At 34.6% G+C, this 144,179-nt stretch overlaps 1 protein-coding gene across 4 annotated transcripts; it reads left to right on the top strand.

The window, feature by feature from the left end:
* The first annotated feature begins 35,769 nt into the window (after nt 1-35,769).
* Nucleotides 35,770-124,450, top strand: UACA (uveal autoantigen with coiled-coil domains and ankyrin repeats). 4 transcript variants are annotated; one of them, XM_007479647.3, is made up of 19 exons: nt 35,770-36,028; nt 73,475-73,605; nt 84,671-84,759; nt 88,266-88,330; nt 89,365-89,422; nt 91,511-91,581; nt 91,791-91,897; nt 93,251-93,432; nt 94,400-94,437; nt 95,529-95,618; nt 98,184-98,291; nt 103,176-103,208; nt 103,713-103,811; nt 104,558-104,594; nt 107,364-107,416; nt 111,816-114,560; nt 115,545-115,670; nt 120,803-120,868; nt 122,682-124,450. In XM_007479647.3, the coding sequence occupies exons 1-19, from the start codon at nt 35,954-35,956 to the stop codon at nt 122,751-122,753; spliced, it is 4,245 nt and encodes a 1,414-aa protein (XP_007479709.2). In that variant the 5' UTR covers nt 35,770-35,953; the 3' UTR covers nt 122,754-124,450. The 4 variants fall into 4 exon arrangements, with proteins under 4 accessions (XP_007479709.2, XP_007479708.2, XP_016283068.2 ...); XM_007479646.2 differs by having other exon boundaries at nt 115,545-115,697; XM_016427582.2 differs by lacking the exon at nt 35,770-36,028 and adding an exon at nt 70,874-71,080 and having other exon boundaries at nt 115,545-115,697.
* The last annotated feature ends 19,729 nt before the right edge of the window (nt 124,451-144,179 follow it).

Here is a 144,179-nt window from a genome sequence, read left to right as displayed (position 1 = left end):
GTCTAGGAAATAATGTCAAGCTCTTTGGAGAATTTATCTACTTACCATTCTATGCAACATATAATATTGTAACACTCACTGCAATTTTATCTTTATGATAATCTGTTTACTTAATATACACATTATGAGCTTCATGGATATGAGGCTAGTTGACTAAGAGCCTTGTAAAGTGATGTTTCTCGTTGCCCTCAGGTGCATATTGAAATCAACTCCATCCATTCAATTAGGAGTTTTTGACAAGAATGGGTAGGCTATCCTTTTATGGAATGTACACATATAATATGTATACATAAAACATAATATATGTATTTATATATGATGTATGTATATACATGTGTGTTTATATGTAGGATAGATTTTCCAGCCTTAAATTCTGTCTTACATTCTAGTACTGGCAGTGCCTGCTTGATATTTTCAACTAGATGTATTAGTATCTCAAATTCAATATGTCCAAAACAGAATTCCTTTTCTTATTTCCCTTGACCCTTCCAGCCTCCAAATTTCCCTAATTCTATTGAGGGCACCACTCTCCTTCCAGTCACCCTACTTCATAACCTTTGAGTTATTTTTTTTTCTACTTACCACTTTCATTGGTTGCCAAGATTTGTCATTTTTATCTCCACAATATTCCTTGATTCTATCCTGGTTTTTTTCCATTCACACAGCCACCAGCCTAGTTTAGGAGCTTATCCTCTTTCATCTGTTCTATTGTGATACTTGTTTAATTGGACCCCTGGTTTTCAGTATCTTCCTTCTCCACTCCATCCTCCACACAGTTGTCAAGGTAACCTTCTAAGACACAGATCTGACCAGGGATGTTGTGAGATGCTAATAAAATAATAAATGCAAAGCATTTTTTAACCTTAGATGCTATATAAATATAGGTTATTATTATTATTAGCCTCCAGTCTCATGACTTCATTGAGTTTTCTACTACACTCTTGCTAAACTCAAGGAATAAAGAAGTATGCTAGGAAAGTGTATGCACACACTTTTAAAGTTTAAATTGTATCATTAACACTTTTTAAGTCTAGACAATCAACAAACAACAAATCAAGTTCTGATTTGTACTGATTTTCAGTCTCTGAGGTACAAATGCTCACACTGAAATTTAACAACCAGTTTTAAAAATCAAGCCAGTTAGACTTGGTTCCAATATGTCAGTGGGTCAGACTGTCACCCCTACTCAAGAAGCTTCCCTTTGCCTAGCATAGACTCCACAGTCTGACTCTTACAGACTATTCCAGGCTTGTTTCATTCTATTTCCCTTCATGCATTCTATATTTTCAGAAATCTGTCCTACTAACTGAACTTGGCATTTCATCTTTATTCTCCAAGCCTTCACAGAGATTGTCCCTGCCACCTGGAATGCATTCTCTTCCCATTCTTCTCATTCCCCATTTCTCCCCATACCTCCACCTCTTAGAATTCTTCAAGGGTAGAGCCTGGCAGATGACTCAGTGGATTGAGGACCTGGAGATGGGAAGTCCTGCATTCAAATTTGACCTCAGACACTTTCTAGCTGTGTGACCCTGGGAAAGCCACTTAACTCCCATTGCCCAGCCCTTACCATTTTTCTGCCTTGGAACTGATGCTTAGTACCAATTCTAAAACAGAAGGTAAGAGTTTAAAAAAAAATAATTTTTTCAAAGCTTAGATCACATATCAATTCCTACTAAAGACTTTCCTTATCTACTTAGCTGTGCATGTTCTTTCTTTCTCCTCATATTTTTGTATATTGTTTATCTGAGTACATGGTGCATCCCTCGGTAGAAGTGAATTTCTTAAGGTCATAATTGTTTTGTTCTATGTTTTGTCTTCATGCCATTGACAGAAGAGTGCCTTATACAGAGTACATATTTTTTAAAATATTGTCAAATTAAACTTTAGTATGTAGCATTAATCATTGAAAAAACTGGAAAGGGAGATACCCAGATCAGAAAGGATTTAAATCCTGGGCTAAAGAGTTTGAACTCCATCTAGCTCAATGGTGTCAAACTCAAATAGAAATGAGGACTACTAATTCATACCCAAGGATCCATATGGGTCTCAAATAGATTAAATTCTAAAATGTTATGTTTGTTGTTGTTCAGGTATTTGTTTAAGTCATGTCGAATTCTTCATGACCTCATTTAGGGTTTTCTTGGTAAAGATACTCAAGTGGTTTGACTTTCCTTTTCCAGCTCATTTTATAGATGAGGAAACTGAGGCAAGTAGGATTAAGTGACTTATCCAAGGTCACACAGTTAGTCATATTGGAGGTCAGATTTTAACTCGGGGAGATGAGTCTTCCCAACTTCAGGCCTAGTACTCTATCCATTGTAGCACTTAGCCATCCTAAAATGTAATAATATCTAAGTTTATTTTGTTAAACATTTCTCAATTACATTTTAATCTAGTGCCAAGTGTTGGCGTGGGGACCAACAGACATGCTACCTCTGACACCATTTTAATAACAACACTATTATCTAAATTCTAGATAATAGATAGCTATAACATTGTCTCTACATTCAGTTGTCTACATTTTTAATGTGTCTCAAAATTATTTTTCCTCAATGAAATTGACACAGAATATAGCAGGATATGAAATTTGTTTTGTATCACCAATGTTGAGCCTCTCTCTAAAAAAAATTATTTGCAATTAATTTTTTGTTTATTATCAAGCATTTGATTTTTTTTCCTGCTGCCTCCATCTTTTAAGTAAATATATAATTAAAAAGACAAATTCTCATATTGGTAAAGTATATTTTATTTAGTTATTTAAGTTATTAATTTATATATTTATATTATGAATATTATATATCATATTCTATACTATCATATGACTTCTAGTGGATACAGAATAAATATAAGCAGGAAAGGAAGATTAGTTTGTTTCTGATGAAACTTTTGAATAGTCATTTCAGTTGGTACTACATTGCTTTAAAATGAAAAGTGATCTATTCATTGGACCTTATGTAACAATCCTTATTTCCATCATTTAACTTCCTCATGTGACAAGTAAAAATTCTGAGAGACTGGGTTCTGGGTAAGAAAGATCAACTTATTGATAAGCAATAACCAATAAATTAGAGATCCATGGGCTCCTTAGTGATCAGAGATGAGGTGATCAGAGATGATTGATCTAGTCTTGAATCGTTTGCAAACACTTCTGAAAGCCCTCCCTAAACAGCCCCAAACATCTCTATTTGGTGGATATTGTACAGCTAATATTTTCTAGTCCCCCTTTGATCTCTTTGTGGTGAAGGTGGGAAATAACATGCCTGGTCACAGGATTCCAATAGCCTTTCTCATCTAGATGGAGAAATCAAGGAAGATCTTAGTAAGCTTGACTTATATCATTCATCTTAATGGAAGAAGTTAAGAATCTGTGAGAATCTAACTTTAGAATGAGCTCTTCTAGTTAAAAATTTTGATATTTATTCATGTCTGGTATTCATTTATTTCATTTTTGGCCTTAGATTCAAGTCCCAGAAAGGTGAGAAAGTCTAGTTTATTACCTATAATTGCCTTGTGATATAAGTTATAAAATTGTTATATTGATATGTTCAGAAAATTCATATAAAAACTGACAAACTAGAAAATTCTGAGCCCAGTTTTTACAACTTAGGTATCAGAACATGCTTGAGACTTTTGTATCCCTTCAGAAAATAATTATAATTGATAAATATAATCATCTGATCTTTCTACTTTCTCATAAAATTTTCACTCTGAAAAGTTTTTTCCATTCCAGTTATTTATTCTAATTATTCACTTTTAGCTGCTCACTGACTTCAAGGAAGCATTCGGTAGTAATGTCAGTGGTAAGAGGCTTAAATGCCTTAGGATAGGACTATTACATTTCAACTTTTGCTCTACAAATTGTTTAATCAAAATCTTTGAAGAATACAGCAAGAAGCTTACACAGATTGCATAGATAATTAGGATCAAGTGAACAAACATGTCCCTGCTAAGGTAGGTGCCTCAGGTGATCCTTAGGTGTCTGCTACAATCTTTGGCACTTGACATTCTGTGAATGAAGACAGAAATGAAGCATCACCCAGAAGACTGGCTCTGAGTACAGGGTGGAGCCATATAAGGCTCTGAGAATGAAGTTTAGAAGTAAAGTGGATGGTTATGTCAATATGAAAACAGCAATGAACTTGATCTGAGACAGCTCTAGCAAGATTTAAGTTCTGAACCAATGTTCCAGTTGTAGTCCATTTCTATTTTCATCTCTAAAAAAAATATAATAATACAGAGTAATAATACAGAATAAGCCCAAGACTTTGAAGCACCTTGACTCTGAATCTACTTTTCCTAAATATCTTTTCCTTTTCCTTCCTCTTCACTCTAGTTAAGGTAAAATTCTAATCTCCGATAAATACATACTGTACAGAAGACTTCCAGAGACATAACAATTAGTTAATCCATTAGTCAACAAACATGTGTTGAGTACTTTCTATTGAGTGCTCTTTGTTATGGGGATTACAGAAAGATTTTATTCCATTCATTTCAACCAACATGCATTAAGTAACTACTAATTGCAAGACAACATCTGTAGTGGATAAAATGATGAGCTAACAATCAGGAAAACCTGGTTCCAGTCCATCTTCTAACAGAATGATTGTGTAAGCTTGGGAAAGTTAATTAACCTCTCAGAGTCTTAAGCAACTCTGTAATATTTTAAGTTTTAGTCAGTTTGCTGCAATCTGCCTTGGTAGAAGGAGTTTATGCACCCATGAGTTATAGGTGCTCGACATATGTTTAAGGCAATCAGTTGACTTCTAGGAAACAAAGACAGAAACTGAGATTTTTCTTCAAGAATTTTGTTATGCAATAATATATGCTACTTTGTTATTCTATAATATATACTACTAATATTTATATACATATTATATTAGAATGTACAGATCCTCCAGATCATAAGGGTTAGGGAGAAGAGATCTGAAAAATCTACATGAGATCTAGAAATCTTTTAAGAAAATTAAAAATCTTCATACCAGAGGTCTGAATTTTTCCTTTTTCTCTTATGGGTTTACATACAGTTTACAGTACTTTATTGTAAAGTCTGGGTTAAGTATTTGGTCATGAACTATATATAGATCAGTGTTAACTTTTCAAGCCTTTGTGTTTCTGCTGGCTTTTGTATTCTTTTTGCAAACCTTAACTTTTTACTTATTTTTACTTTAAAAAAAGAAATTGTACACATTTATGTTACTAAAAGATAAAATGTTTACATTATACAACATGACATATATTTTTTGCATTTCTGCATTTCTGAACTTTTCCAATGCTGGCTTTGTGTGTATTCTGCAGCTTCTGCAAAACTAAAAAATTCCCATTTAATGCCATTCTGAGATATATGGAAACCATGATGGGGAAAGTCACAATGTGGAAGAAATAAATACCTGAATGTTACTCAAATTCTTCAAGAATTTTACATTATACTATAAAAACATAAAGTTTTCCTAAGGGCAGGGAAGGACAGGTAGGTAGCACATTTGATAGAGTGCCACGCCAAGAGGCAGGAAGACATCTTTGTGGGTTCAAATCTGCCCTCAGACACTAACCAGCTATGTGATCCTAGACTGTTTGCCTTAATTTCCTCACTTGTAAAATGAACTAGAGAAGGAAATGGCAAACTCCTCTAGTATCTTTGTCAAGAAAACCCATGAAGTATCATGACTGAAACAACTGAAAAACAAAAATAAAGGGGTAGGAAATGTAATTTAATTAAGGAGATGATTAATACTAAGCACAGACAACCCAATTTCCTAAGTTTTTAATCAATACTTGATTTTATTGTATTTGAAGTAACATGATTTTGTATATTTCACACCAAATTTATTCCGTTGATCAACTTTTCTAATTTTTAACCAAGTAATTTTAATAACTGATTTGTATAGTTTGAGATTTTCTATTACTAGACTTCCCTCATTTCCACTCTCTTCCAGTATTTCCCTTGAATCTCCTGACCTTTTTTTTCCAGGTGAATTTTTGTTATTATTTTTTCTAGCCCTATAAAGTAATCCTTTGGTAATCTCAGTGACATGGCCTTGAATAAGTAAATTAACTTGACCAGTATTGTCATTTTTAGCATGTTGGCATAGCCCAATCATGAGCAATTTCTATTTCTCCATTTATTAGGTCTGTTTCTATTTGTATGGAGTGTTTTGTAATTGTCTTCATACAGTTCCTATATGCACCCTTGGTAGATAGACTCCTAAATATTTAATACATATTACAGTTATTTTGACTGGAATTTTTCTTCCTATCTCTTTCTGACAGGTTTTGTTGGTAACATAGAGAAAGGTTGATGACTTTTGTGTCTATTTTGTATCCCACAATTTTGTAGAAATTATTAATTTTTTCAATTAATTTTCTCTCTGCATTCTGTGTACAAACTATATTATCAGCAAAAGCAGTAATTTTGATCTTTGTATATTTGACCATGTTTATTCCTCTTTATTCTATTTTATGCTATTACTAAAGTTGGAATTTTTAGCAGTATATCAAATAAAGTTGTGTTAATAGGCATCCTTGTTTTATGCTTGATTTTATTGGAAAAGCTTCTAGTTTATCTCTTTTATATATAATATTGTTCATAGCTTAAGATTGATAATATTTATCATATTAAAGAAAGGTCCAAGTGCTTTTTAGTGTTTTTAGTGTTTTTTTTTTAATCAGGAGTAGCTGCTATATTTTTTCAAAAGAGGGTTTTGGGGGTATATATAATAATATTTTAATTTTTTGTTATTATGTTAATAAATTTTATTTATTGGTTTATATTGAACCTACCCTTCATTCTCAGCATAAAATCAGCCTAATTTCAATTTATAATTTTTAGCACATGAAATGCTAACCTCTTTGCTAATATTTTATTCAAAATTTTTTCATTGATAATTATTAGGGATATTTCCTTTCTTTCTTTCTTTCTTTCTTTCTTTCTTTCTTTCTTTCTTTCTTTCTTTCTTTCTTTCTTTCTTTCTTTCTTTCTTTCTTTCTTTCTTTCTTTCTTTCTTTCTTTCTTTCTCTCAGGTTTCTTTTTCAAGACTTTATTCAGGGGTAGCTAGAGGACAGTGGATAGAGTGCCAGGCCTGCATTTAGGAGGTACTGGGTTCAAATATGACCTCAGACACTTCCTAGCTGTGTGCCCCTGAACAAGTCATTTAATCCCATCTGCTTAGTCCTTTTCTCTCTTCTGCTTTAGACAGAAGATAAGGGCTTATAAAAAGGGGGGACTATATTTGTGTCATAGAAGGAATTTGACAGTATAGTTTATTAGAACTAATTTTTCTTTGAATTTTTGATAGTATTCATTTAAAAATTCATTTAGTCTTGAGTTTTTATTTCTTGGGAGTTCATTTCTTGTTTTATTTCTTCCTCAGAAATTAGGTTATGGAGGCTTCTGGCTAAGATGAATATCTAAATAGAGGTAAGTTTCCTAGCTCCCACATATCTACTCCAGCAAAAAAAAATCTGAGATGGGATCATTTAAATTTGCTATTTTTTGGGTTGTTTGAATTTTTTAAAATTATGTATTTATTTTATTTAAATTTTCAGGGGTTTTTTGCATTTACTTGGGCAAAATAGTTTCTAATAATTTCCTTTATTTTTCATTTGTTGTTATTTCTCTTTTTTTATTTTTGATATTGGCAATTTTGTTTTCCTCTATATGTTTTTCTAATCTGACTAACTATAGGTTTATCAATTTCATTGTTTTTCTTTTTCTTCAATCAACCAGTTAATAGTTTTATTTACCAATTCAATGTGCTCTTTTTTTTCAGTTTTGTTGATTTCTTCTTTTATTTTCAGAACTTCACTTTGGGAATTGGGGCTTTTTAAATGTGTTGGTTTTCTGGTGATTTAAAAAATTGTATGCCCAATTCATCAATATTACCTCTCATTTTCCCATCATCCCATTAAAAAAAGTAGGCCAGGTCAGGTGAGAGGTAATGAAGACATGAACTAGGGTGATGTCTATGTGAGTAAAGGGGAAGATTACAGGAATTTTGTAGAGGTAGAAAAATCAAAATGCAGCAGCTGATTAGATATAGAAAGGGAGATCAAGAATAAAGAATTTTGATAGATGCTTGTTCAATTTTTGGCTGGCTGTATGACCTCTCATTTCCCCATCCCCCATTAAAAAAAATTCAAAGATGGATTATTTTGCCAACCTAGGTGACTTGAAGAATGGTTGTGCCTTCAACAGAGAGAGGGAAGTTAAGAAGAAGGGTAGGTTTGGGGGGAAAGGTAATGAATTCTGTTTTGCACATGTTGAATTTGACATATCTGAGAATCACTAATAGATTCTTTGCTCTGCTATACTTAAATATATACTTCCCATTTCCTTAATCAGTATATCAGAGCAAGGCAAGGGTGAAGTGTCTGTATACAGTGATGATTAAAAAAAGAAAAAGAAAAAAGAAAACAGATTTTTGAGGAGGAAGATTGATTAATTCATCATACCTCTTAATTTCCTTGCATGCCTCCATTTCAACCTCCAGCTTCCCATTCCTACTTCATCCCTTAGACTTTTATCATCAAACTCTAATTCTTCACTTTTTTTTAGATCCAAAATTGGAAGATATGTATTTCCTCTCAGATGCATGATTTTCCCTCGTGCATATTGATTGTCTCAATTCCCCAGTTTATCCAGGACAAATGTTGGAGACTCTGACATGTCTACCTTCCTTTGCTCCTTATTTCTGCAATTAGTGAATGTTTTCATCACCCTGGTATGATACACACCTGAACATCCAGATATTTTATCTTTGAAGCTCTTCATGTCCTCTCTCACAAATGGAGTCACCCTTAATTATAGGTACAATGGGTGTAGTATGTCTTGTGAAGGGGCACTAAGAAACAAACAACTCTTCTTCTAAAGTATTTTCTTCATAATTGTCTGAAATTCTATCATTAATTAGTAACTCACTAGGATTAAGCATCAAATTCAAGTTAATGTCGATTTATTAAGCACTTACTTTATGGAACTCGGAGGGCAGTTATGTGGGGTGGTGGATAGAATGCCAGGCCTAGAGTCAGAAAGACTGGCCAGATCTAGCTTCGGACACTTACTGGCTGTGTGACCCTGGATAAGTCACTTAAATTTGTTTATCTCCATTTTCTCATCTGTAAAATGAGCTGGAGAAGGAAATGGCAAACCACTCCAGTATCTTTCCCAAAGAGAACTCCAAATGGGGTCACAAAGAGTTTAGACATAGCTAAAACAACTAAACAGTAACAACAAAATGTGTAAGATCCTGAGATACAAACCCAAAGATGAACTTTAGTTAATGAACATGCATTCTCTAGGTAGAAAATAGAATATTTACAAATAATTAAATTCAGATCATTTTAAGGAGATCATTCTAACAACTGAGGAGAAGGGAACAATCATGAAAGGTCTTGTATAAGAAGCAGCAGCTTTTATGATTCTCCCCTTCCTCCTCAGTTGACACTCCATCCTCTGGGCCACCAAGCTACCCTTTGCCTTACATATCATTGGTATTTAATAAATAGGTTTTGAATTGAATGTGATGCTTAACCCCAAGACTAGAACTAGAAACTAGAGATCATATATGGAGTAGGAAGATGGCATTTTTGTACAAAGAACAGTTTTTTTAGAAAAAAAAAAGTGCATAAAGGGGAGGAATAAAAAATGGATGTGGGTCATATTTTGGAGAGTTTTAAGTGCCATGCTGAAGATGTTGCATTTCAACCTAAAAAGAAAAGTGGGAGCCACTGAAGATTTTTGAATAGAAGAATGATAGAGTTAAATCTATGATAAAAGAATATATTTCCATGGGGAGAAGAATTGGAGAAGGGAGAGAATAGAAGCAGAGAGATCAATTCAATCCCTCCTGAGAAAGGGTATAGATTAAGTCACTAATGACTTTGTGTGAATAAATTAGTTCATTCACACCATTTTTCTCCCTTGCAGGAGGACCTGGCAGTATGAGAGAAGGAGAAACCCCTAAGAAGGGTAGAAGAAAGGAGATGCTAAAAGAAAGAGGGAGGGGAAGAGTATAGTGGAAAGAGTATTTGATTTAAGTAAAAAGAATATAATTGATATAAATATGTGCATATTTATATATATAAATATAAATAACAAATAAATATAAATATAAAAGAATATAATAATAAATATAAAAAGAATATAATATAATAATTGCCACTCATTGCCATTAGACCTTTTAAAGACTTGGTTTCCACATTTGTCAATTAAAGGTACTGGACTGGGTGGCCTCTGAAATCCTTTCTAACTCAAAATCTGTGATTCCGTAAAGGGATCGATTGGACTAGATGACTGCCAAGGTTGTAACTAGCTCCAAATCTTTTATCCTCAAATCTGATATTTTGATGGTGAAGAAAAGAGAGATGTGGACCTGAAAGCTAGTCTAGAGCAGTGTCTCTGCAGGTGGGAAAATATGGCTGGGTGTCACGTTCCAGAGATGAATCTTGATGGTTTTCACTTGAACCTGAGGGAAAGTGACTAAAGTAAAGGTCATTTTGAAGATCAGTCTTGGTGTTTCTTTCAAATGGCTGAAACATGTGGTACAAAGAGCACAGTGAGTGGGAGTGTTTGGAAGCAAAGGGCAGATAAAACTTGTAGGAGTGAAGCAGCAGTGTAATCTTTGAAGTTTGGGATGCCTGGATCTTATTATCTTATTTTGTGTTGTGTTGTGTGTGTGTGTGTGTGTGTGTGTGTGTGTGTGTGTGTGTGTGTGTGTGCAGTTTCCAAGCTATCTTTGTGGGTCCAAAGCCAGGAGACAATGCTGCTGTTCCAGTATTTGGGAAATGCTGTGTACTAGAGAAGGGGGTTGAGAGAGGATGAGCTCCGTCACAGAGTCAGCTTTGATCTGTGTAGCAAATTCCACCACCCAAAACTCACTCCCCCAGCATCTCTGCTACAGACTCCCGTGACACTAAAGCCAAACAAAATCATAAGTTTGTTGCCAATTCTGCTCACACAAAATAAAATACCTTTGCTGATCCATTTGCCTTAAGCTGTCAGTTATCATTAGATGGGAGGGGACATTAACAGACCAAGGAGAAACCTGGTGGAAACACCCTGCTCTTTATGTATCAGCTCACTGAAATAGCTCAGGTATGTGTATTTAATTTCTTTGGAAACAGGATTTCCTCTGACTTGGGTTTCTTGCGCTGCTTTACTGCTTGAAAGTGTTCCATTCTGTCCCAGTTTGGGCTTGTTTTTCCTCGGGGTTTCTCTGGTATTTCGATTTTGGTCAGGAATTGGCCAGGTTTCTATTTAAAGTTCCCAGAACCAGCAGGAAGAATTCAAGAGATAGCTCGATTCCTGCCAATTCTGGGGAAGTTGACACCCAAAATATCTTTGTAAGGGACAACTCTGGCAGCAATCCTGGCTCTTGAACTCTGCTAATAAACTCATTTTAACCTCAGGCTCTATTGCCCAGACATGAATCAGACATAAACCTGAAAATGCATATGGATGAAGGTTGATAAAATCAGACATGATTCCCCCCATGAACATTTCTTTTCTCTCTCTCTCCTCCCTCCACTGATTAAAAAAAAAAAATAACCCAACAACTTTGTAATAAACATTCATAAACAAGTAAAACAAATTCCCACATTGACCATGCCCAAAATTTTATGTTTCATTCTATCCCTTTAGTCTTATCACTTTTCTATAGGTAAATGGACAGCATTCTCCATCATAAGACTTCTGGTATCATGGAGGATGGTCATTTTACTGATCAGAGAATTTATTTGTTTTTCTAATTCAACTATGATATTTTAAATGCATTATATTATATAAATATTTCTATTACTAAACTCCAGCACTGGAAGTTCTATGTATGTTTTGTCTTAGGTGGAGCTGGGATGAATTTTAGAACATTGTTTTCAAACAGAAAACTTCAGATTCTTAGCATTAATATATCAGTCTATATACTGAACCCCTATTCTGTGAAAGGCACTGTGCTAAGCACCTAGGAGGGTTCAAAGTTGTGCAACCCACAATTTTTGCTCTCAAGGGGCTACCCACCCACTGTGGCTTTTGCCTGGAGTGGTAGCTAGATGTACAGAGATTGCCCACATGGGGTTTGGCTGAGGTTTGACTGGGGACTCAAGGATAATGACTTACTGAGGTAAGTAGCATGAATGAATGACTCAAGATGAGGGACCCCAGATCAAAGCTTCCATTTCCCTGATAGACAGGAAGCAAGAGTTCATGCTTTCATATCTAAACTCTGTTTTTCTTATGCCAGTAACAGACCAAGTATTCATCTGACTTTCCAAGATGATATTTTGATTGTAAAAAACGAGAAGACATTTTAGGCTTCTAATAGAAATCTTTTCATGATCCATAGAAACTAAGATTGCATAAGGGGAGTTGTCATAACCTTAATTTATACTCCTGCTAAATAATCTGAAGTAATTCTTAATTGGCTATGTCTTGCTGCATCCCTGAGGTTATTTGTAATTAGGGTTAGAGCTATTTGTCTTTTGATTTAATGATAACTCAGTCCCTGGGTATCATAGTTTTCAGGTTTATTTGTATATGATCTTCTTCAACCCTCCTTTAATGCCTTATCATTGATTGGAGGTGACTGAAAGGTTTCCAAAGCTACACTTGTGGAGCACAAACTGTGGAAGGTCTAATCATGTGAAAAGTGTGGACTGGACACTTCCGGTCAAGATGGAGGCTTAGAAAAGTGTGGACTGCACAATGGATCATCTGCCTATTGTCCAAATACTGACCTCATTAAGTTCAGAGGTGAAGCTTGACCATAGAATTATAATCTTTCCTTCCTTCCTTCCTTCCTTCCTTCCTTCCTTCCTTCCTTCCTTCCTTCCTTCCTTCCTTCCTTCCTTCCTTCCTTCCTTCCTTCCTTCCTTCCTTCCTTCCTTCCTTCCTTCCTTCCTTCCTTCCTTCCTTCCTTCCTTCCTTCCTTTCATAGAGACTTGTTAAGCTGTGATAAAAAGGAGAGTTTTTGATCAGGTATGTGTAAAAAACAGGACTAACAAGAATGAAATTACAGATCCTGTGTTTAACCTAACCTTTCTGGATATGACTGACTATTTCAACTTGTTTACTCTTTTATACACTGATGCTAAAAGAAACACGTCTTCTAACATAGTTTTGGGATTTCATTCCTTAATGCTAGCCTAATTCATAGGCTACACTATGCTAAGGTTCAAAGGAACAACCTTTAATTATTGTTTTATGTCTGAGGATAGTCTTGAAGTTTATGGGGAAATAATGTCTCCATCTTTCATCTAGGAAGGATAGATTTAAAAGTTTGAGAGTTGTTTGAAGTCCTGAATGTAATCATATGTGTAAAAACTTTTTGATAATTAACTTTACAGATTTTACTTGTGGTGACAAGAATTCTGAAAACAGCAGTGGGAAAACAGCAATATTGAGCTGGTTACTTTTATACAGAAGATCCTGTAATCCTATAAGATTAGTCATAAATAAATGTATTTGTGAATAATGTGGAATGATTGATTAAGTTGACACACAAGTGTATCAGCTTCTTCAGGCATTTAAAGCCTGCTTTGAAAGCACTTCTGATGGTTGTCTATAAGGTAGGATAACAATCTACAGAACCATCATCCTAATTAGGCATTTTAATTCTGTTTTTGTTCCTCTCTTAAATGCATTCTCTAGCAATTAGCACAAGATTGTATTTTTAATATTACTGATAACTTCATCATGGGTGTGACTATTTTCCAGGAAGAAGTATGTAAGGGACATTCCCCAATAAATTGTTCTTTTCCAGGAAATCAAAGTTTGAATATTATTTTTGGACTGAATCTAACAAAAAAAGAAAATTAAACCTGATACTTGTTTATTCTCTGAATAGCTTGTTTTTAATAGTTTATACTTCTATTTAAGTAGGTAGATTTCAATTAAGTAAACCATACATATGAAAATCAGGTTTATATACAAGATAAATAAAGAGGTCAGTGTCTGCTTTACAAAAAAGTTCTTCACTCTGCTAAGAATTGCCAGTATAAGCAACTCACTTTGTACCTAAAAAAGTATCATTTGATTTAATTTTAGTTTCTAGCTAACTATAAAGGAACACCAGAATCCCTGAAATACTATTCCTATTCTATGGCATAATCTATTTAAATGATTGAAATTTAACTGACTATAAGCATGAAAGGTAACATGGTGGACTGGAAAGCATGTTGGCTTTGGGATATGAGCTTTGGGTCAAGACTCCTAGCTCTTCCACTTTGTTCCCAAGTGACTTTGCACCTGGCACCTAATCTCTCTGAGCCTCAAGTTCCTCATGTGTAAAATATTATTGGACAAGATGACCTCTGCATTCCTTTGCATCTCTAAATCTATGATTCTCTGGTATTGCATTGTCATATATGCATTGTAGTCCTCAAGACAATTCCCAATAATATGACAAAAAGTGAGATTTGTTTCCTTTTCTGTATGTTTATTCTGAGGCAGCTTAATGGACAGAGACCCTGCTTAAGGGGCCTCAGAATAAGGAAGACCTAGGATTAAATCTGTGAGGGTTCCCCTCTGACACATGCTGTCTGTATAACGAAAGGCAAATCATTTATTCTCTCAGAGTCTTAGGAAATCCTCTAACAGTATGAAGAGCATAAGATAAATGGCTGATATGCATTGGCAGAGAGAGTTTCCTCACTGGGAGGCTCTCGAAACCATAGAAATCTTAAGTCTGGACTAAAAGAATAATATATATTTATTATAACCTTTGGGAGAGACATATAGAAAAGAAGAGAATTCATGCGTGTTCTGGCTACCAAAAGCAGAATGATACAAAGATTAGTATGATACAAGTGATTCAAAGATTAGTATCAGGCAGGTAGATAATACAGGAGGCAGCGAGCTGCACATTGGAAAGAACACTGGGCCTGGAGTCAGAAAGTTGTTTTTGTTATTGTTTATTTGTTTCAGTTGTTTTTGACTCTTCATGACCCCATCTGGGTTTTGTTTTTTTTTGTTAATGGCAAAGATATTGGAGTGGTTTTTCATTTCCTTCTCCAGCTCATTTTATGGATGAGGAAATTAAAGCAAACAGGATGACTTGAGGCTGGATTTGAATAGAGGTCTTCCTGACTCCAGATCTAGTGCTCTACTCATTGGGCCTCCTAGCTGCCAGAGTAAGGAAGACCTGGGTTCAAATGTGGCCTTAGATACTTCTTAGCTGTGTGATTGGGCAAGTCATTGAAACTCTGCCTGCTTCAGTTTCTTTGACTATAAAATACGGCTAATAATAGCACTTATCTTCCAGTGCTGTTGGGAGGATCAAATGAGATAATTCTAAAGTGCATAGCACAGTGTCTGGCACACAGTTGTTGCTGTTGTTGTCCTTCATTTTCAAAGATATCCAATGATGTCTTTATTTGTACATAAAATGGAGTTATGTGAGGAAAAGTTGCACAAAGTTGGCAGCCTCACTCTTTCTTCCAAAGTTAATAAAGTCTAGTGGCAAGACAAAATACAGGATGACTAGTAATGGCCTAGGATGCAGTGGAGGACCTTGGCATCTTTGAGGCCTGATGAATTTCTCTGCTACCACAGTGCCTACTTCAGCCACCTTCATGGCCATTGGAACGTATTATTCTCATCCTCCCATTCCACTGAGGGGAGTCTTCCCATGTTTGGGGTAGACATCCCCTTAGATCACCAACAGGGAGCCAATAGTCTACCTTCAACGTAGTTTAGCTCATCTGCTGGGATGGTTAACTGGAGTGTGACTGCTACACATGCCACAGGTTCTTGGAGCCACAGCTAAGAGTGAAGTGCCAGGTGGACTCCAAACATGGATGAGCAGCCTAGAAAAGGGCAAGCCCTTATACAAGTAAGTTGTTAAGAATAAGAAATATGTCCACTAAAGATGACCCTTTTAGAGGAGGGGTGAGAAGGTTAGGGGATAAGGTACAGGGGAAAAGAAAAAAACATTAAAAGACATGGATTAACTGAGCAAATGTTTCTGTTTTGGAGGAGAATAGAAAAGGATGACGTTCTAGAGTGAAACATCCTTTAAGTGCAACTATTACTTTCAAGAAGACTGCTTGTTTTCTTTAATATTTACTTTCTGCCTATCTCTGGTTTTGTATCCAGTTATCATGAGCAAATAAAATTCTCTGCCTTAGTCGATCACAGTACAGTGAAAAAAGAGAGTTTTGATGTCAGTTTGTTTTTTCCAGGCCAACCTTTGCCACTCTAATTGCTGTACTTACCTCTCTCTGAAGCAGTAGAGACCACGTGCTTAACTCTTGAGATAGAAGTTGTATAATGTAGCCAAGTGGAGTACCAATCTTATTAAAAAAAATAAAAACATCCCAGAGGTGCTAGTCCTCCTTGACTACCCATACACTCTGTCTGGCAAGTTGTAGTAGTCAGCATAGTCACCATAGTCTGCATAGTCATAGGAGTAATAGCATGCACCCCCAACCCCGAAATGATAATATGCAAATCTGTGAAGTATTTTATTAAAAGAACAATATTTGTGTTGACTTAAAACATATAACCAATATCAACAGCAACAGTAATGAAATCCACTTAGATACACAAACAAAATTCAGATAGGAACACACACCCCAAAGTCAATTTTGTAGATGCCTATGTTAAAAGTGTAATATGCAGGACCATAGGGACTAGATGTCTGGTTTCATTAGTTTAGAGAACTCCTGATTGAAGAAAAGTCTTATATCAATAGAACTCATCACCTTCTCTACAACTTAAGAGTCTTAGAGAGTTCCCACCAGGGATGAGAGACAAAGGGTCCCATAGAGAGTATTTATCATAGGCAGAATCTGAACCCAGGTCTTCCTGGCTCTGAGATTGACTCTGTACTATGCTATATCTATACAATTAAAAAAACAAACAACAACCAGAAATAATGGAAATGTATGGTTCTTTGTAAGTTTTCTTTTGTTCTTGCTTGTGTATTTAAATATTTCTGTTTGTTGATGAATAACAATATTTCCTTGTAAAGAGGGCAATAGGGTGAGTGACAACATTGAAAAGTAGGCACAAAAGTCAACATTTATCATTCATCTATCACTCATTCAAAAACTTTTAATGGTCATCTTGCTATAGGCTTTTAAAAAGTTTATTAGGCTTTAGAAGGAAAGACATACATGTAGGATAAGTATATGATGAAATAGTAAATAAAGAAATTTTGTCCATGTCATTTTCTTCATCCCCACCTCTTCTCTTGTTGAAATCCTACCTATCTTTCAAAGTCCATGTCATATACCACCTCTCCAATAAAATGTTCTCTGATCCCCCCAGGCAGAAACAATATCTACTTTAAGTTTATATCATTTTATTTGTGCTATGGTTATACAATTATCACTTTATGTTTTGCCATATCTTATTTTCACTATGAGGTTATAAACTGCACCTCATTAACCAGCTCAGTGCCTTACATGAAGATGAAATGGCTCTACTCTTTGCCAAGGCTACTTGTGCCCTTGATCCCATATCCTCCTGGATCTTTATATAGCAACCAATATGTCTGCCTCTATTCCTGTCTTACTATTTCTGTTTCTATCTCTATGTCTCATCTTGACTTTATTCCTCTCCTTAACATTCAAAATATTCAGCTTTTTTTAAAAAATTAAGTTTATTTAATTAATTACTTTATAATATTTACCCATGGTTACATGATTAATGTTCTTTCCCTCCCCTCCTCTCACCAATCTGCTAGGTGTGTCAGCTTTTCTTTTAAAAAATGTTTATTTTTAAATTTTTGATTACATTAAATTAAAAAGGTTTTGTACAAGCAAAACCAATACAACCAAAATAAGAAGTGAAGCAACAAGTTGGGAAAAAATCTTCATAACAAAAACCTCTGACAAAGGTCTAATTACTCAAATTTATAAAGAGCTAAATCAATTGTAGAAAAAATCAAGCCATTCTCCAATAGATATATGGTCATGGGACATGAATAGGCAATTTTCAGATAAAGAAATCAAAACCATTAAAAAGCACATGAAAAAGTGTTCTAAATCTCTTATAATCAGAGAAATGCAAATCAAAACAACTCTGAGGTACCACATCACACCTAGCAGATTGGCTAACATGACAGCAAAGGAAAGTAATGAATATTGGAGGGGATGTGGCAAAATTGGGACAATAATGTATTGCTGGTGGAGTTGTGAATTGATCCAACCATTCTGGAGAGCAATTTGGAACTATGCCCAAAGGGCACTAAAAGACTGCCTGCCCTTTGATCCAGACATACCACTGCTGGGTTTATGCCCCAAAGAGATAATAAGGAAAAAGACTTGTACAAAAATATTCATAGCCGCACTCTTTGTGGTGGCAAAAAAATTGGAAAATGAGGGGATACCCTTCGATTGGGGAATGGATGAACAAATTGTGGTATTTGTTGGTGATGGAATACTAATGTGCTAAAAGGAATAATGAACTGGAGGAATTCCATGTGAACTGGAATGACTTCTAGGAAGTGATGCAGAGTGAGAGGAGCAGAACCAGGAGAACATTGTACACAGAGACTGATACACTGTGGTACAATCCAATGTAATGGACTTTTTCTCTATTAGTAGCAATGCAGTGATCCAGAATTCTGAGGGATTTATGATAAAGAACACTATCCACATTCAGAGGAAGAACTGTGGGAGCAGAAACACAGAAGAAAAACAACTGCTTCATCACATGGGTTGATGGGGATATGATTGGGGATGTAGACTCTAAATGATCAACCTAGTACAAACAATAATATGGAAATAGGTTTTGATCAAAGACACTTGTAAAACCCAGCAGAATTGTGCATCGGCTTTGGGGGTGGGGGTGGGGGGTAGAGGGAAAGAACATGATTCTTGTAACCAGGGGAAAATACTCTAAATTGACTAATTAAATAAAATTTTAAAAAATATATTTTTTATTTTTTTCTAGATTGTATGTCAATATAATTTTTTAATATTAATTTCCTGATATTTTGCTATCCATGTTCTCTCCCACCCCTCCCTCTTCCCTAAGAAGGCAGGTAATGTGATATGGGTTATACATATATTATCATAAAATACATATTTTTTCCTGTTTGTCATGTTGTGAAACAAAACACATTGCTTACACCAGAGAAAAATTCATGGAAGTAATAAAGTGAAGAATAGTATATTTCAATCTGCATATGAACTCCATCTCTTTACTTCTATTGTGATGGATATCCTTTTATATTATGAGTCCATTGGAGCTGTCCTGGATCCTTGCCTTCTTGCTAATAGTTAAGTGATTCAGAGTTCAGCATCATACTATTGTTGTTACTGTGTACAATGTTCTTCTGGTTCTGCTCACTTCAGTTGCATCACTTTATGTAAGTATTTCCAGGTTGTTGTTTTTTAATATCCTATTTGTCATTTCTTATGGCACAATAGTATTCCATTAAAATCATAAACCACAACTTGTTCGGCCAATCTCCAACTGATGGACAACCCTTCAGTTTCCAATTCTTTACCACCACAAAAAAGAACAGCTTTTCTTAGACAAAAAGTAATATACAGTTCTTTTTGATCACACTAGTCCCTTAAGCATTCATTCTTTATCTTTCCTCTATTTCACTGTCAGACTCCTAGAAAGAAGTTGTCTTTACTTGTGCTTTTTACCCACCACTTACTTCTTAATACCCTGAAATCTTGGTCTCTGGCCTCAATACTCTATGAAATTTCTCTCTCCATGTTTCCTCTTTGGATTCCCTGGCACTTCATGGTTCCCTTTCTGGCCAACTCATAACTTCTCTCCGCCCATTTCATAATTTCTATTTCTCCATTGATTTCTCTTTGATCACCACAAAGAGTCAGTATACAATTCTTTCCACTTCTTCCTCTTTATTGCACTCTTTCTCTTTGATTATCATGCAATGTAAGATGACTACCAAATCTTTATCTCCTTTCACCTGAACTCTGTCCCTGTTTTCAATATATTATAGACCTAGTCCTAGAAATGTCTTGAAACATCTGAAAATCCCTTCTTATTTAGTCCTTGAGCTCAATCAGTCAAGTCCTCTTAATTTTACCTTACAATATCTGTCACATCTGTCTCTTCTTCTCCACTTATATTGCTATCAGGTCTTCATTAGCTCTCTCTAGGATTATTTATTGTCATAGCCATCTAATGTGATCTCCATCTTTCTATATTCTCTTTTCAACCTCTCACATTACTAACAGAATAGTTTTTCCTAACATACAAGTCTTATCAATTATTTTTCTACTCAGAAGTCATCAGTGATGCACTACTGCTTAATAGAATATAAACTCTTTAAGCCTGACACTCGAGGACTGTGGTGGCAAACCTATGATATGCATGCCAAAGAGGGCACCCAGAGCCCTCTTTATGGGCATGGGCACTGTCACCTGCCAGAGTTCATTACTAGAAAGGCAGAGCTATTCCCTTTCCCTGCTCTATCTCACCTGAGGATATTTTTTCATTGCACCTGCCCATCTGCCCAGCAGCCCAATGGGAGTATTTCCTCCCTTCCCTAATTGGGGTAAGAGAGGGGCACTTGGTCTCTGGAGGTGGGGCATAGCACATGATCTCTAAAAGATTCACCATCACTGCCTACAGTCTGGGGCCAGCTTCTAGGTTCAATGTTTTTTCTTCTTCATATACTATATATTATTGTTAAGCTGCGGCTGTTTCCTGTCTTTATGCCTTTGAATGCACTATCTCCATAAGCGGAGTTGGCTCCCTCACATTCAATTGTCCCTATTGAAACTTTTCTCTTTCTTCAAGACTTATTTCTTTCACGAAACCTGATTTCCCTAGCTCTGTCATTTCTTCTTCCTCAAATTTCCCATGCCTTTCTGGTTTCACTTATGCCAATATAATATTATAGCTTAAGTTATTGTTATTTGTATACAAGTCTTAGCCCATTTACTAAGCTCTTTGAGCTCAGGAAACCGTCTTATTTCTTTTTTGGATACCCAGAACTTAAGACACTATTTATAAATAGTAAGTGCTTTAGAAATATTTTGATGAATTAAACTGAATTGAATAGCAAGTAGCTTAATAAATGAGAGTTAAATTTTTTAACATACAAACCCTTTCCTTGACAGCATCTGGACTCAAAAACAAGACATTTCCTTATACAATTTAATGCCCAAGTTTAGCTTTGGGGCACCCTCCAGGTATTTATATTCATTGTGTACATCTTGAGAACAAAGCTGAGATAAGAAGACTCTAAAGGTCCTGTAACATTAAGATCCAAGTCAAACAGCTACTCCTCTATGAAAAAAATCCATGGACTTTATCTAGACTAACTTTAACTAGTCTAAGTAGCCCCTTTTTTAATAAGGCAATTAACATTTCCAGCCTTTGAACTATTTGCATTCACAGACATTTATCCACATATAGTTAAGTCATAAAAGATAAATCAAAATGTTTCTGGTATCTGCAGAAATAGCAATGTAACTAAGGCTTAGTAACAAAGGTTATTTTCTACAAGCAAAAATACGGAACTTTCTCTTGGCTTTGTGCCTGATCCAAAGAAAGAGTAGGGGTGTGTGTGTATATAGATGTGTGTTGGGGCATACCAGTTTCCAGGATATCTCTGTGGGTCCAAAGTCATGAGACAGTGCTGTTTCAGTGTTTGAGACATGATACATATCATGTATTTGAAGGAGAATATTAGGAACATAGGCAATTCAGGAAAAAAAGCTTCATATAGAAGGGGTGGCATCTGAAGTGTACCCTGAAGAAAAGAAGTATATACCAAACATGGGGGACTATTTGTACAAAGACATGGAGGTGGGACATGGAATTTTATCTATTCAAGAATAGCTATGGGGTCAATTAAAAATTTTTTTTAACTAACACACACACAAAACCCCAAGCACCAGAATACAAAAGAACATTGCACATGAAACTATAAATCTCCATTTCATACTGCTTGCTTTTTAAAAAGAAGCCTATAATGAATCCCACTCATTACTTTCAAAACCATCCCACTTCTCTGTGATTTCTTCTGAATTCCCTTTTGTTCTCCACTATGTATTTTGAACACGTTTCAATCGCCCCCTTTTAAAACTACTAGTGTTAATCCCTCCCTCATCCCACTCCCCAATTAAAAACCAAGAGAAAGAAAAACCCTCTCAGCATTATAAGCATAGTCATAAAAAATTAATCCACATTGTGACCATGCCCCAAAAGGTATATTTCCTTGTGTACCTTGAGTGTATCAACTGTCAGGAAACAAGTGTCACATTTCATCATCGGCCCTCTGGTAATATGGCTGTTCATTGCATTGATCATAAATCTTAACTCTTTCAGAGTTGTTTACACTGCTCTTGTCTTTGAATAAATTGTTCTCCTGGTTCTACTCATTTCATTTTGTATCAATGAAGAAGGCAACTCTCCAGGATTCTCTGAAAATGTCACTGGTATCATTTCTTATGAAACAATAATATTCACATACCACAGTTTGTTTAGTTTTTCCTCAACTGATGAGCAAACTTCTTAGATTCCTCTTCCCTTTCCTCTCCTCTACTTTCTCTCCTCTCTTCCCCTCTCTTTCCCCCCTCCTCTCCCTTCCTCTTCTTCTCCCCTTCCTCTCTTCTCCTTCCTCCCCTATTCTCCTCTCCTCCCCCTTCTTCCTCTTAATCTCCACCCCACCCCATCTGAAATTATTTACCTGCGGAGTTTGATGATTTTCTGTGCTCAGCTCTGGGTTATGTGTTCAAACTTCCTTTGTATAATCCAGAAGACTGAGAATTATCTAATTCCTTGTCTTTGTATCCCTTTGACAATATTTATATATTCTTCTCTCACACTCAGATACACCCCCTCTTCTCTCTCTTCATTTAAAACCCTTAGAATGGAACCAATCCATCCCCTTCTTTTGTTTTTCTTATTCAATTCACTCAATAACCTTTGAAGTCACCAAGATTCTGGAGGGATTCATATTTCTTCTCCCCTTCTATTATCATCCATCCATCCATATAATATCATATGATATCATATCATATATCATATCATATCATATCATACAGCCACTTCTAATTACTCAAATATATTGACATGTCTATATTTCTCTTGATTTTTGTATTTGCATTTCAAACTTCCTTTACAACTCTGAATGTTTCATTAAAGATGCTTGAAAGTCATCTATTCTCAAAAAGAGTCATTTTTTTTACCCCTGTAGAATTATACTCAGCTTTTCAGAGTTAAAATTTCTTGTTTATCAGCTTCTATTTTTTTTGCCTTTTGGAATAGTGTATGCCAAGATTTCTTCTCTAATTATTGTAGAAGGTGCTAGGTCTTGTGGAATTCTGACTAAGAATCCTTAGTTCTTGAACTCCTATTTGGATCTTGCAGTATTTTTTCTTTGATAGTTTTAACTATGACATTCCTGAGAATTCTCCTTCTTGGCTTCCTTTCAGGAGGTGACAGATTTTTTCTTTCCCTTTCTCTTTACTTTCTCTTTGGTTGTACTAGATCTGAAATTTTCATTTATGCTTTCTTGAAATATAGTTATCAGGGGCATTTAAAAATAATTGTTTTCAGGGAATTATTCTCAAATTTTCTCTCCTTGACTTATTTCTGAAGCAGTTTGCCCAATAGGCAGCATTTCAGTCTCACAAGCTAAAGGTCCCACGTTTCCCGAGTTCGATCCTCAAAAGGAGGGTGTGATATATTAGGGAAAGTCTTCTGGAGATGAAGAGTCACTTGACTTCAGCTTGGGTTTAGCTCCCACCTGAAGTGGATTGTCATTCCCCAGAGGGTCCCCCACTCAGTCTGAAACTGCTAGCCTGAGATTCCCTTCAGGGTAGATTCACATGGGAAAAGGGAACAAAGACAAGCTTTGGGGTCTCCAACCTACAAGCTAGTCCTAAAACTTGGGGTTCAACAGATCCCATTAGGCCCAAGTTTGGGGTTCCTAGATTCCATGTTGACAGTCAGAAGCCCTGAGTTCAATCCCAGCACTTCTACTTACTACCAGTGTGACTTTGGGTGAATCACTTGATCTAGATTTTCCTTATCTGTCAAATGCTAACTAGAAGATCTCTTTTCTTTCAATCTTTGACTATGGTTCTAAGATAGCCTATCCAGAGATAGGAGAGGCTTCATGAAAGATTCTGCAATGGACTAGACCTGGAAGAAAATTAACATGGGTTTGAAATTATTAATACTCAAAAGGCAAAGCAAACTTGAGAAAGACTTTATCCTTTAAAAAATGTTAGGCAACATGTTTCACATTCAAATTTGGCAAGATAGGAGAATTTGTGTTATCCCAGGCTCATATTTGGAGGTGAAGTTTCAGTCCTGGGTAAGGTGTCCATCCAATTGAACTTTTGTTACATATGTAGCTTTGGCCAGCAAACTTCACTGGCATCTACTTTGGAAGGGAAGGAGTGGTCCACAACTGTTCTTGTCATTTCATTGTATAATAGAGAGCTACTGTTGGCTAACTTAATTTGGACCATCAAGAATAGGTCGATGTGATAGACTCTCATAATCACTTCTGTTCAGTTCTATTCAGCTCAATTCACTTCAAGAGAAACTCTTTGGAACTAGACACTGTGATTTAACTGGAAGAGCTACTCTTGAAAACAATTGTTTTACTTGTTCAACTTTATATCTTTCTATATTTTTGTTTATCTCTTTCATGATCATCATTATCATAAGCTTTAGATATGGAAAGCCCCTTTGAAGACCAGGTTAGTCCAAAGACTTGATTTATAGATGAGGAATTAGGGTACAAAGGTGGGAAGTAGTTTATATAAAGAGACCAACAGTACAGGTGGCAGAACCAGAATATGAACCCAGATCCAATGTGCTTTCCCTAAAAATGTTGCCTTTTATGGAGTTCCTACTATACTCATATTACTATATTAGGATCTTGATTAGATAAAATTTATAGATAGGAAATTTAAGTCCTTACCATGTGCCAAGCACTGTGCTAAGTATTGCCTTTTGGAATAGTATATTCCAAAGGGGCGGCTAAATACAAACAAGCACAATAGTCCCTACTCTCAAAGAACTTACAGTCTAATGATGGAAGACAATAACAATAATAGTAATAATAACTAACAATTATATAGTGCTTACTATGTGTCAGGAATTGTGGTAAGTCTTACAATTACTATCTCATTTGATTTTTACTTCAACCCTGGGAGGCAAGTGCTTTTATTATCTACTAATTTTACAGTTGAGGAAACTAAGGCAAACAGAAGTTAAGTGACTCATCTAAGATCATATAGCTGGTGTTTTAAGGCTAGATTTGAACTCATTTCTTCCTGACTCCAAGCCTAGCACTATCTAGGGTTCCTATCATATATATATATATATATATATATAAAGGAGCCAAAAAAGGGTTTGGTGCTAATGTTGGGGCATAGTGTCTAGCAGTCTGGGTAGTAGGGCAATACTATTGCTCTTGATTCTTTGCTTTTGCCCTTGCGCTGATAAGAATTTCCTTCCTCTTCTCTTACTCAAATTCTACCCATTCTTTATAAAGGAGATATATATATATATATATATATATATATATATATATATATATATATATATATATATATATATATACATACACATAATATTCTCTATAAATTCACAGCTCAGGGTCCATCTTCTCTGTGAAGTCCTATCTGATTCATTCCATCTACCCTAATCTGTTTCTTCTCTGAACTAGTTAGTACTTTACTATATCATTGTCTAATTGTTTCATGCATGTTCGAACTATTTCCTCAGTTGAGCTTTTTGAGGGTAAGGTACTATATCTTTATATCTTTCCCCTGTGGTGCTTAGAACTTCTCTGGATATCAGTGGTAGTCAGTAAATACTGATTAATAATAGATCCAAAGAATTTCTTGTTGGCTACGAGAGGGGGAGTGGGAGGAGGGGAGAGAAAGAACATGAATTATGTAACCATGGAAAAATATTCTTAATTAAATAAGTAAACTTAATTTAAATAATAATAGATCCAAAGACTTAAACATGGAAGGTTCCTTGTTTTTGTTTAAGTCATTCAGTCATGTCTGATTCTTTGTGATCCTGTATGGGTTTTCTGGACAAAGATACTAGAATGGTTTTCCATTTCCTTCTCTAGCAGATGAGACAAACAGATTTTAAGTAACTTGCCCAGGATTACACAACTAGTAAATGTCTGAGGCTGAATTTGAACTCAGGTCTTCCTGCCTCCAGGCCTGGTGCTCTGTTTACTGAGCCATCCAGGTGCCTCAGAGAATGCCTTACAGGTTTAAAAAATCATAGGTTGAGAGCTGAAATGAACTTGAGAAGCCATCTAGTCCAGTTTGTTTATTTTAAAGATGAGGAAAAGTGGTTAAGTGATTTGACCAGAGTCATATAGATCATAAATGGCCAAGCTAAGATTTGAAACCAAGACTTCTGATTCAGATTTTAACATTACTTCCCCTTGATATAATTCAAAAGATTTATAATTTAATTAGTACAGAGAAGCAGCATGGAATATTGGATAAACAATTGGCCTCAGAGTTCAAAACTCCCAACATCACGGAAGGTCCAAATATGACCTTTGATATATTATACTATTTGTGTAACTGTGAGCAAAGCATTTCTCTTTGGTGACCCAGGAAGCTCTCTAAAATTATGAACTGCTGAGTAGGTATAAATCTGGTGTGGTAGAAGGAATTTCTTCATTGAGACTTTCTTCTATCAATGAAATCACAAATCTGATCCTGCCTCCCCTTTTATTGACACAAACCACAAACTCTCATTATGTAGATGACAACTCTGTAAGCTCCAGTGGACAGTCTTCATGAGATATGAACAAAAATAATCATACATGGTAACCAGCCTTCAAGACGGCTTTCAGAATTTAAGCAGTCTTGTTCTTGGTTAACAGATACAGTCTGTGGTCATCTGTACTTGGAACTTTTGTCAAGATTTTTTTTGTATTGTTTTTGAAAATCCTAGGCTACTTCCACAAAAAGGTATTGGAATAGATGTTTTAGTGGAGAGTACATATATTAAAAAACTGAAAATAAAGGAATAAGAAAAAAAGAACAGGAAGGAGCAGCTAGGTAGCACACACCAGGCTTGGAGTTGGGAAAATCTGGGTTCAAATCTGACCTCAGTAATTTCCTATCTATGTTAGCCTGGGAAAGTCACTTCACTCAAACTTCCTAGCCCTTGCCCCTCTTCTGTCTTAGAACTGATAGTAAAACAGAAAGATAAGGGTTACAAAAAAAGAAAGGAAAAGGAAAAATAGAGGAAGATCTTTCTTCTTTATCTGAGGAAAAGGAACAGGAGTTTCCTGGTAAATGCTTAACAAACAACTCTGGAAAACAATGTAGCAGGATAAATTTTTAAGCTTATTCTGAGTAACATTTTCTCCATTAATTTCTTAAGTCTAAACAATCAATAAAACAATAAACCAAGCTCTGATATAATAAACCAAGGCCTGAGCCTAAGGGAGAGTGAGTCAGTCTTTATCACTCACCACAAAATCATCTTCAAGCAAGTTTCAAACCTCTAAACTCCAACTCCAACTAATTTCCAATCCAAAAACTAACTCCAACTCAAAAAGTCCCTTCCTTTTAAAGAAATGTTCTCTTATGTCACCTCCTCTAAATTTTCACATCTACCACTCACAGTAGAAGCTTTTTCCCCAGGATTTCCCATTCTTAGTTCTCATCTTCTTTTGTTCTCACCTTCTCTGGTTAGATTAAATCTACTGAATACTTCACACCTCTTTTGTTAAGCTTGTCTTTTGTAAGTTGCATGACTTTTAGGTGCTAATTTAACCTGTATAAACATCTGCCACTTCCCAAAGTATAAATGATCACACTGAAAATTTAACAATTTGCTCTTAATAGCAAGAGCAGATTCTAGCAAATAACTGAAAAGGAGTGAAGTATTACCAAAAAATTAACTTTTGAAGAAAGTGGTAAGATGGAGTTTTTTTATTTTTAAAAATTCAATTATAATATTTTCCCATGGTTACATGATTTGTGATTTTTCCTACCACTCTTCCCTCTTGCCTCTTGGAGCTGACAAGCAATTACACTGGATTATACATATATCATTGTTCAAAGCCTGTTTCCATTTTATTCATATTTGCAATAGATAGATCTTTAAGATGGAGTTTTAAAGGGCTTATTTAAGTCCCTTGGGTTCCCTCAAGGAAAAAAATTATAGAAATAGTTGTGATAAAAGTAAAAATAGTTTAAAGGATAGTAATGATAGCAACTGAAAATATCTTCACTTGGGAGCTTCAAACTCAGTATAAAAATATGTTATTATTTATTTAAGCTAGTGTTATTTACTTAGCTGTTCTTTAGCAAGGCTAAGTAGACACTGGCTATTCAGTATCTAGTCTGGGAAATCCATAAATGCTCCTAGACACAGACTTCATGGGGATTTTGTGTATTTGTCTCATAAAAATAACCTGCCTAACATTTCTGCAGACTGATGCAAGCTCTACTTGCAACTCTGTCTGGTTCTTTGGTTTTATCAAGTAACAGCCCAAAGAAGGAAGCAAGTACTCGAGTCTATAATAATTCTTGCAGTTATAAGGACAAAAGAAAGTGCAATTTAATACACAATCAAAAGCAGAATTGTTAATCACTGTGAACCAACCAGGGGGCCTCATTTGGGGCCTAAAACATTGTGCTTTGCATGAGACAACTATGTTGCACTGGAGGAAGATAGATTACTCCACTGATGCCAATGTACCATATTTGGTGGGCAAAGGGGAAGGAGCTAATGGAGTCTTTGAGCAAGAGAATGATATGAGCCTTGCACTACTTTAGGAAAATTAAGTGAGGATAGTTTGTAGGTTAGATAAGAGAGGTGTGCCATTGGGAAAAGGGCAAACCATTTTAGGCTCTCTTTCAGTAGTCCAAGTGTAGTAACACTAAGGGAAGACAAGATAGATAGCCATGGGGATGGGAAGAACCCCCAAACTCACAATCCTACTAACTTTGTTTTTCTTGGACACTTAAACATAGTAATATAGAAATAGTAATATGCAGTAATAACAAAATTTTAAGAATGTATTTACTCATTCATTCAATAAATAGTTATTGAGCATGTACTAAGTGCTACATATCATAGGGAATAGGACAATTCCTATGTTATAACCCTTAGCCTCAAAGAGCTTACAATTAAGTAGGATAGATGATATATATACAAAGAACTATGTAGTACAGATTTGATGAAAATATAAGCCATAAAAATAGTATGGTGGAATTCAGAGTAGTAAGAGATCATTTCATGCTGGGGGATCAGAGAAAGATTTATGGAAGAGATGATATTTGAACTGGGCTTTGAAAGATGGATAGAATTTCAGGAGGTGGAGATTGGCAGGGACAAAGATAGGCATTCCAGAAGGAGAAAACAACTTGAGAAAAGGCCTGGAGGCAGAAGGGTACAAGATATGTTTGGAGAATGTTGAGACCAGTTTAGCTGGCGCTGTAGGGTTTAAATAGGGGAATAGGTGGCAAAAAGACTGGCAAGATAAATCAAGGGTCAATAATTGGGGACTTTAACCTCAGGCTAAAAAATTTAGGCCTTATTTGGTGGTCAAAAGGGAGCTAACTATTGGAAATTTTTGAGCAGGGGAAAAATAAGATCCTTGTATTACTTTAGGAAAATTCAACTGTGGACAGTAAGCAAGTTCAATGAGAGGAGTGAGCCACTGGTGACAGAGCAAACCATTTAGGAGTCATTTCAACAGTGTAAGTATAATAAATTAAGGTGGGAGTAAATGGCATGGGAAAGGAAGTGACTAATATAAGAGAGACCAGTTCAATTAAGTTTAATCCAGCAAGCATTTATTAAGCATCTATCATTTGCTAGGCACTCTACTAGGAACTGGGGATACAAAGACTAAACAAAACAAAGAGCCACTGACTCCAAGGAGTAACTGCTCCCACCCCTCTCCTGGTCAGGATTACTGAAGAGAGAAGGGACAGTTTTCAATCTTCCCCAACCAAGATAGCCATGCAGGAAGAATATCTTCACAGACTGATCTATCCCCTTATGTTTTCCCTTACTTGGGTTGCTTACAGAATTTGAATGAGATAGAAGTCAACATTCCTATTATTTCTGACAAGGTCTTATCATTTGCCTTGCTACTGACTCTTAAGATCCTCTAGGCCTTGCCATCTGCCTTACTGATGAACCCATAAGAGTTCTGGGTCTTTTCATCAGTAGTACAACTCAATTTTCTTTTATTTTTGGCTCCCCAATTAGAGTTCAATGAGAGCAAGGATTGTCTGGATTTCTCTATTTGTATCTCAGCTCTTACCAACAGTGTTGTCCAAAGTATTTTTTTAATTCATGTATATATTTGATTTTTTTTTTTAGCTATACTATTTGTTTTTACATGGTATGAATTTTGGCTTTTGGTTGGATTACTCTATGCATTAAAGGGTCCCACTGGAGGAATTTTTAATTTTGTTTCTTAGCTGCCAGTCAACTTCTAATGTTTCCCCATGGAATAAAAGGAAATACAAAGTATGAATTAGTTTAATGCAGTGGAGAAAACTGACTTCCACATTAGGAGATAGTAAGACTTCTGAGAAATACTGCACATACTTGTGTAAATCTAGGAAGGTAATTTAAACTCCTGGTCAGCTCTCTAAGTATCTCTACAATAAATATGTTTCAGAATGAGAGATCTGTATTGTTAGGGGGAGTTTCCTCCCTAAGAGTTCCCTATATCAATGAAAAAATCAAAGACATAGACTTCTTCATTTTCTCCTTCTCTCCCAACTCCCATCTAACAAAGTCCCTAATCCAATAAGCATTTGGTGACTTTGTGTGTGTGTATGTGTGGTGGGAAGAGAAGAGTGTATTGCAGTCAGTTCTGCTGTAAAGCTTGCTTTGAAATCATGAATTTATTCCACCTCAATTGATACATTAAGCAACAATTTGAACATAACAAAAATTTCAAAAATTTTGTATTTGTTTATACATGATTTCATCCCTGAGAAATAGAGAGAGTGCCGAAAACTGCATCACCTTTCTATAAGTGTCAAGTTGCAACTCTTGTGAAGCCCACTTTCACAAGGAAATTTTAGGGTTTTTTAAAGATGAATGTCAGATTTATTGTCTATCTTCTGGTACAGGAGCTGTAAGCAGAGTAGGACTTAACCACATATTCCCTGGTAACAGTGGAACTTGGCTCCCATGACCTGGAGTTGTGACCAGCCTAGACCCATGGGACCAAGAAGCAGGCTGAATAGTTGTCCAAGGCCAGAATACTGCCACAATTTATTATAATACTTATATATTTCTTAACCATTTAAGATATAAAACTATGCTACAGTTTTTATTAGGTTGCCATTTTTTAATGCCACTGACAAAGTTTTGAATATTTTGCCTCTAACCCCATTTTCTTCATAAGTCCTTTTGTTTTTATTGCTTGATTATGTGTAGCTTCATGATTTTTAGGAACTCACATTTTATCTTATAGGATAACTGACTGTAATATTCTTCCCCCACTCTACCTTGCAAATCTATTAAGTGCTAACAATTGGATTCTGAAGATGGGAATGAGTCATTCTAAGAATGATGTAAAGAAGGAGAACATTCCAGGCATGGGGAGGTAGCAGTAGGAGAGATTTGTTGGAGTTTATGGAGCAAGTAGGCTCATTTGATTGGAAAGTAGAATGCGTGAAGGCAAGTAATAAGGAAATAAATCTTTAAAGACTATAAACAAAGAATTGTTAGAACTTTTCATTTCATTGAACAAATAGCCAAAGACAACTCATTTGACAAAATGTAGAGCCCTAAAATATAAAATAGGATCAATGTGGAGAAAAATTTTAGGTTTTTTGTTCAATTAATTTGATTTAATGAATTATTTCTTTACAAATATCTGTCCAAAAGACTTTTGAAGACTTTATTATACCATTAAGAAAAAAAAAAGTTGAATAGCTCTAAGCCATTTCTAAAGAAAGCAACTGACCTTTCACATAAAAAGGGGGCTTTTGTAAGTCAGAAACATGGATTGTTTATCTTTGGAAATGAGTGTGTGGCTAAATAAATAGATTGCTGAGATGAATGACTTAATGTAATACTCATGTAGATATTCCATTTGTAGAAAAATATTTGTCATAGATCACCTGCCTGTTAATGTTTTCTTTCCTTAAATAAAAGAAATAAAAATACAAAGTGGTAAACATATAATAAGGACTCAACTTAGATTTAGTAAACTAATTTATTTGTCTCATTGAAGACTTTTAGTTCAAATATTTTATATGGGACAAAAAGCAATTCTTAAGTGAAATAGTATTGTTTGGGGATGTTGAAAAGATGTATTTCTTTTTCTTTTATAGAGGCTGGATCTCCCTATTTTTTTTCAGTCTAGAAATGGAATATCCACTCATTATCTGACTCCATTGCTGATCTTCATGGAATCTTTGGCCTGCTCTGTTTCTGACAGGGGCTGGATTTTTTTTTTGTTTGTTTGTTTGTTTGTTTTTCCTCCTCATAGGTAACTTTATTTTTATTTTTTAAATTTTATTTTTATTATCATGTAAAACATACTTTCTTATTGGCCATTGTTGTAGGCGCACACACCTATAACCAAATCCTCAAAATTAAATTATAAACACACTGTTTTGAAAGATAGTATGTTTTGATCCATATCCTTCCAATTCCAACAGTTCTTTCTCTGGAGGTGGATAGCATTCCCCAACATAAATCTTTCAGGATTGTCCCAGATTATTGCATTGCTGAGAGTAGTCAAGTTTTCACAGTTGATCATCATATAATACTGTTACTGTGAACAATGTTCTCCAGGTTCTGCTTATTTTTCTCTGCATCAGTTCCTGCAGATCTTTCCAAGTTTTTTTTCTGAAATCATTTTGCTTATCATTTTTTGTCACACAATAGTATTCTATCATCAACATGTACCATAATTTGGTCAACCATTCCCCAATTGATAGACATTCCTTCAATTTCCAACTCCTTACCACTACAAAAAGTTGCTAAAAAAAATTTTTTTTTAAAAGAATAGGTCTTTTCCCTTTTTTTATTATTGCTTTGGGAATACAGATCGAGTAGTGGTATTATAGGATCAAAGGCTATGTACAATTTTATAGCCCTTTTGGTATAGTTCCAAATTGCCCTCCAGAATGGTTGGGTCATTTCACAATACCAGCAATACATTAGTGTCTCAATTTTGCCACATCCCCTCCAACATTTATCACTTTCCTTTATTGCTATATTAGCTAATCTTATAAATATGAGGTGGTACCTCAGAGTTTTGATTTGCATCTCTAATGAGGAGTGATTTAGAACATTTTTTCATATGATTATTTATGGTTTCAATTTCTTCATCTGAAAATTGTTTTTTTAAGATCCTTTGACTATTTGTCAATTGGGGAATGGCTTGTATTTTTATAAATTTGAGCAATTAAGACTTTTATCGGAGAAATTTGTAATAAAAATACCCCCCCATTTGTTGTTCCCCTTCTAATCTTGGCTATATCAGTTTTGTTTATAAAAAAGCCTTTTAATTTAATATAATCAAACTTATTCATTTTATATCTTAGAATGTTCTCTGTTTCATTTGGTCATAAGTTCTTCCCGTCCTCAGTGATTTGTGAGGTATATTATTCTACATTCTTTTAATTTAGTTATGGTATCACTCTTTATATCTAAATCATATATCCATTTTGACCTTATCTCCTGATATAGGGTGACTTGCCCTTCTTTAGACAATAAGGTTTACTGTATTGGTGCCTAACTAAGTACAGATATTGAATTAGCTTTCAGCCGTTCTTCAGTTCAGAATTCCAGAGTTCAAACAGCCTCAACTTCTCCAATTTCAGGGATTATAGAAATGTTCTACAACTCCTGACTCTTCCTTTTGTGAGAGAGAAAAAAAAAAGATTATACTGAACTTTTTGGGAATATTGATAAACTGAATTTAAGAAAAATATATTTTAAACTTTAGACTATTTTTATATTGTTGCCATCATCCATCATTTCCCCTTTGTCTCCTGTTCCCTCTTTTCTTAAAAAAAGGGGTGGGGGGGGGAAGACATTTGATCAACTTTCTTCTTGGTTAGAAAGCACCAAAAGTGATCCCAGCCCTGTTTTCTCAAGGATACAGGCATAAATTGCTAAAATGGAGTTAATTCTACATCAGATTAGTCACCAAATGTCTGTTGGAAAAAGGCAGAGAGAATCGAATCTTTCTACTGTGTAGGAGCTTCTTATCTAGGAGTCTGATATCTCCTCCTCTGGAGGGGCAATGATTGGTGAATATGGGAGATTTGAGGGCCCAGCTGATATTAGAGAACACATATCTATATTGTACATGGTGGATACTCTTATGAAATTTTCAGCTGCACACAAGTAGAAGCAGATAAAGCAGATAATGGAAGTAACCCTGGGTTAAATATTAGAGAAGTCTGAAAAGTTATAAGGATCCAGGTAGATGGAGAAGTGGAATTAGGAAGACCCTACTTCATTATGACCTCAGACATTTCCTAGCCCTCTGACCCTGGGGAAGTCACTTAACCTTCTTTGCCTCAGTATTCTCATTTGTAAAAGGAGCTGGAGAAGGAAATGGCAAAGTATGCCAGTATCTTTGCAGAGAGAAAATCCCAAATGAGGTCATTAGGAGTTACCAGACTGAAAGTACTAAAGCACAACAAGGAGGAGGAGGAGCTTTAAGATAAAGAGGCAAGGTATTGATTCCAGAGAGAATTGGGTAGAGCTGAATTGGTGAGGGAGGCAGGTTGCTGTAAAGGAATGCATGGTGGAGTTAGAGTCAAGACTTTGGTTCAATTGTCTGACAATTACTAGCCGAGTGAGCTTGGACAAATTACTTCTTTGGGTGTCACTTTCCTTGGCTGTAAGAAGAAGGGGATACTGAACTAAATAACCTAAAAATCTATGCTCCTATAACTTATAGGTACAACTATCTCCAGTCTAGTACAATGACATTTATTTCTTCTGTTTGATAGTTTGAATGCCTGTGACCTTCCCTCAATTGTGCATTCCATACTTTATGGACAGACACATTTCCTTCAACTTATCAGTAACATTTGCGGCTTTCTGTAATAATGACTTTCCTTCATGTCCTCTGTGGTCCCCTTGCCATTTCTTTGCAATTGTTTTCATTTTTCATCTCCCGGTTATTTATCAATATTTGCACAGTTGAAGGTGTTATGCAGTAAAGTAATAGAGATGCACAATAAAATAAAGAGCCTTGGGAAGAGCGCTTCACTGACTGTCTTTTATTTTTATCTGTCCAAATAACTTCCTTAATAAAGGGGGAAACCCCATTTTCTACTGGAAGCTTCCACTAACCCCTTTTAATTCCAGTGCTTTCTTTCTTCTGATTATTTCCTATTTATTCTATACATAGCTTGCTTTGAACACTTTTTGCATATGGTCTCCTTCATTAGATCATAAACTCTTTGAAGGCAGGGACGTTTTACCTCTTTTTGTATCCCCTGCGGCACTTGGAAGGCGCTTAACAAATGTTTATTGAATTTAATTTAATCTAAGCTAATTTTCTATGGGAAAGTTCCCGTGGATGGTACTAGCCACTGTAGGAAACCTTGGCCAGACAGGCCAAAGGATTGGGGAATCTTGCTTAGCCCGGAGGCCACGCTTCCGGGGTCCCACTGGCCCCTCCAGAGCACTCAAACCCAGCCACTCGACATCCCTTCCCCACTTCCCAAACTCTACCTAGGAACCCTCGGGAGGTTAGTGTCCCAACAAACTTTCTTAGGAGAAGGGGATGGGGCGTGGAAGAAATTTAAAGGGGAAGTCCCACCCCTTTCGCAAATCCCTATTAGTCCGGGCCGGGTAACCTCCCTCTTCAGGACTGACAACGGATTGGTTGGAAGGTGGGGCGGGAGCCCCTGAGGCGGGTCCCCCCTGCGGGGTCCAACCCGGCCGCCCCTCCCCCCTCCCCAGGTGGCAGGTGGGGCAGGGAAGGAGTGTCTCGCGCGCGCAGCAAACTGCGAGCCTCGGTGTCCTTGCTCCAGCCTGGACAGAGCGTCGGACACCATGAAGAGCCTCAAGTCCCGCTTGAAGAAGCAAGAGGCGTCTGCTCTGTTCCCTGCCAGCGGGGCAACCGGTCCGGTAAGTGCAGCCTGCACCCGCCGACGTTTCCGCCTCGGTGTCTCCAGTTTTCTCTCTGCTTCATCCCATCCCCCGGCCAGACCCCTCCCCCAAGCTGCCGCCTCTGGGCCATCCTGGTCGTTCTTCCGGGGACCCTCCTGAAACTAGAGTAGGGCCCGGGGTACAGACTAGACGAAAGCCCGGGGCCGGACGGGGCTAGTGAGACTCCGGGAGAAGGTCCATCTGGGGCTAGGGTACAAGGAAGGGCCATCCACCCCCGGCCTTTTCCCTCCCGCCCCTCCCTCACTAAAGCCATTCAAGGGTCTGGGTGGACGAGATCCGTAGGGACCCGTGCATAGAGGCTGCCGAGCTTGGTGGTGCGACGTTGCGCTGATTCCGTATGAGATTTGAAAAATTGGATTTTGGCTTTCCAGCTTTGCCGAAGGCAGTGTGGAGTACTGAGGTTGGAAGCGGAAGCCGGAATAGTGCTGGGAAGTTGGGGGGAGATGTTGTGAGCTTGTGGCTCCTAGAAAGTTTATGCTGTGGCAAAATCAAAGATACTTCCCTGTACTGTGTAGATAATCCAGACACCCAACGCAGAGGCTCAAAGGGAACTCCTGGGGATCCTTGAGGAACATCCTGGGATTTGATAAATTTGACAGTAGGTAATGGAAATGTGATCTAAACTCCAGGATGAAAAAAAATTTGCTATTTTACACATCTTGGTCAACCAGAAACCTGTAAAAGATGTAATCTCGAAAAGAGGCTCATTTATTTTCCTAGAATGCTTAAAACGATCTTTCTGATCTTCCCGAAAAATAGATCACCTCCCAAAATTTCTAGGGATTATTCAAGTAGCCAAATAACTTCTGATATGGTAAGTGCTGGACTTACAATTAGAAATACCTCACTTCAAAATCTTGCCTCAGATACTGACCCACTTAATTTCTCCTCTCTAAATTGAGGATAAGAATAGCATTCACTTTAAAAGGATCAAATGAGAAATTTCATGTAAAAATGATTTGTAAGCCTTAAAGTGCTATTTCCTCTTCATATTATATTTCTAGCTGGCTCAATATTTTTTTCCCCCTAGGATTAATTGGCTTGAAAAAAAAAGTGTGAGTCTTCAGGAGTAGAACTTATACCCTAGATTTTTAAAAGGCAGTAAATATACTGAATAGTATGACTATCTGAATAGGTATGTGGTTTATGTTATGGCCTTCACATTCTGACTCCAGCTTGCCTTTCCAAACATATATTCCTCCCTTTCAGTCTTTAAAGTTCAACTAAACTGTCTTGTCCATTTTCCCCTCTTTGTGTTCCATATCTAGAATGAACTCCTTTTCACCTCTTCCTTAGTTTAAGTAGGATCTCTTACTTTTTTCCTACTCTCCTTATATTAGGACCTCCCCCCTCCCTCATTTAAACCTTATATTTATTTTGTATTAATTAATATGGACATATTGTTTCCCACAACAAAATGGAAACAATTTTAGGACTGGGACTTTTTATAGTCATCTTTATGTTCCCAGAACCTAGCACAGTACCTAGAACACCTAATAAATATTTGTTGAAAGATTAAAAAAGAATTTTGTAAGAGCCATCATTTACCTGAGTTCAAGTCACACCTGGGCAAATCACGATTTCTACCAGGTAACTCGAAAGTCTATAAATTACTCAACAGTTGCCCATTTGCATTGGTAGAGGGAGTTCCCTCACTAGGAACTCTCTCTTCACAATGAAATCACAGGTTTAAAACAAAAAAGAAAGGAAAAAAGTCATAAAACGAGTGAGAGAAACAATATTCTTTCTTCTCTACTTTGCCTCTTTTTATCTCCTTTCCCTTAGTCTTTCCCTGCCTCTCCTGACACTGATTGGTTTAGTAACAGGGTCACATAGCCAGAATGCCTTTGAACTGAGATTTAAATTAGTCTTCCTGAATGGGAGTTTATTTATGTTATTATTCTTAAGAACTGAGAAAATGTTACTAGTAGCAGAGAAAGTCACAATGTTATTCTTCTATAAACATATTCATTGGATTCCAGGTTACATAGCCCAGAGACAGTTCATCTCAAGAAGTTTACACAACTTGATAAAATACTCTGTTTAATTTCATGCTAATCCTTCCCAAAGTTCACAAGATATTTGGGATTAAAAAAAAAGTATCAGTGTACTATTTTGCATTTTATTAATTTGCCAGCTTAGGGACAAATTTCTGAACTTTTAAACCCTTCTTTTCAACCTTACTGTATTTTTAGGTCTCTCAAAATGAAGGAATAAAGGTTAAGAGAAATTCCAAAAATTCATTTAAAAAAATGGATGTCTCTGTGCTAAAAGTAAAAAATCTTTAAAGCTTTCAAATTATATGGGAATGATGATGAATTATATAAATGTTTATTTTGATTTTAGAAATTTCACAAAAAATAGAAATAGTTCTCTTGCTTTTTCTGTTCATTTGAAATCTTGAATTATTGACACATGATTAATTTCATCATAATTACAATGAATTTTGTTCTCTTGGTTTGGCTCACTTTATTCTGTATCAGTCCATTGAACCCTTCCTGAGTTCCTCTGAAACTATCTGTGTTGTCATTTTTTTTAAACCCTTACCTTTTTCAATTCTGTGTATTGGTTCCAAGGCAGAAGAGTGGTAAGGGCTAGACAATGGGGGGTTAAGTGACTTGTCCAGGGTCACCCAACTAGGAAGTGTCTGAATTCAGATTTGAACCCAGGACCTCCTGTCTCTAGGCCTGGCTCTTAATCTACTGAGCTACCAGCTGCTCCCTGTACTCCAGTGCTGTCATTTCTCAAAGTAGTGTGATAAAAATTAGCTCTAACTTTTATAGTTCATTGACTTGAGAAGTTTTCGAAGACTACACCTCAACCCTTACTACTCTTTTGCCTTGTAACTGATCAATTCTAAGACAGAAGGAAAGGGTTTTAAAAAAAGGATTATATTTCACAAAACTTTTTAAAATTTGGGAATAGAATCATTGCATTTAAGCTAATTAATAAAAGTATTTTAGCAGATTGAATTTTGTATACATTTCATAGGATACTTTTGCTTGAAACCTTTTCATGTTTCCCTTGTGGTTATGAGGTTTTAAGTTAATATTGATATGTTCCATCATTTCAACTAATTGTTGGAATGTTTAATTAAGAAAGTAGTGGACATCTTTTAAAAAGTAACATCTCATTAGTTTGGATATAGTCTTTGTGGATTTGTAATGTTATACTTTCAGGCAGAAAAGTTTATGATAAATAACCAGTAAGTTTTCAGATGTTTAATGACTATGCATTGCTAAAAAAAAAGAGAGAATTATAATTTGAAAGTATGATGTTATTAGAATTTCTTTTTTAAAAATAAAAATTATGAATTTGACAAATCAACTGCTTAATTCATAAGCAGCCATACCAGATGTTATACTACAGAAATTGAATACAAAAACAAAAGTGAAACAGTTCATACTCTGAAAGAGCTTACTTTAATAAACTTAAAAAAAATACTGCACTTAACTAACATTTAAAACAATGTAGGTAGATGGCTTATTGAAAGGCTTTTTAATGGATCTACTTATGTAACTGTAAATTCATTTGAAAAATGGAAATGATTTATTTTAAAACAATATTTAACACCACAAAATACTGATTTAGTAATTTATTTTTATATTAATTCACATGAATAAATATAACTTTAGTCACTTATTCCAAGTCTTCATCATAATTTTTTTTTAAACCCTTACCTTCCGTCTTGGAGTCAATACTGTGTATTGGCTCCAAGGCAGAAGAGTGGTAAGGGTTAGGCAATGGGGGTCAAGTGACTTGCCCAGGGTCACACAGCTGGGAAGTGGCTGAAGCCAGATTTGAACCTAGGACCTCCCGTCTCTAGGACTGGTTCTCAATCCACTGTGCTACCCAGCTGCCCCCTTCATCATAATTTTTTAAACTGTTGTCTTCTATCTTAGAATCAGTACTGAGTATCTGTTCCAATGCCAAAGAGTGCTAAGAGCTGGGCAACTGGATATAACTGACTTGCTCTGGCTTACAGAGCTAGGAAATGTCTGAAGCAACATTTGAGCACAGGAAAACGAGTCTTCTTGACTCTAGGCCTGGCATTTTATCTACTGTGCCATCTAACTGTATATTTATACATATAAACACAATAAATACAATGTAATTTTTAGGAGCAAAGTACTAGTTGGGGGAAACTGGAAAGCATCATCAAGGTTTATGAACTGAGTAAATTTGCAATTCCAATATTTGTTTAAATCCATTCTCCAACAAGCTGTGTGAATTTTCATAATGAAATACTTCAAGCTTAGCTTAGTTTTGGAAAACTTATTATCAGATTGGTTGCAAGCAGATGAATATTTTGACTGTAGCAGTTCTTGAAAAGCTGTTGAGAGGTTGTGATCTTTGTTACTGGGGAAAGTTCTCACACTACCAAAATCTTGAGTTATTAAAGTTTTGAAGTAAATTTAACAGTAATCCAGTTTCTTGCCTCAGGTGATCTTTTGGTCTATTCCTTTTGTTCTGAAAGCTGACAATTGCACAGGTGAGATGGTATGTAAAATTGTACCTTGATTTCTTTTGGTGATCAAACACTGCTTCATAAACCATTTGTTAATATATCATATAAAATCTTGCTAATATTTTGAGACTGAAAAATTACTGATATCTGCCATATTCCAAACAGGAATTCAGAACAGCTCATTGTGGCATTCTTAGTTACTTTGGAAAAAAATAATTTTAACATTTAGGAAATATTTTAATAACTTAGAGCACAAGGAGGTATGATACATGTATATGAATATATATGTGAATATATACACAGATTCATGGGCACCCATACATATAACAACATGCATATTTTATCTAATTTTTATTTAGTTTTAGTTTTGAGAATGTAACATGTTTCTTCCACAGACAAAAAATGTGTGTATATTTGAAAAGTTGATTTTATAATAACCGTGACTTTTATGTAATGTCTTAAATAATTAAAACCATAGATTGTTTCATTTAGTTTCAGATTTTTTAAATTTAATGAAGTACTGTTTACTGGCATTAATTAAAGATGTAAAACTTAAATCAAAATTGCATGTTAATTAAAGCTTTAGTCTGCAGTATTTCCCTAGGATATTCTTTCATTGTAGATCCTGTGTTCCTTGACAAAAGTGGAAAAAGTAGAAGCTTTCTTTCTCCCTCTAAATTCTCAAAACTTTTAACTGCAGCATCACCATGGCCCAGCATGTTTGTTTTGAGTTAGAGTATTTTATTGTGAATTTATTTGGCAGTTATGTTCTGGATTGTAGTACTGAAAATGAACCTAAGTAATTAAAACATATCTTAATTATTCTTTTTAATAGTAGTAGAGCAATTGAGGATTGCATATCCTTGATATCATATATTTTATGATTATTTTAAAAAATCAGGATCTTAAAATTTAAATACTATTTGAATAATCTTTTTTTCAACTGGTATAAATTCAAATGAAGCAGAATAGAAGAATGGAAATGTGGTTATATTAATTAGGCAAGCATCATGAGGAAGGGATTAGATGATTTTATTATTTTATATTATTATTTTACAGTGTTTATTTCTATGATTCTAAGAATGAAAAGCTATAGTAAAAATTTATGGTTTTCAAAAGATATAGCATTTGAACTCACAAAGTTTGCCTTTGGAGTTTGAGTTGAGTAATTTTGTTCAATTTGTTTATTTATTCCTGTCAAAGATTTAGTCTAAAGTTAATGAAGGGAAAATAATTTCTATAGGAGGCAAAGTTTTTATTTGACAAGGATTATTGTGACTTTTTAAAGATTCCATTATGATTATATTTTATTCATTTTTATTGACTTACTTTATAATATTGTTGTAGTATTTAATGAAAAGAAAGTGTGCCTGAGCAGATAGAAGAGTTGGGAAGATTAGCATTCAAAGACTCAACTCAGCAAAAGAACTTTGTGCCCCAGCAACTCTATAAGTAACTGAATGAACATATATTAAATGATTCCTATGTACCAGACACTGCACTAAGTGTATGAGATGGAAATACAAAAGTGAGGCAGTTCCTTTGAGCCCAATAAAGCTCAAAAGAGCTTTCTTTCTGCAGAGATATAGCATGTTCAAAGGTAATATAGGTAGAATATATACAAAATAAATATAGTACAAAGCTATCAGGGAGGACACTGGCATTTGAGGCAAGCAAGCAAGACCTCTTAAAGGAGGTTGCATTTTAATTGAATCTTGAAGGGAAATGGAGGAATACGGGGAAACTCAGGTTGCAGAACAATTGGAAGGAGTTTTTCTCATCAGAAGGAAGTTCTCTACATTAATGCAGTCATAGATCTGGACTCCTCATACCCACCTAGTCTTATGTTTGGTTTCAGGCAGAGAAGTTAGACTTAAGTTCTGTTAAGTACCATAACCTTTGAACTTTTCATCTGTTTTTTTATGTCTTTATATTAACTTTTACTGCTTTGCTACAGCTTATGCAAGGAGTAAACCTTTTGATTTCCTGGCACTTAGATTGGTAATCTTTATTGTTATATTTTGTAACCATCATCTGTATTAGGTTGGCCTGATAGGTGAGAGGTTAAATTGACACTTGTAGCTTATGTGAATCTGTATTTAAAATGAAAAACTAAAATGAACCTTTTAAAAATGTGTGCAAAGCAAGAATATGCTGTATATAATTAGATTATACATCTAGAGATCACAAAGCATTTACAACTTTTATATGGGTTATGAATAGTTTTCATATCAAATGTAGAGAAACAGTAGCATTGAGATGAGTTGGTTTTAAAAGGCAAGAAAGGTTAATTATCTTAGTCTGGGAGTAGAATCTCCTGTTACTGAATATTTAAAATTTGAATAATCTTATTTTCAGTGGGTATAAGCTCAGATGATGCAGTGGAAAAATGGAAATGGTATTACATTAGTCAAGCAAGCATAATGATGAAGAATGGAGTGGTAAATGAGAAAACATCTGACCTTTCTTTTAGGCAACTAAATGTCAAAATCCATTTTTAAAGGACTTTCAGAGTTATAGAACTTTTTTTGATTGCTTATTCCTGATGATCAAAAAATTAGTCCTTAGGTCCCTCCAAATGGACTTGTCAGGAGAAAAAGATTGGTATCTTTTTAAAAAAAGGCAAACAGGTTTAAGTGATTTGCCTAAGGTCATTTAGGTAGGAAGGCCATATTTGAACCCAGGTCCTCCTGACTTCAGGCCCGACTTTCTATTCACTGTGCTACCTACCTGCACTGATTGATGTCATTTTAATAATAAAGAAGTAAAAAAAATAAAGTTAGTAGCTTAAGAAGTAAATAGAGTTGAATACTATTGTGCTAAAAGGAATAATAAAGTGGAGGAATTCCATGGAGACTGGAGCAACCTCCAGGAAGTGATGCAGAGCGAGAGGAGCAGAGCCAGGAGAACATTGTACACAGAGACTAATACACTGTGGTATAATCGAACATAATGGACTTCTCCATAAATGGTGGTGTAATGTCCCTGAACAATTTGCAGGGATCCAGGAGAAAAAAACACCATTCATAAGCAAAGGATAAACTATGGGAGTGGAAATACCGAGGAAAAGCAACTGCCTGAATACAGAGGTTGAGGGGACATGACAGAGGAGAGACTCTAAATGAACACTAATGCAAATACTATCAACAAAGCAATGGGTTCAAATCAAGAAAACATCTAATGCCCAGTGGACTTACGCATCGGCTATGGGGGGTGGGGGGGAGGAAAAGAAAATGATCTATGTCTTTAACGAATAATGCTTGGAAATGATCAAATAAAATATATTTAAAAAAAAGAAGTAAATATAGTTAGTATTCAGCATTGGGCTAAATATGAGTCACTAGAAAATATTTTGTTAAATTTGACTCAAAAAAAGTAACTCCTAAATTGCTTTGTGTGTGCTTTTTCTTTTTCTTTTTTTTTTTAAACGAGTGAATATCAACTACATGAAGCTTTGGTAGCATTTTAAATCCTGAAGTACCATATTTTTTTGTTCTGGAAAGAGATGGACAGAAGGGGGAAAGATGGTAATGGTTGACCAATATTTGCATGTTTTAATTAGAAATTTTCATTAATTATGTATTTAAATTTTCTGTTCAGTCCTTAAAACAGTTTGCTATACTTTATTATGTGAATCATCCAAGGAAGATGGCATCAGTTGTTATGGGGGAAACTTGGTAAATGACATAATTGATAAAACAGAACAAATTTCTTATGTAAACATTTAGATGAGGTACAAAGAATTAAATTAATAAGTTATGTGTATGTCAATCTCTGTGTAATATATGTCTGATTAATTTTATTTTTGTCAAAAGCTATGATACAAAAGCTTTAAGTAAAATTGATTGCCTTAAAATTCATCTGCAACAGATTAGTAGTCACCAATGGTCTAGATGGCCACTAAGATCCCTTGAACTGCATTTCACTCTAGGATTCACTGATTCTATGATTTCGTCAATGTAGACATTCTTTCCAGTCCATCAAACATTTATTAAGTGCTAAATAATTGTGTAGTATAATTTTAATATTTTATTATTCCAGGTTCTATTCTAAAAGTAAATACAAAGAGAAAGCAAAAACAACCTCTATTATAAGGAATTTACATTCAAATGAGGGAAACAACATGTATGTAAATAAATATATGCTAGAGACATGCAGAATAGATGGAAAGTAATCTCAAACAGGAAGGAACTAGCAGCTAGGAAGGAAAGTCAAAGTCAAACTCTGGTAAAAGGTGATATATGAGCTGAGTCTTGAAGAAAGCTAAAGAGTCAAAGACCCAGGTAATGATGGAGAACATTCTAGAAATGCAGCACAACCATAAGGGAAGAAATGGGAGGTAGAATGTAATAATGTGTGGGAGACAGCAAGTAAGCTAGTATGGCTAGACTGTAGATTGAATGGGGAAAACTAATATATAATAAGGTTAGATAGCAGGATTAGGCCAGATTGTGAAGAGTTTTAAATGCCAGAGTATTTTATATTTGATCCTGGAGGTAATAGGGAATCACTGAAATTTTTTTTAGAAAGGGAAGGGATATGACCCTACTCCTTTAGAACAGTTTTATGCTTTAAGAAAATCACGTTGGCAGCTCTGTGATGAGTGAATTGGAGAGGAGAGAGACTATAGGGAGGGAGATAAATTAAAAGGCTTTTGTAATCATCTAAGCAAGAGGTCATAAAGGCCTGTTTTAGGATGGCAGCCATGTGAATGAAGAGACTCGAATGCCTGTAAAATGTTGTGGAGAAAGAAGCAACAAGAATTGATGATTGATCGGGTATGTGGACTGAGTATGAGTTAGTAGTTGTTGATGACACCAATATTACGGACTTGCAGGATGGTGATGCCTTTGACAGCAGTAGGGGATTTTGGAAGAGGGGTGGGTTTTAGAAGAAAGAAAATGAATTCTGTTTCGGACACGTTAATTTTTAGACATGCTTGTGGGACATCCTCTTGAAATTGTCCAGTGGGCAGTTGGTAATACAGGGCTGAAATTCAGCAGTGTGAGATTGGGGGGAAATATGCGGGTCTAGGAATTACTCACATAGTGGTATAATGCCAAACAGGAGTTGATCAGACTACTAACTTACAATATGTAGAGAAAAGAACGGAGGACCAGAGCCTTGAGGATATTCATTGTTGAAGATCTAGAAAAGGATACTTAGAAGTGGTCAGAGAAGTATGTAAAGAATGAAAAGAATAATATTATGAAAACTTAAGAGAAGAGGAGGGTTGTCAACAATGTCAGATGCTGCAAAGAAGGATGAGGTTTGAGAAGAGGCTATTAGATTTGGCAAGTAACTGGGGCTTTGGAGAAGGTACTTTTCCTTTGAGTGATAAGATTGCAAACCAGATTGCAGAGCTGAAAATCAATTTGCAAAAGATTTAGGAGAAAGTGATTGCAACACATACATATCTGTTTATCCTTTTCTTGTCCATGTCCCATAAGTTCTCCATGGGGTACTCATCCAATGTAGTGGAGACTTTCCCCATTTCTTTTGACATCTTGAGGATATCAGTGTAGCATGTAGACTTCCTATATTTATTCTTTGTCCTTATCCTATTAATCCTATCTTTTTTGATTACATATTTGTTTCTTGTCATGTTTTATAACACCTTTCCCTTGTAAATCCTCATTTGTAAAAATGTCTAATATAGATAATATAACTTGTAAAATCTGCCTCTTTATTACTTTTTGGGGTGATCTTTAATTTTATTTTTTGAAGATTATAGTGTTTCATGACTTGAAACCATACACAATCACCAAAAGGATATTGGTATAAAAAAGATAGTCTTTTCATTTCAGAGAAAAGCTTGAGGACGTTAAAATTTTTTGTAGTTTTCCCATAGGTGTTCCAGTCTGCTTTTTTACTATTGGATGATGGGCCTAACTCACTGTCTGTTTACTGTCAAAGGTTATAAACTTTTCATTTGACTATATATCTCTATTGACATAAGATAAGTGGTAATAGACCACGTCTTTTTAATTTGCTTGTTATGTTGTTCCACTTAAAATATGTATTAACATGCATAATATTTTCCCTATTGTTATTTTGGGACTAAAATATACAGAAGAAAATGTAGTTCAATAATTACAGTGATTACCTATCCTCTACAATTCTCAGATACTTCCCTTTCTCATGTACTTGCTTGACTTCTTTCATGTTTTCTGCTGCTTCTGGATTCTTTGTTACTATGCTCATAGCTGCCTTCTTTTCTGACCCTTTCTATGGTTTCCCAAAATAATATTATTTTCTCCTTACTATATTTCTATACCACTCCTTCTTTAACATAAAATTGTGACTTTTGCAAATAAACATCAAGTTTTTGTTGTTCAGTCATGTCTGACTCAATGATTTGACTTAGGTTTTTTTTTTTGACAAAGATACTAGAGTTGTTTGCCATTTCCTTCTCCAGCTCATACTTCAGATAAGGAAACTGAGACAAACATGGTTAAGTGGTTTTCCCAGGGTCATACAGCTAGTAAATGTCTGAGGCCAGATTTGAATTCATAAAGATGAATTTTCCTAATTATAGGCCTGGCATTCTATCCCCCTGTGCCACATAGCTGTCCAAACACTAAGTACTATGTACTAAATAATGGTGCATAGTCATAGGCTACATCTCAGTTCCCATCTGCACAGGCCTTCTTGGGAAAGACCCCTTCCCCAGTGCCCATAGGCTTCTGATTGGCTCCCAGTCATGAACTATTCTGGAAGAATGATAAGCTCCATTTTCTCCTTGGATTTCCCAGTCATGACCCAGTTTAATACTCTTTTTCAGTTTTTGTTAGAGTAATTGTGGGAGAGATCTGGGCTGAACAGCCATTGTTCTATTCAATAATCTTTGCTGATTGAGTAAACAGGTACCATTTCACCAAAGTTGTCCCTGTAAACATATAAATCATATCTCCTAGGGAGAAATGGGTGATTTCTAGGACTGAATATTGTACCCTTTGTCAGATTTAGACTATATCAGATGTTTGCTTAACTTTATATTTTTAAAGTGGGTAGAAAAAGACTGATATAAAGATAAAAAAAAAGAACAATTAAAAAAAAACCTTAAGGTTGGTATTTTAAGGAATTAATAGGTCTTAAGAATTGCTTCTGCCTTTACATTTCTGAGACCGAGAGCAAATGTAACCTTGGAGTGATAACATTTTTTTAAAATCTAGAGCAACTATTTTTCATTCTCTGGATTTTGTCACAATAAATTGAATGTGGTAATTAGAAAGGAAACACATATTTGAAAGGGAAAAAACTCAGCAACAAATATCTATGGTAAAGGTTTCATTTTCAAGACATATAAGAAACCAATTCAAAATTATAGGACTTAAAAGCCATTTCACAATTGGCAAATGCTTAAAATAGCGCATTTGTAAAAGAAGCTATCAATAATCATATGAAAAAAGCTCCAAATTGCTACTAATTACATAAATTCAAATTAAAGTAATTTCTATGACCTACTTTTTACCCATCAGGCAGGCAAAAATGACAAAAGTAAAAAATGATCAATGTTAGAGAAACTTTGAAGGCAGGTACATAATAGTATGCTTTGGTGGAACTATAAATTATTGGGCCAGCTATTTTGGAAGGACATTTGGAAGTATGCCCAGAAAGTTTCCAAACTGTTCATATCCTTTGACCCAGATAAACCACTGCTGGGTCTATAACCTGAAGAAATTAAGAGACGAGATCTATATGTACAAAAATATTCATATGTGCTCTTTTTAATGGGAGTCCCAAACAGGAAACTTATTTTTTTTTTTAAATTGAGGAATGACTAAAGAAATTATGGATTATGGGTGTAATAGGGTAGTATAGTTGTACCACTAGAAATGATAAAATAGACTGGGAACTGGGAAGATTTTGGTAGTGACCATATTATAGAGACAACTTTGAAAGACTTTAGAGCTCAGATCAATATAATAAAAAACCAAGAGTTCAAAAGAATAATGATAAAACATTCCATTTGCCTCTTAATAAACAATGAACTTAAAATTCAGGAAGTTATTGTTTTCAGACATAGATAACATTAGTGGCAAATTGTTTTGCAAGACAATGTATGTGGCATAGTGGATAGAATGCTGAGCCTGGGGTCAGGAAGACTCATCTTGCTGACTTCAACAAGCTGTATGACCTTGGGCAAGTCTCTTAATTCAGTTTACTTCAGTTTCCTAATCTGTAAAATGAATTGGAGAAGGAAATGGTAAACCATTCCAGAATCTTTGCCAAAAAAACCCTAAATGGGATCACAAAGAGTTGCACACAACTGAAACAAAACAAAACAACTAAACAAGTGTACATGTATATATATAATATATATAATGTATATATGTATTGAGGGATTAAAAAAATTGCTTAGTTGGGTGGGCAGCTGGGTGGTTCAGTGGATTGGGAGCCGGACCTAGAGAGGTCAGAGCTTCAAATGGCCTCAGACACTTCTTAGTTGTGTGACTCTGAGCAAGTCACTTAACCCCCATTGCCTAGCCCTTATCACTCTTCTGCCTTGGAACCAACACACAGTATTGATTCTAAGATGGAAGGTAAGGGTTTAAAAAAAAGCTTAGTGGGAGGAAAGAAGATAGGTTGTAAAAGGGTCAGACTAATTTTGAAATGCTTAAAATAAATAAGCAGAGCTATTAAAAGCATATAAACACTTAAAAGACAGAATTCAAGTCTTATTCAGTCCATCAACTTTTTTGGACCTATATTACATGTAGAGTAATGGGAATGTATTTAGTTGTTTAAGGTAGTCCTTGCCTTGAAGGAACTTAAAGTCTAATGGAGGACTAGAAGAAAACAACTCTATAAATTACTATAATTCAGAGTAGAATAGAAGTGTCATAAGATAGGCATAGCATTTTATGATCTTTTGCAGGTGAAACAACTTTTAGGACAGCAGTGTGGTTTAGTAGAAAGAGCACTGTATTTGGAGCCAGGAAATCTGGGTCTAAATCCTGGCTTTCCCATTTTGGCCTGTAACTAGCAATTCCAGTTCCTGGTGTAAGCAGCACAAAGGGCTTCCTCAAATTCGCTTTTTAATTAAATTTCAGGTAAGAGTATATAGAGAGCCATTAGGCCTTGGTACACAGGTTCCCATGGAAAGAGAGAACAGGACTTAAGATATCTGAGGAATGGGATACTTGCACTCATATGTGGAGATTCTGGGATACCTGAGGCTACTGATGTAGAGGCTGCCTTGGGAGTGGAAGATTGGTGGAAGGGAACTGCATTTAGGGTGATTTCCCTTCCAACTTCTTGGTGGTGAGTAGTTTCTTATTTTAATTATTTAGTCTTATTATCTAGTTGCTAGGGTCAATTGTTTCTGTCTCCTAAAGGTCTACATAATAAGGCCTGTTAGTATCCATTTGGGATATTCCTAGAGAAAGTTGAAGTGACCTCTATCAGTATTATTGCCCTTGCCACTAACTCATTGATTTTCTGACCTTGGGCAATGCATTTACATTCTTAGCCTCAGTTTTCTCATCTGTGATTAAGCAGGGGCAATATTATACTTGCATTATCTAACTTGATTAGAAGGCCAAGAGGAAAGTACTTCTTGGAGGCTAAAATATGTCATAAAGATGTAAGCTGCTATTATTGTGAAAATTTCATGATAAATATGGATGAGGAAATAAGAGACTTCATGAAAGATTTTATTAGATTTTGGAGGATAGTTGGAATTTATTTTGTGATATATAAAAATATGAATGACAGAAAAATATATTTTATTGTGAATAAATTGGCAACAAACATAATTTTTTTAGAAGTTACTAAAAATTTGATAATTTAGGGCATAGTGGAAAAGAGAATTGAACTCAAGAGTCAGAAACCTTAAGGCTTTGCTGTGCCATTTAGTGTTTGTTTGAATTTAGCATAGTGCCTAGTAAGTACATGCTTATTGTCTGACCTTGGGCAAGTCACAATGTCTCTGGCCTAATTACAGCTATGAAACAAATAAGCAAATGATAAGGAATCTAATAATCTTAAATAATATTCAGCATTTAGCAAGGTAGAAACAAAAGACTTAATGGACAGCAAAAAAGCAAAAATAATTTTGTACTGTGTCCCCTTTTAGATCTGTGTGAATTTGTACTGCTTCTGTGCCTTCCTTTTTTCTTCTCTCCTCTCTTCCTTTCTCTCCTTTTCTTTCTTTCCCTTTCTGTCTCCTATTCCCATTCCTTCTTCCCTTTTCTTCCTTTCCCAGTCATGATATTGTCAACTCTATTTCTAAAAAACCCAAGTTTACCCCTTTGTCCTTTAGGAACTTGCTTTGAGGGAAGCCTCTGACTGACCTGAGTGACTTGACTGACCCTACCACTGTTCTGAACAATAAACTTTGAGGTACTTAATGATCCCAGTTTAGATAAGATTTTTAGTCTTTCAAGCCTTAGGTATCCTTGTTTAGTTTTAAAAGTTTATCAACTTTAACCCAATATAGTCCAGCTCCTGGCTGAAAACATCTTTTTATAGCTTAGTACAAAGCATCAACCTCTTCCTGTCAGTCAAGCCCTGGGCTCCTTCCTTCCTTGTATCCAATGTAGAGCTAGTCAATCATTCTTCCCTTCTCTTGTTCTCCCCAAAGGAATATAAGACCCCCAAGTTCTGTTACTCTTTGGAGAATCATCTTTGGTGGCGATTCTCTCAGAGACACTGTTCCCAAAGTCTTTGGCTCCATGTGCTTGACTCTATGTGGTGGCTGAATATTAAGAACTTGTCTCTTACCTGATTAAAGATTTGTTTTTTCTGACCATCTTAGTGGTTCTGTGTTTTTACAAGTTAACAATATCAAAGATATTGTACTCCATGATTCCTCAGGGAATGCTTATTTGAAAATTGGTTCATATTTGTTGATTAACATTAATAATATAAGAAATCTTTTCTCTATCACTCCTGAGATCAGCCACAGGGATGTTTTGTGAGAGGACACAGTTGCTTTCAGATAATCAGTCTAAAGTTTAGGGAGACATTCCAAAGAGTTTAGCTTTCTTTTTAGCTGAGGCTGACAACCCTCATAGAGAGTGGAAAGGTATGTGGAAGCTTGCTTACTAGGGAAGAAACATGTACCTGCAGCTAACTTCTAGAAGGGGAGGGGATAATGCCAACAAATGGCTCATGGAATACTTAAAATTACCCTGCTTGCCATAGGTTGTAAGCTCTTGGCCTATGTGGTACTTGGGAGTTATCTCCTACTATTCCTTCCTCTCATGAAATAAAATAGTAGCTATATATGAACTTAAAGTCTGAATTGAAGTAATCAAATTATTTTAACACAGGTAAGGTCTGTTTTCCTTTAGGGTATTTCTAGACATCAAACAATTATGAAAAAATAAAATGAACTGCAGGAATATATATATATATATATATATATATATGTCCCCTTTTTAGGTGTTACATTAGTTTTGACTTAAATGATTTAAAAAATAAATTTTGTTTGTGGGTTTCATTTCTTCTTGTTTCTTTGCCTTTCTATAGACAAATAAAATGAAGAATGGGGAAAATATTTTTGGGCTATTTGATACAGTAGGGTTGAGAAATATTTAACCTTGTATAGAAATAGTTTTTATTTTATCTACTTGTAATAAAGACTTAGTCGTTTTGTATATATCACTATGGAAAAGTCCAATGTGTAAAGTTTCAGATGTACTGGACCAATTTAAGGATGATTTTTTTTGGCTCTACAAAATAATCCACCAAAGATTTCCTTTAAAGGCACAGCTCTACCAATGTATTTATAGTTTATAAGCATTTGTAAATTATTGCTTTACAAAGTTAATTTGAAATACTTTTCTAAGAAAGAACACTAATTTGTAGTGCATATAATAGCAAGAAGTTTTATATACCTGAGACTGTAAAGGGTTAAAAATTACTCTTTACATATGTACTTTTTGTAACAAGAGTACTTATAATGTATTCCCTTTAGAACTTTCTTTGATTTGTAATATAAATTTTTATATATTAATGTTACTTTCTATTAATTGTTATTTAGAATAGTATCCTTTAATTTAAATAGTAGTAAATTTGAGACAATATAAGAAAATTTAATCTTGTGTCTGAAATTCTCTAGTTATTAAACTATTTAACAATGAAGAATTTTGTACATAATGATCTGCCAGACTGTTTTCTTTACCAGCATTGTACAATTTTCAACAACATTCTGTATATGTTAAATAAGTATACATGATAGTGATATCTCTTGTATCTCTTTGTGCTGTGGAATTTTTTTCAATTCCTCAAGTTGAAATTGGGTAGAATAGCATTTCTTGGTTACCACCAGAGGGAGATAGAAAAATTGATATTGTGTGCCCTACTTTTTGCTGTTTGAGTATTCTAATGATATTTTATGTGTTGGAATTCTTAATATTAAGTACCATTTTTGTTTATTCATATTAAGAATAATCATATGTTAAATGTCATAGCTTTATGTGGAAGCTCTATTTTAAAATGATTAGTTCTATGTCTTGATATTTTAGGCTTAAGTTTTCAGTCTAGAATAAACAGACCTATTTTTCTTAATGCAGTCTATTAAACCAGACAGTCTTAGGAGGATGAATGCTTTCTTTAGGATTGATGACCTTTTAGAAAAGTAGATTTCTTATCTTACTTTTGCCATCAAATTTGAATTAGGCATTTCTAGTCTTTTTTCTAAAATGGTAGCAAAAATTATTTTTTCCAACTTGAATGGTAAACCAAATCTTCATTATGATGCTAGCTGAACATGGAATTAACTTTTGAATAGTTATCTTTTTAATTGAACTAGAGAGGTCCTCCCCCCCACCTTCTAATCTTTTAGGTATGCCCCCTGGACACTAAGGCTCATTGATAATTGACCAAAAAAAGATAATTTCTGTGAAATGTAGGGTCTGAGATAATATACAATGGTATATTTTTGATAATTTTGAGTGACTTAGAATAGTTATTTGGGGAGAAAAAGGTATTAAACATTTTTTAAAATTAATTTTTAAAAATCGAATTTATTCATTTGTTTTTCAGTTGTGTCTAATCCTTCTGGACCCCATTTGGGGTTTTCTTGGCAAAGTTACTGGAGTAATTTGCCATTTCCATATCCAGCTCACTTTGCAGATGAGGAAACTGAGGCAAACAGGCTTTAGTTACTTTCCCAGGGTCACACAGCTCTGAAGTGTCTGTCTGAGACTAGATTTGAACTCAGAAAGCTTAGTTGTCTACTGTACTACCTATCTGCTATTTTGAACTTAATAGCAAATAACAAATGGATTTTCCATATAAAACAAAACAAGAAGATTGTTCTTGAAACTGTGGATGTGTATTATATAGCTTGCTTTTCCTTTTAAACATATAAATTCAACATATAATTTTCAAGACTGTCCTGCTTATCTGTGATTCTTTGTATTCTTCCTTCTGTTCCTTGAATGTGTCCTCTTCTTTCCTCTAATACTGCTACTGTCATCTCACTCCTTCAGTAGCTTCTGAAGGTTAATCTTCCTGCCATAAGTCAGTCTGAAATATGATCTGACTAGGTCACCTCCCCTCTCCCACTCAATAAATATTTGTGGCACCACTAGTTTACTTCTTGGATCAAATATAAAACTCTATGTTTGATCTTTCAATGTCCTTCATAACCTGGATCCACTAACTCCTAATTTCCAATTTCTGTTTTGAAATTTTACTTCCTGCCTTGGACCTTATAAAACAGTGTAGCAGGGTTTAGGGATGATACTCTATCAGGGGAGATTGGATAGTCTGTAACATGAATAATCAAAAACATAAGTAATTACTTACAATATATAAAAAAAAATTAACAGCCAGAGTTACTTCTGTACTCTTCAAAAGCAGAAGACATGAAATAAAATACTTATAAATATTATCTTTGACAACTCCTCTTTAGGTACACAGTTCTCTCAGGATGGTAATTCAAATGTCAGGAATTCTCTTTATAATGGCTCTTCATAAAATAAAAATTAAGTGGAGTTCTTTCAGAGAAAAGACTTTTCTCCTTTGACAGTTTCTTGGTCAATAAGTTTTATTAGTCTTTTCTTTCTATGCTTCACAAGCTTCTCCCATTAAAGATACAGTAATAATTATTAATGATAGAGGCTATTGATGCTGGTGTCACATTGGTAACAATATTGAGAAACTAACAGTCTGACTTACTGAAAAGTTTTTTTAAAAAATCATTAGTTGAGTAACTATATGTCTGAAAGTAAATTGCTATCAAAATAAGCCCTCTTAGATCTGCTTTAATGAGAAGCTAAACATTTATTCAGTTTATGAGCATTTATTAAGGGCCTACTATTCGCTAGGCATTGTATCAGGTTCTAGAGATAGAAATATATATTTGAAATATTCCCCATCCTTAAGGACCATAGAAGTAACATTTATACATATAAATAAATTTAAAATATGTGCAAAGAAAATGTAAAATAATTTAGTAGTTAGGGGTAGGCACTATAGGACTCTTGAAGGAAGATAGGGATAGTTATATGTACTTCTGTTAGACAAGAAGTTCATTACAGGAATATGAAGAGGCAAGAAGGTGACATTTGAGAGATGTTGCAAAGATGAAATTAACAGGCTTTGACAACAGATTGGGTATGGAGGGATGATAACCAGCGAGGAGTCCAAGATGATTCCCTGGTTGCAAACCAAGGGTCTAGGTCTCTAGGAGGATACTATTGCCCTCTATAGTAATAAAGAAGGCAACTCATTTCCTGCATTGGTATCCATATAATTGAGAGACCTAGAGTAAGACCCTACCTTAACATTTGGACCTCCTGTGCAAAGTTTATGGTAAGACATGCTAAATCTTAGACTGGTATGAAAGTGTGGATCTATTAGATCTTTATCATCAGAATATCCATATCAATGTGATCATAGATCTGTTGAGATACTGAGTTGTTTTCTTTTTGGTTTTGTGATTTTATGAGTTGTGTGTACAAACTGCCTCCAATTCTGCCTGAGACATTGAGGTCAAACAATTTACTCATTGTCATCTAACTAGCATGTGTCAGAGACAGAACTAGGATCCAAGTCTTCTTGACTTCAGTGCTGATTGTTTCCTTTACCATACACTGCCACTTACTGAATTTAAGAATGGTTTCTTTGTGTCCTAAAATAAACTTGTTACTTATCTTCTATTATGATCTTAGACTTGGTTTATAACTTTGATTTAAAGGTGTTATGGATATATATATATATATGTATATATATATATATACAGACACATGTGTCTATATATACACATACATATCTATACATATGTAAAAATACTTATAAAATTTGTCATTCTACCTGTCAGAGTTTATCTGTTTGAGTCTTCTAAATTTTTTAGGATGACAAAATATGAAGAATTATTGTTATCTGTTATCATTTCCCTGTTCTCTATACTCAAAACCTTAGAGTTATTTTGAATCCTCTTCTTTTATATCTCACATTCAGGTTTTAAACAATTTACTTCAGAATCATCTGTTCTTTTATAATTTTAGTAGCTCATTTACTAGTCTACAACCAAATCACCTAATAAAGAGACATGTTTAGGATGGGGAGAGATTAAATTCAGGGAGAATGCTTGGTAGATTTTAAAAAATTGGTAGTTTTGGAGTCAGAATTTGATTCAAATACCAGATCCATTTCTTAAGTGCCTTTGTGACTTTGAATCAGAGTGGATCCCAATTTCCTCATCTGTAAAATTGGACTTGATAACCTTTAAAAATCCTTTTAACTCTATAAACATTTAATCCTAAAAGTAGATAATAACCTGCTCAAGGGATAGTGAGGGCCTAAAGTAAGGTGGTGGACAGCAATGTCCAGGTGAGAGATGGAAATGTGTATCTGTAAGAAAAGAATATGACAGTTGTTTTAAGGTACTAAAAGAGCTGTTTTGTGGAAGTAAGAGTAAACTTATTTTACTTGCCCCAGAAGATAGAACTAGGAGCAGTGGTAGAAAGTTGAGAAGAGGTAAACTTGGGCTTTTGGTAAGGAATATATTCCTAACAATTAAAATGATCCAAAAGTAGAATGAGCTGCCTAGGGAAAGACATTTTTATTTGAGATCTTCAGGCAAGGGCTTAATGATCACTTTAAATATTTTTAAAAATTTGTTTGTTACATTAAAAGTCATAGGTAATTTCCTCCTCTCCCTGCCCTTGAGAAAACCTCATTTGATAAAAAGATTATATGTATATAAAATTAGGTCTTGATTGTTTCTGTTAGTTCTTTCTTTGGAGGTGGACATACACAAACCATTCTTAAAACAATATTTATTTTGCTATATGTAATGTTCTACTGGTTCTGTTCATTTCATTCTTAATAATTTCACCTATATTTATCTTTGAATTCCTCCAATATCCATTTACCAAACTCAATCCATTCCACCTCTGATGTATATAGTCTCTTCCATCTTACCTACTACTTTCACAGAATTTTGAATTGAAGGGATTTCTGAAAAAGAAAAATCTTTACTGCAGTTGATCATCCATACAATATGGAAAGACCTACATGAAATTATAGATGATCAATTCTGAAATCCTGTGAGAGTGGTGGGGAGATGGGAAAGACTATATATATCAAAGGTAGAATAGAGAGAGAAATTGGTAAATGAATGTTGGAAGAGTCCAAAGATGAATTTACAACATAAATGTTGGATGATGATGTAATAATTTAGAAGAGGAGTCAAAGGGAGAAGGAACTGAATGATGGGTAATCATAGGGTTTAGAAGTAGAATTTGATTTTTTATATATTGAATTTGTTGCATTGGCAGGGCTAATTAATAAAATAACATCTAATTAGATGTTCAACAGTTAGTAAAGCTACACTGAAGAGAAATATTTGGCAGGCCTCCATATAGAAGTTAAAAGCTATGAGAACAGATGAGATTGCCAAGGAATAGAGTATAGATAAAGCTAATCCAAAAAGAGCCAGCAATGGATTGGTCAAGGTTAGTAGTACATTTCGGAGAGTACATTGTTGTAGATGATCAATGGTGGAGAGAGAAGGTCAGAACTGAGAAAAATCTACTGAAACAAGTCACTTAACCTTATTGGGCCTCAGTTTCCCCATTTGTAGAATAAAAGGTTGGAATAAATGTTCTCTGAGGCATAAATTTTATACTACTTTAATTTGTTTACTAGGAACTTTAGAGTTAGAACATTAAAGGACTTTAAGAAACAGATTGGCATCTTTAATAAAGTAATAGGAATGGTGCTAGATTGCCAGGGACCTAGGAAAGAAAGACTTTATTTTTTAAAAGTTGAGGATTATGAAGGGCAGCTAGGTGGCCTGACACTTTCTAGCTATGTGACTCTCGGCAACATATTGTTTGCCTAGCTCTTGCCTTTCTGTCTTAGAGTTCTTACTAAGACAGAAAATAAGAGTTAAAAAAAAAGATGGAGATAAGAGCTTGTAGATAGAAAGGAATAAGCCATTTTGTGAAGGAAAAAAAATATTTAAAGATTGCTTGCCTTGAAAAGATGTAGGAAGTATTTCCTTTTACATGGGAGTCAAGAAGGCGAGGAATTGTAGATTGTGAAGCTGTTTGAACACCAAACACATCTTTGAGGTAATATAGCTACTTTTGAGAGAGAGAGAGAGAGACAGACAGACAGACAGATAGACAGACATGATAAGACCTGTGTTTTATGAAAATAACTTTGGTGTCTGAGTAGAGGATGGTCTAGAGTAGGGAGAGACAAGTAACCTAATCAGCAGGCTATTGCAATAATCCAAGCACAGAGTATTGAGAGATTGGGCCATGATGCTGTCAGTATCTAACAAGAGAATGAGAATATTTGAGAGATGTCGACTCAACAGTTTTATGGCATTCATTTCTTTAACATATTCTGCTGAGAATTGGGGCCTGTGGGTAGGGAAGGAATTGTTCTGTTCTTGAGAGTAAAAAACATTTAGCATTAACAGTAAAATGGATTGAGTTTTAGATAAATTAATATTAAAGAATAGCATTGAGGACCCATCTGTGCCTATCATGGATTTGTAGTGGAACCAGGTGGCACTTTTAGAAGAGGGATGGGCAGTGGACAATGAGATTTAACTTGCTTGGACCAGGAAGAAATGTGAGGCCAATTGAAGTCTTTGTTGCCTATAGGATAAAAGACAAATTCCTTAGCCTGGCATTTTAGGCCCTCTATAATCTAGCATCCTGTTTTGGTTAGGACTAAAAATCCTACTCCTTCTTACTCCTTACTTTTGAAATTGACCTGTTTTTGCTGAAGACCAGAGGCATTAATTAAATAGTAACTGTGATAGATGATTGAAGATTTTTTTTAAGCCATTAAAAAACTGTCAGTTGTAAAAGGCAGTGCATTATAGAGGAAAGGTCACTGACTAAAGTCAAAGGATATGTTCAAGTCACATAACATTTCTCCCCTTTAGTAATTCTGCATTCCAACAAAATTAGACTACAATTCTTCTTATAACTTGATACTCCCATCTCTTGTCTCCTGTATTAAAAGGAGCTTTCTTTAGTGAGTGGATGTACTTCCCATCTCCTCATTTTAGAAATTTAGAACCCTTGAATCCTTGCCTTTACTTAAGGAGCTGGTCAGGTACTACTGCCCCTTTAAAGACTTCCTTGATCCATCTAAGGCAGTAATGGAGAACCTTTTAGAACTTTTTAGCAAGCTCCTGCCTCCCCCTCATTGCATGCCATGCCCCACTCCTAACTGCATTTGGGGTTGGGGCCAGGGTGAGGAAGGGCTGCAAACTGAACAAGCCAGGGCTGAGCTCTGTGGGGAGGCTCCAGTGCCCCTTTGAGTTCAACAGGCAGAGTCAGTCTTCCAGTTGGCCAAGCCAGGAGCCTGAGTGTGCCTATAAAGAGGTCTCTGTGTACCATCTTTGGCATGCATGCCATAGGTTCACCATCATGGCTCTAAGGTGTCTTTTCTCTTGCTCAGTTTTCCACCTACCACACTTATGTATGTATTGAATTCCTTTAAATAGAACACAAGTACATTGTGTATGTGTAGCACAGTGCTTTGCCAAGTAAGCACTTAAACATGTAAGACTTAAGTCCTTAGTTGCTAAATTTGGAGTAATTACTAAACACCAAGTACTTAAATAATAACAGTAAAATAAAATTAAGAAAGAAAGCCATTTTTTTAAGTCTCAAAGATAAGGAGTGGTAAACTAGAAAGATTACTGACTTTGGAGTCAAAGGATCTGGACAAAACATTTGATCTTTCTATGCCTTAGCTCTATCATCTCTAAAATGAGCCAGGGGACTAGAAAGCCTTTGAGTTTCCTTCCAACTCTTATCATCCTATATTTGTTAGTCATATTCTTTCTTGTTACTCATTTTATCATGTCTTACATTATGCTGGTGGATTTCTGTATTCTAGGTAAGCATGAATACCTCTTGCAATTAAAAAGTCATTTTGCTATATATTTTACTTGTTGTAGTTTCCATACTGTCATATCATACCAGAGAAGACATTATGGTATTAAGCAATAATACATAAGGTTATTAAATTATTCTACAATATAGAACATATATTAAATTATCATAGGAAGGAAATCCTCTTTTAAATAATTAGAAGAAACATTTTTATGAATATGTTCTTTGTCTAAGTGAAAAGAAACAATAAAAGTTTTGTGTATGTAGTAGAATGCTCATTTTTCATTATATTTTGGAGTATTGGATATTTTTGATAAAGTGTTGTGGCATGTACTTTTCATTCTATTTCTTGGCTTTATCCAAGTGGTGTTTTCATGTTTGCTCCCTGTTATTTTCTGAGGGTTGCTCTACTAAATATTCTTCATATTTTAGCTAATGTGTTTCTACTTCTTTTTGTATCTTCCAATGCAGAGTTTTGCACTTAGATGTGTCAAGATAATTTTAGGGTTGTGACGTAAAATCTAGATTTAATTGGTCACCAGGGAAAATCCCAAATAAAATACCCAAGTCAGTCTGGCTATTTATGGTAATTTAATTAATATAGAGGGAACGAATTTAAGGAGAAGGAGGGAAGAGGATATAGGATTTCTCCTGCCTAGTCTGTGCCAGGGGTAGTTTAAAATTCCTGCCTCTAGGTCTCTGAAGATTAGAGGCTTCTAAGGGGATGAAGTTGGAAAAGTAAAGGAGGGAAACTCAGTCAGAAGCTCACCACCGAACTGGACAATAGCTTGTTGCCATGCTAAGATGCCGAAGGCCCAGCACGCTGCTACCAGCCCATTCTCCACCACAAAAGGTGGCAGAGAGAGGAAGTGATCCAAATATATAGATCTTTTACCCTTGTGTCTCCTCCTCTAAATTTTTCCACATCTACCAATCACATCAAAGGTTTTTCTCCAGGACTGCCCATACTTTTAGTTCTCATCTTCTTTTGATTAGATTATATCTTTAGAGTTACTTAACACTTCTTTGTTAAGTTCAGCTTTTGTTAGTTACTTGACCTTTTTGTGATTAATTTAACCTTTATAGATACTTAATACCTTTTTGTATTAAGATCTTAAAATAGACTTAACTTAAAGTTCTAGCTTCACTATAAGGTAAGAGGTAAGAACCTTCATTGTTCAATCAGGAGATTACAATTTTATCTTCCCCTAAAATATGGTCTAAGTAGGGTGGAGTAATTTTAAAGTTCCCAAGACATTCCTGATTTTGTTAAACTAAGTATCTTCATTGTTACAATCAGTAAATAGCTAAATTCAATCTTCATAGATGGCAATTAATTAATATTTGCTAAATTGAGTAGAATACTGTTTTTTAAAGAAATCTTTGCCTTCTGTCTTAGAATCAATTCTGAGTATCACTTCAAGGAAGAAGAATGATTAGGGCTGGAAATGTGGGGGTAAGTGATTGCCCAGTGAATCTGAAGCTAGATCGGAACCTAGGACTTCCTGTTTCCAGGCCTGGCACTCTATCTACTGAGCACCTAACTGTTTCTGAATACTATTTTTTAAAGTTAGAAATACATCTGGGAGCCAAATTTAGTGGAAATTAATTAATTTATTTCTTAATTTTAGCTGATTCTCCATCAAGGTCTATATTGTTTTCTCTACCATATTGCCCTCTCCAAAATACCTACCCTCTCACTTACCTAAAATCTCTCATTGTCTACTGGTTACTTCCCTACTGACTATAAACATGCTCACATCTTCCCTATTCTCAATATACTCAGTTGATGTATCTCCACTATCATCCCATATCTCTTCTCATTTTTGGCCAAACTTTCTCAAAACTTTGTGTCTATAATGGTATCCCCACTTCCTTCCCTCCAACTCCTTTTTAAAAATTTCTGCAGTATGACTTTTGACCTTTTTATTCAATCAAATCATCTCTGACATTTCCAATTATCTTTTAATTGGCAAATCTGATAATCTTTTTCAAATCCTAATCTTTTTTGACCTCTCTGCTGCCTTTGACACTATTGACCACCCTCTCTCCTAAGACCCTTTTCTCTCTTAAGTTTCCATGAAATAAATTGATTCTTGTTCTTCTACCTGTGACTACCTCTTCTCAGACACCTTTGCTGGATCTTCATCCTGGTCATACCCAACAAAGATGGGTATCTCCCAGGCTCTGTCATAGGCCTTTTACTCTTCTCCCTGTATATTATTTGACATGGTAATCTAATCAGCTCCCATGATTTCATCTCTACACTGATAATTCTCAGATCTATTTATCTAGCACCAATCTTTCTCCTAGCCTCTAGATTTGCATCCCCAATTGCCTATTACAGAGGGCAAAGGAGAAAGTATTTATTGTGTCTACTATGTGCCAGACACTGTTGCTAAGTGCTTTACAAATATGTCATCTGAGTCTCATAACAAACAATATTGAGCAATTCTAACAAAGAAAGTGATACTTTAAAAAAAAAATCTCTATTTTGTGATGTAAATGAAGTAATGTGAGGAGAACCACAGTGCAATCTTTTCAAAATCTATTTTAGAATAGACTAAAGGTGAGTGGTTTGGCAAACAGAAAAAAATCATGATTCCCAACTTCTTATTTCCTAGTGTTTATGTTTTATTTATAGATTTCTTTTAGGTGTTCTAGTCAGTTCTTGAAAATATGAGACTTATTAAACTTGAGATCCTTTTGTTTTTATATTCTCTTTTAGGGAAAGATAATCAAGATATGAATATGTTAATATCATGATCAATTTTTTTAAAATGTAGAAGTTAAAAACGTTGCTAACAAGATATAATGTTAAGTGTTTATTGCCAGTATATAAAGTATATAATGCCAGTCCTGTTATTTGCTACATTTGTCACTGAATAATAAGTCATTTAATGTATGTGGCCATAATTTTCTCATCTGTAAATGAGGAAATTGAATTTAAATGACTCCTAAGGATCCTTATATTTCTAAATCCAAAGTCTTGCTTTGGATTAAGTCCTGCTGCAATGCTATGTACAAACCATCTACATGTAGGATAAATAATAAATAATTTATGGAGGAAAGGCACTGGAATCAAGAAGTAAAGAGGTAAATAAAAAAGCAAAGACTTCCTGTAGAAGATGGAATTTTAGTTGGGACTTTAGTTGGAACTTGAAAAAAGCCAGGGAAGCTCAGAGGTGGAGGGAGAATATTCCAGTCATGGAGGAGAGCCAGAGAAAATGCCTGGAGCCAAGGGATGAATCAGTAGACTGATCTATCCTTTCAGAAACAGCCTTTACATTCTCAAATATTCTATGCTCTGGTAGTTTCCCAAAGCACACCACAGACAGACCATGTCATCCCACAACCCCCCATTTAATAAATACCAAAGACTCCCTATCACCTCTAGGATTAAATACAAAATTTTTTATTTGGTATTCAAAGTGATTCATGACTTAGCTCCTCCTTCTGCCCCCAGCACCTTTCCAGTCTTTTTATACTTACACAGCAACCTCATGCACATGCTCTTTGATCCAGTGACACTGGCCTCTTTGTTGTTCCATGAACACTAATTCATGATTATGGGAGGAAGCAAAATAAAGAAATGAATAGATCTATAAAACAAATCATTAAACTAAACTTACCCTGACTGCTGTAGGAAGCTTGTTATCATCACAAGATATCTTGAATCAGATCTTACATAAAAAACATATTTAGTAGTTAACTTTAAAATGGCAGAGGATTCTAAAGCAAGCCAGAAATCTTTAAGCATCTTGATTTACTCAACAGTATTCTTAATACAAGCAAATTTTTAAACTCACTTCCTAGGTTTCTCTGAAATTGAGACATCCATTCAGTTTTAACCTAGAACTGCTACAAGCTAAAACTTCTAAATTAATTTACCAAATATATTTGTCTCTTTGGAGGCTATTAACACATAGCAGCTATTCTGTAAGTGCTATAAAAACTAAGCTACTTAAATTCAAAGACTCTAAGAGGAATCTCTGCAATCTCAAGCCCTGATAAGACCTATATAACAATGTAGGAGACTTAATGCAAACCACCAAAGCAGATCCACAGTTATTTTGTAATTTAGATTTGATTCAACCTAGATTTTCTTTATTCTGAGGCTGGCTTTCTAACCACAAAGCTGTATTGCCTCTTATAAATAAAAGTACCATAACTCAAAAATACATGCCTCCTTGAAAGTAATGGTATAAAGGCACCTTCTTTGAAATTTGTGATTAATAGACCTCATCCTTCTTGACTTCTAAAGCATTTGACATTTTGTTGACCACTCTTTCCTTTCTGGCTACTATCTCTTCCTTGAGTTTTTCTGATCATATTGATTATCTGGGGAATTGCTCACTCACTCTTCATTTTCCTTTGTCAAATTATCATCCATGGCCTGCCCTCTTATTTTGGGTATGCCCCAAGGTTCTGTCCTTTGCTTCTTTCTACAGTTTCTCAGTTGGTGAATGCATTAGCTGTTTAGTATCTCTATACAGCTACTATATCTCTGCATATAGACAAAGATGAAATATATATTCAGCCCTATTCACTCCTTGTAGTATCATATCATCAGCTACTTATATGATATTTTGAATAGATGTCCCCTTGACATCTCAAACTCTCTAAAAAAGAATTCATTATCTGTTCCCCAAAAGTCCCCCAGCCTCCATATTACTGTTGGTAACTAGTACTTTTGATGATGCCACCATATTTCTTGTCACTCAGGTACACAAAGTCCATGTCATCCTGAACACCTCACTCCTTATATAACAAGTTGTCAAGTCTTGTAGGTTTTCCTTTCACAGTACCCCTTATATACATCCCTTTTCTATTCATGCACCTACCACTCTGGTTTAGGTTCTCATGACCCAGAATATAGCAATGTTCTAATTTGTCTCCCTATAGCTAGTCTGGATATGTAGGGTGAGTTAGAGCAAGGAGTCCAGAATTACACCAAGGATGTGTGCCTAGGCAACTGAGAAGATTATAAATAGGGAATGATTTAAGGGGAAAGATAATGGTATTTATTTTGGACATGTTGAATTTCCGACATCTGTGTCCAAGAGACATTTGGAGATTTAGTACTGTAACTCACCAGAGATTTGGATTTGATCTATTATTCTGGGAATCAGCTGAATGGAGATGATACTTAAACCTATTGGAACTGATCAACTGGGATAGTATTGAGAGGAAAGAGAACAGAGCCTAGGCCAGAACCTTACCTTAGAACATCTAAGGTTAGTGAACCTGAGATGAAAAACCATCAAAGGAGACAGAGAAGAAGTCAGACAAATGAAAGTAGAGCTCAGAGCACTATCACTAAAAACTAGTGGAAAATATTTAGAGGGAGAAGGTGATTGACAGCATCAAGTACTATACTTAAGTCAAGAAGAATCAAGAATGAGGAAAGACCATTGAATTTGGCAATTAAGAGGTAACTTTGGAGAGGGCAGTGCCAGTTGAATGAATGCTGAGTTTAGAGACTAGATTGAAAAGGGTTAAGAAGAGAATAAAAGAAGTAAAACTGCAATTAATGTTTTACTTCTTTAAAGGTCAAGTTTAGTCCCAGAGGAAGGGATTTATAAGATACAAATATGCAAGTGAAGATTTGTAAAAGCTGATGTGAGTATATTGCAGGCAGTAGGAAAGAAGCGATTAGATAGGAGAATAAAGATAAGAAACCCAGGATAATAGTAGGAGTAGTTTTCTGAAAAAGTTGAGATAAGGTGATGGGGGTGGGTGGTGCTAGGACATAAGTAAAGAGATTTGCCTTGGCTAGGAGAAGGGTTACTTCTTTACCTGAGACTAGCAGAAGGAAGTAGTAGAGTAATATAAGTAATGTGAGATGAGGAAGAGAAGAAAAGGAGCTCTTGCTGAAAGTTCTCTATTTTTTCAGTGAAGTATAAAGAAAAAAGGGCCTTGGCTGAGAAGGAAGGTGGTGGTATTCCAAGGAAAACTTAAGGGAAGAAAAGAAAGTTTGATACTGCTGATTTGGAGAGTAAAATAGTCAATCAGAAAGGAAGAGGATGTTTGCCTTGTTGTCAGTGAAGGCCCAGTCACATAGTTTTGTAATTTTCTCTAGTTCTCTTCAGAAAGATATAAACATAAAGTGGGAAGATGGTGAATATAATCTAGGTTTGGGGCTTGTCAGGGTGTGATTGGTGATAGGATAAGGGGATAAAAGAATTGAGGGTAGAGGATAATATAGAATTGATTTGAGTTAATTTATAGTTGAGATAGGGAATAGAGGAAAGTATATTCAAGTGTAGGAGTGACAGACTAGGAAAGAATTGAAGGGTGAAGGGAGTAGAAGTCATGCGTGATATATATGGAAGACAGAATTAGGAATCATAAGGCATAGGGAAAGATGGACCATAGAAAATTATGATCAGATAAAATAATATTAGTTCAAGGGTGTGACAATAAAAAGGGGACAGTGATAGCACTTATCTTCTAGGGCTGTTGTGAAGATCAAATGAGTTAATATTTGTAAGTCATTTTGCAGAACTTAAAGTGTTATAAAAATGTTACCTATTATATAATGACACATAAAAAGGAAGCTGAAAATGGGTTGGGGAGTTGGGGAGGGAACCTGAAATATTTAGGATGGGGGCATGATAGAGAAATGTGGACCTTTAGGGTGAATCCTGAAAAGAAATGAAAATAGCTTGAGCATCTTCCTCAATCAGAGGGAGAGACTGCAGGGATAAAGGGTACTTCCAATTTTTGAAATAGACTTGGGGGTATATGTTGAAGACTCTCCTGTGAAGGCAGGAGATGCAGAGGAGAGGAAAAATGTGAGCTCTCATTAAGGGAAGAAGGAGAATGTCTTAGAGTGTAGGTAATCAATGGGAACTGGATTAGGTGAAAATTTGGATAGTATCAATCTTAAAGGTATATTCTATACACAAAAAATGTTAAAACAAAACATTCTTCAGTGGATATTTTACAAAAACTTTAAACAGGATTTAGTAATTTAGTTTGTAACTACTGTTACATTCTGATAGGAGACTGAGAGATTTCAGAATGTAAAACAATTTGTAGGACTGCTAATTAGGCAGTTTACATTTCACCTCAGCACTATTCAAACTATTCTGGTAAAATGACTAGATTTGGGTGAGCACTTTCATTCAATAAATCCACTCCTTGCTTTGCTTTTCTGCTCACAGGGCCTCTGGGCCTCTTGAACCCAACAAAGGTTGTCTCCAAGCCCAAACATACCTATCTCTGGAATAAGTCTTACTGAGAAAAGGAAACAAAAAGAAGAGAAGGTAGAGCCTAAGCATAAACTCATCTGAGGCTGGTATCAGGATGGGGTAGGGGGTGGGGGGATACAGTAGATGTAGAAAGAGTGAGGACACTGACCCACTAATTACACTTTACCGGAGAGTTAAAATAAAGATTCTTTTTGTTATAGAAGAAAGAATACCAGCCCAAATATTTAATTATTTGACATTAGACAACTATATCCTTTGCTCCTAAATCCTAATAGCAAATTCTTTTCTGTTCCCTCCATTTATTTCTTATCTCCCAAGAGGCATTGGTTCCAATATTTCCTAATCTGTTTCTATTCAATCTGGAGAAAACTGTTTGGGAGGATGAATTTCCCTAAATCCTGAGGAGGTAGGATGATGTTCAATGCTTCTTTCTATTCCTCTGTTACAAAAGACTTTAGATGGCAAAGAGAGATTTGTTTTCAGTCCTTTGTGGTATTATTACCACAGATATACACAGAACATTAGAAATGGTTTTATATTCCCTTAGAGTACCTTTATATGTGTAGGTCCTTTTAATTGTTTTCACAACAGCATCCCTCAATCTATATTGTTTCATAGACTTATATATAATATTGTCTTCTTTGCCTCCTATTTCTGGGAGAGTATGTCTGGGCTTCTTAGACTAAAGAAAAAGTTACTTTAAGTTCTTCCAGATTTTTGCTTGAAGAACAATCAAATAGTCCTAAATGAAACAGAATCATCTTTTAGTTCAGCCAAAGCGTATTCATTTTGGTTTCTCACATGAACCTATAATCATCCTTTCAAAATAATGACTTTTCAGACTGGATATACCTATCTATTAGAGAATGAATGGTAGGGAGTAACATTTTTCCTCCTTCTTTTTGGTTGTAGTACAGCTTTTAATTGACATTATAAACAACTGTACTATAATGATTGTTTGCCTCTTCCTATAGACATTAATGATTCTACAAATGGAACTTCAGCTTTTTGAGAATACATAAATTATTATCAAACTGTTTTAGAAAAAAAATAGGTATGGGGAAAAAAAGATTGATTTTTTAAAAAACCTAGTATGATACAGGGTTTTATAGGATAAAAAATATTTTATGGGTATTTTAGATCAGGATATATGCTAGACCTAGGTTTAAAGTCAGGATTTAGAGAGATTAAGTCAATGAGATGCAGACAGTATTTAAAAAGAAAAGCCCTAGTGTCTTACTAAATAAAAACAGTAGGGAATGAATGGGTGGTTTAGGTTCTCTAGATTATACCAGTGGGAATACACCCAGCTCAAAAACAGTAGCCCCATAAGAATAAAAAGTTTACCAGGTCTGAAGAATTATACCCTTCTTGACAATGGTCAAAATTTTTCTTGTTCAAGGTTTTCATGACTGAAGACAATAAACTTTTTATTAAAATCTATTGGGGCTCAAAATTTAGGTAGAACAAATAATGTCCAAGACTAGGGACTTTAATCTCATTTAGTGTTATAGGTTTGGGTGGGAGAGTAGGGATCTTTTATTTTTCCTAAAATATTTTATTTATAGTCTTATTATATGAATAATGTTTAATGGAATTCTTGTTCAATTAGCTTATTCTGTTTTCTCAAATAAATAGAAGAAATTTGACTTTCCACAGATAAACTACTCAGAGGTCATGATATCAACCAAGGCAAAAAAAAGTGGAGACTGAGTACTCAGTTAAATTTAAATTACTTGAAAGAGTAACCTATTTGCTTAAAACTGTTAATCGTGATGTGGTCTATTTAATGTTTTGACAGTGCTTCTGGCTCTTCTCATTTAGCATGTTGGGAGACAGACTGGCAGCAGTAGTAAGCTGAAACCTGGTTGTATACAGAATGAGATTCATACTTGGAAAGGAGAAAAATTGGAAGTGAAAGCATGTGCTTTTTCTAAATTAAAGTCTGACACATTTTGGTTAAAATAGAATTTAATGCTCTGTTTGTAGGTCTCTGTAAATTTAAAGATATGTGATCATCGTGGTAGAACTCATTTTTAACATCATTCTGTGAATAACTGAACTCATTTCTTTTTAAAAATATTGATATTTTTGTTTTCATACCACTGTAATTTCACTGAAGTAAATAAATAATAAAATATTTTCAGCAATGTTAAAAAAAGAAAAAGACAGTTTAATTACTGCTACATTATTATTCCTGTATCACAGAGGACATAGATTTATTTTCTGCCTCTTTGTGGCATGACTAATATGCCTTCACTTTCCTCCATCATAATAAAGGTTTCACGAAGGTAGAGTGTGTTAATATTTTTGAAATATGCCAGTGCTTGGCATATAGTCAAATGAACCCTTAATAAATGCTTGTTTATTTGATTTGACTTTGCATCAGCTATAATAAGTCTGATCGTGCATCTCTGTATTCTTCATATTTGTTATTTTTTACAGTACAATAACGCTATTACATTTATGTACCATGTTTTATTTAACCATCTTTATTTCTAGGCCATACTACTACAAAAAATGTAGCAATAAACATTTTGTTGTATGTGTTACCTTTCTTTCTATCTTTGACTTTTTAAGGACATTTGCTTGGCAGAGAGGTTTCTGAGTCAAAGGGTGGTAGTCATTTTTTAAGCATAATTCCAAACTGCTTTCCTGAAAGGTTGGACCAATTCAGTTTTCCCAAAATTATATTCCTATGCCTGTCCTTTCACAGTTCCTCCAGCTAACTATTCCTATCTTTTGCCTTCATGACAGTTTTCTGGGTATGCAATGAAACCTCAAAATTGTTTTGACATTTCTCTTTATTATTAGTGATTTACAGCAGATTTTCATATGACTAATTTACATTTCTTCTTTGGAGAACTGTTCAATCAACAAATATTTATTACTTGTTCATTGATAAAATCCGTGTTCCTTAACCACTTATCTATTGGAGAATGGCTCTTGATGTATTTATTTATCCTATCTCTATATATTTTACATTATATATCTGCATATGTACCATAAAATAAAATAATATATATGTTGAGCTTATATAAGATGCATATAAATATAACATTTTACATATGTAAGATATTGTTGTTTAGTCCTTTTCAGTAATGTCTGACGACTTCATTTAGGGTTTCCTTGGCAAAGATGCTCAAGTGTGTCTTTTCCTTCTCCAGTTCATTTTGCAGATGAGGAAACAGAGGAAAACAGGGTTAAGTGATTTGGCCAGGGTCACATAGCTTGTAAGTATCTGAGGGTAGATTTGAACTCAGGAAGAGGAGTCTCCCTGACCTGAGGACTATCAACTAGCTGCCCCATGTTTAAAAGAATATGTTGTGTATCAGAACCTTGCCATAATTTTATTGCTCCTTAACCCTCATTAATTAATACCTTCCCTTATTCTAGTGACATTGAGTTGTATTCATGAAAAAGTTTTTCAATTTTGTGAAATTGAAGTAATTTATGTTTTGATCATCTATCTCTTATTTGGTCAAGATTTCTCTTAGTTGATCAAGGGCTCTTAAAAGTTGTTTTTTATGGTTTGCCCTTTAATATTAGATTACATATACATTTAAAGCTGCTAAAAGACAAATGTCTTTTAGCAAAACCTTCAGATTGCCAGTTAGGTTTTGGCATGTTTCTCAGCAGCAAATTTTTGCATATGCTTGCCTTTGTCCCTAGTAGGATCTAAAATGTGTTACTCAGAGGAAAAGAATGCACATATATATCTATATATAAATATATGTTCATGTATATATTTAGCCACTTCTTTCTAGCACTCAGCTGTCAAGTACTATAGAATCCAAAATAGAACCGGACCATTGTGACTACATTTTCTTAGCAGAGTAATTCAGATCTAGTCATTACTGCCTGGTCATTCCAGTGTCTTTGTTGCAGACTGAAAGCAGCTGGATGCTGATATAGTTGTGCAGGATTTTCCAAGTTCCTTCCTGAAAGAGATTGCCTGAAAGGCTACAAATAGAGAATAAGAGGAGGAGTTAAGGTACCTGCCTTAGGGCTGTTCTTAATCAAGTATAGTGCTAGGGGAGAGATATTTTTCAAGCAGTTATGAAGTCTGAGGAAGATCCTGAGGAGGAAGAAAATATTGTTAGGGGTCCAAGCTGAGCATACAATGTAGCAAGATGAATGTCAAACTGGAAACATTATAAACCAAGTTCTTAAACCTTTGGTTAGAAGTTTTAGCCAAGGACTTGTTTTATGTGAATAGCTGAGGTTTGTAAGTTAGAGAACTACGTAGTTTACTGCTGGCAACAAGGAGCTTCAGTTCCTCTTTATGATGAGCTTTTGGCTTTCCTGTTCTGCTAAAAACAGGGTAGGTATCCCCATAGCTTAGTTTAACAAAAACTGTATAAGATTTTCTTGTCTGATTTATTTCATACTATGTTATGAATGCTTGTTAGTTTGTTTTATTTTCAATCTGATTTAGCTGATGACAGCCAAAGTTATTATCAGCAAAAGTTTTTTACATGTTTGTGCAAGTACAAAAAAACTTAACACAATAATCACTTGCTAAAAATGAATTATTTTGTATTTTGTAACCACTATCAGTAATTAACATTTTGTTTAGTTGTGTTAATAGTAATTGACCGTCAAATGATATTCTGATACTAAATGGAGAATGCTACATTTTGATTTTTATAAAGAAGTTCTAATTAATCTGTTTAATTATTTAGAAGCCCCTACTTTCTATTCCAGGAGATTTATTATAATGTTCATATTAATTTAAATTTGTTAAACCAGCTTTTCCTATTTAAAGCAGATTTTATTTGTAGAGGTCAGAAGAGTACTTAATCACTGGAACTGACTTCTTCCTACTACTTGCCCCTAGGGCTTATGTTTGGAGAAATAAGACAGTCTGTAAACAAAATATATGAAGTTGAGTCAGTTGGAGAATATTGTTTAGAATAAATGGATTTATGGCTGAAGTCTTTTATGTTTAAATATGTATTGTTAAAGTAATTTTGGTTATTGGATTTGATTTTTTTATCTTTATAGAATCTAACATCTTTACTGTATTGGAATTAATCAAGTTTAAGGTGGAGAACAGATATCTAGATAGATTAGAGAAATAGCACTTCTTTAGAGTAACATGTAACAAACAGTGTTTTAGGTACATTTATTAAAGTTTAGAAGACCACAGTTCCACCGATTTGACCAGCATATCTCTAATAATTCATCTCCTGGTAGTTTCGGTTTGATGGGGAAAGATCAAAGTTTTAACTTAAGAATAGTTATTTTAATGTTTTGTTCCAACCACAACTAATAATACCACTATATGATAAAAGTTAGTAGGAGGTGTAAGCCTTTACTGGAATTCTCCATAGTAACATAACTTTCTCCTTTATTCTCCTTTTAAAATTAATGTGCCTAAGTAGGCTTCATTTGATTTTTCTAGTTTATAGACATAATAGATTTATATGTGTCAATGCATAAAGAAAAGAGTAAATAAAATAGCTTGAATGTTGTGAACAATATTAATTCACTTTGATTTTTATTATTAGAAAAATGACATTTTGAAATGTGTATAGCTGCCTGTTGCAAATATTCCCAAAATTATGTAACCAAAAAAAAAAGGAAAATTTTAATGCGTTACTGAAACTTATTGCATTTGTCTTACAATGTACCTAAGCTGTTTTCCTATGAGAAGATATGTAGATGTTTATGAATGTGTTAAGTGCCATTCCCAGTTACTGGCAAAGTAATGCTAAATGTGTAAAAATGCTTTCCTCCCACAAATTAAAAGATTTTAGTAATCAGTTATACCATCTATCTGATTGGAATAGGCTTTTATTATTTGTAATCCTAATGAAACTTTCAACCTACTGATGACATAGAAATGTTCATACAGTAACAGAGAATGTTGCCTTATTTGATGTACTTGGAAAATGTAATTGTGCCAGAATACATTATCTAACATGATCACTTGGTTCCACAAAATTATGCGTTTAGGCAAAATAGCATCATGGGAAGAGAGATGAGTAAGAACTATTTTTGGTGGGGATTAGGGGGATTGGACATTATGGTGGAATATAAATATCAGATTCAGTGTTTTAAGGTTTACAAAGCAGTTTATATACATAATCTCATTTGATACTCGTAACTCCATGAGATATCCTTATTTTATAGAGAAATAACGAGGTGACTTATGATCACATGATCACATAGCTAGTGTCAGAAGTGGAATCAAACCCAGATCACCCTTGACTCAAATCCAGCCTTGGATTTACAGTATTTTAAGAATGTAAATGCAATATAATTTTAATTCAGGTGGCATAGGTGGTCTATTTATACTGCTGTTAAACTTTGTCTCCTATGAAAATTTTAAAAATTGATAACATATGCCATTATAGTAACTTTTCTTTTTCTTTTTTTGTAGCAAACAGATTGGAACAAATATGATGACAGACTAATGAAAGCAGCTGAAAGGGGAGATGTAGAAAAATTGTCCAGCATCCTTGCTAAAAAGGGAATCAATCCTGGTAAATTAGATGTGGAAGGCAGATCTGCGTAAGTAATCTCATGGTCCAATTATGTTTTAGGTAGATTTGGGTTAACGTTTGAGTATGCAATGTTAATATAGAAGTTTCTTTTATTAACTTTTCTGGCATTTTTTTTAGAACTGTATTTTAATAAAATTTTTTGCTCTTTTATGATTTTTTCAAAAACATGTTTGGCTGATATATTTTGTTTTGTTCTAAATGTGTAATTTCATTTCTTTGGGGACCTCCCTACATGGAAACTACTAAGCAGATGTAAATCCACAATTTAGAGTCTTAGAGAACTTCTTGGGGAGGATTAAGGACTTGCTCATGGTCACAGAGCTAGTATGTTTCAGGGGAAATATTTGAAACCAAGTCTTCCCAACTCCAAGGCCTGCCAAATATATCTACTATATCATGTTGCTTCTTGCTTGATTAATAGATCTTCTCAAAATGGAAGAACCATCTGGATATATGACAATACTTAGGGTTCTGGGTTAGGTTGTCACAAATTAAGTCTCCATTCCAGAGCTATCATTAAGAATTGTTTCACTCAGTGTGAGAGGCAAGAAAGATGCCATAAGGGACTGTGGAACTGGGAAGGAGAATACCTGAGATCTAGGATGTGTCCTTTTTTACTCTTCTTTATCCACATCTAGTAAGTTCTATTTTAACTGACTATTTTTGGCAACTGGGTGCCAAGAGCCTTCATGGGGCTCTGCAAACTTAAATCAGAAATGGTTTCCTACAGGATACATATTGACTTAGAAAACCACAAATTAACATTAACTATTTTGCATTTTTACTCATTTTGTTAAACATTTCCTAAATATGTTTTAATCTAGTTCTTTCATTGGGCATGGAGAATTTTGCTGGCCATGAGCCAGCAGACTAGGAGTTTAACACCTAGTGTTTTTATTCTTTAGCTAGAGAGTCAAGATTTGGTTTTAAGTCCCATCTCTGACCATGTAACCCTAGCAATTCAGTGTCCCAGGTATCTTTCTAAGTCTGTAAGTGGCAGAATAGTTGGTGATCTGCATTGGAAAAGGGAGTTTCTTTTCAGTTGGGGTTTTCTAGCTCTGGAAAAGGATGGCATTGGACTCGGATACCCTCAGCTCAGGCAGGAAGGCAGTCCAAGGGGGGGATGTCATAGCCATGGTGGCTCCAGCTCAAGTCTTATTCTTTTTATGTATATGTGTGTGTTTGTGTGATGGATAAGGTAGGAAGTGGCAGAAGTAGAAGTGGGATGTCTCTGGCCCTTCTCTTCTGTAAATGCATACCCACCTGTGCCCATAGGTATCCCCAGGTTCCTTCAAAAGGTGGGAGGGATATGGATCTTCCATTGATAATAAGCTACTTTTCCCCAGGGTGGTTAACTGCGGGATGCCTCAGGTCTGAGGCCTGGTCTCCCATCATTTTAAGGATGGTCCCCAGAGAAGGTAATTCAGGCAGTATAACTCTCAAACCCTGTCCTCTATATGGTCAGAACTCCAAGGTTCTCTCCTCACCCCATGGCTAGCTACCTAATATGACACATGCTGGTGGTTTAGAGATTTGAAGACTGCCTACTCTTCCCATTCTTTAACCACCCTCTTCTCCCTGCCTTAAATTGTCTCAGAAATACCCAAGATGTTGGAAAGAGGAAATGTCTGCTTACATTTTCTCAATACCCAGGTGAATGGTGCCGATAGTCTCTAGACTAGTGCAGAGTCAACCTATGATTGACAACTGTTTGCCAGGGAATATTATTGCAGGATATAGAAAAGTAATTTGTGTGGAGTGCTGTTACTATTTCTTGTAACACCTTTCTGAAGTGTTCTGGTAAGCCACACCTATTTTGGTTTGGGAGTGGTTAACTTTTGGTGGAAACCCACTAAATTCAGCACTTAAGATGTCAGCAACCTGAATCATGAGAGAGGCCTATACTTCTAGTGCATCCTCTGAATGGTGAGTTCCTGCCTGGAACCTTTATTTAAGGAAGGACTCACTCATTCATGCCCTCTCCTAGTCTTCCTTGCATATAGGTACTACCTTCCCCTCTAGTTCCCCTCTTCAGCTCCATTTTTTAAGCCTGTGTTCCTTATCTTTGTGCATTTTTCTTGGTGACCTTTTTACTTTCCTTCTATACAAAAGACTAATCTTGTGAGAAAGGTAATTTTGGAATAAGAAAGCATAGTTAAAAGGGCAAATTTTAATAAAAAGAATATTTAGTGTGTTCCAACAGAAACTGGCTAAATCTAAAGGCGACATGACCGAAAATAAACAAAAAAGGATTATTGTATTTTTCTCTTCCATTTTAGTGGATTATTGAGAATTCAAATATGAGAATTGGAGTTAGAAGGTGTGGGTTAAAGGAATCATAGGATCATAGATTTAGAGCTAGAATGGACCTTAAATGTCATAAGTTCAAATCCCTTGTTTTACTAATGAGAAAATTAGGGCTTAGAGATGGATTTGTCTAAGGTTACACTGCTAGTTAGTTCAGGAAGTAGGATTCAGTTATGGGTGTTTCAGAGGCTAAGTTCAACATTGTCTCTACCTCATCTTATTTCCTATCACAAATCCCCTCTTCTACTATTCATTAGCCATGTGTCATTAGGCAAAATATTTTTATTCTTTAGAGCTTCAGTTACCTATCTCATTTGTGAAATGGTTCATAGAACTCTGTGACTATATATGGTTCCTTCCAGCTCTGAAATTCTATGATTCTAAAACTTTTTGAAATATATATATATGTGTGTATATATATATATATATATATATATATATATATATCTTCTTTCAGTACTATATCTCCTTTTTACTAGCTTTAGGAAAAATCAGTACTAATAATGGTATTTTTAAGCTTCCTGAGGAAATAAATTTTACAATAAAGTAATGCTCCATTGTGCTGTAGAAGTGTCCCTTGAATTTTGAAAGTTTAGCCCACCAATTCTGGCAGATCCTGGTCAAGTTGTTTTTTAGCATAGACCCAGCCATGGATTCTATATCTGTTGTTTGAGGACCAGCTAAATTTGAAGTCACTGATCTTCTAGTCGGGCCCCAAGTTAATGACTTTTTATGCTATAGTAACTTTATCGAGTAGCACAAGGGCTATGTAAATCATATTGGTAGAAAGAATATTCACCAGAAAAATAATAGATCTTACAAGTGAGCCGAGATAACCATTTCTTTTCTGTTTGATAAGAGTTTGCATTGAAAATATTGAATGAGACGTATAACATACAGGGACTACAAATAATTATTCCATTATATTTGGCATTAAATAGAACTTTATTGGAATACTATACCTGTTTTTATTATTCTCCTTCACAGAGAATATGGAGGAATTAAAGGTCTAGAGAAATGAGACAAAAATTACCAAAAGCCATTCTTTTAAGAAAAAGTTTAAGGAATTTGGCTGGTTTGGCCTTTTAAAGTCTTGATTCTCATCTCAAGATTTTAAGATGTTTTCATAATGACGATTTTGAGAAGTTTTTTCATATATAAATCATTGAATATAGAGAATTGGAATTTATGCAAGATAGGGAAGACAGCCTAATTTACTGGAAAGAGCACTGGAAACTGGCCAAATTAAGGCTATGCAAGTAATAAGTTATGGATCTGGGACAAAGAAATTTAGCCCTGTGGACCTATTTCTTCATCTGTAAACTAGGGATAGTACTTCTTCACAAGAAAGGAAAATGCCTTATAAAGTAAAATAGCACAGAGGCATAAAATAGAGTGATTTGGATTCTAGTTGTACCTAGAGAAGTAAATGAAACATTCAAATTGGCTCCTGAGGGAGATTATGAACCTTCTGTAATTTTGTAATTAAATTGACCTCTAAATAGCAACCATTTAAAAAACTATATCTGAATTGACACGTGATTGGAAAAATTGTTTTTAGTGTTCATTCACCAAAGTCTAAAAATGACTAGAACATCTCTTAATTTGAAAACCTAAAATCCTTTGTGATCCTATATCCATTTGTATTATTTGGTGATTTTTGTGATCCTTTGCCTATGTTGTATGAAGAGTAATGCTTTTCATTTAAACAAATAGATGATGGCAAAAAAAGGGGAAAAATGTAAGGATTTGGAGTACTGGGATTTAGAATGGCAAAAGGACTGAGGTAAAAAAAAAAAGAAGCAGTAGTTAGAAAAAAGTAGAGTTAGTTCCACATGAGAAATCATAATCTTTGAATGAGTTCTCCACAGGAATGGTAGAGAAGAATTTGACCATGAAGAGAAACCAGAAAATCCTTAACACAAAAAGTATTCTTATTTCTAAGCATTTTTAAATAATGTGATAATTTAATTTTTTAAAAAGGGGAGAGAATGTACTAACTTTTCACCTTTGGATATTTTTTTTCTTGGCCTTAGAAGACATAGTTTTAAAAAGTAAATGACTTCAAGTCAGAACTCTAAAGGAGTTTCAGAAGGACTTCTTAATGTTTTAAGTCCTAACATTTTATTTTCAATTATAGGTCCCATGCTATATAATTCTAAGTATCCATTTAGTTAGGATATCATTATATGGCTCTTTTTCCACCAAGCATTTATAAAATATCTGATTTACTAAATATCCAGTTATTATTGTAGGCATTGGGAAGACAGAGGCAAAAAACCGTGAAGTAGACCCTGCCCTAAAGGAGCTTATACATTTATATTGTACTCAGGGAGAGGATGTTGATATAAGAAATTTAAGCTATATAAATTCAAAATATACATGTAAGCAAGTACAAATGAATTTTAGAAAGATAAAGGAAAATGCAATGTAAAATAACAGTGTACTTTAAGAATGTATGTTAGGCAGAATATTTTTTTCCCCATTGAGCTCAAATATTTTACTTTTAGGAATGACTCACCGCTTAAAGTCTGAACTGTATTCCAAATCCATATTCTAGGGGAACATCAGATAGGTAATTTTGTAAAGATAAGGTCATCAATTTCAAGTCTTTTTCTTCTTTCTAGTTCTCCTGAACTTTAAGCCATAGAACAATAGGACTCAGGAAGGGAAACACTGACATAATCTAATTCTTGCTAGTGATTTCCACATGTTGTTTGTTTTTTCTTCCTGAACTCAAGTAGGAAGTTTGAGGGAATCAGTTTAAAGGCTGGTTATATTTGGAGTTGGGATATGCAGTGAAACTTTTGTTTCTAAATTTAGTTGTGTGTGTGTGTGTGTGTGTGTGTGTGTGTGTGTGTGTGTGTGTGTATGTGTGTGTTTGAGTTTTGAAACTTGAATTCATTAGTTCTGTGGTTATACTTGAGAAGTAATTTTTGATGAATTGTGAACTTTTAACCTGGAAAAAATAGTTGTTGGCAGTAAATTTGAAGCAAAAGAGCATCTTTTATGGAATTACACAATATACTTTTGGCATTTAGAAGTGCATGGATAAGAATTTCCCTTTCTCCACCCTTTACCCACACACACATATACTTGTTCTTTAATGAAAACATCATGTAGTTGGGACAAGCCTGACAGACTAAGATATATTTCCTATCTTAGTTAAAATTACAGGAATAGAATTTTGTTTTGAACTATTTTATTTTTACAACTTGAGTAACCATTGCATCTCAGTGTGCATTGAGGTAACTTCTTTGAAACTAAATAAATTGGGCTGTTAGTAAAGAAGAATTTTAATTTTAAAATTAAAAAAGATTAGTTATAAGAGGTATAGCAGATAGAGCATGAGGGCAGGAGTTAGGGATATTTACTTTTCTGAGTTCTAATCTAACCTTACACACTTACTAGCTATGTGACCCTGAGCAAATTACTTAACCCTGTTTCATAAAACAAAAACAAATTAAAAAAAAATCAGGGGCAGCTAGGTGGGTCAGTGGATAGAATGCCATGCCTGAAGAGAGGAGGTCTTTGTGTTAAAATCTGTTCACAGACAAACCCTAGCTATGTGTCCCTGGGCAAGTGACTTAGTCCCAGATGCTTAGCCCTGGCTGCTCTTCTGCCTTGGAACCAGTACTTAATATTGATTCTAAGAGGGAAAGGAAGGGTTTTAAAAAATGAGCTATGATTCATAGTACTGATATGCCTTGCTTTCAAAGAAGGTATAACATATGAAAATCTGAATTTATAAAACAGATTCAAGAAGGTATGTGATTATTTGCATTACAAAATGGGTTTTTACAACAGGATTCATGGTAGATGTTCCTTACATAGTAACTAATGAATTAAGTGGTTTTAGTTACTTCCAGTCTTCAGGCAATTATCTACTGCTCAAAACATGCCTATGTTAGCAAATATATTATTATTATGGCATTGCTTAAATATGAGATTTTTCAAATTTCATCTACTAAGATTTTGAAAAAGAATTTGCTTTCATGACTGTAGAGAACACATTTAAAATGTATCTCAATAGTAGTTTACTAGTGTGCCAGAGAACTTGATTTGACCAGATTTACATAGCAAATTAATTTGTAATACTGAGGAAAATATGCATCCTTGAACTCAGAATTTACTTCTCTGTTTTGGAAGCACTTTGCCTTTCTTTCATAGAAACAATTTGTTCTCTTCCTTTAAAAATTCACATTGAACAATTGGTAGCATTGCTTAGCTCATCTGGTGTCCCATTAGACATCTGAAACTAAACAAATTGTTTTAATAGAGTGCAATGTCTGCTTTATGCATTATCTAGGGAAACTATTTTGCATTTTTAAAAGCACTTCCCACCTCCTTCTTTTTCTAGAAAAGTTTCCAAATTTTTCCACCAAATTCTATATCAATTTGGCCTATAAGGAGGAGGAGCAGGGAGTATCATTTTCTATTGTCCTGAAAAACTTAGTCATGTAGTAATGAAGACAATTTAATGTGATGGATACATGAACCAAAGATTTATCAAATTCCTACTCTATGTAACATATTGTGCTAGGAACTGAGAATGCAGTTAAAATGAAATAAACTTTGCTGTCAAATAATCTAACATTCGACTAGGGAAGCATACATACATACAGATGTATAATAAATGCATATATAATGTATAATATAATAGATATATAAATGCAAAATTAATAAAAAAGTAATTTGAGGTGTGAAAGAGGGAGGAAGTGGGTTGAGGGCAAGGAAGGCATCAAAGATGGCTTTTGTAGGGGGTGGTATTTGAAAGGAGCTGAGAAGTCAAAGAGGTAGATAATGGGAATAGACTAAATTCTAGGTATAAGGGATAGCCTTTGCAAAGGTATAGAATTTTCTTTTTATTGGGAAGGGCAATTAACCCAGTTTAACTGGAACAGTTTGGTACAGTTTCAGAAATAGAGATGAGTGGAACAGATTAGGTATACAATATAATAGAAGCAAATGAACCTAGTGCCCTAGAGGGATCTGAGGTACTGGGTTAGAGATTCAATTTGACAAAAACTTCTAGGAAAACTGGATACCATAATGGAAGAAATTAGATTTATTACAGCAATTCATATCTTATACCAAGATGAGCTCCATATGGATACCTGACCTAGACAAAAAGGTTATATCATAAAGAAATTAGAGAAATGTGGAAAAAATTACCTATCAGATCTATAAATAAAAGAAAATTTAGTTGCCAAAGAAGGAATAGAGAGGGTGATAGAAGATAAAGTGGATAATTTTGATTGCATGAAACTAAAACATTTTTGCATGAACAGATCTAAAAAAGTTGAAGATTAAAAGATGTCTTAGCCACAATTCCAAAGACAACATATTCTTAGTCCAGATTCAAGAGGATGAGATGGGACAAAATGAGACATTCAGAAGTGACTGAACATTTAGCAAAGGGGAAGGTTTATTTTGTTCTAACACAGTATGCAATAAGGATATAGTAACATGTAGCTTCTCTTCGAATGAATCCCCTCCTCTACTTTGGCTCCACTTGGAAAATTTGTCTAGTCAGTAAGTCATCAGATTTCAGAGACTTTGTGGTCTCAACCACCCATCAAGTCTAAGACACTTGACCACAAATGGCAAGGACCTTTTTTTTTTTAAATGCCTAGAACAGGAAACTATATCAGGGAAGCTGGGCCAATTAGTTTGCATGGGAAGAAGGAATATATGTCAGGGAAATCAGGGAAGCTATATTAGATAAATACTAGTCCTATCACAAAAGGGAAACAGGTAATTGGGAAAAGAGTTTTTGCAATAAGTTTTGTCAACTAAAATCTAATTTCCAAGATATATGTGTATATGTACATACACACACACACATATATACATATATACACATTTGTGTGTGTGTATGTATGGAACTTCAAATTTATAAGAATGAGAGCCATTTCCCCATTGATAAATGGTCTAAGGATATGAAAAGGCAGGTTTTCAGAGAAGAAACCAGGGCTATTTACAGGCTTGAAAAAATGATCCAGAACACTGATAGAGAAAAACAAGTTAAAGCAGTTCTAAGGTTCTACCTCAAACCTGTCAGATTGGCAAAGATGACACCCCCCCCAAAAGAAAATTTGGAGGATTGTGGGGAAACAGGCACATGGTGGTGGACATGTGAAGGAGCCCAGCCACTTGGGAAAGCAATTTGAAATATGCAAAAAAGTTATTTAATATTGTATGCCCTTTGTCCCACATACATATGCTAGGCCAAAACTAAAGGACTTTAAAGAAAAAGGAAAACATCCTACATGTACAAAAATATTTTAGCACCCCTTTTTGTGTTAGCAAAAAAATTGGAAACTCATGTAATGCCCATATATTGGGGAAAGGCTGAACAGATTGTGGTGCTGAACAGATTGTGGTCTATATGAACAAGCTGTAGTAATGTAGAATATCATTGTGATATAAGAAAAGAAGAAATATGATTTCAAAGAGGCATGGAAAATTTTGTATGAACTGTTAAAGAAGTAAGCATAACCAGAAAAACAATTTATACTATAACATTAATATTATAAAAATGATCAGTTTTGAAAACATATAAACTAATGAAGAATGAAATGAGTAAAACCAGGAGAACTATACAATAATAACAATACTACAAACAATTTTTAAAATTATGAGAATTTTAAGCAACACAGTGACAGTTCATAAATCCAGAGCACTGATGATGAAACATGCTATTCATCTTCTGACAGAAGTGATGAGATTCAGGATGCAGAAGCAAGGCTTTTTTTTTTTTAAACTAGTCCACTTCTTCTTTCTATCTTCTTTCCTTCTCTTCTATCCTTCTCCCCTGCTTCCTTCCTCTCCTTCCTTTTTCCTCTTTCCCCTCCTCTTCCTCCTTCTGGCATATGGCCATAATGAAGTGGCCCTGGGGATAACCTATTTAACCTCTGTGTTCCAGGAAACTTTCTAAGACTATAAGCTTTAGAGAAGGTCCCTATATATATATTGGTAGATGATATTCTTACCTGAGAGTTTTCTATACATATGAAATTATAGGTCAAATTGGTCTTGTTCAGTATATTTCTGAGCCTATGGTGGAGCTATCTAGGCATGGCCCATGTCTTCTCTCCTTCCTTCCCATCCCAGGTATTTAATTCTTGAAATATACCAAGCTATCATCATAGGTTTTAGTGTTCGAAGAGCCTTTAGAGATCGTTTAGTCTCAGTCCTCAATATATAGATGGAGGAAACGAGGTCTAGGAAAGTAACATGACTTCCCTAAGGGTCAGATGGAAAGAGACAGAACTGGAAATTGAATCTAAGTTCTCTCAAATTATATTTTTCCATTACAAGATTCCTCCTAAATTTTCTCTTAATACTTAAAGTTGAGAATAAATCCAAGATTGTCTTTTTTCCCTCTTCCCTACCTAAAAAAGATTCCATATGCACATGAAATTGGCCATATTAACACAAATTACATTATTTTGCCAGCTTTGTTTGTTCTTGAGTAAGGTGTTTGAAAGTCAAAGTATTTAAAGTAGTTAAAAAGACTAAATATTGGGAGTGGATTGTGTGTGTGTGTGTGTGTGTATGTGTGTATTTTCTGTATTATACAGCATGTGTTTAAAAGTATAACCTTTACCTTTTTTGCAGTGTTTCATTTTAGGGAGCTTTTCATCTTACTTAAAAATGAGTAAGTTTAATGTAGACTTTATATTTTTTTTAATTTTAGAATATTTTTCCATGGTTACATGATTTATTTTTTTCCTCCCTTTTTCCATCCCCCTCCTGGAGCTGACAAGCAATTCCACTGGGTTATACACATATCATAGTTCAAAACCTATTTCCATGTTATTCATATTTGCAGTATAGCAATCCTTTAACATTAAATCCCTAATCATATCCCCATAGAACCACATGATTGATCACATGTTTTTCTTCTGCATTTCTGCTCCCACAGTTCTTTCTCTGGATGTAGATAGCGATCTTTCTCATAAGTTCCTCTGGATTGTCCTGTATCATTGTATTGTTGCTGGTAGAAAAGTCCATCACATTCGACTGTACCACAGTGTATCAGTCTCTATGTACAATGTTCTCCTGGTTCTGCTCCTCTCACTCTGTATCAATTCCAGGAGGTCATTCCAGTTCACATGGAATTCCTCCAGTTCATTATTCCTTTCAGCACAGTAGTATTCTATCCCCATCAGGTACCATAATTTGTTCAGCCATTTCCCAGTAGAAGGGCATCCCCTCATTTTCCAATTTTTTGCCACCACAAAGAGCGCAGCTATAAATATTTTATACAAGTCTTTTTCCTTATTATCTGTTTGGGGTACAAACCTAGCAGTGGTATGTCTAGATCAAAGGGTAAGCATTCTTTTAAACCCTTTGTGCATAATTCCAAATTGCCCTCCACAATGGTTGGAGCACTAATGTAGACTTTAAAGCAGAGAAGTTTATGGTACTATCTTCAGATTTACTTTAGATCTATGTTATAATAAAATAGGATTTCATTATTTTTTATTTTAAAGAGATTTTATTTTATAATTATATGTATTAACAAATTTCCATGTAAGTTTTTTGAAGTTATATGATTCAATTTGTCTTCCTCCCTCCCTTTTCTCCCCTACTCCTAGAACTGGCAAGCAAGTTGTTCTACTCTTCCCTCCCCCTCCTGGAATTGGCAAGAAGTTTGCTCTGAGTTATATATTATCATGCAATATCATCATTTCAATATTTTGGTCTTTATTTGGCATTACATATGCAATATTATAATTTTTTTCCTTTTTGTTTAGATTCCATGTTGTCGCATCAAAGGGAAATTTGGAGTGTTTGAATGCTATACTTGTACATGGAGTTGACATTACTGCCAGTGATATTGCAGGTATTAAGTTTTCTTTAAAATTTACTTGTAGAGCACAATAATTTGTAAGGTACTGATTGTCTTACTTAGACTTTTTAAAAGAGAGACAACTTTCTAGCTTTAAATAATTGGGAAAATATCATAAATACAGTCTCACATCAATATTTACATTATTTAGAAATGGAAAGACAGATAGTAGCAAGATGAGTCAGATATACTCTGAAACAGAACTTCTTAATTTGGGGTCCACAAACTTGTTTGAAAAATATTTTTATAATTGTATTTCAGTGAATTGATTTCCTTTTTAAGTCCATGTGTTTTTATTCATTTAAAAATATTCTGAGAGAGTCCATAGACTTAATCAGATCGTGAAAGGGGTCTATGACACAAAAAAAAGATCAAGAACCTTTGTTCAAGAAGCATTAGATAAAGTTACTTAAAGAACAGCTAAGATGGCTTAATGAATGGAGCACTGGTCCTGGAATGAGAAAGACTTGAATTCATATCTGGCCTCAGACATTTAACTAAGCTGTGTGACCCTGGGCAAGTCACTTAACCTGTTTTTACCTTAATCAACTGGGGAAGGAAATGGCAAACCATTCTTGTGTCTTTGCTAAGAAAACCCTATAGACATATAGTCCACAGAGTTATGAAGAGTCATTTATAACTGCATGCACAATGCACAATGGCATAACAACTTGAAGGAAGCTAGATAACATTTTTCTTCCAACCATTCCCTTTCCTCAGAACTCTGGAAGGCATACCTTCACTCTCCAGATTTCTCTACCTTGGCTTTGTTTCCTTTTATAACTAATACTCTCCTGACCTCTCGTCTTAAGCATGCTACCTTTTAGGCCTATACTTTCTTTCTACTAGTGCAGTGATGTTGAATTTTTTAGAGACGGAGTGCCCAAACTGCATCTTGGCTGCATGTGAGCTGCCCCCTTACCCCAGACAGGGGAGAAAGGAAGTGCTCCCATTGGGCTGCTGGACAGAGGGAGGGTGATGTTCTCAGACACGGTGAAGAAGGGGAAGGGAGCAGACCCCTCCAACACACATGGCAGGGATTCACCAACGTAGTACTTGTGCAAGCTAAACTCTTTTCCTTACCTCCTTAAAGACTGATTGAAATACTCTTTTTTAAAAGACTTTTTCCTTGTTATATTCAGCATATATCCTTTGGTATGCTAATTCATACTCCTGAAATTATATTTCTTTAAAATAAATATTTATATATCTAAAACCAATCACCATTACATACTGTCTTCAGTTGTTACTCAAGCTAGATTTGTGGCATAAATATTGCTACATGTCAACTGTTAAAAAAAAATTAGTACCTTCCTTATATGTGACCCTTCTAGACATTGGGGATGATATAAATATGAATGAGATATACTGTGTCCTGAAGCATCTTACATTTTGTTAGTAAAAATAAGAAAAATATACAATTTACTGTAATGAGACAGTGTGATAGAGTGTATAGGAAAGATCTTATATCTGATTGGGGAGAATCAGGAAAGTCTTCATGAAAGAAGTTGCATTTGAAGGATAGACAAAAAATTTTTTAGGAAAAGATGGAGTGTGGACAGAAAAAGTGATTTTAGGCAGAAATAATTACATCCTTTTCAACATTCTCAGATGACTTCTGCTTCAGTAATCAAAAAAATATTTAAGCAAGTATGTTATGCAGGTGCCTTGCTAGGCTCTGGATATGCATAAATCTTAAACCCAAAAAACCAATATCCTGCCATTCGTGCTCTCAAAGAAGTTATAGTCTTGTAGGGGGATACAATATGTGCACAGATAAGTATACCAAAGTTTGATGAAAAAAATAAAGCAAGGGCAGAGGAAGAGGAAGAAAAGGGAGTGAAGGCCAAGAAAGGTTTCATGGAGGAGATGGCACTTGAGCAGATCTTTGAAAGAAGAAAATAACTTTTCAAGAAAAAGAAGCAGCACATTCCAGGAATGGGAGCCAGTTTGTCAATAATCTCTTATTAAGTTCTTACTGTGTGCTATGAATCTTGTTAAAACTGAGCTTACAAAGAAAGACAAAAACAAGCTTAAAATCTAAAGGGAGAGACAACATGCAAACAACTATGAACAAACAAGACACATGTAAGATCAGTGGGTGGTAATTTTGGAGGGAAGTCACTAGCATTAAGGGGACCAGGAAAGCCTTCTTACAGAAATTGGGATTTTATCTGAGATTTAAAGGAAGCCAGGGAAACTAAGCCCAGACAAGAGGGGAAAGCATTCCCCACCTGAGGGACTGACTGCCAGTGAAAATGCACAGAGATATGAGAGATAGATTGTCATGTCTGTGGAGTCTCTAAATCATAGGATATGGAGAGGGAAATAAAGTATAAGCAGATTGGAAAGAAGGAGTCATGTTATAAGGGGTTTTAGAAGCCAAAAAAGAGGATTTTACATTTATCTTGGAGATAATAGGGAGCCCTTGGATGGAATTCATTGAGTGGGGGTGAGGGGCAGTGAGATAAAATGAGGATGCACTGGATTCTGGGGAGACTTGAGGGACAAAGACCAAACAGAAGGAGGCTCACTAAGTATTTCAGGAATAAAGTGGGGAGGCCTCCATTAGAAGGGGAAGTCCATTTGAATACACAGAAAGAATGACAGAATGAGTGAAAGAGATTCGTTAGTATTTTGACTAGACTGGAATGTTAGAATATATGAAAGAGGATAAGGTGAAATAAAGCTAACTGGTAGGTCAGAGCCAGATTTGGAAAGCTAACGAATTTGGTTTTTTTTCTTAGAAGCATTCAGGAACCAGGAAAATTATTGAGCAGAGAACCCTAAACTATATTTGTATTTTGCTATAGAAAACTATTTTGGCAGCTGTGTGAAAGATATAAAGAAGAGTGTTCCTATTTTGATCACACTCATGTCCTCATGATCTCTGTAATCACACATTTCTATATAAATTATATTAGAGAAGATTCCCAATTGTTGAAAACACTCCTTAGTATGTTGAAAATTAGACAAAGGATGTTGCTAATTTGACTGCTGTCTGTTAAACCTTTTTTTCACGGTTTACTTTCCCACACCACTTTATCTAGGACATTTGGTAACTTTTTACTTAGGGTAAAAAACACCTGGTAATTAGATAGCCAACATGTGGATAGTGTGATCTTGTTTCATTGTATTTTCTTTAGGTTATTTTAAAAAAAACAAAAAACAAAAAACACTCTTCTCTTCTGTCTTAGATGAAAAGTATCAGTTCCAAGGCAGAAGAGGTATAAGGACCAGGCAATTGGAGCTAAGTGAAATTATTTGCCCAGTCACACAGCTAGGAAGTGTCTGAGGCTATATTTGAATCTAGTCCAGGAACTCCCATCTCTAAGCCTTGTTCTTTATCCCCTGAGCCACCAAGCTACTTCACTGCCCCTCTTGGGTTGTATTTTACTTATAGTCATTCATTTCTAATGACCAAGATTATGCTAATAAAAAATTATTTTTCCTTTCCATGTTCTCATTCAAATATATAGTAATTAAACTTTTACTCCTAGGGAGAAGTGCCCTTCACCTTGCCGCAAAATATGGACATGCTTTGTGCTTACAAAAGCTTTTACAGGTAGGGAAAATTCAACTTTAAAAATTTTATTAAGAATTATTTTAATATGTTCTTCAAACTTTGAATAAAAGGAAAAGGCTAAATATATTCTGCCTGATTTACACAATTTTTTTCTGGAGGAATGTTAGCTATAAAGAGAAAACTAGGAGGGAAATGAATTTCATAACTTAGTGTATTAAAATAAACTTATGGAGGCTACTGTCCTGTTGACATTAACTCAGATTAGAAATAGTTGGCATTTTAGTTTTTATGTGTACAGCCTAATTTAAAAGATTGTTCAATATATATTGTACTACTTTGTTTTCTTTCTACTTAAAAGACTTTTATACATTATTGACTTGAGTCTTAGTCAAAAAGCACTGTTTACAGAGCCTTGCAACAGTCATTGAAAAATTCAGTTATTCAGGTGATTAATATCAAGAAATAATTTTGTTGTGGTAGTAGTGTTTTTTACTCAATTTGGAATTCCTTGAATTAAGTGTTTATTACTCAGGGTTGGTTAAATAGATATATCTATAAACTCTTTGTTTTTTTAAAACCAGTAACTTATTAAATTAATAAGAGCAATTTAGGCTATTTTTCTAATTGTTGAAATGTTTTAAAAAAATCCCTTGTCCTCTCTCTTAACAACTCTTAAGGCTTAAGGGCAAGGGCAAATCAGGTTAAGTGACTTGCCCAGAGTCACACATCTAAGAAGTATCTTAAGGTCAGATTTGAACCCAAATCCTCCTGATTCTAGGCCTGGTACTCTATCCATTGTACCATTCAGCTTCTCCTTTGTTGTTGAAGTTTAAACCTTTGACATTTTAAAAATATTTTGTGCTATTTAATAAATCAGTACCTTTTCATCTTTAGTGAAATCTTATTACACTTTTACTTTGTATATTTTAGGCATTCTTCCATTTCAAATTAGATAACGAAACAAAAGTAAAAATAGATTGACTTTTACTGAATATTGACTAAAGCAGAATATATAAGATCTGATTTTAAAAATAGAATCCTAATAAATAACTTATTTATTAATTTATTGATAGTACAACTGCCCTACTGAACATGCAGACCTGCAGGGTAGGACTGCACTTCATGATGCAGGTGAGCAATAATTTTACTATTGGTAAAAGAGTATGTTAATTTTCCTTCCCCTTCTCCCTTTTTCCTGTCCTGTCTTATACAGTCAACACTAAGAATCAGTTCCACACAGAAGAAGGGAAAAGGCTGGATAATTGAGGTTAAGTGACTTGCTGAAGGTTACACAGCTAAGAAGTGTCTGAGGTCAGATTTGAACCCAGAACCTCCCATCTCCTGTCCTGCTTTGCTATTCACTGAACTGCTCCATCTTAATACTTTTAGTTGTTTTTTAAAAGAAGCTAACTTTTATTTTGCATATTTGACAGATGGTATTTTTTAACTTGTTGACCAGTTTCTCCCTTTGGTTCTTAAAAAGTATATTTTTTCTTGCCTTTTTTAAAAAACTCTGACCTTCTGCCTTGGAACTAATACTAACTGTGGCAGAAGAGTGGCAAGGGCTAGGCAATTGAGGTTAAGTGACTTGCCCAGGGTCTTACAGTTAAGGAAGTACCCTAGGCCAGCTTTGATCTCAGGACCTCCTGTCTCCAGACCTGATTTACTCCACTGAACTACCCAGTGGCCCTCTTAATTTTTTTTAAACCGTTGTTAAGCAAGCTATGGGTGACTATCATTGCATTTTTAACTTTTTTTATTATAGTATTGCACTAATAATTTAACATAGTTGCAAGTAGTACTTGTGTGACTGAGTTATCTCTGAAAATTTTCTCTAAATATCAAAAAAAGGAAGGATGACTATAGGTCCGAAAATATAAGAGATTAGTTTAAATACATACACACATTTATATAACCACAGAACTTTAGAAAAGGAAGGAACCTTTGAAAATACATCCATTCTCTTATTTTAGAGATGTATAAGTGAGCTCTAGAAGAAATAGTAATTGCCCCAGTAATTGCAAAGATGGAACTCCAATCTTGATCTTTTCCCACTGTACTATACTAGTTACTTTGGATTAAACTGATTAAATGGTTTCCTTTTTATAGTTGTATTTAACAGAAAATAAAGTTATTATAAGTGTGAGAAATAACAGTAGGACTAAGAAATTAACTTTTAGCCTAAAAATAATCTGCTTTTTATTTTATTAGTTTTCTTTAAAAAGATATTTTAGTTTCTTTAAAAATGTTTTCATTCTTTTAAGATAAAATTTCTGAAACTACTTTGTGATATACTCATAGCAGAGAATTAATAAAACAAAATATTCCCATGTATCTCCTAGATAATTATATCTTTAGATCACATTTCACTTGTTTCATGACATAGATAAATGTTAAATGACATTTAGTATATTTTACTTTAAAACATGAGAAAAACATAATGAGTACTGGTTTTATATTTAATAATTTTATGAATTAGGGTTTTTCAGTTTTCAGATGTTTTTAGTAATATGTTTTGCTTTCATCAAAATACATTTACAAGTGAAAATATGACTGAATTTCATAAATGTTAAATTTTCTTTTCTTGCATTTTACAGCAGACACTGCTGAGCCAATATTCTTTTCATTCTTATAAGAGGGATTAATGAATGATCATTTCCTATAGGAATATAAATTTCTCTGACTGATGAACTTACCATTTCTTTTCCCTCTATTTTAGATGTTAAAAATAGTATGTCTTTTAAAAAGCTTTTAGCAAAGACCAGAATATATGACCCTTGTGTTAAAAACATTGGAAAGGAATCTGGACTAATGAATCATATTTGTTTAAGGCAACCTTGTGAAATTTTGTGACAGTTTTTTTTTTTTAAGTCGAGATGCCATATGGAGATGTAAACCAGTAAAACATGATATATAAAAGTAGGGAATAGGAAGCAAATTTAAGTTTAATTTTAATTATGTGTTTTGTATGCATGGTAGCACATTCTGTTCATAGCTAAGGAAATTTTCTTGTATTAGAGAAAAGGAATTTCCTCAAAGTCAATTAATATAGTATTTCTAAATGATGAATAGTTCTTCAAATAGAACTGTAATAGACTATATTGTTGAGATCAGTGTATTAGCGGTTGTGAAACTCAAAAGGTAGAAACAGTTTATGTATTACATTGATAGGAAAACTTTAAATGTCTCATTAGCATATGTTTTCTCTCTAATGTACAGCAATGGCAGATTGTATTTCTAGCATACAACTGCTTTGTGACCATGGAGCCTCAGTAAATGCCAAAGATATGGTAAGTTAACTTACATTCATTCTATATTTCAACTAGTGAAGGGAATACTGCTTTTCTCTACTTCCCTCTTTATTCCATTGTGAGCCCCTTGACGGAAGAGACTATTTTTTTTGTCTTTCTGTGTATCCTCAGCACTTTGCACAGAGCCTGGCACATGGTAGGTGCTTCATAAATGCTTGTTGACTTTTCAGTTTCTTACTACTATTTAGGATGGGCGTACACCACTGGTACTGGCCACTCAGATGTGTAGACCATTAATATGCCAACTTCTGATTGATCGTGGTGCAGATATTAATGCCAGAGACAAACAAAGCAGGTAATATAAAGTCAGTAGTTAAATGACTAATTCTTTTAAATTTAGATTCATATTTATGTGTGCCTGGGGGCTGGAAAATGCCTGTCTTATTTTGTGCAATAGATGTATATGCAGAAAAAATTTTATATAAATTGAATTAAAGCCAGTTAAGTATATAAAGGACAGATTGTTATAGTGGATTTTTTTAACCCCTTACTTTCTGTCTTAGAATCAATATTAAGTATCAGTTCCAAGGCAGGAAGTAAGTAAGGACTAGGCAATTATGATTCAGTTACTTGCCCTAGATCAAATAGGCAGGAAGTGTCCGAGATCAGATTTGAACATAGGACCTCCTATCTCCAGGCCTGGCTCTTTCTCCACTGAACCCCCTAGCTGCCCCATGGTGAACCTTTTTTGTAAAAGAAATAGCAATAAAATTTATTATCACTGCCATTTTTCTAAATATACTTTATAGCAGATTTAAGATTATGAAAATTAAATCCTTTTAACTATAATTTCATAAAAAAGTAGAAAGGCAAGATGCATAAGGTAAACTTATTTAATAGCCACATGAAAAATACTCAGAACTAACATTTAACATTTCTAATAGTTTACTTAGGATTACTGAAAAAAATAACAGATTTTGTATGTGTTGGTTGAATTTATAATTTGATCTTTTGGTATATGATATAATTTTATGACTTATAAAGTAGTATAATTCAAATATGTGAGATAATTAAAATAAAAAGGAACTCTTTTATTTAGCTTATTTGTTTAATAAATGAGATAAAGGAAGGGGAAAGGGGAAAAAATGACTTTTATAATACTTCATTTAACCAAACTTCCTGAAACAAGTTTGTGTTGTTACTGTTGTCATTTTAAACAAAATCAACTGTCATCAGAATAATACCCACATTTCCTAATTCATTTGAAACAATATTAGTGTGACTTCTGGTGTTAGTAAAATCTAAATTAAAATCACATTTCTGATTCTTTTAATAACCCTTACCTTCCGTCTTGGAGTCAATACTGTGTATTGGCTCCAAGGCAGAAGAGTGGTAAGGGCTAGGCAATGGGGGTCAAGTGACTTGCCCAGGGTCACACAGCTAGGAAGTGGCTGAGGCCGGATTTGAACCTAGGACCTCCCGTCTCTAGGCCTGGTTCTCAATCCACTGAGCTACCCAGCTGCCCCCCACATTTCTGATTCTTAATAGCTATTTGACCACTAGGATAATCATTAACTCATACATTATTCCTTGAAAACTCTTTAGGATTTATTTTTTGAGTCATAGGAATTGTAGTGCATGGTTTTCTTGAATTCTGTCAAATGTTTTCTTGTAATGTTTTATTTATTGTGATTGTATATTCTTCTAGGACTGCACTAATGTTAGGCTGTGAGTATGGTTGTAAGGATGCCGTGGACATTTTAATTAAAAATGGTGCAGATGCCAGCTTGTTGGATGCTCTTGGCCATGATACTTCTTACTATGCAAGAATTGGTGATAATCTGGATATTCTATCATTAATGAAGAATTCAGCTGAAAATGCAAACAAAGGTATCCAGGAATTTCCTTAACTTTGAATGAATAAATGAATAGATTGATGGATGGATGAATAGATAAAAAACACTGAAGAGCTTATTATGTATCAAACTTTGTGCTAAGCTCTGAGGATATAAGTGCAAAAACAAGATAGTTCTTGCCACAGGAAGCATAAGAATGGTTGATTTACATGTCCTTTCCAGAATAATGGCAATATTGATTTGATTACCATTCTATGAGTTTTGAGGTAGAGTACTGTGTAATGAATGCTATATTAGCAAGACTGGCAAAGAGATAGCCAGGGTGAATGATTGGTTAGGGTATGTTATCTTAATTTAGGCAAAAGTCAGTTAAAATAAGCAAAACAGCACATAGAAATTTTAGTATTGAAACTTTTGTGATAACAGAAAACTTTCTTCAATGAGAAAAATCTCAATTAGTAAATCTGTTAAATATTTATCTTTCTTATATGTCAGAATGCCCCTTTTTGCTTGGTTATTTTAGATCTGTTGAAGTAGAATTTACTGGTAGTTGTGCTATAAGAGTCCTGGGTAATTATGCAATTAATCCATTGGGAAATAATTGAAGATCAAGTATCAAGTGAAGCACTACTTTTGGAAAATGATTTTGTGCCTTTTAAATGGATGTATGTTTAAAATTCTTGACCTTTTTTCTTTGAATGAAATAAAACTACAATGAATGAAATTAATAATTAAGCTTAATTTTTAAAAAAAGTAATAGAGGTAAAGGAGGCAAATGGACAAAAGCAAGGTAGAGATCTATCTTGGAGTCTCCCTGTCTTTATAACTGTGTGACCTAAGGGAAGTGATTTTAGCTTTTAGTTCTGACTTATGAGAGGAGACTGAATCAGGTGCTTTCTAGGTTCTCTTTCAGTTCTAAAATTTTATAAATCTATGCTTAATATGCATCCAAACTAATATCATGTATTATTATTTTCATCCTTCCATTTTTTGCTCCTTAGGGAGAGAACCTTTGAAGAAAGGACTATCTTTTCAGCAGGTAAGTCTTCATTCCAAAATTTAATAAATTATGCTTGGGTTGCTAGATTGAAAGGCAAATGCTACTAAATTGACATAAATTGAATATCTTGAAAATTATAGATTTTGTAATGACTTTATATACTTTATAGAGGATTTTCAGGCTTAAGGCTTTTTTCCCTGATCATTCCTGACAGGACACAGAAATTCTTTAATCTTTATTTTTTCCCCTTTTTCTTTACTAACTACTAGATACTTATATTATTGGATTCCCAATGTTAGGTTATTTAATTACATGTTCAATTTAAATTGCTGGATTGTTGATAATATTTAGAATCTATGATAATGTCTTCCCTGACTCATTTACAAATCATATTTTAGGTTATAATATGTCATTTTATGGATGAATTTTGCTGATGCCTAATCCCATCTATTTGATCTAAAGTCTTATCACCTCATTCAATTTAAAATAAAAGCTGTTAAGTTTTGTTTGTTATGGTTCACCAGAGACTTGCCTTCTTTATTGTCATTCATTCAACAAGTATTTATAAAATACCTACAGTGTGCTAGGTAATAGGAATACAAAGAAAAAAATCAGTATGGATTTAACTCCTCTATTTTTGTGTTACATGATCCTCAAATGACACTCTGCTTCATTCTATGACAGTTAATAATTGGGATCAGAATATGTACTGTTATACTTAAAGTCTTTTGATAGTTTTTAATTCTGCTCTTATGTGATCATTTCTTTGAATATATTTGTTAAACTATTACTCTATGGATTTGAATAGAAATTAAGTAAGCTATTATACTTTAATGGAGTGGACTCTTGAATAGCTTAAATACTCAAGTAATTTAATATTTTGAAAACTTTCAAATAATAGGTCAAAATTATTTACAAGAAAGTTGTTTGAAAGTGAATTCCATTTTTAGAATGAAATGAATTTTTAAAATACAAATAGAAATACTGCCACCTTGTGTAATAAAGAGCAAAGCTTAAAAGCATAAGGCAAAATATACTGGGTTTAAAGTTTCTCCAAAATATGTCTCTAAAATTTATTTTATTTATTCATTACTTTAACCTTGTTACATTTTAATGTTGAAATAACTTAGGTATCTTATGTTCCACCAACCCGAAATCTGTTGCATATTCAAGATGATGTAAATATGAGATCTTATCAATGGGAGCAGAAAAATGTTCAGGTAATGTTTTGGGAAATGGGCACTCTCAAAAAAATGCTATGTTCCTTTGAACAGTAAAATCAAATTGTTTGAATAGGTTTGTTTCTATTATTTTGAATTCTCTGTTATTGCTTGATTCTCCTTTAAAAATGAATTATCCTAACTTTTCTTAGTTGATACCATTTGTTTTTCATAGTATTTGGAAGCACAATAAGTTTTTCACTAGGAACATCTTTTATCAGTGAAATCACAGATCCAGTCCAAACACACACACACACACACACACACACACACACACACACATACACCTGCTGCAGATATTCTTTTTGCATATGGAAGTTTGTGTGTGAGTGGACATGACAATACCACTCATTTGGTATTTCAGTTTAGATTGACACTTTTCCCATAATTTATCGTCTTTGAGCTTTGCTTTGGGCACAGAGAAGCTACATCACTTGCCCAAGGCAGTATACTCATTATGTGTCAGAGGCAACACATGAATCCAAGACATTAACTAGGAAAAAAATTCCCCCCATAATAGCTACCTACTTTATTGATTGAAATGATTTTGTTTTAGTTTGTGTTATTAAGGCTTACTCATAATAGTAATATCCTATAGCTCCTGGATATGTTGAGGACAAAAAATACAAATATTTATCCAAAACAAGTGTGTTAGGGGTGGCTGGGTGGCTCAGTGGATTGAGATCCAGACCCAGAGATAGGAGGTCCTGGGTTCAAATTTGACCTCAAACACTTCTTAACTGTGTGATTGAGCAAGTCACTTGACTCCCATTGCCTAGCCCTTACTGTATTGATTCTAAGACAGAAGGTAAAGTTTTGTTTTTTTTAACTGTGTTGGATTAGAAATAGCAACTATATGGTTTATATAGTTGAACATGTGAAAATGTAATTTATATGTAAATACCAGGTGCTACTTTAATAAAACAGAGTACACCTTTATTTTGATTTCTACATTCTTGTACATTTCCTATTATGTATTGTCTTTGGGAAAAGATTATAGATATTGTAATGCTTCTTAATAGAGTTCATTTGTTTTTATCAGATGGCCTAAATGGTGATAAACAGTAAAATGTTAAGGATGATCTCATTACAAATTTTGGAGACCTAAAACTAAAGATAGTTCTGACTTATTTGGTTGATAGACTATCTTATTTTTGTTAGTAACAGTGTCCTTCATTGCTGACTTTTAAATATTTAAAATGGTATTTTAATTTAAAGTATTTAATTTATATATAATATATAAAATTAAGTAATTCAATTTAAATTATGTAAATACTTTAAATAGTATCTTTTGTTATTATGATGTTGTAGTGGCAGCATGGTAAAGTGAGTAGTGTTAGTTTTAGAGTGAAAAAGATCTGGGTGTTGAAATCTTGCCTCTAACATTAGCTGTGTGACCATGAGCAAGCCATTTAACTTAACCTTAAGCCTCAATTTGCTCATGTCTAAAATGGGGATAATATCTTTAGTACCCACCCTACCAGGCTGTTTTAATGTTCAAATGAGACAATGCCAAGGTTCCCAGATTTTCTCAGTTCGTGATGTCATTAGTGTGTGTCAATAATTTTTTCATAATGCTTTGAAGTGAAAAGAAATACCTAGCAGTTGTTTTTTAAGTAGTTTGGTTAAGAAAACTTATTAAGAATGACTTAACTACTTAATAGCTAATTGAAAAAATAATACACATAGATTAACAGTAATACTATTTTTATTTCATTCTTAACAATTCATTCTTTACAGTTATTAACTATTGATGTGTGTGTGCCCATTAGGCACTATATAGCTTCTATAACCTTGGAATCAGCTCAGACCCTGATATCCTCATTTCTCTTTTTACGTTGATATTTTTGCATAGTACTTGCTTCTTATCACAGCAATTGCTGAAAACTTAGCTTCATAATGGTAATATGTTGCAGATGGGAAAGTTAGAGAAGCTGTTGGCATTGCCAAAAAGCACAAGTGAATAAAAATGTACCTCAAATATTTTAGGACATCATTGAAAGAAGAAATGTTGGGTGATCTAATATTGAAATGGTGAGTTCTTTCAGGTTCTGATAGATGTTTATTATTGTTTTTCCCTTGAAAAATTTTTTTTAAAAACTTACCTTCTGTATTGATTCTAAGACAGAAGAGTGATAAGGGCTAGGCAATTGAAGTTAAGTGATTTTCTCAGGATCACACAGCTCGGAAGTATCTGAGGCCAGCTTTGAACCTAGGACCTGCCATCTCCAGGTTTAGCTCTCTATCCACTGAACTAATTAGCTGTCCCTCCCTTGAAAAGTTAAAATGTCTTACAGTACCCCTGTGAATTTGCCATGGCACACACTTTGAGAACTGCATTTATAATGTGAATGAAATTTTTTGTAAACTTTAAACTCCTACGTAAATTAAGTCATTTCTTGTGTTTATTTTTTCAAGTTAATTTTTTAAAAGTTGGTTGGCATTTCCATGGTTATTTTGTGTATGATTTATAATGAGAGACTGAGAAAATGTATTATGACTATATTAAAAAATTTAATTACCCTTTTATCTTTTATCCTCATTATTTCTCAATATGTTTTTAAGGATCTAGAGGCTGAAAATGAAGATTTGAAAGAAAAATTGAGAACTATTCAACAAGAACAAAGGATATTAATCGATAAAGTCAATGGATTGCAACTTCAATTAAATGAGGTATAGTCTTTATATATTTTAAAAAATGATTCCATATAATTCTCATCATTAGCAAACATTTATGGACCACCTGTTAGTGTGCAAGGCCTCCTAACCAATCTACTCTTATAGAGCTTACAAGTTTATTTGAGGAGCCAAGGCATATATACAAACAGATAACTTATTCTACAAAGGAGCATATCCTCAATTATGATTGAGTGACTTGGACATTAAATATTATAGGTCTTCAGAGAAAGGAGGTCAGTGTATACTGATAGAGTTAGGAAAGCTTAAGGGAGAAGGTAGAATGGGAGATAATCCTTGAAAGATGAATAAAATTTATACAAGAGCAGAAATGGGAAGAAGGGTTGATTGAATATGGAGAATGAGAGAGGATAGGGAAACAAAGATGATGCCAAATTTTTGAACCTGGGTGACTAAAAGGTTTGTAGTGTCCTTGATAGTAAGAGGAAAGTTCAGAAGAGGGGAGATGGGGCAGAGATAATTAATTGTATTTTGGATATATTGTTTTTGAGATGATCTACCAGAAATCTTGCTAGAATTGTGCAGAATGTGGGTATGGGGTTAATATGTTGGTCTAAAGCTCAGGGAAGAAATTGGGCTTGAATATTTGTGAATTTGCATAATGATGATAATTCAGCCCATGGGGATGGATAAGATCCCCAAATGAAGAGCATAGAAAGGAAAGAGAAGAGGGCACATCCAAAATTAGTCGGTGTGATAGAGATGATTGACTCACCTAAAATACAGTTTGTAAAGACATAATATCTTTACAGTTTAATTTGGAAATTATACAGAAATGTAGCCATTAATATACAGTGTATATGTATTTGGAGTATTTTATTTTCCTTATGAAAAGGAACCATTAAAAAGGGAATTTCATTATTTTCATTTATAAAATAAAAACCAGGGATAAAATTGTTGGTGCTGGAACAAACCACAACCAAAACCAAAACCAGAAATTTAGGAATCAACTAGGATTGATTAAATTTGCTGGCAAAGACGCCCCATTCCCATGGATAGAGACTCCTTAAAGAATACAAGGACAAAGTTTATAGGTTTCAATTTAGGAAAGATATGAATTAGCCAGATGGTACTTTGGATGGAGAGGGCTTGTTGCTGGGGATTTGATGTCGTATCACTTGATTGGACAGGGCTTTTTGCTGGTAGTAACTGGAAAGGTTCTTCAGGTGAGCTGTCTCTTGACTTTGCTGTAATATATAGGACTGTCTTTACTGTTTTAGCCATAAAGAAGGTAAAAGACAGGGTATGGGGAGAAGGTAAATACAATCAATACAAAAAGGTTATGAAATAAGATAGGACTGCAGATAAAATGGACTTGCTTTTGAACAATGTCTTCTAAAATACTAATCAAGAGTTTTATTTTTATAGCTTGTGACATTTAGGGATCTTGAATAATTCTGAGACAAGTAAGCAGAGTATTTTTTTGCAAAAAGAAAATATAGGGTGAGGTATTTGAACTTTTAAAGTATTTTATAATAGATATTCTTCAGACAAATAATTCTGGGACACTTTGGTTCTAACAGAAAATAATTTGGAACATATAACAAAATGTCTATTCTAATTTCAGTTATTACTAAATGTAACATAAACACAATTTTTCCTAAGAAAATTTTAAATTAATGAAATAAAAATGACTGCTAAATAAGAAAATTAAGGAATAATGCTAATATCTAACTATGTATTGAGAAGCATTTTATTTAGTAATTGTGGAAAATAAAACAATTTAAAGGGTATTTTGATAGTATTGAGTATGCATAAAAACATTTTCAACTATATTTTTGGAATAATAAATAATTTCTTGACTAATAGTCATAATCATATAGCATAATTATGAAGAAAGAGATAATAAATAACCTTAATATTCAACACCCCCAAATTTAGTCTCTGCTGTATGTAATTCATTGCATTAATATCTGTTGCAAACAAAGGAATATAAGGCATGTTCCCAGCCTTTGAGGATCTAACAGTTTCACTAAGGATTTTTAAATCACCTACTATGTTCAAAGCATAGTATTAGGTGAAATAAAATGAAATTTTCTACTTTTATAAAACTTGGCAAAAATAATATTTCAAACTATATAGTCACTAGAAGTACTGTATTAAAAAAAAGATAAAAGAGGGAAGTTTTGTACCCCGAGGGAAGCTTGGACTTTCGGTATGGAGAGGGGGAAAGAGAGGAGAATCCTCTTCTCAAAGCAGGGTTCAGGGGAGACAGCAGATGTAACAGGTTGGCTCAGAGAGAGGAGAGGGGGTTTGAATATTTTCCCCCTTCTGCCTTCCCTCCTTAGCTAAAGCTGCTCTCCCTAATTTGCTCTTGACCCTCTTGTCCCCCCTCCACTACTCGAGACCAAAAGGTCTCCCCTTGATCCGTTCACTCATACTCAGCTTGGGGAACAGATAACTTTTAATGTTAACTCAATAAGGTACTACAAAAGGAATAATGGGCAGGGAGGAATGGGAAAAGGAAAGTGGGAAGAAGGGGTCCCTGTCTCTGTCTAAACCCTTTTCCTCCCTCCTTGAGTTTGGGGGGGGGGGACTCAGACCTTGGCAGCCTGAGCCCCCTGAGAAAAAGTCAGGTTGACTCACCCCTGCGCAACAGGAGCTGAGGTAAAGTCTGCTCAGGTTTCTCTTCAGAAGTCCCTTCAATTAAGAAGTGTTGGGGGGAATGATTTCCAGTCACCAGCAGGAAAAAATGGGCAACCCTCAGGGGAAAGTCTTTTCCCCAACTTCTCTCTTTGGCTTTCAAGACCAAGAGCCCTCACTGCTCTCCTAGCCAAAGTCTCCTCCTCCTCCTCTCGATTCCACTCCTGGGGCCCCTCCCATGTCGAGGTGATCAATTTCACATCTCTTCATTCTGGCACTTTTTCTCTAATGCCAGCCTCTGTCACAGTACATAATTTTCATAAAGTCTTATGTTTGGTAACTTCAGTATATTCAGCTTTCTATGCTTAGGAGGTTTTAGCTGACAAAATGAAAGTCTGCCTTTAGGAGTTTATAGTGACCTGGAAAGGCAAGATTTGTCCAAGTAAAAGAGAAGCAGTAGAATACTTGTTTTTAATAGGAATTGAAAGGAGAAAGAGATCATTATGAATTGCTGTGCTGAGAGAAAGCTTTAAGGAAGAGACTTGAGCTAGATCTCGAGTGATGGGTAAGATTTAAATAGGCAGTATTGATCCCTGGGTAGGTGGAGGAGGTTCAGAAGCTAGTAGCACTTGCAACAGTGTGGTTCATTTCTCAGGCCCAAAACTGGATCTCATTTCCAATGTCTAGCCCAGCCCAAAGAAGAATAGGTAGGGTGGGAATCCTAGGTCAAAGGGGAGTCTATAGTTATGCAGCTCTGAGGCAATAGAGCTGTCCAGATGACAGGCACATTTGTCAGACCCAAATCCAAGGCAGGGATTTGCAGAGCTCAGACCATGGGGACAATTATCAGACTTTGCTTTGGTTCAAACAACAATGAAATCACTGAAAGCTTATAGATCCCCAACTTGTCTGCGATCCTGGAATAATATAATACTCAACTCCAAGAAAGCAGCAATAGGACCAGCCCAGACCTTCCCTCTTGAATGCTCAAAGCCAAGCCCTAACATTAAATACATGGAAGAAGAGGCAAACAAAAAAAGAACCCAATCATAATGAGCTATTGTGATAGGTATAATAAGACACAAATGTAGAAGAAAATGACTCCAAAACATCTATGAGCAATGCCTCAGAGAAAATCATGGTTTGGACATAAACTCAACTAGAATCTCTGGAAGAAATGAAGATGAAGTTTATTTTTTTTAAAATGCTTGTAAAAGTGATTTTGCTTTTCTTATCTTTTTCAAGGTTATAGAGAGAAGTAAAAGGAAAGAGAATGATCATCATTATTGTAATAGCTAAAAATTATATTAATCTACTGTATACCAAGCAGTATGCTAAGCACTTCAAAATATTTCATTTGATTCTCACAATAACCTGAGAGGAAGATGATATTATTATTCTCATTTTTTATAGATATTGAGGCAAACAGTGGTTAAGCAATTTACTAAAGGTCACACAGCCAATAATTTTCCAAGGCTGGATTTGAACTTGTCTTCCTGTCTCCAGACCCAACATTTCTTTTACTCTATCACCTATTTGGAAGGCTGATCTTTATTTGAAAATAGAATAAAATTTAATTTAGAACTTGAATGGCCATATAGCACAAAAGCCATATATGCTAATATTCTTATTTTTACAGGTAAGGAAACTGAGGCCAGAGAACTTAAGGGAATCATCTAGTTATTCGGGTTTTAAGTATGATAAGGGTTTGAATGAAAGTAGCAATAAAAATAGAAAGGAAGAATTGGATAGGAGTTAACAGTGGAACTTGATTATGTGAAAGAAGTAAGGGAGTCTGAGATAACTGAGAATGAACTTAGGTGAAAGCAAGAGGGGAAAGAGAGAGAAACTGGTTTTGTGATTTCTTTTATGTAAAGAACTTTTAGGTGAAGAAACTCCTCTACCAGGTCAAGTTAACACCTTCTCCCCAAATAATTTTTAAAGAACCTAACCTAGCCTAGAGTACTGAGGAGTTGTGACTTGCCCAATTTAATTAGCCAGTCAGTGGCAGTACTAAAACTTAGGTTATCCTGGCCTTGAGGCTAGTCTTTTCTATCTGCTATACCAGCAAGATGCCTATAAAATAATTTGTAAACCCATATAGGATCACATATTTATTGCCATAAATAATTCCAGTACATTCTCATTCTTATTTTATTTTCCTTTCCCTGTTTAATAAGTTTTTTTAAAAATATGAAATTATTCTTTTTAATGGATGCAAAGCTCATCTGTCTTTGAAATTTTCTATGAATATTGAAATTAATTTTCTTTTTTCAGGAAGTAATGGTTGCTGATGATCTTGAAAATGAGGTAGGAGAAAAAAGGCTTTGGGGGGGGAGATTCTATATGTAAAAATTCTACATAAAGGTCAAGATACAGAATATGAGGGCAGTAAGGCAGCTAATGAGGAGATAGAGAAGTCTAAAGAGTGAGGAGTGAAGTGATGAGTATAGTTAGGATCCCTTGTGAAATGGTAGTCTCTGCTTGGGATTTGCCAATCAGGAGAGCAGGATTGAGGGCAGATATTTTTCCTGGGTGGAAAAGGTGGTTGTAAAGTAACTAGAAAAGTCTATCTATTTAAGTGTGAGTTGAATCAGGTCTAGATGGTGCATAATATTCTCTTCTAATGCTAAAATTCTCTCATTTCTTTTTTTTTTAATCTTTCAACAAATGAAGTTTCACAGTGATAAAACACTGAACATTTTCCATTATTTGAGGATTAGGGGGAGGGGAAACAGTGTCAACCTGACCTGTAGTTTCATCAGTATTGGGATTTCCTGGTTTTTAGTTTTCAGTTTTTTTTTTTCATTTCAGAAAGAAAAACTGAGATCCCTTTTGACAGTCAAGGAAAAACAGCATGAAGAAAGCTTAAGGACTATTGAAGCTCTGAAAAACAGATTCAAATATTATGAGGTATCAATGTTGAATTGTGGATCCAATTTAACTTTAGGGGACAAATTTAATTACTTTGAAACTATCTTATTTTACTGTATAGTGGTATTTTTTTACTTCAAGTTAGATATCCCTATGTGATATATTCCTATAAATGAATAGCAAAATCTCAAGGATTATGTTTCCATAGGTTTATTATTTGATTTGGTTGGAGTAAAACAGTGAGATTTGATCCATCATTGAACTAGTTAGTATTTTGCTGTTCTGTAATCACAAGCCTACTCCAAGTAGTCATATTTCAGCTAGATAACCATTAATCACTGAAATATAGGAGAGAGTGTGACTGTAAGGACATATCTATAACTACAACTGGGAAAAGTTTCAAAAATCTTCATAAACCTTAGGTATGGTACCATATTTGCATACAAAATTAATATGCCCTCACTTTTTTCTCTGTGTATACCTCTCATAACTGATAGGTGACTGTAGGTATGTTAGTTTCAGCAAGTATCAATGTAGTGCCTACTGTGCACTTTACCCATATAGCTCATTTGATCCTCACATCAACTTTGAGAAGTAGGTGTTTAATTTTAGCGAAATGTTACTGAAGTTTGAAAAGCTGCTAAGATTTTAACTTTTAATAATCTAATTATCTGTTTTGATATATATCTTCTCAATAGAAAATATTCTTCTAATGATGTCAGTGCAAAGTTGATTAAAATAAAGCAGCTTCTCATTTAAGTTATAATTTGCATTTCTCATTTCAGGGTGACTTTGTGGGAGCAGGAAGTCACTTCAATAGTAGTAAGTACCTAAATACAGACTATACTTCATAATGACCTATTTAGATTGTAGTGAGAATGGTTATTTGGACTTACTTAATGTAATTCTTTTTGATGGTTCTGCTAACTTTAATCACTAACATACTCATTTCTCCAAGACTAGATGAAAACAACCAGAATTATATGTGTTTCTTATAAGTTTTAACCTTAAATTTTGTATTTATTTAAAGTACATTTTTATATAGTCAATGTCTATACTATCAGGTTGACTTTATATATCATGAAGTAGAGAGCTTTTTTTCATTGAAAGGAATATAACTTCCCTCACTCATTAGGGGAAAACTTTGCATGCATTCCTGAAGGATAGGCGTAAGAAATATGAGTAAATATTTTTAAACTTCTTGGGATTTAAAGAAACCACTATTATAATTAAAAAAAAAATTCAAACCTCTTGCCTTTTTTCTTAGAACTAATACTAAATATAGGTTCCAAGGCAAAAGAAATGATAAAGGCTAGGCAATTGGAGTTAAGTTAAGCCCTGGATCATATAGCTAGGAAGTATCTGGGGCCAGATTTGAACTCAAGGCTTCCTGTCTCTAGACCCGATTATCCACTGAGCCATCTGTAATGGAGTCTTAAAGCAATACATCATTTATCTTCCAAGTTTTTCATTGTTCTTCACTGTAAAGTACCTAATTTTCCAGCAATGTACACATAGGCTACATTTTTTATTTCTCTATCTTCTCAACTGTCTTATTTTGATAGGAAGTTTGCCTTCATTGTCTAAGAACTATGTTATCAGAGCACAAGTTCCAACAGTTTCCCCCAGCTGGAAGGGCTTTGAGTATCAGATTAGTGATGAAATTTGACTTCTGAAGTTCAATTTGGAGAGATTTAAAGCCTTACCTTTCACCTTAGAATCAATATTATGCATTGGTTCCAAGGCAGAAGAGTGGTAAGGGCTAGGCAGTGGGGATAAGTGACTTGCCCAGGGTCACACAGCTAGGAAGTGTCTGAGGTCAGATTTGAACCCAGCATCTCCCATCTCTGGGCCTGGCTCTCAATCCACTGAGCTACCTAGCTGCCCCAAGTATACCCAGTTTTTGAAGGAGTTTTGATCTCTGATGGTGGAGGGAATACCATACTAATGAGATTCTGAAACCTTAAGAAGGATATTTTTCACTTAATAGTAACTGCTCCCTTCTGAGGACTTAAAGACAGTCCTTACTTATAATTATGTATCCACCAAGCCATTGATAGTCTTCACTTTATTTGTTCTAAAATAGAAAAAAGGAAGTGTTTAAGACTTGGTTTCTCAGGTCTTGATGACTAGATAATGCCATTGAATTAATAATTTTAAACTATCCTGGGGACAGAGAAAAACCAATGCTTCCTAATGCTTTAAAAATATTGTGTAAGTTTTTATTTGTGTGTGTCCTCTTCTGTTTCCCTCCTACTGCTTTTTCTCCCACTGAGTTCTGACTTATTAACTATGAAGTCACTCTAGAGAATTGAAAGCTTAATATTAGCCAGATGAAGCCGTTTTAGGCAGAATTCCAAGAGACATTTGTGTCTAGGACAAGGGAGATGATCATCTCACTCTTCTTTTGCTGGTCAGAACACATTCTGAATTTTTTGTTAATTCTTGTTTTTCAATTGTTTCAGGTATGTCTTACTCTTCAGGACCCCATTTAGAGTTTTCTTGGCAAAAATACTAGAGTGGTTTGCCATTTCCTTCTCTGGCTCATTTTACAGATGAGGAAAATGAAACAAATAGAATCAACTGGCTTGCCCAGGGTCACACAGCTACTAAATATCTGGGGCCACATTTGAACTCAGGTCTCCCAGTTTCCAAAGCCACTCTATCCATTGCACCACCTAGCTGCTCCTTGTTGAATTCTAGGCACGATGTTACAAATGACATCTGTAAGTTGATGTCACTGCCAAGTTTCAAGAGAAGAGCAACCAGGATGGGAACAGGCCTGATCTTGCCATTTTATATCAGTTGAAGGATTGTGACAATATTTTGCCTTTTAAGGAAAACATGAGACTAGAAATTCGAGCTGAAAGGATACCCTTAGAGATCATATATTCCAAGCCCCTCATTTTATACATGAAGAAACAAGGAGCATAATGGTCAAGTGATTTAGCGCTACATGTAGTGAAGTAGAACTGGGATTTGAACTCAGGGTCTCAGACTCCAATTCCTGCAAATTTTCCATCTTTCCTGTGCTTTTGGATATCTTTTAAATATCTGAAGGGCTATCATTAAGGAAAAAAAATTAAACTTTTTTCCTCTCAGTCCCAGAAGGCAGAATGAAGAGCAGCTGTAAAGACAAATCTAGGGCTGATCATGAGATATTTCCCAATAAGTAGAAAATAAGCTTTTTGAATGAAGGCAGAGAATATTTTGTTTTGCTTTACAATCACTGTTACCCCTAGCACAAAGTAGGGCTTAAAAACTAATTACTGAATTGGAATGAATAAAATGAAATATGCTGCTTTGTGAGGTAATGGGTTTCTCCTTATTAGATATCTTCAAGCAAAGGCTGTGTGATTTTTGTTGGCTAGAATGTCCCTTTCTAATTCCAAGGTATTTTTATTCTTTGATATTAATAACCTTACCATTTGGAATTGATTCTATCTTGTAAAAACTATCAGGATTAAGTATATTTTTATATTTCCCTCATAATTTTTTTCTTTTGCATGTAACAATTTGAGATTTTAGAACCAAGCTAACACTGAAACTATATTTGCATAAATATTTATAGTTTTTTTGTTGTTAATTTAGGAAAAGAAGATGTGCTTCTTAAGCAGACTCAGATTTTTGTTTCAGAATCACAGGTAACTATTTCTCTTATGATTTTTATGCCACATAAAAAATTAAATAGAATTTGTGGATTTAGACAATTACCAGAGTGCTTTGTAATAGATTTGTTGTCAATTGCCAAGACTAGTTTAGAAAGAGTTAGCAGTTTCTGGTGCCCCCTGGAGTAATTTTGGTGGAAGTAACTTAAGTAAGAGAGTCAAGTTTCTTTTCATGGTGAATGTTTTCAAGTGCACAGACAGCTCTTAGTTATTTTTACATATGAAAGAGAGCAGAAACATGAATGATTTTTAAAAATGACATCTTTTTTCTTATCCAAAGGTAAGTAAATTAAAAAATTTTTTCTTATTAAAAATAAGTGTTGAACTACAGAATCTCAAAGTTCCTTGCTGTAAAGTTTTGTGAATGAATGAATAAAGCATTTATTGAATACTCGATATGTGTAATGCACTTTACTAATTGTTGTGGAAAAATAATAATAAATAGAAAAGCAAGATAACCCTTACTTGAAAAAACTCATATTGTGATGAGGGAAATAAACATTCAGAAGGTATGTTCTATGACATGTTTTCTTTTTCTTTTTTCTCTTTAGAACATTTTTCCATGGTTACATGATTCATGATCCCTTCTCCTGCTCCCCCTTTCCCTTCCCCTTACTGGAGCTGACAAGCAATTCCAATGGATTATATATGTATTATTGTTCAAAACTTTTTTCCATGTTATTCATATTTGCAGTAGAGCAATTCTTTAATATCGAAATCCTAATTATATCCCTGTCAAATTATGTCATCCATCATATGTTTTCTTCTGTGTTTCTACTCCTACAGTTCTTTCTCTGGATATGAATAGCATTCTTTCTCCTAAGTTCCTCTGGATTGTTCTGGGTCATTGCATTGCTACTAGTAGAAAAGTCTTTTACATTCAATCATGCCACAGTGTATCAGTCTCTGTGTACAATTTTCTCCTGGTTCTGCTCCTTTCACTCTGCAACAATTCCTGGTGGTCATTCCAGTCCACATGGAATTACTCCAGTCATCATTCCTTTCAGCACAATAGTATTCCATTACCATCAGATACCACAATTTGTTCAGCCATTCCTCAATTGAAGGAAACCCCCTCATTTTCCAATTTTTTGCCACCACAAAGAGCATGGCTATGAAAATTTTTGTAAAAATAGTTTTCCCTATTATCTCTTTGGTGTACAAACCCATAAAGTGGCATGACTGGGTCAAAGAATAGGCATTCTTTTAAAGTCCTCTGTGCATAATTCCAAATTGCCCTCCATAATGGTTAGACCAATTCATAACTCCACCAGCAGTGTATTAGTGTCCAAATTTTGACATGTCCCCTCCACCATTTATTACTTTGCTGTCTTATTGGTCAATCTGCTAGGTATAAAGTGGTACCTTAGCGTTGTTTTAATTTGTATTTCTCTAATCAGGAGGGATTTAGAACAAATTTTCCATGTACTTTTTGATAGTTTTGATTTCTCTATCTGAAAACTGCCTACTCATGTCCCTTGACCATTTGTTGATTAGAGAATGGCTTGATTTTTTGTAAATTTTACTTAGTTCCATATATATTTGGGAAATTAAACCTTTGTCAGAAGGATTTTGTTATAAAAATGTTCTTCCAGTTTGTTGCTTTCCTTCTAATTTTGGTTGCATTGGTTTTGTTTGTACAAAACCTTTTTATTTTTATATAATCAAAGTCATTCATTTTACATTTTGTAATGTTCTCAGTCTCTTGCTTGATCTTAAATTCCTTTCTTTCCCACAAATCTGACATATATACTATTCTATGTTCACCTAATTTATTTTAAGTCATTTACCCATTTTGATTTTATCTTGGCATAGGGTGTAAAATGTTGATCTAAACCCAATTTTTCTCATACTATTTTCCAATTTTCCCAGCAGTTTTTGTCAAACAGTGAATTCTTGTCCCCAAAACTGGGATCTTTGGGTTTGTCAATACTAGTTTGCTGAGGTCATTTATCTCTAGTCTATTCCATTGATCTACCCTTCTGTCTCTCACCATCTTGTTTTAATGACCACTGCTTTATAGTACAGTTCAAGATCTGGTACTGCTAGGCCTTCATCCTTCACATTTTTTTTCATTATTTCCTTTGTTATTCTTGATCCTTTGTTCTTCCAGATGAACTTCTTATAATTTTTTCTATTTCTATAAAATAAAGTTTTTTGGTGGTTTGGTAGGTATGACACTGAATAAACAGTTTAATTTGGGTAGGATTGTCATTTTTATTATGTTAGCTCTTCCTACCCAGGGGCAATTAATATTTTTCCAATTATTTAGATCTAGTTTTAATTCTGTGGAAAGTGTTTTGTAGTTGTGTTCATTTAATTTCTGTGTTTGTCTTAGTAAATAAATTCCTAATATTTTGTATTGTCTAGAGTAATTTTAAAGAGTTTCTCTTTCTAACTCCTGCTGTTGAATTTTGTTGGAAATACATAGAAATGCTTATGATTTATGTGGGTTTATCTTGTACTTTGCAATTTTGCTAAAGTTGTTAATTATTTCCACTAACCTTTTAGTTGATTTTCTAGGATTATTTAAGTATGCCATCATATCATCTGCAAAGAGTGAGAGTTTAGGTTCCTTGTTGCCTATTTTGATCCCTTCAATTTCTTTTTCTTCTCTAACTGCTACCTCTCCTATTTCTAGAACAATATTAAATAATAGAGGTGATAATGGGCATCCTTGCTTGACTCTTGACCTTTTGGGGAAAACTTCTAACTTGTCCCAATTGGAGATGATACTTGCCGATGGTTTTAAATATATACTATTTATTATTTTGAGGAATGCCCCCCCACTTCCTCTTCCCTCCAGTTACCTCCTTCCTCCCTTGTGTTATTCCCCTTCTTCTCTGTGTAGTAACATAGACTTCTATACCCCACTGAATATACTTGTTTTATCCTCTCTGAGCCCTTTACAATGTGAGTAAGATTTAAGCCTTGCCTGTTGCCACACTTATCCTTCTCTCTCTAGAATGATTTTTCACACCTCTTTAGGATATATAATTTACTCCCTTCTATCTCTCCCTTCCCTTTTCTCTCAGTGCAACCGTCTCTTTCAACCCTTCATTAATTTTTTTACATATCATTCATATGCATACCTATTATATGATACATACATACTGTTCCATATTATCACATCTACATATTTATCATACCATTATAATCAGCTTACTTCCCTACCCTTTTTCTGAGTAAATTGCTTCTATCTTTTCTACTAGTAAGAGTAATTTTGAGAATTACAGAAATCCTCTTTCCGTGTATACATATAAACATTTTGACCTTAATGAGTCCCTTAATCTGTTAAAATTTATTTGTGGTTGGACTCTGAATATTTATTTAGGTGGTCACCAGGGATTTAATTTCTAAATCCCGAAATGAATTACTAAAGTAAATGGAATTTATGGTAGTTTATTTACAATAGAAGGGAGATATTAAGGGAGAAAAGGGGAGGGAGGGAGAGAGAGAGAGAGAGAGAGAGAGAGAGAGAGAGAGAGAGAGAGAGAGAGAGAGTGAGTCTCAAGATGATGGGCCTTTCCTGGAGGCAGAAAGGCAGGATCACTAAATCAGCCTTTCACTCACCAATGGTGACCATCTAAAAGGAAAGTAGTCTGAGGTCTCCTGCATGAGTTCCTCCAGGGGTCCAGTTCCTCCAGTCCAACTCTGAATCAGAGATCTCAATCAGATCCCTCGAATCGAATATATCTTCTGGCCTCTGGTCCTCTTTTTAAAGATCTTTTTCTCTTGTGTCATCTCCCCTAAAATTTCACGTCTACCAATCCCAGCAGATGTTCCTCTCCAAGACTGCCCACTCTTTAGTTCACACCTTCTTTGGTTATATGATACCTTTTTGGGTTACTTAACACCTTTTTGTAGTTAAAATGGGTAGATTACTTAAAATACTCTTACCACCTTTTTGTAGATTAAAATCTAAAAATAGATTGTGGATTACAATTCAGTTGTCCCAATAAAGGAAGAGCTAAATACCTTGTTACAATCAGGGGATTACAATTTAATCTTCACAATAAAGGAAGAGTGAAGTATCTTCATTGTTACATCAGGAGATAGCTAAATCCAATCTTCATATCTTATTGAATTTTTAAATATTACTTTGAGAAGGGGCCTTTTAACTTCACTAGACTGCCAAAGGTAATCTGTGACAAAAAAAAAGGTTAAGAATTCCTGTATTAGATGAATGATCAGCATTAGGTTAACATTGATACTTTGTTGTAGAATTTCTCTTACAAAAAAAAAATTTGATTAATAATTTTTTCTCTAAGTATTTCCATGTACTTCTCAGTTCTAGGTTCTATGAACCTGACAAGTATATTAATACTTTTTTAAGGCTTTATATAATCAATATTTTTTTTCTCCTTCCTACTAGTATACGTCTTCAGGTATTCCAGTACCAGCCCATATACAAACAAGATCCATGCTAAGACCGTTGGAATTGTCCTTACCCAATCAAACTATTTCTGAAAATGAGATTTTAAAAAAAGAGTTGGACACTATGAGAACCTTTTGTGATTCAGCTAAACAGGAGAAAATTAAACTCCAAAATGAACTGGCCCACAAAGTGGCAGAATACAAAGCTTTGGCATTAGAATGTGAAAGAGTCAAGGAGGATTCTGATGAACAGATAAAGCAATTAGAAGATGCTTTGAAAGATGTGCAAAAGAGAATGTATGAGTCAGAAGGTAAAGTAAAGCAAATGCAAACTCATTTTCTTGCTCTGAAGGAGCACTTGACAAATGAAGCGGCTTCAGGAAATAACAGATTAACAGAATTAAGGGATCAGTTGAAAGACATGAAAGCAAAGTATGAAGGAGCTTCTGCTGAAGTAGGAAGGTTAAAGAACCAAATTAAACAAAATGAAATGTTAGTAGAGGAGTTTAAAAGGGATGAAGGGAGGCTAGTAGAAGAAAATAAACGATTACAGAAAGAATTTAGCATGTCTGAAATAGAGCGAGAGAAGAGAGGGAAAAAAGCTTTGGAGATGGAAGGTCAACTAAAAGAATTGGCAACAAAGTTGGCCCTCTCTATCCCTGCTGAAAAATTTGACAACATGAAAAACTTGTTATCAAATGAAGTGAATGAGAAAGCAAAAATGTTTGTGGAGATGGAAAAAGAATATGAAAAATCACAGACTGAACTTAGACAGTTAAAGAGAGAACTTGAGAACTATAAAGCTAAGCTTTCTCATTATGTAAGGCCAGAAGAACATGAAGAACTTAAGGACAAATTTGAACACAAGTCAGGTGAACTTGGAAAGAAAATCACTGAATTAACTTTGAAGAATCAGGCATTACAGAAAGAACTTGAAAAGGTTTGTGCAGATAACAAGCTACTAAACCAACAGTTGCAGAACTTAGCAATTGATATGAAAACTCATTATATTCCTTTAAAATTGAATGAAGAAATGAAAAAGTCATATGGTTTGAATATTGAAGATTTGAACAAAAAACTAATGGATTTAACACAAAAGTATAAGGAAAAAGACATGGAAAATGAGAAACTGATGATAGAAAGAAACAATTTAAGTAAGAATGTTTGTCATCTTGAAGCTACATATATCCCTCTAGAAAACCATGAAAAAGAGATAATATCTCTAAAATCTAATATCAATGAACTTAAAAAAGAACTTTCAGAACTTAATAAAATAAGTGGTGGTAGAGAAGAAAAGTTGCATGTAACCATATCTGAGAATACAAAACTGAAAAGGGCGATAAATGAACAGTATGTGCCTGTTACAACTCATGAAGAAATTAAAGCAGCGTTAAATAATACTTTGGATAAAACTAACAGAGAATTGACAGATGTGAAAAGAAAACTTGAAGATGCAAAAAAAGAATTTGTACAAGTAAGAGATGAAAATGGAGCATTAAAAAAAAAGCTAGAAGATTCTAAGAACCAAATGGAAGCTGAGTATATCAGTATAAAAGAACATGAAGATAAAATGAATGCTATCAACAAAAGCCTAAAAGAAACTCAGGAAAATAATGCTGAAGTTCTTGCTAAGTATAATAAGGGTGAAAAAGAGATTTTAACTTTGCTTGCTGAGATTGAAGCCCAAAAGAAGGAACTTGATACAATACAAGAGTGCATTAAGCTAAAGTATGCTCCACTTGTTAGTTTTGAAGAACGAGAGAAAACCTTTAAAGCCACTGTGAAAGAACTCAGGGATCAGTTGATAGCACAGACACAAAGATGCAGAGTAGGGGAAGAAGAGGCTCATAAATGTCAGCAGGAAAATGAAAAATTAAAAAATGAGGTTCTCATGATTCAGAATGATTTGAAGAAAAAGGATATTCTTATCGAGAACTCCCGTGAATTGGAGAAATTATTGAAACAAAAAACAGAAGAACTTAACAAACAGCTAAAGGATCTGTCAGAAAAATACACTGAAGTAATAAGTGAAAAAGTGAAACTCCTGGAAGAAAATGCCAAACAGAACTCTGAAGTACTTGCAGCACAAGCACTTTTGCAGAAACATGTTCCCCTGGGGCAGGTTGAAGCACTGAAAAACTCTCTTAGCAGCACAATTGAGGCTCTGAGAGAAGAACTTAAGGACAAGCAGAGGCGTCATGAGGAAGCTCAACGGGCAGCAACTGAATGGCAGCAGATGGTAGAGAATCAAAGGCATTCTTCTGTGCCCCTGGTAGAACATGAGCAGATAAAGGAAGCATTGGAGAAAGAAGCTGGGTACATGAAAGCCAAATTGAGTGAAAAAGAAGAAGAAAGTCAATCCAAAACCGAAAAGATCTCTAGACTCCAAGATGAGATTCAGAATTTGAAACAAGCATTTAAGAAATTAGAGTCTAGAGGGGTTATTGATTTATCTGAATATAGCACAATGAAAAGTGCCTTAGAGGCACAAATTACCAACATAACAGAAAATTTCACTGCTTTGAATAAAAAGTATGAGGAAGTGTGTGAAGAAGCTGCGCGTGCTAAAAAGGCAGAACTTTCTGCAAAAGATGAAAAAGAATTGATACAATCAAGGAGTTTAAGCATTGAACAAGAAATTAAGGATCAAAAAGAAAGATGTGACAAATCTTTAACAACAATTACTGATTTACAAAGAAGAATGCAAGAGTCCGCCAAACAAATAGAAGCTAAAGACAATAAGGTAGGCAGTAAGAAAATCTGCATGATATTAATCAGAAGATAAAACTCTGTTATATCTTAATAATTTCAGATTTATTTTGGCTTCTCATTACACAAAATATTAATTATTGTTAAAATTTCTCTGGGCAATTAAAAATTGCACTAAATACAATTTTTACAGAAATGACACACATATATGCAAATATACACACACACCACAACTAAGATAATATATGAGTGCTAAATGAAAGACACCAATGACTCTAAGGTCCTTTCTAGTTTAAAATCTTTGATCTTATAAGATCTCTTCTTGAATTCCTTACATTTTTCTGGTACTCACTGAGTCTTGATTTTCTCTTCAAGATATCAGAGCCAGTCAGTCAATAGTAAGGACCTATTATGTACTGAAACTGTGTGAAAAGCACTGGGAATAGACAGCCAGTATATATCAGAGGTGGGATTTTAAACTCAGATCTTCCTGGCTTCAAATATACCACTCTGTTCACTATGCCATGCTAGTCCTAAGGAATTGGTATATTCCTTGTTTTCCACTGCAACTTTCAGACCATTCTGCCACCATTACTCAGAAATCACTTCCTTAAAATTTATTAAAGCCTGTCCAGATCCTTTCTGCTATTATCTAAAGACCTACAAGTTTCTTTCCATTCTCCCCAATAAACAGTACCTGGAACACAGTCATATTCTCTACTTTAATCCCTGCTCCCTTCATATGCCTTTGCCTCCCAGTTCCTGAGTCTCTTCAATTCCCATGACTTCTGCCTCAAATTTACCTCAAATACAAATAAAATATCCATACCTTTAATTCTTACCCCCACCCTCCACTTCAACCATATCTCATCTAAATGTATCTTAAGTACTAGAATTCTTATTATTCTGAGTGTAGTTTTCAAGAAAAGCTTCATAGAGATGAGACTTGTAATGTTTTCAAAGGAATGTTTAATGAGTGGATAATAGAAACAGTTTTCTTCCTCTTAACTTTTCTAAGATAACAGAACTGCTTAATGATGTGGAACGACTGAAACAGGCCCTTAATGGCCTCTCACAACTTACTTATACAAGTGGGAATTCTACAAAGAGAGAGAATCAACAGGTGGAAACACTTCAGCAACAGGTGAATTCTCTACAACAGCAACTGGCTGTAAGTACCTAATAAGACAAATTTAGTTGAGGTGCATATTGATATATCTAATTTTTTTTTAGATTTTTAGAATACTCAGAAATCAGAAGGTCTGAGGTCTTTTTCAGATATTCTAATTTCATATCTCTAGTGAATATTACTTACCATGGTAATATCAAAGTTTAATTAGCTTTCAAGGTTTCCTTTTTTAAAATTTGGTCTCCTTTTAAGGGAACTCCTAGAATTGTCTGCTCTCTATTAACAAGGCAGTTCCTATACCTTTATATATATCTAGAAATTTTGTATTTATACCACTATATTTATTATACTAATTTACTTCTATTAAAGACCTAAAGAATTATGCTACATGATCCTCACATAGTTTATAATATAGGTGGGGAAGGTAAGATAAAGTCCTATGGAAAGAAAATAATTTCTTGAGAAATGTTGCATGGCAATAAATGACTAAATGCCAAATGAATGGTAGAGACAAATGCTTTGAGGAAAGAAATGTCACTGTGTATTAGAAGAAAGCAGAACCAAGAGTATAATATTTGACTACAATAATTGAAATGAAAACCAACACTAAAAGGTAGTTGAACTTACATTAATTGCAATGAATAGTTTGGTTCTAGAGAACAGGTATTATACCACCTTTCCCTTTTATAGGAGATATGAGGGACTTCTGATATAGCAAGGCAAACCAACAAACACCTCAAAAAAGAGAAAGAAGAAAACCAAATTATTAGTACCCAAAAAAGGAATGGGTGAATATACCTCCAATGAAGGTGAAATTAAAGCATGAATCCTTTCTTAAAATGACAAATTTATTAAGTGCTTACTACATGCCAGGAATTGTGTTAAAAGCTGAGGACACAAACAAAAGCAAAAAGGAAGTCCCTGCCCACAAGGAGCTTATTTTCTAACAGGGGAAGATAATACCCAAAAGGGCACTGAACAGTTGTAGGAGGAAAAGAGATGAATGGAAATTGACAGTTACTAATCGTAACTGTGAATGTGAATGTAATGAATTTGCCCATAAAATTAAAACAGGTAGCAAAATGCATTAAAAATAGAATTCAATAATATGTTGTTTACAAGAAACACATTTGAAACAGAAAAAGACATACAAAAGTAAAAAATAAGGTCCTAGCACAAAATCTGTTATGCTTCAGATCTAGTAAAAGAGGCAGGGATAGCACTCATGATCTCAGACAAAGCATAAGCAAAAATAGATCTAATTGAAAGAAATAGTCAGGGAAACTACCTCTTGCTAAAAGGAACCATAGACAATGAAGTGATATCAATATTAAACATCTATATAGCAAATGGGAATGCATCCAAATTTTTTTTATTTTATTTTTATTGTCATGCAAAATACTTCCATATTGGTCATAGTTATAAGATCAGATTCATACATAACCAAAACCCCAAATTAAAACCATAAATATACCATTGTATTTACATGAAAGACAACTCCAAAGGTTCTTTCTCTGGGGTGGATAGCATTCCCCATCATAAATCCTTCAGGATTGTCCCAAATCATTGCATTGCCGAAAATGGCCAATATTTTCACAGATAATTATCATACAATATTGCTGTTATTGTGTACAATATTCTCTCAGTTCTGTTTATTTCAGCATCAGTTCCTGCAGATATTTCCAGCTTTTTCTGTAATCTTGCTTATTATTTCTTATAGCATAATAGTATTCCTTCACCAATATGTACCACAGTTTGTTCAGCTCTTCCACAATTGATGGACATCCCCTCAGTTTCCATTTCTTTGCCACTACAAAAAAAGAGCTTCTAAAAGTATTTTTGTACAAGTAGGTCCTTTTCCCTTTTTTATTATCTCTTTGGGATAGACCGAATAGCGGTATTACCAGATTAAATGGTGCATCCAACTCTTAAAAGAAAAGCTAAATGAATTACAAGTGGAGATAGTTAAACTAAACTATTCCCCTCTCAGAACTAGATAAATTTAGCCTTAAAATAAAAAATAAATAAGAATGGAGATGAATAGAATCTTAGAGAAGTTAGATATGATAGACCTCTGCAGAAAAATGAACAGGAATAGAAAGGAGTATACCTTTTCTCAGCTACATGTAGCATCTTCAAAAAAAAATTACACACTATTAGGGCATAAAAACATGACAACCAAATGAAGAAAAATATATTAAGTGCTTTCCTTTCAGACCATAATGCAATAAAAATTACATTCATTAAAGGGTCAGGAAAGCATAGATTTTTAATCTTTTAAATTTTAATTAATTGGAAACTAAATCTAATCCTAAAGAATGACTAGATCAAAGAACAAACCATAGAAAAAATCAGTAATTTCATTAAAAAGAGTGACAAAGAGACAATGTAGTAAAATTTGTGAAATGCAGCCAAAACGTCCTTAGGGGAATTATATCTCTAATCTCTCACATCAGTAAAAGAGAGAAAGAACAGATCAGTGAATTGTACAGGCAACTAAAACTAGAAAAAAGAAGAAATTAAAAATCCCCAGTTGAATACCAAAATGGAGATAATGAAAATCAAAGGATAAATTGACAAAGTTGAACATAAAAAACCCACTGAATTAAAAATAAAGCTAGAAACTGTTTTTATTAAAAAATAAACAAACAAACAAGCAATAAAATAGACAAGGCATTAGTTTAATTTGTTTTAAAAAGAGAAAGAATAAAACCAAATTGCTAGTATCCAAAAAGGAATGGGTGAATACACCACCAGTGAAGATGAAACCAAAGCATGGATCCTTTCTTAAAGCAATAAATAGTATCCATCTAAAACCAAGAGAAAGCATTGTCTCTAATGATGATGAACTTGAAGCCTTCCCAGTAAGATCAAGAGTGAAGCAAGCATATCTATTATCACTATTATTCAATATTGTTCTAGAAATGCTAGTTATAATAATAAGAAAAAAATGAAAGAATAAAAATAAACAGTGAGGAAATACAATTATCATTCTTTGCAGATGATTTTATAGTATACTTAGAGAATCACCTAAAAAACTAGTCAAAACAATGAACAACTTTAGCAAAATTGCAAGATATAAAATAAACCCACATAAATTATCAGCATTTTTGCTATAATACCAATAAAACCTAGCAGCAAAAGAACAGATAGTGAAATTCCACTCAAAATAACTATAGAAAATATAAAATACTTGAGAGTCTACCTGCCAAGACAAGTCAATCATTTTCTTCAGTTACATCTGACTATTTGTGAATTCTGTAAGAATTAATAATATTTCTACCCAGATATATATTTTATAAAGTTTATTAGAAAAGGTAGACAATCAGTTTAAACCTCATCATTCCTATAAGTAACCTGACCACGTGGTCCTTAGCCTGCAAGTCTCTTCCTCCTTCCCCCTTACCCTTCTGCTCCATGCCCACGTCTCCTCTCTCTTCCCTTCCCTCCAAGAAGCCCCATATCTTCGCTTTTATTGACATACAGCATGTACACAGATGCAAACCTGGAGCAACTATGTTATGTCAGGAATGTTTGACGGACATGTCAAGCTACTCAGGAGGGGGGAGGGGATGATCTTCCTTGACACGCTCCATATGGGGTTTTCTTAGCAGAAGTACTGGAGCAATTTGCCATTTCCTTCTCCAGCTCATTTTAACAGATGAAGACGCAGGGTAAAGTGACTTGCTCAGGGTCACAGTGCTAATAAGTGTCTAAGCCCAGATTTGAACTCAGGAGGATGAGTCTTTCTGACTCTGGACCTAGCACTCTATCCAACAGCACCACCTAGCTGCCTCATGTCAAGACAAACTCAGGGATTATATGAACACAATTATAATATATTTCACACAAATAAAGACATATAAACAATTGGAGAAATATAAATTGCTCATGGGTAGGCTAAGTTAACATAATAAAAATGACAATTCTACCTAAATTTTTCAGTGCCATGTTAATTAGCTATTGAAGAATTATTTTATATTGCTAGAGAAAATAGTAACAAAATTCATCTGGAAGAACAAAAGTTCAAGAATATCAAGGGAATTTGTGGTGAAAAAAATGTGAAGGAAGGTGGTTTAGCAGTACCAGATTTCAAACTTTATTGAAAGTGATAGTCTTCAAAACAGTCTGGTGCTGACTAAGAAAGAGTGTTAAATGAGTGGAATAGATTTGTTATACAATAATAAATGATCATAGTAATCTAGTGTTTGATAAACTGGAAGACCCAAGCTTTGGGGGTAAGAACTCAACATTTGATAAAAACTCCAGGGAAACCAGAAAGTAGTTTGTCAGAAATTAGATATAGAACAGTATTTCACACTTTGTACCAAGATATGACCAAATAGAGAAATGATTTAGACACAAAGGGTGATATCATATATAAATTAAGGGAACATGGAATAATGTACCTGTCAGATCCATGGATAAGAGGAAAATTTATGATCAAAGAAGAGTTAGAGAAGATCATAGCAAGTAAAATAGATATTTTTGATTACCCAAACTTTAAAGTCTTTTGCACAAACAAAGCGAATGCAGCCAAAATTGGATGGAAAATAGGAAACCTAGAGAGAAATTTACTGCAAATTTCTTCAATAAAGGCTTCATTTCTCAAATATATAAGGAATTGAGTCAAATATGTAAAAGAGCCATTCTCCAATTGATAGACAAATGTTGGGAATAGGCAGTTTTCAGAAGAAAAAATCAAAGCTGTCAATAGTGACATAAAAAGTACTCTAAATCTCTACAGATTAGAGAAATTTAATTTAAAACAACTCATGACAGAAAAGAAAAATGACAAATACTGGAGGGAATGTGAAAAAAATTGGGACAATAATGCAATTATATCCAAATACCACTATTAGGTCTATATCCCAAAGAGATCAAAGAAAATGTAAAAGGGCCTATATGCACAAAAATATTTATTGTAGCTCTTTTTGTGGTAGCAAACAATTGGAAAGTGAAGGAGTGTTCATCAATTGGAGAATGAGTGATCAAGCTAAGGTATATGATATTACCATGTTATAGGACACAAAGAGCAGAATGGTTTCATAGAGGCAGAGGGCAATATTAGAGTAAATTTCCAGGATCTGTTGGAAACTTGAGTGAAATAAATAATTTTCTACCCATTTTCCCATTTCTTCATAAAGGATGCTGACAGACAGCACCAAGAAGTGATTGGAATATATCGGACACATCTTCTTAGTGCTGCACAGGTAAATAGCCTCCCCACTTTGCTTAATAAACTTATGTAAAAGTAATTGATGTTTAGAGTAGCTGCATCCCATATGCTTATTTTAAAATAATTGTATTTCTTTTAGCCATTCTTGCGTATGTTCAGGAGGAAATTTTAAAAGCTATATGGCAACACAGCATATTAAATTTAGTGTTGTCTCCATCTGGTCGTCGCTCAGTTTATAGACAGTTTGGCAACATACAGTGGTGACACACATTAATGGTGTTGCTATCTGGAGATAATGCATTGCTATCAACACATCTCCTTATGCTGAGAAAAATGAAGTCAAAAGATCTTAGTGTTTTTCTCTAGAGTTCAGAAATGTTCTATATATTTCAGCTGAGTTCTCTGATTATTTAAAAAGGAGTATATGCATAGAAGTGGATTTGCACAAAATGAGAGAATAATTTGACTTTGGAAAATTACCTCTTTAGTTCCTATCTCAGTGAAATCTAAGGCAGAAGAATTCTTTATTTGTGTGAAATTTAATATTCTAAATGAGAAAAACATTTTGCTATAACATATTAAGAAAAATAGTTGTATGTGAATACTATAATATGTGATTCACTACAGAAAATCTTCAATACTTCATCTGCAATATCCTCCACCTCTCCTCCTAATAGTTTTTAAGGAAGGCTCATTAAAAAGACAAAACAGTTGCATGTTAGATGAAAAGAAATAGGAATTGTTTTCATAAATGGACAGTATCATACCATGGAGACATGGATAGCAGAGGTGGAAGAAAACATTGTAAGAAAGGTCATTGTGGAGATACTAAAGAAATGATACTAGGTGAGTAGTATAAATTGGAATAAACAGAGTAGATGACAAGAAACCCTTAAAAACAAATGTTATAAGTAGAAACGTTTGTTAAGGTTGTTTTGGAATAAAAGAAATTATGGCAGTTGAATATGCTGAAATATTTGATACAAAGCTTGATAAATAAATAGACTAGGATTTTATAATGGGAATGTGGAAGAAGAGGTTTGAATTTAAAGGAAAGACATGTATTTGAGGGGGGAGAGTGAGTCATTTGGGTGGGGTATTGGCTGCAGTAGTGTGTCTTCTCTAATGGATACTACAACTTAAAAGACCAGATTTCATGGTTATTTCTTTTGAAACAGTAATAATGAATAACTTAGATATTATATTTCTGGGTTTTATCTTTTTTTCTTCTGCAGACTACTAATGCAACACAAAACAAATCTTGCCTTCTGGCACATAAAGTTAACTAAGAAATTCAGTTTAGTCAACTATGGCTAATGTTTGAAATTTAAACATCCTGCTGTTACAGAAACAGATTTTGGAAGAGAAACCTTTTATATTAATAGGAAGTGTTGTGCTATAATCTATTTAAGTTTTGAAGTCGAAAACAAGATGGCCATATTGGCTTTTTTGCATTTAATCACAACTCTTTTTAAATTAAAAATTTCTCTAATTTTCTTTTCTACTTTATGATTTCATGCTGCCTTTGACACCTTACTCAAAAAGATAAATAATGACCATTTCCTTCCATTAGAGGTGGGGAAAAAAATCCATATTTTGAAAGGGTAATGTTATGGGCATGCTCATGTAGACTCTTCCACTGTTTTCAGTGATTGGTAATAGTTTCTTACTATTATTGCTACATTATTGCAAATATGGTAGCACTAGAACTGTAGTGTTTTACCTTTATGCCAAGGATTTTTATTTTGAAATGTCACACAACATATTGTACTCTTCTAAAGTCCTTTTTAGTTTTAGTATTTTGTGCAAATGAAGGTCATTTAAATACTTTTTCTTCTTCTTTGAAGGGTCACATGGATGAAGATGTTCAAGCTGCCTTACTCCAGATCATCCGCATGAGACAGGGACTTGTTTGCTAGAGCACTTAGTCCTGGTGTCCAAAGCTTGTGACTGTGTCTTTATCAACCTCCACAGCTTTCCCTTCTTACTATGGATTTTACTGTGTTAGCATAGCTGAAATTAAATGTACCTTTTCTTCTCAAAGGGAAAAATGAAATGAGAAAGATGCCTGTTACTGTTAGAATATTATCAGTTCATGTTATATTAAAAATATATTGTGAATTTTGAGGAAATTTAGAATATTAAAAGTTATGCAAATGAAAGCAGTCAAAATGATTTGATTACTACTACTGATGTCGTAGTGACTGCTTAAAAAAATCTTTGGTGCCCATTATAAAACATGAGTTCAATTATAAATGAATCCATATTTTTCTTTTGCTAAAAGCAGTTGTTAAAAGAGTTTTTTAGAGGATTCAAGTTGGTAGCTACTTATAATTGAATCAAAACACCTCCCTCTGATTAATAGAGCATTCTCAAATAAAATGTGATGTGGTGTCCAGAAATGTATTGTAGCTTGGCTGGCCAAGTTGCATTTCTATTTAAGTAACTTAAATTTAAGTGCCTTTTCTTTTATTAAAGGTACAGATTTTCTCCTCAGAAGTTTTATGCTTTTTTACAGAGATATTTTTTCATTAATGCTTTGTAACTAATTACATTTAGATTAAGAATAGCTGGGCTGGAATTTATCAAGAGTTTTTAAATGATATGTTAATTTCCAGCATAGTATCTTAACTTTTACTTCAAGTCATGATTTTTCATGCTCTGGTAATTCTTTGTAATTCTTTGATAAATTATATGCTAGATTCCTTAAAGTGTCATATCTTTAGCAACAATTTTAAACCTTTACCACGAAAATAACCAAAATAGATTTTAAGTGTCTTGTAACTTTCAAGTTTATTTATAGGAAAGTTATACCCAAAGAATATTATACTTTGAGATCTACCTTTCTTGTGAATCAAGCCTGACTTATGCATTAAAATTTGACTCTATGGTTTTAATTGAAAATGCAGGTAAAACTTAAAGATATTTTGCAAGAATTCTTTATTTCAAAAAAATTTGATAATGTTTATAGTAAACAGTCTAGTGAAACCAACTATTTGAATAAATCTCAGTATGAAAAGCTTAATTGTTTTAAGTTATTTTATTAATTTTGTTTACCATTCAAATTGGAAAAAAAAAAAGCTTCACTGTTTATACCAAACAGGGCTGAAAGAATAACCATTTCAACCAAGTTTTCTTGCATTAAAGAGAATGTGCCTTTCCCTAAAGAGTTAGTGCTTCTTGAGGCTGATTATGAGTCTAGCTATCTCACAAAGCTCAGGGCAAACCACCATCAAAATGGAAACCACTGCCCAGAGAAGACTGGTCTCATTTGCTAAATGGAGAGCTATAGCAATGATAGGAATTTCTAAAGTGTAATTTTCAAAAAAATCATTAATGTGAAGTGCTAAATTTTTCATAAGGAATATTTAACTTTTTATTAGCATGATTATATGCTGTTCTAACCTCTAAGTAGAATCTCTTAGAATGTAAAATCTAAGGGTCCACATGTTACACTTAAGTTTTAAGTTCTATTTTATCATTTTGTTGAAATCCTTATTAGAGAGAATTTGCTAAATTGAAACTGACATTTCAAAATTATATTTTCCTAATTTTTGGGAAACAACATATATTTTATTTCTCCTATATCCATTAATAAAATGCTGCTTTCAATGAATTGTGTCCTTAATGTCTTTGTAACTGATAGACGAATTAAAATAACTTCCTCATATCCTCTTGGTGATCAGAGCAGAGTGGGAAATTATTTCAGTTTAGTATTAGCCACCTAAAATGAAAACATAGGTATCTAATTGGGTCGGATCTATTTTTCCCCTTGGCTTTTAATGTTTATGGTTAAAACTCCATTTACAACATTGAAATATAAAACCCTTTTTTTGTAAAATAAGTGGATCACATAATAATGGATGGTTTTGATTTTTCCTCCCTTATGTATTAGGGGGATCATGTGGTGTGAGCATAGAGTTAAAAGTAAAATCATTGACCAGGGTCTGGTGAGTATTCTGTTAAAGTTGCAAAATCTCTATTTTTTTATAGGACCTTAATGAAACATTTCCCAACTGCCTCTCCTGCCTTTCCCATTTCCTACCCTACTGAAAAAAATAATCTGATTTTGTCAGCAAACCAGTGTTAGAAAAAGAAAGGTTTACTATATAAAGAGATAAAATACCCACATCAGAGATTATCTTAATTTTTAATATATGGTGAATATATATATTAGCTCTACCAGTGCTGTTCTAAGTCTCAAAATGAGTTTGGCTTAATTTTAAGGTTGAAATTTTGCTTATTAAAATGGGCTATTCTCACTGTATTCCAACAAATTTTAACATTGTTTAAATTTTCCTCTTATTCTAAGTATATTTGTTTATCTCTGCTTTTAAAACCCTTAAATTCAGGAGGATGTTTTTCACTGAATACCAGCTGCTTCCTTATGGGGACTTTAAGATAGTCTTAACTCATAATTATGTACACATCAAGCCACTGATATTCTTCATTTTATTTGTTGTAATACAGAAAAGGGAAGTGTTTAAGACTTGCTTTCTCAGGTCTTGATGGCTGAGTAATGCCACTGAATTATTTAAATAATCCCAGGGATAGAGAAAAAAAACAATGCTTCCTAATGCCTTTTTTAAAAATTCAGATATTTTTTCTCTTACATATAATAATTTTCCACATGCTTTCAGAAATTATATGATCCAAATTGTCTCCCTTCCATCTCCATCTTGAACTGCGTTATTGCGTTTTATATATATATATATACAGTAAAGTATTAAAATGGTGTCCCTTTCAGATTTTGAGGGGTTCCATTCATTGTTTCAGTGTCTCACACTCAGAGTGACCTATTCACTTATTATAATGGATATGAAATTTGGAGTGACCTAATGGCTCATCCTTTTCAGGATATTTGTTGGACCTGTGCAAAGGAAATTTGAAGAAGCTTTCAGATGCCTTTCCTCTTTTAGGAAGGGGAAGAATTACCTCTAATAAGCTAAGGGAATGTTACTTTCCTGGCCATAAAGAGCATAACTAAGGAAAAGGACTCATGTCTGCTAATCCAGGGAAGAGCATAGTTCATGAGAGAACATTAATGTTCTCTGTGGTTCCTGCATTGCACAGTTATAGTTATTCTTGTCTTAATATCTTAGCTTTTACTCCACTGCCAATTTGCTGGTATTTGTGGTGGCTGGACCTATTAATTGCTTTGGCAGGAGGGGCTCTCACTGCTACTTCTGGTAGCATCTCCCTCTTTCCCTTTGCATGAGATTTGTTTCTTCTACTCTCAGGTAGCCTATGCTCCAACTTATAGTGGAATGGTAGCTATGCTTATCCCCAGTTTCCTAGTGCAGTTTCTAAGCTTTCAACCACTTTTTGCTTACAAGATTCCTGACAAAGTTGCCCCACAAGAAGCTTTTTTCCTGAGCTCCACTTTGTTTTTTTTTTCTTCTTCTGGGTTATACATATATTATCATGCAAAACATTTCCACATCATTCATTTTTGTATAAGTGAATAATTTTCTAAAATCAAAACCCTAAAAATATACTCAAATAAATGAGTGATAAATCATACATTTTCATCTGCATTTCTACTCTAACAGATAGCATTCCTTTTTTTTTTTTAATAAGTCCTCAGCATTGTCCTGGATCATTGTATTGCTGTTAGTAGCAAAGTCTTTCATATTTGATTGTTCCACAATATTGCAGTTACTGTGTACAATGTTTTCCTGGTTCTGCTCATTTCACTCTGCATCAGTTCACATTGGTCTTTCCAACTCTTTCTGAAGTCATCCTGTTCATCATTCCTTATATAGCACACTAGTATTCCATCACCATCATTGACCACAGTTTGTTCAGCCATTCCCCAATCTGAGGACATCCCTTTATTTTCCAATTCTTTGCTACCACAGAAAGAACAGCTAGAAATATTTTTGTACAAACAGGTCCTTTCCTATTTTTTTTTTATCTCTTTGGGATACAGACCCAGAAGTTATATTACAAAATCAAAAGGTATTCATTCTTGTATAGCCCTTTGTGCATAATTCCAAGTTGTTCTCCAGAACAATTCCTAATGCCCTTTTAAAGAAAATAATATATTGTGCAATCTTTTATTTGTTCACTATTCTCTTTCCCTTCTCCTCCCACCAAGTTCTGACTTAACTAGTAGTCACTCTAGAGAATTTAGATGAAAGTTACCATGTGCAGCATTTATAATCATGTGATTTCTTCTCCTCTCCTCCCCCCAAGGATATTAACTAGCCCATTCTCCTAGGGAGGGTCAGTGTTCTTTATAATAGCAGAAAAAGAGCAAAAGTTAGAATTGGAAACAGTTGCTATTTGCACTGAAAAGTTTGTTCCTTAGAAGCCACAAAATAGAACAAATAATTTGATCTTTCAGTTCTTCTTTGATTCAGTTAATGTGTAGGAGTATATAAACCAGCTTCATCAATTAAATGTTAACATGCTTCTTGTTGCATAGTGTCTGATTCTTTCTCTTTGGACTTCTGGCTCAAATAAATCATGAATGCAGAATGAAAAAAACAAAAAGACAGGCTTCTGTGGTGACACTGACATCCCAGGAAGCTTTCCTTTGCAGAAGTAATGCATGTATTTAGTGTAATTAGGTATGTGGCATCACCTATGTATTAAAGGACATTTTCATTATTTATGCCTTGCTGAACAAACATCAGTGATGAATTAATTCAAGCAAAAAGGGAAGGTCACAAAAATGTCATATGTAAATAAAATATAGCCCAGACTAGTGAAGGTTGCTTTCCTAGCATTATATGTGTGTGTGTTTGAGGTGTGAATGTGTATATATGTATGTATATATGGTATTTTAATTCAGTGAAACAATAGAAGTAACATCAATAAAAATAATGTTTCATATAATTGATAGTTGGAACCAAATTGTGGTACTTAATGGACCCAATTTTTATTTTATTTTTAAAGCTGGTTTTCAATTTTTTTTCAAAATAGCAGCCTTGGGAATATTCTGAATTCTGCAAAGAGTTTATAGAGGTTATTGCCTTCTTAATAATTTATAGCTTCTATTGCTCTGCCAAGTCAGAAAATTAACATTTAATAGAAAAAATTATATATCTATGATTCAGTCACAGCTATTAGATCAGATGGATTTTACATTAAGTGAAAAAGATGTTGAGCATTTAAGGGCCATTAAACTACAGGACTCTTTTATTGGATTCTGAAGCCTCCAAGCCAAGACCCTGCTGTGAAGAGTATTTATTTTTATATATACAGAACACATTAGATGATGGAGAAACAGGGCACACATCTTAAAAGAAAATAGGGCATGAAAAAGTGTGATTTTCCACATTGTGAGCAACTGCCATACAAATTCAGTCTTGTTTCATAATAATTAGTTTTATGCATCATTAAGTAATAATTTTCTTATGGGCTGGAATAATACAGTGGAGGCCACTTTAAAAGTGGTACCTACAAGAAATCAAAGCCAACTACACTAATGTCACTGAAGGAACCCATACTTGCAACAGTTTTGGGCATAATCAGGGTCACTGTACTATTGAAAAGGATTTGATTTTAAACAAATTTCTTCTGTCTTTGATGAGAAACTAACCATTGCAAATTCAGTGGAGTCACATGGTATCAACACCTACATTTTCCTACAATTTGCACATGTAATTGATTGAAGAATTACATTTCCTATGTTGCTAATGTAGAAAATTCACAATGTTGACTTTTCAGAAATACATTGCAGAGAATTTCATTGCTGTGAAATTAGCCTTGATGAGCTGGCTAAGTGAACCCTTTATAGGATGTTTAACACCCTTGAAATAGCAACATTCCACAGATAGGGGTCTGATCATAAAATGATGAACTGGAACTTTAAAGGTCCTGTAGTCCAATTCTCTCATTTTACAGTTTAAGGAACAGATTCAGAGAGATGAAAAGACTGTTTGAGGTCACATTAGTAGATAGTGACAAGACTGGAATAAGATTTTAGATGTTTGACTATTCAGTAGTCTTTATTACATTGTTCTCTCTCCTCAGATAAAGTGTTTAATTCCTCTTACAATGCTTCTTGAACCAATTCCCATTATAAAATCTAGAAGGGTTTGGAGAAAGCTGTGCAATGTTGCCTAGATGAAGAAAGTCCATAATTGCCATTTCTGCATTTGCACTATGCTTTATTTTTATTGATATTGAAATATGTCCAGTAATATAAAGTTTTTCTCTATTTGAACTTGGTATTTTGAAAAATGTCCCCATACCCTCAGATTTCCAAAAAATGTGAAAGAAGGATCTTTCATGTAAAGGATTATGAAAACAGCACTGTTTTAACATAGTTGAATGCAGTTTAAAAAGATTTTTCCTTTTCACAAGTCATCCAAACAGACATGGTAACTTTATGTTCTTGGGATCCCTTGATTGTTGCTAACTCATGTGGCACCTTATGGTCTGCTTTTAAAATTCTTTGCCTGGTTTAAAAATGAAACTACTTCTTATTCACTCTCCTTGATGAAATATATGCTAAGCCAAAATAAAAATCCAACTGCTATCTTTTTATATTTCCCTCCACATTTCTGCCTCACAAACATTGTCTCCCTTCTTATGGGAGTTTGAGAATTTCATTTATGCACAATTTAAAATAGTAGCCCTCTCAATACAAGTGGTGGAAGAAGTGGGGAATGTCCCACTGCTTCTAATTCAACTAGTAAGTATTAAAGCTGATTCATAGTGCTCAAAAGGCTGTTGCTCTCGTAAGCATGAGGCATTTTTCAAACTGAAATGTTTCAGTTATTTTGTCTTAGTCTCCAAGCAGTTTAATTCCCTTTATAATCATCTTTATTTGATGCCTTCCATTTACATTGGAAAGCATCCAGCTATTAAGCACATTTTTTTTGCATGAAAACATCAGTTACAGACAGATGCATTTAAGAGGATTGACTACCTGTGGTTACCCACAACATTTTATTTAAATGATCAATATTTTATTGTAGTACATCCAACCTTATTTCTATTGTGTGTGACCAGCACATTGCATTAGAACCTAAAGTAAAACAAGGAGGTTGGGATAACTTAAAAGGGTTTTACTTTTACCTAATGATGCCAAACATATTGATACAGTTACAGTGACTTAAAAGCCTTGAAACTAATTTGTTAATGCACACTTTTTTCCCCTGTTTCTTCAGAAATTTTTGGTCAGATTCTCCCTCTATATTTCCTGTAAAAAACAGATCATTCTCTAGAACAATAAAGAATTTGAAAAAAAAAAACTTACTAAAATCTAATATAAATCCTACAGAAAAGGAGTAGGAACCAATGGTGAGAGTTAGTTGAAAATCTGGGTCTTCATATGAAAAATTTAAAAGAAGAATCTTTATGAATCCTCCCTGCCATAATCCCAAAACCATGTTCAGCAGATGTGGGAATTCTCTCTTTTTATGAGCCCCACGTGAAATCTACTTAGTTATATTAACCTAGAGTTTTTGATAAATGGGAAAAAAAGGAAATGATTAGTTTTAACCCACTCTTCCCACAGTTGACCCTGTTTCTAGGGAAGTGACAGCAAACCTTATAGAAATTCTGTGCCCAAACTGCAACCCTCACACCCATGTGAGCCCCCTGCCTTACCCCAGATTCGGGGTTAGGGAAGACTACACCTGTTGGGCTGGGGGCGGAGGAGCAGGCTATGTGAGTAATGTCCTCAGGCGCTATGGAGAGGGGGAATGGAGCAGCCCCTTCTGGCATGTGCCTGCATGTGTGCCATAGGTTTTCCAACATAGTTCTAGGGGAACCAAAGATAATGCAAAGAAAAAGGTGGAAGAAAAGAAATGTACCCCCAGTGTGTTTGTAGAAGGAAAGAAGTGGAAAACTACACAAGGAAGAACCATATTGTTTTCTTTGCTTGCACTTTCAAAGTGCTTCCTTGAATCTCAACTAGAAAACAATAAGCCCATTTTTATTACTTTTTCTAGATTTGCCAACTTTGTTTTTCCTGGAATTTTCCCAGATGCTTCTGGTTTCCCATTAGAGGTCTAGGCATTCCCTAATTTCCAAGAATAATGCTCAAAAAGTTAATATCAAAGTCATTTGGAGTTTAGAATATTTTTGCATAGAAACAAATTTACACATGGTTTAAGTTCTATCCAGAATCACTAAACTTTGCCAAAGCCACAATGATGTATGTCCCACAAAGTGATATTAATGGCTTTCTTACTCCTTTAAAGAAATTCACCTCTGTAATATAATGGTTTAGCCCTAGAGTTTTTTAACCTGACAACCTTTAGATAGATTTTTAGGGGGTCCTGAATTTTCTTTTCTTTTTCAGTATAATTGTTTCCTTTATAACTATATGTTTTGTGCATTTAAAAACCTTGTGAGAAGGGATCCATATGTTTCATAAGATTGTCAAATATATGTGACCCAAAAGGTCTAGCCTGTAACAAATACCACTTCAGCAGTTCTGGCTCTCCCTGCTTTCATCTCGGTAGCCTCAGAGTTTTATAAAAACGGTAACCTTTATTAGGCCTGTTTGGCAGCAACCTCTGCCTTCCTGTCCCTGTTCCCACAGGCAATTACTTTGCTTTCTTAATTGTGGTAACAATTTCATTTTATTAGAGACTGATTAATGATTATGACAGTCTGTGGAAATCTTTGATTTCATTCATCCAGTATATTGAATATACCTAGCCTTATATCATATTTAGATTTAGTAAGCATACCATTTCTGATTTTATTCTAGTAATTAACAAAAAATATTGAAAAGAATAGGAAAAGAAGGATGAAGCCCTGGAACATTTCATTTTAACAACTTGACATCTATTCAATAATCACACTCTCTGTCTGGTCATTTAACCCATTCCAAAGCACCCATGAGATTGATCCATTGGATGTTTTAGAACAAGTTGAATGACCAGTGACAAAGTGCCTCCCCTTGTCTTTCTCTTTCTCTTTGTTTCTCTCTCCCTTTTCCTCTCACCCACCTTCTTTCAATGCAAATGAGAACAAGTATGAGGTTCTGTCATCTCTAGTAAATTGACAAAGAAGAGGGGAAAGGCTTTAAAACCAAGCAAGATATAGAAAGAATCACAAAATGTAAAATAAATAATTTCAACTACATCAAACTAAAAAGCTTTTGTACAAACAAAACCAATATAACTAAAATCAGAAGGGAAACAACAAATTGGGAAAAAATCTTCATAGAAACCTCTGACAAAGGTTTAATTACTCATATTTATAATGAGCTAAATCAATTGTACAAAAAATCAAGCCATTCTCCAATTGATAAATGGGCAAGGGAAATGGATAGGCAGTTCTCAGATAAAGAAATCAAAACTATTAACAAGCACATGAAGAAGTGTTCTAAATCTCTTATAATCAGAGAGATGCAAATCAAAACAACTCTGAGGTATCACCTCACACCTAGCAGATTGGCTAACATAACAGCAAAGGAAAGTAATGAATGCTGGAGGGGATGTGGCAAAGTAGGGACATTAATTCATTGCTGGTGGAGCTGTGAACTGATCCAACCATTCTGGAGGGCAATTTGGAACTATGCCCAAAGGGCGACAAAAGAATATCTACCCTTTGATCCAGCCATAGCACTGCTGGGTCTGTACCCCAAAGAGATAATGGACACAAAGACTTGTACAAAAATATTCATAGCTGCGCTCTTTGTGGTGGCCCAAAACTGGAAAACGAGGGGATGCCCATCAATTGGGGAATGGCTGAACAAACTGTGGTATATGTTGGTGATGGAATACTATTGTGCTAAAAGGAATAATAAAGTGGAGGAGTTCCATGGAGACTGGAACAACCTCCAGGAAGTGATGCAGAGCGAGAGGAGCAGAGCCAGGAGAACATTGTACACAGAGACTAATACACTGTGGTATAATCGAACGTAATGGACTTCTCCATTAGTGGCGGTGTAATGTCCCTGAACAACTTGCAGGGATCCAGGAGAAAAAAACACCATTCATAAGCAAAGGATAAACTATGGGAGTGGAAACACTGAGAAAAAGCAACTGCCTGAATACAGAGGTTGAGGGGACATGACAGAGGATAGACTCTAAATGAACACTCTAATGCAAATACTATCAACAAAGCAATGGGTTCAAATCAAGAAAACATCTAATGCCCAGTGGACTTACGCGTCGGCTATGGGGGGTGGGGAGGAGGAAAAGAAAATGATCTATGTCTTTAATGAATAATGCTTGGAAATGATCAAATAAAATATATTTAAAAAAAAATTGACAAAGAAGATAAAAGGTTGTTACAGTCAATGTCGAGGAGATTTTGGTAGGATGGGTATGTTTGTACTTTGTAGAACTGTGAATTGTTTCAAGTATTCCGGAAAGCAATTTGGAATAATGCAAAGAAAAAGACTAAAATGTTTATACCTTTGACCCAGGGATTTGGCTGCTAGGTATATTCCCCAAGAAGATCAGTAATGAAAGATGGGTTGCAAATAAACTAAAGTATAGCAGCACTTTTTGTAGTAGCAGAAACCTGGTAAGAAAATATAAAGCGAGGTATGGCCAAGCAAATCTGGAAAATGAAAATAATGGAATATTATTGTCTTGTAGGAAAAAAATTCATACAATAAATGCAAAGAAGCATGAGCACATATAAACTGATATTGTTAAGTAAGAAATAGGAAAAATTAAACTGATTACAATAATGCAAAAAGAAATTACATCAACCATAAACTAATTGAAATTGAATACTATGAGATTATAATGACCAAATTTGGCCTCAGAGTTGGGAGATTTCTTTCCCAACTTCTTGGCAAAGGTATGGGATGTGGAATGATGCAAATGTCAGATTTTAAAATACTTTGGTTAGTTTTGCTGAATGGGGACAAAATGGAAAGATGCTTGCTAGATAATAGTATACTTAGGTAGACCCAGAACAGAATGAATATTTGAAAGTCAATGGTAATTTGATATAGGAGGTAGGAGAAATAACTATCATTTTCATCTTAGTTCTGACCAGCAAGGAAGAATTGGTTGGTGAAATGTAAATAATGAAACCCTTATGTTTTCTCTACCTCTTTGCCAATTCTACTAAGAATGTATTTCCACCTTATCTCTGCTTCCAAAAAATTCTATCCATTCTTCAGGTCCAACTCTAATTTCACTTTGATCCTCCAGACAGAAGTTATCTCTCCTTCCTTTGAGTGCCTCCTAAAATATACATTATCCTATACTTGTCATACACTGCCTTGGAGTCATTATTTGGACACCTGTTTTATCTTCTCCACTAGTTTGTCAGCTCCTGGAGAATAATGGAGTCTTTTACTCCTTTGTATCCTTTACAATTTACAATAGGACTTAGCAAATATGTTTTTAAATTAACGAGTGAATCAGAAGTGGTAGATAGGAGGAAAGGATGAATGAGTGGATGGATTATGAAGTTTCTCTATAAGCTTTCCTGGACCATTTTCTTATCCAATTCATGGAAAAGAAACTGTAACCAAGTAGTGAATGAAGAAGCACCTGAGGGGTGCTCACCTAGATATCACTTGGCAAATTGGAAAAGCAGGAACTAGTGTCAACTTTTTCTCCTTCTGCTCCAAGTTGTATTGGTGGTTTCTAAGGGGGCAGCTTATTTTGCCCAACCTGTTTCTACTATGAAAGACAGTGAGAACTGTTAAAGTCAAAAATGAGTAATTGACAGTATGATTTCCAAAGTGGGATGCTTGAAGATATATTTTGTTGGATGGCATGGTGAAGGGAAAAAAATAATTTTAGAGACAAATGAAGGGGAAGTGGAGCCAAGATAGCAGCTTGGGAGCACCTAAAGTCACAAACTCCCTGGCAATCCTTCCAAACCAATATTCATATCATGCTTCAAAGCAAACATTTAAATCCAACAAGAAGAAGTAATCATGAGACTCTCCTACTGAAAACAACTTGAAAGGTAGGCACAGTTCATCTATGTTCACCGGAAAAGGGAGTGGCACCCTCCCCCACCCAGTACTTTGAGACATGTGGCATAGACTCAGCTGACTGTGTGAGCTTCAGACATAGCAGCCTCCAGGGTTTGCCTCTGACCTACCACACATAGCCCAGGACTCTGATAACTCCACCCTGATTAGTCTTTAGAATTTTAGCAACCAGGAATGTATACACACCAACTTAAGGATTAAGTTTGGGGGAGGAAGGTCTATGACCCACATGTGCTAGGAAGTGACAAATCAGAAACAACTGACTGACCCCCTAGGCTGTCCAAAGCCAAGTTTAAGCCACCATTAGTTCATGTGAGATATAGGAAGTGATATAAAAAACTGCCTTTATATTTTACATCACTTCCTGTGAGAGGAACTTGGCAGTAGTACTTGACTTGGAGGAGCTCTCAGACTGCTTCCCTGAGACAATCACACTGTGAGTGTTAAGGCGGACTCCCCTTTCCTTGACTTTTCTGAAGGCAATAGCCTCTGGAAAAGTCCCTTGGCTGAGGCCTCTGAACTCCCGCTGGGTTCAGACCAGGTCGGGGCAGCTGTGCTCCCCTTTTCCCTCTCTCTCATTCTCAATTTCTTCCTTCTGTTGTAAATAAACCACCATAAATTCCATTCTTATTTGAGTATTTCATTGGGATTTAGAATTTAAATCCCTGGTGACCAACAAAAATATTTTCAGTCTCAACCCCTAAATTTTACCCCTAACACAAGCAAAGTCTTTAAAAAAGCAGAGAATTTGATGCAGATTATGGAGGAACTCAAAAAGGAATCTAAAAATCAAATAAGAGTCCTTGAGGAAAAATGGCAAAAGGAAAATAGTAGCTTAAAAAGCAAAATAGGTCATCTAGAAACAGAGGCACAGGCATCAAAGACAAATGAAGGAAAGGTTATGTAGCAAACTGGATACAGAGTTAGAAGTCATTTTATCTCTTTGGTTCTTAGCTTCCTCATTGTTAAAAAAATTACTTGATTTGTCACATTCTCTGATAATATTCCTGGCATATTTTCTCATTTGCTGTGTAACATTGGGTTAATTAGGTCCCTGCTTCTTTTTCTAAAACCAATTTATAAAACTCAGACTATATTACTAATAGTGAAAATATTTTTTCCCTCTGGTACATAGTAATACCACAAAATATTTGGCACACTAACCTTAGCAGAAAGGTGATAAGAAATATCTCTGGGTAATTTGAAAAACCCAAACCAGTTGTTCTTAGGGCTATTGTGGTATAATTGGAGAGGAATTGGAAATATTACCTTAAGGTTCAAGACTCACTGAAAGTGCTGACATAGGTGGGAAATTCATCCCCAATGTTCCGCAAAAAGAATTAGACTGAGAAAAGAATGAGGATGCAGCTAAGAGAATAGAAGTGATTGTTATTCCTAATTCTTAGTAGATCTTTTGGGTGAAATCAGAAGCAAAACTGAATACAGAAGAGTGCTGGCTGACCACCCCTCCACCTACTGCTTCAGATTCTGCACCTGGGCATAGGCTAACTTAGGATCCTGGGATATAGGCTACAACAACAAAAGGGCATCTCAGATCTACCCTTTAAAGTCTCTGACCCTGGCACCAGCTTGTAGTGAGACCCAGAAGTCCATAGCACTGGGCCCTTTCAAGCCTGCACTACTGCAATGAAGACCAGGGCAAAATAACTCACATGCTGAACCCTATAAGCCAGCAGAGGAGACAAAATCAACAAGTAACTTTCAGAGTTCCCAGTCCACAAGCCAAAAAAAAAATTATATATATATATATATATATATATATATATATATATATATATATATATATATATATATATATATATATTAAATAGTAGGATAAACATTTAACCTTTGAAATATTCCCCTCTATTTTGCAGTATGGAAATAGAACCTATAATAACAGAGAAGCTTCTCTTATGGGGAAAAAAAGCCCCATAATGCCACCTCCTCTGCACTACAGATAATTGTAGGTAATATGATGTGGAGGAGATAGAGAATAGCAGGGTCATCTAAGACCAGCTAAGAATTGTAAAGAGTAGGATCAGTGATGATAGTGAGCAACAATCGGTAACTCCTGCTGAGAACTCTAGAGTATGACTAAATGATTGTGATCACTAGGAAGGGCTGTCAGGAAATTTTGCTATTGGCAGGAGTCATTTATGAGTTTTGATATGAATTATATATTTTTTACCTATAAATAACCTTTTTCTTTGAGTTTTGTGAACTACTTGGAAGAGGGGTTGGTGGCATTTTACTGGATAGTGTGATATTGTAAAGATTCCAGAATTTCTGGGTTAAGAATAGCAAGAGAGGTGAAACCAAAATAGTAGAGTAGAGGAAGCATTCAATTAAAATTCTCCTCAATATTCCCCTTTAAATAACTTTAAAATAACATGTAAATTTGAATTCTGATGACCACTGCTTTATAGTATAATTTAAGATCTGGTACTACTAGCCCCCATCCTTCACATTTTTTCAGATGGATTCCTAAATATTTTATATTGTCTGGAGTGATTTTAAAAGGAGTTTCTCTTTCTAACTCCTGCTGCTGAGTTTTGTTGGAAAATATAGAAATGCTGATGATTTATGTGGGTTTATTTTGTACCCTGAAACTTTACTAAAGTTAATTATTTCCATTAGTCTTTTAGTTGATTTTCTGGGATTCTTTAAGTATACCATCAAATCATCTGCAAAGAGTGATAGTTTAATCTCCTCATTGCCTACTTTAATCCTTTAAATTTCTTTTTCTTCTCTAATTGCTATTGCTAGCATTTCTAGCATAATATTGAATAAAAAAGATGATAATGAGCATCCTTGTTTCACTCCTGATCTTATTGGAAAGGCTTCTAACTTGTCCCCATTGCAGATTATACTTGCCTATGGTTTTAAATATATACTGTTTAATATTTTGAAGAATGGTCCTTCTATTCCTATATTTTCTAGTGTTTTCAATTGGAATGGGTGTTGTATTTTGTCAAAGGCTTTTTCTGCATCTTTGATGTGATCATGTGATTTCTGTTGGTTTGATTATTGATATAGTCAATTATGTGGATGATTTTCCTTATATTAAACCATCCTTGCATTCCTGGTATAAATCCCACCTGATCATAGTGAATAATTCTCATGATCACTTGCTGGAGTCTTTTTGCTAGTATTCTATTTAACATTTTTGCATCTATATTCATTAAGGAGATTGGTCTGTAGTTTTCTTTCTCAGTTTTGGGTCTGCCTGTCTTTGGAATCAGTACCATATTTGTGTCATAAAAGGAATTTGGTAAGACTCCTTCTTTACTTATTTGTCAACTAATTTGTATAATATTGGGATTAGTTGTTCTTTAAATATTTTGTAGAATTCACTTGTGAATCCAACTGGCCCTGGGGATTTTTCTGAGGAAGTTCTTTGATGACTTGCTCAAATTCTTTTTCTGAGATGGGATTGTTTAAGAATTCAATTTCTTTTTTTTTTAATCTATACAATTTATATTTCTGTAAATATTCACCCATTTCACCTACATTGTCATTTTTATTGCCATATAATTGAGCAAAGTAGTTCTTAATTGTCTTAATTTCCTCTTCATTAGAGGTGAGATTATCCCTTTCATCTTTGATACTGTTAATTTCATTTTTTATTATTAATTGCCTAGTACTTTATTTTATTTGTTTTTTTCAAAGTACAGGCTCCTAGTCTTATTTATTAGTTCAATAGTTCTTTTACTATCAATTTGATTAATTTCTCCTTTAATTTTTAGGATTTCCAATTTAGTTTTTATTAGGGGATTTTTAATTGTTCTTTTTCTAATTTATAAAGTTGTAAGTCCAATTCACTGATTTTTGTCCTCTCATTTTGTTGGTATAGACACTCAGTGATATAAAATTTTTCCTGAGTACTAGTTTGGCTGTATCCCATAGGTTTTTCTATGATGTCTCCTCATTGTCATTCCCTTTAATGAAGTCTGTAATTGTTTCTATGATTTCTTCTTTGACCCACCTGTTTTGAAGAATTAGATTATTTAGTTTACAATTAACTTTAAATTTGCCTTTCCCTAGACCCTTGTTAATTATAATTTTTACTTAATTATGATCTGAAAAGTGGCATTTATTATTTCTGCTTTTCTGCATTTGTTTGCAATATTTCTGTGTCCTAGTACATGGTTGATCTTTATATGTGTACCATGTACTACTGATAACAAGGTATATTCCTTTGTTATCCCTGTTCAGTTTTCTCCAGATAGCTATTAACTCTAAATTTTCTAGCATTTAATTTACTTCCCTTACTTCTTTATTATTTATTTTTTGGTTCAATTTATCTAGTTCTGAGAGGGGAAGGTTAAGATCCCCCACTAATATGGTCTTACTATCTATTTTCTTTTTGAGGTCCTTCAATTTTTCCCTTAGAAATCTAGATGCTATACCATTTGGCACATAAATGTTTAGTAATGATATTACTTCATTGTTTATAGTACCTTTTAGTAAAATATAATTTCCTTCCTTATCTCTTTTAATCAAATCAATTTCTATTTTGGCTTTGTCTGTTATCATGATTGCTACTCCTGCTTTTTTTACTTTAGATGATGCATAATATATCTTCTGCTCCAGCCTTTTACCTTGAATCTGTGTGTGTCACCCTGCTTCAAATGTGTTTCTTGTAAACAACATATAGTAGGATTCTGGTTTTTAATTCACTCTTTAATCTGCTTCTGTTTAATGGGTAAGTTCATCCCATTCACATTAAGCATTATGATTACTGTGTATTGCCCTCCATCATATTATCCCTTTTAAATTCTGCTCTGTTCCCTTTCACTCTTTTTCTCTTCACCAGTGTTTTGCTATTTTTCACCCCCCTCAGTTATCCCTCTGTTCAATTACTACCCTCTTCCCTTGTCTTGTTCCCCTCCTATTTCTCTGTAGGGTAAGATAGAATTCTATGCTCCACTGAGAATACTCGTTTTCCCCTGTCTAAGCCATTTACAAAGAGAGTAAAGTTTAAGCATTGCCTGTCACTACCCTTATCTTCCCCTCACCGTGTTGATTTTTCTTGCCTCTTTATGTTATATAATTTACTCCCATTCTATCTCTTCCTTCCCTTTTCTCTCAGTGCAACCCTCCTTTTCAGCCCTTGATTGATTTTTTACATGTCATTCTTTTCATACATACATATCATTCCATATCATCACATTTACATATATATCATATTGTTAATGGTAAAAATTAGGGTTGTTGACTGAATATATTATTTTAGTTGTCAACAGGGATTAAAATTCAATCTCAATAAAATACTCAAGTCAGTTTGGGATTTTTATGGTGGATTACAATAGAAGGAAGAAATTAAAAAGAAGAGCGAGAGAGGAAAGGGTATTGGACTGCACTAGCAAGTCAGATAGGAGTTCAGAGGCCTAAGCCAAGGGGCCTTCTCAATCTAGCTCGACTTCCAGCCATGAGGCCTCTGAGATGAGAGGCCTCCTAGGAGGATAGCATTTTAGTAGGTAAAGGAAAGGAGGAATTAGCAGCCACTTACCGAGGTCACTCAGGGAAGATGCCTCACCCAATCATGCTACAAAAACTTCTCCCAGTAACCTTGCCACCAAACCGCAAATGCCAGACTGCCGCCAGGAGCTCCCAACATCCAAGCTAGAGCAAGCGCTGAGAGAGTGAAAATGAGCGCTGAGAGAGTGAGAGTGAGCACCGCAAAATATATAGACCTTTCTTTACACCACTTCCTGTGTCTCATGTGTACCAATGATAGCTTAAGCTTGACTTAAGACAGCCCAGGGGGTCTGTCAGTTGTTTTTTATTTGTCACTTGTTAGCACATGTTGGTCATAGGCCATCCTACTCAACACTTAAACCTTAAATAGGGGTGTATACATTCTTGGTTGCTAGAATTCTAAGACTAAGAAGGGTAGAGAAAATCTAAAATTCATAATATATCATCATATATATCATATTATAATCAGCTTACTTTTCCACCCTCTTTCTGAGTAAATTCCTTCTATCTTCTCTATTACTGAGAGTAATTTTTGAGAATTATAGAAATCTTCTTTCCATGTAAACATATAAACATGTATACCTTAATGAGTCCCTTAAATTTTCTCTTATTTACCTTTTTGGGCTTCTCATGTGTCTCATATTTGACAATCAAAATTTGTTTAGGTCTGGCTTATTCCTCAGGAATGCTTGGAAATCTTCTATGTTATTGAATGACCATTGTTCTCCCTACTCAGTTTTGCTGATTAGGTGACTGGGTTGTAAACCCAAATCTTTCACCTTTCTGAATATCATATTCCATGCCTTAAAATATTTTAAATGTAGAATCCACTAGATCCCAAGTGATTCTGATTGTAGTTCCATGGTATTTGGATGGTTTCTTTCTGGCTTCTTGAAGTATTTTTTTCTTGGCTTGGTGGCTCTTGAATTTGGCTATTTCATTCTTAGAAGTTGTCAATTGAGGATTTTTTCTGGAGTGGCTCTGTGAATTTTTTCAATTTCAATTTTATTTCCTTGTTCAAGGATAATTTCTTATAATATGATATCCAAATTTTTTTCATCATGGCTTTCAGGTAATCCAATAATTCTCAGATTGTCTCTCCTAGATCTGTTTTCTATATCAGTTGTTTTTTCAATAAGATATTTCATGTTTTCCTCTTTTTTTATTCCTTTGATTCTGCTTTATTGTTTCTTAATTTCTCATGAAATTATTAGTTTCTAGATGATCAATTCTGATTTTTAAGACCTAGTTTTCATTGTCAGTTTTTGCTTCTTTTTCAATTGGCCCATTTCTTCTTGCATCACTTTCATTTCTCTCCCCCTCTTTTCCTCTACCTCTAATAATTGTGGGTTTTTAAGTCTTTTTTGAGCTCTTCCAGAATAGGTGTCTAAACCATATTTTTCTTTTGTACTTTTGATGTGTTTCTTTTGCTTTCACTGTCCCTTTCTGTGTCTACACCTTGCTCTTTGTCTCCATAAAAAGTCTTTAAAGTTAGATGCTTTTTTGATTGCTTATTTTTCCTATCTAATTATAGGTACACTCTGTTTTTGGGGGAATTGGAGTACCCTCTTAAACTTCAATGCTTACTTGATGTTATTTTTAGCTTATTTTCTGGGTTGTTACTAGTTTACCAGATGGTCTAAGGGCTGAGAGCTCTGAAAGTCCTCTTAACCCTGCTGATTCAATTGACCCTTGAAATCCTAATGGCTTAAAGTCTTTCCTCAGTCTTGGTTGTAAGCTTTTGATCTCACTCTGCACTTTATCTTGGCAGGTGCTGATCAGATTCTAGCCCCAGGCTTAGGCTCATGTTTTTGGTCTCAAGGTGCTCTTGATTCAATCAGGCACACCCTTGATTGCCCTGTCCTAGAAGTCCACCCATAGTTTTGGGCAAAGAGATCCCAGGGAGGCTTCTCCTGAGAACTATGCCTCACCTCAAACTATGGATTATGTCCTCACCACAAGCCCAGACTGATATTCATGGCTTTGCTTTGGGCTCATATGGATTGGGCCTCTTCAGCCCAGATGGCCTTGGTTTTGAAATCTGGACTTCTCCAAAGTTTTGCAATTTCAAGGGGTGTTAGTTGTCTTGAACCAATAATTGCCTGGAAGGATCTCAGGGTCTGACTTAGCTTGGACTTAACTTCAGAACCTGTGTGGGAAGGTGGAGGGGTATTATTCTTGGCTTGTTCTTCACTCATTGCTATGCCTCCTGCTAGCTCCTCTCCCCTCTCATCTCAGTTCCCCATATAGTCTCTGCCCGCCTTTTGGGGTTTTCTTTTTTTTGAAGGTTGTTTCCTTCTGTCTCTGTTGGTTCTTTCACTCCTATATTCATTTTGTGGCAATATTTTACTCTTGGTCAGAGAGAATTTTTAATGTGAAATGGTACATTGCTGCCCTAGTTACTCCTCCACCTTGGCTCCACCCCAGGAAAGTCAATTTGAATTCTGGAGTGGCTGAGGTGAGACATTTTTCCAACCCAAGACATCTTTAGAGGCTAAGAAAGATATATCTGTGATCCTGGGGTGGAGGCGGATCTGGAACACAGTGTAACTATAACATCAGTTATGGGCCTTGGAATCAGTGACTATGACAGCAGCCATAATGTCCTGGCAGCTTTCACTACCCCGAGGCAGTAGGGAATTGTATAACTGATCAGAAAGATATTATAAGGGCCTCCTTTAAAGGGGACTGGATATAGACCCAGTGACCAGTTGCTAATTTCATTGCCCATTACCCAGTTCTAGTTGATGTTCCAGAATGGAGTGGAGCACTAGCACTTGTTCCCGAATGGTTAGCAGAAGCCTTTCTTGAGTAAGGCTAAAAATGTAGATTAGGAGAGCAGTGGCTATTCCTCTCCTTGGATCATACCACCTTGGAAGCATTGAAATATATACAGATTCCCAGTCCTAGCTGTAAAAATAGCAGGCCAAAAAAGTCTGAAGCTAAGGACAATGAACCCCATCCCCATCCCCCTCCCCAGGTGAGAGGACCAATTCTATCAAAGTCAAAAGACAGTGTAGAAAAATGAACAAACAACAAAAAAGGAACCTAATTATAAAAATCAACTAGAGTTACAAGGATGCTTAAGACACAAATTCAGAAGAGAAAGATGTCAAAATATCTATAAGCAAAATCTCAAAGAAAAATACAGATTGAAAATAAGCTCAACAAGAATTCATAGAACCCTCTAAAAAGCACTAAAATATTGTATAAATCAAATAGGAAATAGAGAAGAAATTGGGAAAAGCAATAAGAGAAATGCAAGAAAATTATGAAAAGAGAATTAACACCTTGGTAAAAAAGGCACAGAAAGCACTGAATCAATTAACTCCTTTAAAAAACAAAATTGGTCAAATGAAAAAAAAAAGGCACAAAACCTAAATGAAGAAAATGGCTTTTTAAAAAATAGAATTGGACACATGGAATCTAACAACTCCATGAGAAACCAAGAAACAAAAACAAAGATGAAAGAATTAAAATAGAAAAAAATATGAAATATCTTATTAGAAAACAACTGGCCTAGGAAAAAGGTTGAGATAACATAATTGAAGAATTATTGAACTATCTGAAAGCTATGATAAAAAAAAAAAGATCCTAGACATAACAGTTCAAGAAATTATAAAGGAAAACTGCTTAGATGTTTAGAAGCAGAGGGCAAAATAGAAATTGAAAGAATCTACCAATTACCTCCTGAGATTCTAAAATGGAAACTCCCAGGAATATTATAGTCAAATTCCAGAGCTCCCAGGTCAAGAAAAAAAAATATTACAAGTAGCCAGACTGTAATCATTCAAACATCATAGAGTGATTCCAATTCAGCTTCCAAACTGAACTCCCACCAAGTTCAGAAAGATCCAGCTCCTTTTAAAGATAAATTTCTCTTATGTCACCTCCCCTAAATTTTCACATCTACCAATTACAGTAGATGTTTTCCCCAGGACTGACCATTCTTAGTTCACATCTTCTTTTGTTATCA

This window comes from Monodelphis domestica, chromosome 1 (genome assembly GCF_027887165.1).
Source record: "Monodelphis domestica isolate mMonDom1 chromosome 1, mMonDom1.pri, whole genome shotgun sequence".
Taxonomy (NCBI): domain Eukaryota; kingdom Metazoa; phylum Chordata; class Mammalia; order Didelphimorphia; family Didelphidae; genus Monodelphis; species Monodelphis domestica.
Note: the sequence above shows the minus strand (reverse complement) of the source record. Positions and strands in the feature narration are given on the sequence as shown.

Bases quoted from the DNA above. Each gene is read 5' to 3' on its own strand.
- UACA (XM_007479646.2), top strand. From the start codon at position 35,954: ATGAAGAGCCTCAAGTCCCGCTTGAAGAAGCAAGAGGCGTCTGCTCTG. The intron at 36,029-73,474 runs GTAAGTGCAGCC...CTTTTTTTGTAG, and splicing joins CCAGCGGGGCAACCGGTCCG to CAAACAGATTGGAACAAATA. The intron at 115,698-120,802 runs GTAAGTACCTAA...TTCTTCATAAAG, and splicing joins CTCTACAACAGCAACTGGCT to GATGCTGACAGACAGCACCA.